The following is a 144,179-nucleotide window of genomic DNA, read 5'->3' on the forward strand; positions in this document are numbered from 1 at the left end:
GAATTTTAAACGATCTTTTTATTTATCAGCACAATAAATGCATGCGATGCAACAAAATCAAATATTGATTTAAATATGAAATAAAAATTTAGATATATTATCATGCAATATTATTTAAAAAATTACTATATAAATTAATCAAAATTACTATGTATTTAGACATAATTTAGACTAACAAATTTTACTCGGAAGACTTACATTTGTAAATTAAAATATTCAAGTTTATGGATACTCAAGGAAATCTTCATTAGCGTTTAAGGAAAGAGATAATTTTTCGATTGCATGGTAGAGACTCGCAAGATTCTCGTGGGAATTGCGGGGTGATGATATATCGAGTTGTGGCGCCAGGCAAATTTATTAGCATTTCAATGAAAAATATTTACGCCTAAGCTCGCTAGACACGCATAATGCGACTAAAGCCACGGCAAGAACCAACGGCAATAAATAACACTGCATGCTGTCTTATATCGAGAATGTACGTGAGAGAATTAAAAAAAAAAAAAAAATTTCCCAACATAGATAAGACACATAAATAAAAATACACAAATATATAAATCCCCTAGATAAACGCCGTAAAGCTAACTATTTTATCCATGTGAGAAAGAAATCTATTTTTTTATAAATATAAAATAGATCCTTAGTGGTTGTCAAAGAAATGTTAAAATAGCGGTAATTTATATATGTTATTTTATATACATAATAAAATAATTATGAATAATATTGGGTTGAGTAAAAAGTCATTGTGTATTTTTGCAACAGATGGCATTAGTTCAGTTTTGGCAGTACTAGAGTCATTCACACATATGTTTATCATATATCGTTTAACAGCTGACGGTTTAAGCTTCATTAAAAAAAAAAAAAAAATTGAGCGATTTGGTTGAGTTTTGAAGATTTTACAACAAGTTGAAGATGGAAGACCAAACTGTGCATTTTCGCCATATTTTACTGTTTTACTTCCGTAAAGGGAAGAACGCGCGTCAAGCTTGTGAAAACTTGCGTAAAGTTTATGGTGACGATGCTCTACAAGAACGTTAGTGCCAAAACTGGTTCAAGAAATTCCGCGCTGGTGATTTTGATCTCAAAGATGCTCCTTCGGTCAGGAAGGCCCACCGAGGTTGATGACGACAAAATAAAGGCATTGATCAAGTCAAACCCACGTTACACGACACGAGAGATTGCAGAAACATTGAAGATCAGTCAAAAAAGTGTTCACGTCCACCTAAAGAAGCTGGGATACGTAAGCAAGCTCGATATTTGGATTCCTCGTGAACTCAAAGAAGTTAATTTGACGGCGCGTATAAACATCTGCGATATGCTCATGAAACGTGAAGAAAACGATCCTTTTTTTAAACGAATGATAACTGGTGATGAAAAGTGGATTGTTTACAACAATGTGGAACGCAAACGGTCTTGGTCCCGACGTGATGATTCGCCTCAAACGACTTCAAAAGCAGAACTTCATCAGAGGAAGGTTATGCTCTCAGTGTGGTGGGATTGGAAGGGTGTGGTGTTTTTTGAGCTCCTACCAAGGAACCGAACAATCAATTCGGATGTGTACTGTCGGCAATTGGAGAGTTTGAACGAATCTGTCATCCAGAAACGTCCGGAGCTCGTCAATCGTAAATGAGTTGTGTTCCATCACGACAACGCGAGACCACGCACATCTTTGGCGACCCGTCAAAAATTATTGGAACTTGGATGGGATGTGTTGCCCCACCCAGGGGCAACGCAAAAATACTGAAAGATTACTTTCGGAGGACGGTACGTTAGAGAAGATCCCACGCTACGATGACATCGCGACGCAATTTTATCGGCATCGCAGCTGCTGATGCATGTGCAACACACACAACGCGTTGCGTATAATTTACACGTATTTGAAACCGGTGCCGTCCGTCGCCACGGTAAGAGAATATCTTATCACGCCACCGCACCGGTAAGGATCTAACTGGACTGCCAATGCGGAAATTTGCTTTTACGAGAAACCGTAATTCATTCTTCTCGTCAGAGAGGATGATTAGCAACGACAATATTGCCACTCGTTCATGGTATGTTTCTCGTTTCCCCCTCCTATCCCCTCTCTCACCATTCCATTTACGCGCGACGTAATTTTTCTCGCGGAGAGTTGTAATGATTGTTACAGGTCTCATTAATGTGTGCGTGTTGCAACGGTATATATATTGTAGATTTTTATATCCCGCGTAAAGATTCCTCCGCCGTAAATGCCTCCTCGTCGTCGTTGGCCGAATATTTGCGCGCATAAAAGTACGTGCGTTTAATTATTAACAAGCGACCGAGAAAAATTTGTCGCGAAACATATATAACGTGTCTGAAAATAATCCGGTTATCGTATAAATTGTGAAGAATACCTCGAACGAGTTTCTTTCAATAAAAATATCACGGCAAGAATTTTCGAGTAATTAGCGATCGAAAACGAAGGACGGAAAGAAGTTAAGTTAAAGAGAATATGAATAGGAAGAAAAAAAAAACTATATTATATTCGATTAGAGAGAATCAATTAAAGATTTTGATAATAATTCGATTTTACATTCTATTTGAAAGATATACAAAGCTGAAGATAAAAAATCAAATAATTGCTCTCCGAAAACTTTCGAAACATATTTTGTATTTTCGACGGGCAACAACAGTACCGTTCGTTCGTATTGAAAGTGAAAGAATTCGAATCATTAATCGCTACATCTTCGTCTCTCGCTAATAAGAGGCATGTGCTTAGCTGATTTTGAACAAATCGCGTTGATTTATGCAGACGCTTTTATGACCTCTCCGAAATAACAAAGCGTGATGTTGAGAGAAATACGAGAAAGTAATCCGAAACAGTTGTAAGTTTCAACGATTTCGAAGAATTTTAAAGCATTTTCCTCGAACTTTATGAAAAATCTCGGAATTGTTAGTCAATAATATCCGATAAAAGATTGAACATTTTATGATCAACGTTACAGAAGAAAATCTTGTTCAAATATTTTTTTCATACTCTTTTTTCAATTTATTTAAGAAGCTTATATTTGATTGTGACCGTTATATTCTTGACCGATGATCTTAATTTATTAGATATATGCGATAATAAAGATTTCCTACCAGATATATAAATATGAAACCGGAATTTGCCCACAGCTGACCCTAGCTGTCAATGTAGTTACCGTCAAATCGCGTCATTGGCGCCATTTTCTTGTTTTAACATCTGATAAAGATTTTCAACTCACAACAATACAAGTTTCATACAACAGCATAGTTTTTAATAGCGTTAAACATGTAGAATTTTGTGCCTGGAAACTACGATTTGCGGACAGCATTGATCTTCTGTTACCATTTGAAGAAAACTGCTGCAGAATCGCATCGAATGCTTGTCGAAGCTTACGGTGAGCATGCTCTTGGTAAATCACAGTGCTTTGAGTGGTTTAAAAGATTCAAAAGTGGCGATTTTGACGTGGGAAACGAAGAACGTGGAAAACCACCGAAAAAAAGTTTGAAGACAGCGAATTGCAAACATTGTTGGATGAGGATGACGCTCAAACGCAACAACAACTCGATTTGAATCAAGCTTTGCGTGAAAAACGACCGGAATATCAAAAAAGGCAACACAAAGTGATTTTGCTTCATGATAATGCACCATCGCACAAAGCAAAACCGGTCAAGGAAACGATTGAGGCGTTTAGTTGGGAAATACTTTCGCATGCGGCTTGCTCACCAGACTTGGCTCCATCCGATTACTACTTATTTGCATCGATGGGACACGCACCTGCCGAGCAGCGCTTCACTTCTTACGAAAATGTACGAAAATGTCTCGATGACTGGTTTGCCTCAAAGGTGCAACAGTTTTTTTGGCGTGGCATCCACAAATTGTCAGAGAGATGGGGAAAATGTATAGCTAGCAATGGGCAATACTTGGAATAAAATATTTTTTATCATTCTCATACAATAAACGTATATTTTCTATACAAAAATTCCGGTTTCATATTTATATACCTGGTATATATGATCTTTAGCATTAAAACGCGCAAAGAGATATATTTTTACGATGAAAAATATGTTGAACAATGTTGCGAATATTGTCCGTGCTTGTCGAGCTCGCGAGCTAATAAACTTTTCCACTAGATTGATTGATTGCATAATGCAACAACAGCGCGATTGTTAACGCGGCGGGCTATGAATTATGACAGCGTTGCGAGCAATTTCAGCAAGTTTATACGCGGCCAAATCGAGGGCAGGCATTAATTTCGTCTTCGTGGAACGCGTTCCAATTGCAAGACAAACATGTTGCGCCCGTAATTGCGATCCTCCCGTTTGTCAATCGCAACGATTTTAATCCTCGCGAACGACTCTTTCTCACACGGTTACGTAAACGCTCGGTTATCCCCGAAGCCAATCTGTCGTTACTCGATAGGTATGTACCTCGCTCTAGATACTGCACCTTCGAACATTGCGTCTTTTTATCATGCAAACTATACCTTTGTGTATATCTAATATAATTTTAGCCATTAAATATTTTCGAATAAATATTTTATTCTATTTTATAATATTATAAAGAATAATTGAACAATTGCGTGTGCGGTGACTCTTAATCCTGACACCTGTTAGCAGCGCAAACATATGTTGAAAATTGTGATCGTTCAATTATATTCGCTATATACTTGAGCAACATAATAACATTACGCGATCATCGTTGCACAAATTTATTTTTCACGGGCATAAATAATTAGCGTTACCTCAGATTTGACGTAAAAAAAATTCTAGAAAATTATCATCGATACCTCGTACATCCCGTTTGACGTTTTAATCAAAATGTCAACTTGTATAAAATTCGCGACTGAATCGTACACACATACACGCCTAATGTGTCCGCTTCGTAGAATCTTTTTATCGCCCTCACTTTTCCTCCTCCATAAAGTGGATAAGTTTCATTCGGCAGCCTTTTAATCGCGTCTACGTGCAAACGCTTTAATGCCGCGTTTTCAAGCACAACGGCGGTTGGTTCTCTCGTATCTTAGTGCGCGACGAAATTGCGAAATTGTGTAATTTATAAGCGTGCCGCGGCATACGCCGTCCGTTGTTGTGGGTGGCTGCTTGTATTGTATTAATACCGTAGGTAAGCGGCAGAGAGCAATGGTACAATGGCCATTCGGCGAGGAGGAGTGGCCATCGTTCATTGTTGCTGCAACAATGCACCGACGTGTGTCGCGACGATGGCGAACTGTCCTTGCACCGGGTGACCCGTACGCGAAAAAAGAGGAGGACAAAGTAAAAAAAAAAGTACGTTAGCTTTAATCACGACGAACTTTCCAGCCACCCACTATATACGGCGGCCCGATTATGCGAATAATGCGCTTTCTTCGCCGAATAGCGTTGCGTAATCGGGACACGAACGAGCGCCAAGCGAGAGCGGTGCGAGGAATAATGCATTATTACGCGTCGCGATAAATCTCTTTCGTCCACGTAAGAGAGATGCGAGTCGAAACGGCAAGATGAGTTAAGCATATAGGATTGACCGGAAAAAGTCCAGTGAATGAAAAGAACAATAGTAAATTCCGATTTTTACCGTTCCGGATTTTATCTAATAGAATAAACTGGCAAAAACTATAAAAATAATTAATATATAACGCTAAAATATATACATATATTATTAATATAAATTTACGCAAAAAGATATCTTTGTTTTAATATAAAAATCTCACTAATCGCTATAGTTAAAAAAATTGAAATTAATATATAATAATTAAATCTTTCTTAATTCAAATTAATATGTGAAATTTTTGAAACAAAAACATTTGAGGAAGATATTATAAATGTTACTAAATTTTATCTTAATTTTTGATTTAACAAGAGAAATGTTTCTGTCATTTTTTTTTCCCCCAGAAAATACCGGTTTTTATCACTGGCATGAATTGTATTAAAAAAATTCAAAAAGATGGTATTTTGCCAATCCTGATTGTGAAAAATAACAAAAAGTACAATATAATAAATTGATAGCGAATAGCGAGTCATTCCTTGAGGGTGAAACTGAATCTGTAAAATTCACATCGCGAAGAAAGTTTAAAAATTAAAAAATTCGATAATACGTTCGCGAGATTATCGGAGTTTCGTTGGAATTTTCGAGTGGAAGTTTCGAGAGTCTCAATTATAATAATCTTTATTTAACTTCAAGAAGTGGACTTGGTTTACACAATACTTGTAACTCACATATCTTTCTCATTCTCTCATACATATCCTTACAACTACCCTTATAGCTACCTTATATTCCTATTTTTTCTTATAACCTTCTTCTTCTCCTTCCAAATTTTCCTTAATAACCTTCCTTTCGCATCATCTAACACATCGTTCCACAAATTTTCCTCTATTTCATTCTTATCCTTACCTATTTCTTTAAACCAACTTTTAGTTACATCACAATCTTTAAAATAATGACTTATACAATCTTCGCCTATACCGCAAAATACACAGGCATACGCTTCCTCCCCTAACCAATATTTATTTCTATCCTCCATGTTTCCGCACCTTATCCTTAATAAAGCCCTTACGCTGTCGCCTAAATTTCCTATATCCACATTTCCTTCCCTTAAATACATTGGCCCTTCCAACCTTATTTCCAAATCCTTGTATTTCTTATTATATCTAGCTTCCCTAATTTTATTATCTTCTAATTGTCTCTGCACTTCCCTGTCCCTATTTCTCAACTCCTCTCTAATATCCATTCCTTCCTCTCTTAAAATTTCTAATGCTTCGATGCCCCACCCATTTCTATTATAATATTTTTCTCTCTCCCTACTATACACATCCCCCCCTCTATTTACTTCTTTTTCCATCCAACACCTTTTTACCCATCTACCTTCTTCCATACCTCTTATCTTTTCCTCATATCTCCAAGACCTTATCCTTAATTTGTTTAAACCTAATTCTCTCGACATTAAATACCTTGGCGTACGGAATTCTAACCTGAATAACCATCTTACGTAATCTAACCACTCTAATCACTCTTTCTAATTCCTTCTTTTCCTCCCAGCCCCATATTTCCACTCCGTAAGACATTACACTCTGCACCAGATACCTAAATAACCCCCACCTTCTTGTAAAATCATCTCTACAAATCCTTTCCCCCAAACCCCATGTTTTATTGGCTGCCAACCTTCCTTTGTTATATAAATCCTTTATGTGTTCTTTATAATTTCCATTACTATTGAACACAAAACCTAAATACTTGAAAATCTTTACCTCCTCTATATCTTTCCCTTCCCATTTCCATGACTCTCTCTTTTCCCTATTTCCTTCGAGAGTCTCAATTGAAAACCAGATGTTATTAAACGCGTCGCACATAATTTCCCTCGGTCTCTTGACGCAATAATAGTCTCGCGTTCCGCTGTCATTGTTATAGCACGTTCGGGTGATTTGAATTTCAATCTAGGAATAACAGCGCGCGCAGTAACAGGTAGATTTTTAGACACGGGATGCGGCGCGCGCACGTTTCGCGAATGCGCCTCTGCTCATTGCATAACACACGGCTCTCTCCTCGTCAAGGTTGGGCCAGCGGACTTAGACCGGTGTTCCCGGGGCCGTGTTACGCTTTGGGAATTACCGCGCTCGTTAGCGTACCAGAACAAAGCCGAAGTCCGCGGCTACGTTAATGTTTCCGGTCTCGCCACGCTGTTAAATCTTCCTCTTTCAGGAGACACGTGCTGATTTTAAACGATATTCTCGACAAAAAAACAACGAGCAGGAAACATGTCGAGTCGTTAACGCGAATTTATAACGCTACGACCTATATACTATACGCCTTTCATGGACATTTTTTTTTTTTTTTTTTTTTTTTTTTTTTTTTTTTTTTTTTTTTAAATAGAAAAATGCCGTTTCATTGGAATGTCAGCTAAAAAACGAATGGATATAGTTATGTAAGAAAAAAATTTCCGAATTTTGCTGTAAAAACAAAATGACAAGGTCCACGTAATATTTTTGAAAAGATTAAATATTTTTTTATTTATCTAGATACGTTTCTCCTTTAAAAAATTGTTTTTACCGTTTAATAATTAAAAAAAAAAAAAAAAAAAAAAAAAAAATACATTGAGACAACTTGAAATTATTTCAAAATCGTCAAAGTAATACGAAATGATTTTTAAATGATCGCATAAGAAAAAATTCGAGCGAGATTGAGAACAAGTCCTTATATCACGGGTCAAGCCTGTCACTGTTAAACGAGTGACACATGTAATATCCGTAATCGCGTCGTATTTACTGGCACGAGCGAGTAGTTCCTCCAAGGATCTTTAACTAACGATAAGTGGGCACCTCGTATTAGACCACTTTGTATGCCATCTTTAAACGTCATCCATTACGCATATAATCCGGCGCACTATGTCCGATCATATACGCAAACAATGCACGACTGGGTTATTGTTTAATTCCGTGGTATGTGTGACGGCGACGATCCCATATCGTCGCGATCGAACATTAGATTAGCATAAAATTGAAAAGAGAATCGTCATGTAATCATCAATATTCGATACCACGAACATCAATAATATTAAATGACACACTGTAATTACAATATTACGGAGTAATATTACAGAATCACAAATAAGAATGTTAATAATTGTTGTACTGTATATATTTTTCCTCTTTACATTAAATTGTTACACTTTACCATCGCGATATTTTGATGTAAATCGGAGACGCTAATAGCTAGCACACGTGACGCTGCCGATCAACGAGTTGACAACAAAATCACGGCAAGCCAGTTAAATTACACTGGAATTGATTAAGAATGCGCGTGGTAAGAAATGAACAAACTAATACGATTTAATGAGAGTGTGTCGGGAAAACGCGTCTCTAACACTATGGAGACGCGTGAACGCAGATTGATTCCGCGTGCGTAAATCAAGATCTCTATGGGTCGGTGTCGGTAATCTGTAATTATCGCAATAGTAATTATGGTAGGAAAAAAAAAAAACCTACGAGATCGACGAGCGAGCCTATTACAAAGTTACAGTTGATTTGATTGCCATCTCTCGCGGATCGCGAGTTTACGTAACCGCGTATTCTTACAGTGACAATGAAATGGAGAGAACCCGTGGTTCCTCTTTAATTATTATGTATTTATTACGCGACACTTTACCCAAGAAACTAAGATAGAATACGCAACGACAATGAAATAAATAACGATAACGTTTCGATGTAAAACGTACGAATAATAATAAGCGTGCTGAAAAACGCGGAATTTTTAATAAAAAAATCACGTAACGAAAAAGAGTATTATAAATATAATATTAATTAATAATAATAAATTATAATGTTTCTCTTATTAAAATAAACACAGGCAACTAATAAAAATTTTCAGAGTAAATTGGCGTATTGTCATATTTGCTATATCATTTATCTTTTTATCGTTCCCTTTGTTATAGAGGGTGTCCCATTTTAATCTTCTCAGGCAAATATCTCAAAAACCAAGCCCGGAAGAGAAAAATGTTTCCGACAAAAGTTGTTTGGTTTCGAAGGGGCCATAAGACAGTGACAATGATTTGACCTTGGAAAATCATTTGAAGGTCATGTGAAGGTCAACTTTAAAATCTTAAATGGAAACCCCCATTTTTTATTTAATATTCTTGCAGCTGACATGGAGAGCTTTCCAAAACACTGTAATAAAGTATTTTTTCATTAAGTACTTTTTGAGTTATTTTATATTTTAATCTGACATATTTTGATATGAAAAATAAAATATTTCGTAAAATATTCAGTTTTCGATAATTTTACCGTAATACTTCTATGTACAGAATAACAAGACAAATTAATTAGTGCAAAAAAAAAACAAATAATTATTTAAAAAAATACATTGTAAATAATTTTCTTAAAAACAATTTTTTTTTTTTTTTTTTATACTAATTGATCTGTCTCATTATTCTGTACATAGAAGTATTACGGTAAGATTATCAAAAACTAAATATTTTACGAGATATTAAATTTTTTATATCAAAATATGTCAGATTAAAATATAAAATAATTGAAAAAGTACTTAATAAAAAAATACTTTATTATAATGTTTTGGAAAGCTCTCGATGTCAGCTACAAGAATACTAAATAAAAAATGGGGATTTCTATTTAAGATTTTAAAGTTGACCTTCACATGACCTTCAAATGATTTCCCAAGGTCAAATCATTGTCACCATCTTATGGTGACCCCTTGAAGACACACAACTTTTGTTTGAAACATTGTTCGATTTAACGCAGTGTTTCTGAGATATTTGAATGGGTCTTTTAAAATGGGACACCCTATGTATATCGCTACTTAGATTCCTTGTTCTGCTTTTTATTAATTTGTCCTAAGAAGTATCATTGATGTGCCTCGCGTCGCGTATTTGAAATTACGCCATGTCGTACGTAGCGAATTATGGATCCTGAGCCCGATCTTGCAGGCCGGTCACGACGCAAATAAACCGTGTACGACGCTTTTCCGCAGACCGAGCCTAAGACTCGATTCCGAAATTTGACTTGCTAATAACACTTGCGCGCGACGGCCGGCCGGTTACCGCCTGTACACACGCTGGTACCACCGGTACGCTCGCGGACATGTCCGGTGCTTTGCAAGTCTAATTCGGGCAACGCTTGCGCGCCTGCCTGACGGTTATTAATTACAAAAAGTGCCGCCTTTCACGAACGGATTCGCGAGAAAGGATTCGTTTCGAAAAATCCCTCGGGAAGAGATGTTTGGAGGGGATAAAAATCTTTTAACGATGAAAATGAATTTGAAAAAAAAAAAAAAAAAAAAAACTACCTTTTTTTACAAAAGTTTTTGAATTAATAAAAAAAAAAAAAAATCCAAAATTTATTAAACTCTAAAAATTTCGCCATAGTATTATTTCAGATATAAAGAATTGTAATAAAAATTCACTATCGAAATATTCGAGCGGCAACGGAGCGAGTATATATTATTATCGGTGGGCATATTCTCGCACGCTTCATGAAAATGCCCATGTCGTTTTCCCGTACAGTTAATTTCATCGTACATATTGTACGATTACGATACGGGTTTATCGAGATCTAACGACTACTGTTACAATGCTCTATCGCATCATACGTATTCCATTATCCTATCTCATTATTTATGTCAATTATGGTGTCTAATAAGTCACGCGGTGTTCAACCGCGACCTGGATAGCATAGGAATGATTTATAACTCTAATGCTGCGAGAATCCGAGATAAACGTGACTATAGATTAATCGACTTGATTTTTCCACTCAATGTGTATATAAATTAGAAATCTTTCTATCCGTTCAATAGTTAATGAAGATAAAATCTCTAGGGATATTTTATTCAACGATAATTATATCTCACTTATTATATCTTTTTTTTTTTTTTTTTTATTTCACTCTTTACAATTATAACTAAAATATCTTTTTAAACACACATCTCTCTTCTTTCAAATATACATCTTATATCTTTCCTTCTCTCTCTTTCTTTATATTTTTATTCAATTATTTTTTAAATGCCGAGAGAGAGAGAGAGAGAGAGAGAGAGAGAGAGAGAGAAAGATTATCCTTAAATGGTCTCAAAAATACCTACATGCAAGGTTATGATAAATCAGTATTTTGATGCCAAAGAACTAATAAAAATTTATAGTAAACTAAAATGTTAAATGATAAATTGTGTGAACTTGTAGAGATTTTACAGCCTAACCTCGATCCTCTCTTTATGACGCCGCGGACGCCGCGATGTTGACGAAACGCTTTTGTAAACGCGCCAGAAGCAACCGTTTTTCCGCGATTATTTGGATTCTGGCGGACGACGTTTCTGCGTGAAGAGCACTACGTAAACAACACACACACACACACACACACACACACACACACACTCCTCTGAAGAGCGGCTTCGCGTCTTTAACGCTACGCGCAAATCCACTTCATGGAAGGATAACGCGATCAAACGAGCCGGAAGAGAGAGAAAGGCGCATTATAAGATAAAAAAGGAATTATTCGAAGTGTTGTTGCGGGTGAGGAAAAAAAATACCGTAGACGCAGTATTTTTAGAACACATTGCGAGAGGAGACAAAGAGGGATATTTATTGTATCAATTATATATTTTTTATTTTTTTTTATTTTTTTTTTTTCAATAAAAAAATTTATAAAAACATGCCTCTTCGTTTAATTTAATTTAATGCTTAAGCGGGGAAAAATATATCGACTAAGATACTTTATTACGTAATATCGAAGAATATACAATATATGGTTGCAATTGTCTGGCTATTGTTGACTCTCGATTTTCTGTTCATTAAAGATTCGAAAGCAGAGACGCGGCTCGAGTTTGACTGGCAGCGAGTGCAATCTCGAGTTTCCCCTGTGACATCGTACAAACGGAATGATGAAATGCCAGGACTGATGCCAAGAGCATCTTTATTCTTTGATTATTTTTCCGAGAACCCCCTCCTCCTCCTCCCACCGACTGTCATGTCACAAGAAACGCTTTTGGTTTTTACATTTAAGTATTATTATATACGCGCGCATGCGCGCTTATTATATTTAACTTGTTCAGGTAATGCAATAATATTGGATATCAAAACTTTACCAGATTATATTTATTATTATCAATTTTTATATGTGTGTGTGTGTATAGATACAATAGAATATTAGGTGTACAAATAAGTTTCCGCCGTTTTTTATCAAAAATTGGGCATTTATTGTGAAAGAACGGAACTTAATGTTTTGAGTCACTCCCAATGTAAGTGCAAATTCTTCTTGCCTTTGGCACGAATCTTGATCCAATAATGCTTCCAATTCCGCGTCTTCATACACTTTCGGCCTTCTGCTACGTTCTTTGTCTTCGATGTCAAATTCACCGTTCTTAAACTTTTGAAACCACTCACGACAACTTCTCTCACTTAAGACAGCCTCACCATATGCTTCTACGAGCAATCGATACGCCTCGGCTGCAGATTTTCTTCAAATTGAAGAAGTAAATCAAAAGTTCCCGCAAATGACGCTTATTCGGCTCAAAACTCGACATTTTCGCACACAAAAGAATATATTATACTGATAAAAAATCACTAATATTTTAAGGTTATGTTATTGACTAATGTCCAATCTTACGATAAGGACGTTTTACATCTGACAATTTTAACCGTAACTTACTGGTGGCGCCAACTTTTGTCAAACGGCGGAAACTTATTTGTACACCTAATATATAAAATAATTCACGAGACTATATTCAATAATATTTCCTAATATTTATCAACAATGTATGTATTGCTCGATCCTATAACTAAAATTATATAGACGTGCTCTTGATTTACTTATTATTGATTCTAATTTTATAACTTATCGTCTCTATCTATTTTTATTTGCTTCGCTTCTATTCGCGCAAGAGAGATAGTCATATGATTTCGCTTGTTTCGCAATGCACTGACGTCTTCTTGATAAGGCCACAGGCAGTGCAATTTCTATTCCGTGCCCTGGCAGTAGGTAAGAAACACGGTATACATATACCGGAAATCCCGGCGTGACGTCCAAAGCGGCCCCGGCGACGCGGCCCACGTGTCCCTTAAGCTTTGCGTAACCGAGAGAAAGAGAGAGAGAGAGAGAGAGAGAGAAGCTAAAAAAAATTTACATTGTACCTTAGTAAATAATAAACGCCCTAGCTAAAAGATAATTGCTATTTAAGATATATTTAGGTAAATTATAATTTAGATCAAATTATTTTTCTATATTTTTCGTGTTATTGTATAAATTGTGTTTTCTTTAAAAATTTATAATATATTTTAAAATATTAGTGTTTAAAAATAAAATGCGAAATATTTTTCAAGAATGTGTTCGAAAAACACATTTTGATAGATAAAACAAAGGGGAAAAAAAAAAGCCGAGTCTGACCCTTTAAATAGACGTACCCCGTCCTTCCTCGCCGTGGGACGACGTCTATTTCAGAAACACTTTGACTCTCGAAATAAAACCCGTGATTCACGCCGTTGTATTTCATGTAAATGTTGCCGACAAAAGCAGTATAGCAGTTAAAAAGTTTCTCTCTTTTATTACAAACAAATTCAATTTTTTTTTTTTTTTTAATAATTTTATGAGAATTTTACACATACAAGAGTGTAATTTTATAATAGTTATAGAATTATTTTAGAAAACAATTATATAATATAAATTTATATACCTTAGAACTAGTGTTTTGCGCTTTTTAATAATTTATACTCTTTGATAATTATAATTTTTAATAATATATATTTATATTACAGTATAATATTAATTTTATTATTCCGATGAAAAAGCATCATTTTTTTTTACATAAATAAGAAGCAAAACGTTAGCACTGATACCATTAGACAGAAATAAATATCAACGAAACATCGATCAATCCTGATAATAAATCAAAGTCGATTATGTGACGGCATAATTATCGAACATTATCGGCATGTCAGACGGAAAGAAATCGCTATCGATCGCGAATAAATTAATGTCAGTGCGTCGTATATCGATGAGAAACGAGATCATCCAGGAGCAGGATCTCGCTTCGAGACACGATTGCAATCGAATTTATTAAATCGACCGACTTGTAAATTTCGTATGCATAAAAAAAAAAAAAGGAATGAAGAAACGAGAGACAGGATGAAATCGCACCGTCACGCACATTTGTATCATCAGTACGCACTTGCGCGTGCGTGACAGCAACATCATTTGAATAGTCGTTATCAAGTAGAGGCTGAGAAATCAAATCCCCCTTTACACAGATAATCTTTAGATGTGTTAAATTTTCCAATCAATTTTCTAAACATTTTTTGCACATAATAACGAATATAAATAAGATCGATAAACAAATGAAGAAGACAATTAAAAAAATCGTGTAATTCTATGAAATAATTCTCTATTAAAAATTTTATAATTTAAATAAATATCATAAATTACACACCCGCGTTTTATTAATTTACATTAGCTAAAGATGTGGCCAAAATTGCAATTTCGAGTCTTGCTATTCTCTTCCCTGATCTGAAATTTTTTTCCATTCTCTCAAGAAAACGAGAAAGGGAATCGCCATGTGGGCCGACGACGGAAATGAAATCCGAAAGACTGCCGGTCGCGGATTTACAACTGGTCGGCTGCGATCACTTTAAATCACGTCCGGTCGCCCACGCGGGAGCGAGCGAGCGAGCGAGCGTATAACGTGCGCGCGAGAGCGAAACGAAACGGGCGAGCACGATTTCATTCATGCGCGACCCAATTAAATTTCATTCAACGATCGGCACGAGCCTTCTCGCCGGTACATTATACCGATCCGCCTTTCTCTCGAACTTGTGTCTGTCTGTCCTGTAAAACTCCGCGAGTCGACGCGATATTTCTCCAAACACGATGGATCGAAAAATTGTCAAAATTCTGTATCGGAAAGTCGCCGTTAATTGTCGTTAATCATTGTTTAAATCAATATCTGAAAAATATCTTAAAGCGTAAAAAATCGCTAAGCAAAATGTTATTTCTATCAGTGATAAATATATTTCACGAGGTCAATGTAATTTAATATTTAATATAATATTTAATTTTTAATATTTAATTTAAAAATTTGCAAAATTTTTAAATCAAATTTTCTTAAAGAATATTTAGTAATATGAGCAGCTCCTCCCTCTTCAAGTTGGGAGCAACATAGTAATATATAACACAAAATTGAAGGAATAAATAAAAAATCATAAATTAAAAGAATTACACGTAATCATCGAGAAAAAAAATTAATCAATTTTTTTAATGTTTATTCGCGTGTAAATAACACAATGGCAATTGCGAGCTCTTACGAAGAGAAAAAGAAATTGCTCGGTTGCGAAACTCGGGCTCGATTATCAAAGAGATTGCATATCGACGAAGCGTGGCTAATTTTAATCGTCGATAATTATGTTTGCACGCGGGTTGATCGATTCTCTTATTGTTAAGTTATCTGCTGGATACTCTTGCGAATCGATCAGACAGCCATTGGGTGTAATCGCAATACCTTAAGGGGAATCAATATTCCTCGAGTGATTTGCATAAACTATCACCGCGATCGCTAAAAAAAAAAAAAAAAAATCCAACCATTTAAAGTAATCATTTTTTTTTTTTTTTTTTTTTTTTTAATCGATTCCGCAATTTGTCGCTATTAGTGCTCTTTCACGCTATGTATATATTTCCCTCGCTCGATTTCGCATACATCGATCGAATATGTAGAAACTCAAACTTCTCACCATGATTAATCTTTGTATTCATGAGAAAATGTTGGTAAATTGTAATTACATTGCAATATTGATGGCAATTGGAGATTCAGCTTCTCGTTTGCGCACTGTTACATAATTGTAATATCGGGGATGTGTCTGATTTATGCATCATTAATAATCATCGTACAATAACAAACCACGATTTAACAAACGGAAAATCCTGACTTTCTGTAGCATATACAGGGTGTCCCATTTTAATATCCTCAGGCAAATATCTCAAAAACCAAGCCCGGAAGAGAAAAATGTTTCGGACAAAAGTTGTTTGGTTTCGAGGGGGCCGTAAGATGGTGACAATGATTTGACCTTGGAAAATCATTTGAAGGTCATGTGAAGATCAACTTTAAAATCTTAAATGGAAACCCCCATTTTTTATTTAGTATTCTTGTAGCTGACATCGAGAGCTTTTCAAAACACTATAATAAAGTATTTTTTCATTAAGTACTTTTTGAGTTATTTCATATTTTACTCTGACATATTTTGATATAAAAAATAAAATATTTCGTAAAATATTCAGTTTTCGATAATTTTACCGTAATACTTCTATGTACAGAATAATAAGACAAATTAATTAGTGCAAAAAAAAAACAAATAATTGTTTAAAAAAATACATTGTAAATAATTTTCTTAAAAACAATTTTTTTTTTTATACTAATTGATTTGTCTCATTATTCTGTACATAAAAGTATTACGGTAAGATTATCAAAAACTAAATATTTTACGAGATATTTAATTTTTTATATCAAAAGATGTCAGATTAAAATATAAAATAACTCAAAAAGTACTGAATAAAAAAAATACTTTATTATAGTGTTTTGGAAAGCTCTCAATGTCAGCTACAAGAATACTAAATAAAAAATGGGGGTTTCTATTTAAGATTTTAAAGTTGACCTTCACATGACCTTCAAATGATTTTCCAAGGTCAAATCATTGTCACCATCTTACGGCCCCCTCGAAACCAAACAACTTTTGTCCGAAACATTTTTCTCTTCCGGGTTTGGTTTTTGAGATATTTGCCTGAGGAGATTAAAATGGGACACCCTGTATATACACATAAATTTAAATATATTAACCGATTAAATACGTTAATCGTACAACCATATTTAGTTGATTCAAATGATAAGAAAAGAAATATTTAGAAATATTTTTTAAAATAATCTCATGAAAAATTTGAAATTTAATCAATTTACTTTATAGATTCGCATTCCATTCAACATGTAGAGAGAGAGAGAGAGAGAGAGAGAGAGAGATATTATCAAAATAAATTTACCAATTTGTTTCATTGACATTTTCCATCCCTCATACTTCGCAACTGTATAAACAGCTTAAATAAATATTAATTATCAAAACAAACGTCGATCGTATCTCTGGGAAAAATTGATTTTATTACAATACGAATATCCCTGCGCTAAATGAAAGTTTAGATAAAAGATTATCCGATCACACGTTGCAACATTCAATCAGCGTTTCATTAATACTCGTCAGTGCAACCTTTTAAATCTCATCTCTCATTAGTATAATTTTAAACCTCGCGTTATAAAAACTGGGTAATTACGTAGACGATGATGGAGGGGGATCATCATTGTTCGTAGACGGTATCGGCGATCGAGAGATCGAGACTCGATATGCGAGATCTCCTTGATTCTTCTTCCGATTATGAGACACATTTCTTACTCGGAACACTTGTCTCTCTTAATCTCGTCATCTTATTACACGACTTGCGCATTAATAGTTAACATCGACAAGGTCAGAAAGCTTCGTGTCTTTAACGCCGAAGATAGAACATAACTCGCGTATTGGGTTAAAGGTCGGATTATAAATCCTTTTCCCCTCCATCGATTTATCATCGATGGCACCGGCAGACTACTTATCAACGATTATATCAGCCGGTGTTTACAAGCGCTACCAAGATAATTTCACTTTTCCTTTATGCGAGATTTTTACGAAAAGGAATTTTTAACATACCGTATAGTTATATTACAAGCTAAACATTTCTCATTATATATACATAATATATAATTACATAAGAAACATACAAATATTATTCGATGACGAATTTATTACATTCTTAAAAAAAAAAAAAAAAAAACTAATTAATTTATTTATTATTAAATACTATTCATATGTGACTTATCTGATATGTTAATAATTTCAATCAGTTATCAATTATATTAATTAAAAAATTCAAAGGACGCATAAAAAATAATTTATTAAGAAAAATCTCTTAATATTTTAACACGAGGATATTCGACTGCCATTAGTTATTTTGGTCTCTTAAAATAAGATTTATGAAAATCTAGAGTCTATACAAATAAATATAAAATCATTTATTATACCCAGAAGCTATAAGTCGCCACTTTGACGCTAAAACTTATTCAATAATCGCGCCGTCCATAAAGTAACGTGCATACGACGCTCGTAAGGAGGAAAATGATCGGAGGAACATTGTCATTAGTGTTTAGCCATCGTGAATTTTTCCATCCCGAATCTCATAAATAATTCAAGACGCCGCGGGCGCAATCTTTATTAGTTTCGCATGAAAAGGAGACGGAAAAATAATAATGATGAAAATATCGGCCAAGGCCGACGCCGCTATCCGGCGTGGGCGGCATGTTTGCAACGTTAAACAAGCGTTAATGATGCATCGCCGGCGGCTGCTGATTTTTTAAAAAAATCATAGTCACCAACAGATCTGCATAATGTCGGAGAGAGAGATATATATATACTGGGTGGCCCATTTTAATCCATCCAGTCGAATATCTCAAAAACCAAGCCCGGAAGAGAAAAATGTTTCAGACAAAAGTTGTGTGGCTTCAAGGGGGCCATAAGATGGTGACAATGATCTGACCTTGGAAAATCATTTGAAGGTCATGTAAAGGTCAACTTTAAAATCTTAAATGGAAACCCCCATTTTTTATTTAGTATTCTTGTAGCTGACATCGAGAGCTTTCCAAAACACTATAATAAAGTATTTTTTCATTAAGTACTTTTTGAGTTAATTTATATTTTAATCCGACATATTTTGATATAAAAAATTAAATATCTCGTAAAATATTTAGTTTTCGATAATCTTACCGTAATACTTTTATGTACAGAATAATGAGACAAATTAATTAGTGCCAAAAAAAAAAAACAAATAATTGTTTAAAAAAATACATTGTAAATAATTTTCTTAAAAACAATTTTTTTTTTTTATACTAATTGATTTGTCTCGTTATTCTGTACATAGAAATATTACGATAAGATTATCGAAAACTAAATATTTTACGAGATATTGAATTTTTTCATATCAAAATATGTCAGATTAAAATATAAAATTACTCAAAAAGTACTTAATAAAAAAATACTTTATTATAGTGTTTTGGAAAGCTCTCGATGTCAGCTACAAGAATACTAAATAAAAAATGGGGGTTTCCATTTAAGATTTTAAAGTTGACCTTCACATGACCTTCAAATAATTTTTCAAGGTCAAATCATTGTCACCATCTTATGGCTCCCTTGAAACCACACAACTTTTGTTTGAAACATTTTTCTCTTCCGGGCTTGGTTTTTGAGATATTCGACTGGATGGATTAAAATGGGCTACCCAGTATATCGCCGATGAATTGCGGCCCGTGGATGATATCGGTTCGTTATCAAGCGCGTCTGCATCTCGCGAATCAATCGTATATACGATTTATCTTTACGGATATCGTCGGATAAATATATCCATGAATATCCACCCGAAATGAACGAAAGATAAGAATGGAGCTTATAAAGATAATTGATCCGCGATATTTGTGTTTCGATATCGTACATTGAATTGATAAATATCACTTGCAATAATTACAATAGGTTTATATAAACCCATATATCCCGATATAATCGAGAGTATTAACTAATTTATCATATTGTTGTTACACCCGGAGCTGTTTTTTTATAAATAATTTTTAAGATATTGATAAAAACCATCATTGTTATTATAATAAAAAATAATATCTATGAGAAATGCTGCTGTCAATTTAAATGATTTTGATTTAAACTATAAAGCAATTTCTGAAATATCAGATAAATGTAAATATGTATACATTATCGCAATTCAATATTATTTCGAAATTTAAATAATTAAAATATTCAGGTATTTCAAGACAGAAAAAAATTTTTTTACTTATTTCAAGAGGGAGGGTTTGTTCATATAATGTGGCTAAATAAATGTTTATTAACGGTGGCAAATAAATGTATTTTCCGATCTCAAAATTATTAATTATTATTTAAAATATCATATAATAAATAGACACATTTCAAGTTTCTTATCCAAAAAATTCTGTCTGAATTTAAAAAAAAAAAAAAAAAAGTAAGATTTTCCTACTCCATTGTTCTTTGGCAAAAATATCAATAAATTTTGAATAAAAAATGACAAAGTTTATAAGGAAAAATGTTATCCTTGTAAATGGAAAATAAAACTAATATTATGTACATCACACAAAATTTCCCATGTTTATATCGTGACATTAGCGTGGGCAAGTCATTATCGCGCACACAAGTAAAGCAAATTGACCAATGTCAATAACATATCACTGTCGATTATTTTTGAAAACACGAATGCCGTTCACATATCGATCTTTGTACTATATGCCGGTATTAAACATTCCAAGGAGAACTGATAATATCGCAAACGCATGTGTTTAGCTCTAATTCAGAATTCACTTCAATTATAACATACGGATACTTTTTTTTTCTTTCCTTTCATTCATTCCAGTTTATTCTTGTGTGACTGATCGGTTGCATTTATTACAATCGCGATTAATATTTTGCAATCTATGCAAATTCAACTTTAGATTCAAGAATGTTTAATTACGTATTAATCGATGAAGATTTTACGTTATAAAATGTATTAAATATAGGTTTAGATTTTAGAAATGTGTATATTTAATATACGAGCTGATAATAATATTTTTATTATTATATCAGTTCATGATATAATATTTTTTTTAAATAAGTTTTAAATAAGTTATATTATAAGCATTATATATTTATGGATTAATCTTTTCGCAAAAAATATCCGACAGCTATATCTTTATGGTGGTATAATAATCGACGGTGCTAAAAGAACGTCTGCAAAAGCGGAAGCAAATGAATTGACACTTGGACGAAATGGGCGCGCGTTATCACGATCGTCTCGCCCGGGATTTCCCCGAACATTCATTCGTCATTTGAGCGACTCAGGTCGGCTTATTGTCAATCATGAATGTAATCTCTAGACTTGATAAGCCCATCCCTTATTTGCATCACCATTATCGCCCAAACGCAAAGAATCTTTAAATATAAATATATAAAAATATATAAAATATATATATATATATATATATATATATATATATATATATATATACATACGCTGAGAAAAAAAATTATTAACTTGATTAAATTCGTCCAACTAATTACTATTCCTATGCATTTCTTTAATTGAAATATTTAAATATTTAAGTCAAATATGACATATACTAAATCTAGCGTGAGGTATCCTTGATATTTGAATACTTAAATATTTCAATTAAATAAATACAAAGAAATATTAATTAGTTGGATGAATTTAGTCAAGTTAACAACTTTTTTCTCTCTCAGTCTTCATACATATACAGGGTGTCCCAATTTAAAGGACCCACTCAAATGTCTCATTATTCTGTACATAAAAGTATTACGGTAAGATTATCGAAAACCGAATATTTTATGAGATATTTATCTTTTTATATCAAAAGATGTCAGATTAAAATATAAAATAACTCAAAAAGTACTGAATAAAAAAATAGTTTATTATAATGCTTTGGAAAGCTCTCGATGTCAGCTACAAGAATACTAAATAAAAAATGGGGGTTTCTATTTAAGATTTTAAAGTTGACCTTCACATGACCTTCAAATGATTTTCCAAGGTCAAATAATTGTCACCATCTCGTGGCCCCCTTGAAGCCACACAACTTTTGTTTGAAACATTCTTCGATTTAACGCAGTGTTTCTGAGATATTTGAGTGGGTCTTTAAAAATGGGACACCCTGTATATTATGATATATCATAATTACATATTATTTTAAAATAAAATTGCATTGATGCAAAAGTTCGTTCCGTTTCGTGTTTCTAATAAAAGAACAGAACGAACTTTTGCACCAACTCAATAAATATGTCATCATAAAGTGATTAATTTTATATAATCGATAAATATTATTAATACACAACTTTAATTCTGTTGTTTTTGTCTCGAAGGAAAACAATCTTGTTTCATGGAGCTTTAAAAGTGCTATATAATTCTAAAAAAAAAATGCTAGAAAAGCTTTAACGTTAGAAAATGATATATCATTTTAACGAGAATATCGTAATTTAACGTGCGCGCGAAATATTCGCGCACAAATCTCGAGACGTTTCGCGATAATAAAAAATAAAAATATTCTATCCCACGCATGAATGACGCCGATAAGTCTCCTGCGAAGGTGAAAGGGAATTGCGTGTTTAAAGCTTATAGGGAAAAGAACCGGTTCCCTTGCGTTTGCGCAACGCAGTGTTGCATCGAAAATGCTCTTATTCAAGTATTCTCAAGGAATTTCAGATTGTTTTAATAATCGTATAAGAAAAAGTAACAAATCTGCTAATATCATTCGAGAGTGACGAATATGAATGAGAGATAAATGAATAAATATCGACGTACCAAGCGATTCCTGTAATTCAGAGGAGCATGAGGTCCGACGTTTCTTCGGAGCTGTTTGACAGCTCTCGGCGGCGCCGTAGTATGCATTGTTTATTGTTTATTTCTTATTGTTCAGCTTTAGTTTCCCTGGATCTCTTCTCGATTATCGATTCATCACTACGTCACTCGCGACGAACTCTATATATATATATCCGTATGTTACTGTCCGCCATGTAAACAAACGCGTATTTTGATTGTACTGAGAGAGACAAAGCAATGAGAGGCAAATCGTAGATACGTATAATCGTAAGAAAATAGTATCATACACACCGCGAAGGGAAGAGCATTGGACACGTAGATCTCTTATCGTCGACGCGACAAGCTCGTCGTAACCGGAATCTCGACATACTCGACGTATGTCGTGTGTGTGTGTGTGTATGTGATACGTTCCGAATCGTTAACGCGTGAAAAAAACGGAACGATTCGATTATATAAATTCCGCAAACAATAGCGACGTCTTTATCCGTATCGGCGACGCGGAATGCGTCATTGGGCGTCTCGACAAGCCGGACACAGCGCGAGTGCGTATCTCGCTCCTTGCTATTACGTCACGCTCGCGGAAAGGTCACCGCTCGGTCGCCGTTCGCTCGCGCTCACCCACGTGCGTCGTTCGCCGGCGTCAGTAGCGCCGACATAACAAGGCTCATCTCCCGCGCGCGTCACGCGTCGCTCACTTCACGCCGATCCGCGATATCCTCAACGACCGTACGATAACTTGCGGTACCGGCGCGTTATCTGGCACTGAAAATCGTCGCTTTTCGCACGCCAGACGAGTTTTCCCGCATCGACGAACGAACGGATAGCTATTACGTATAAACGAGCGTCTCGACGAAACGCGTATATCGCGCGCGTACATTTATATATATATATAAACACACGCGAAACGTCCCGCGAGAGAAACTCGTCGTTTCGATGTGGCTGCCGGCACTGCACTGAAGTCGCATTCGCTCTCGCGAGGTACACTTTCGATGTATCCCGAAGTGGCCGCTCGACGACGAGCGTCGCCTACGTCGGCGTCGACGCGATCGGCATGCAAATGTAAATAATTAGACAGAGGCGTGTTTTACGGGAAATCGTGGGAATATTTTATTCCGATTAATTCGTCGTCGAAGAGTTGACGGTATATTTGTAGAAACGTGATCGCGCCTCTTTAAAAAAAAAGAAGAAAAGTACGGCAGCGCCATCTATCGCACTTTGCGCTCCCTATGACGATGTTTTATCCTTTGCATAGATTTCTTTCTTTCTCTCTCGCACCATATTATATATATACAGGGTGTCCCATTTTAAAGGACCCACTCAAATATCTCAGAAACACTGCGTTAAATCGAAAAATGTTTCAAACAAAAGTTGTGTGGCTTCAAGGGGGCCATAAGATGGTGACAATGATTTGACCTTGGAAAATCATTTGAAAGTCATGTGAAGGTCAACTTTAAAATCTTAAATGGAAACCCTCATTTATTATTTAGTATTCTTGTAGCTTGTCTCGAGAGCTTTCCAAAACATTATAATAAAGTAAAAATTTTTTCATTAAGTACTTTTTCAGTTATTTTATATTTTAATCTGACATATTTTGATATGAAAAATAAAATATTTTTTAAAATAAAATTTTGTAAAATATTCAGTTTTCGATAATTTTACCGTAATACTTCTATGTACAGAATAACAAGACAAATTAATTAGTGCCAAAAAAACAAATAATTGTTTAAAAAAATACATTGTAAATAATTTTCTTAAAAATAATTTTTTTTTTATACTAATTGATTTGTCTCATTATTCTGTACATAGAAGTATTACGGTAAGATTATCAAAAACTAAATATTTTACGAGATATTTAATTTTTTATATCAAAAGATGTCAGATTAAAATATAAAATTACTCAAAAAGTATTTAATAAAAAAATACTTTATTATAGTGTTTTGGAAAGCTCTCGATGTCAGCTACAAGAATACTAAATAAAAAATGGGGGTTTCCGTTTAAGATTTTAAAGTTGACCTTCACATGACCTTCAAATGATTTTTCAAGGTCAAATCATTGTCACCATCTTATGGCTCCCTTGAAGCCACACAACTTTTGTTTGAAACATTCTTCGATTTAACGCAGTGTTTCTGAGATATTTGAGTGGGTCCTTTAAAATGGGACACCCTGTATATATACTTTGTACACTTGAAATAAAGAAGAGGTAAAAGAAAGGAAAAGGGTGAAAGGAAATTGTGAAAGAGGGTAGAAAATACAGTTTGGAATAATAGACTTTACTATAACGCGTGTCTCGAAAAGATAAATTAACGGAGTTACACGAAGATTAACACAATGACAATAGCGTGACGTTTGATATAATAATCGAAATATAATGCTCGTTTCATCAAATATAACATTAATTAATATAAATTCCGTACTAAATACCACACACACACACACACACACACACACACACACACACACACACACACACATACACAATGCCAATTGATAAATAAAGTAATTTACTCACGAACGGATAACTTTACCGATTCGTAAAAGGCGCGTGTGACGTATGAAACCATATCGGAAGAAGCTTCAAGTTGCGTTCGAAAATGTGTTCATAAAAGTAAAGCAGCTTGACTGACCAATCAGAGTCAAAGATTTCTTCGTCCCGATTGGTCGATTAAATCACCACTCTACCTGAGTATATTTTCGAACGCATCCAGATTGCTGCCATCTAGTGCATTTTCGAATCGTTCGCGATTATCGTTCCCGCTATCCTTGTCGATCCGCGAAAAAGTTGGAGCGAAGTGGCATTTAGCGTCTATAATCGTCGCTAATTAGTAATAAAAGGTGCGTATAATCAAATCAATACGTAACATATGATCGCGTCGCACGCGCGCTAACGTCAAGAAATTAATTTCCCTCGCTCGCGAATCTCCCGTCCTCCGAAAGTTCGTTGAAAGCGTGACGTCACATCAGCTTCGGTTTGAATCGCCTAAAGTTCGCGTTCGGTTTTCACGATGGCGTACCCTGGACACTCCTCACGCGAATCTCGCACGGACTCTCGATATCTTTGTAATCTCCGCTGGTAGTTTTGATTCGTCGCGTTCCTACGTGACAGATAAAAAGTTTGTAAATCGCAAATTGACCACGAGAGCCGGACGCGTCCGCCATTATGTAGGTGTCTGATTTTCTGCATCGCTCTCAGCGATTCTCGCAAACGTATCGGAAGTATCCGCGAAGAGAGAGAGAGAGAAGTATATCGTATTGTCGAAGCACGCGACGATATCGCGGGAATATATACGGTGTTCGGAAAAAACGCTCTTGTCTCGCCGAGTGCCAGGTCGGATTCTCGGAACTCGCTCGTGCCGAGAGCTATATTTCTCGTAACCGCGTCGAGCGCGATTGAGTTTCATCGATGATTCTCGGAATTCGACAGCGGGCATGAAAATTTTTATCTATCGGGATTCAGCGATACTTCCCGACGTCGGGATTTGACATTTCGTAGAAATTATCGGAAACACACGTTTCTCGAAATTCGGCCGACAATTTTTCTCCGAGCGTGACAATAATTTTACGCGCTTTCTCCCAATTGTCGCGTTCGCGATCATCAGAGCACGCGTTCAATAATCGCGCGATCTCCGGATTTCTCCGCCTTCGCGAATAAGTGAAACGGTGAAGGGAATAAATTTAATATCGAGCGAGGAAAATATATAGTGTAGTATAAGCGTAGTGCGATTCTTGAATATCGGCGAGGGATAAAAAAAAAACATCGAGGGATGAAAATATATTTTAATAATATCGGAGAAAAATAATATCGTTGTTTCTCCGATGATCTGGCAACTTCCGAGTGCGGGAAAAGTCGCTTATACGCCGTTCGATAATCGCGATGGGCCTCCCCGACAAATGGGCCTTGGAAAAAAAAAGTGGCGACGCTTTGCACGGAGCACCGGTTTATTCGCGCGAAAGAAGCTCTCGCGTCTCTCCCGCGTTTCTCCGAAACGCGTCGAAAATTGTGACAGCTGAAACCCGAGCGTCGCCGCGCGTCGAAACAAAAAAAGTAACGCGAGACGCGAGTGCGAAGTGTTTCGTAACATTTACAGTGATTCTCCCAACACAAAACATTGAAATGATACGAGGATAAAGGGACTCCTGAGATCGGAGGAGAGCATCGAAACGTGAGTAGAATTATTTCTTTCATTAATAAAACGATAGTGAAAAATATATATTTAATAAATAATAAATTAATATCGTAAAAGAGCGCAATTTTTACAATCATATATTTATAAACATTTAAAGCGAAACGTACGTACTTGATTCTGAGTTTTATTGTTTTTATCTATCAATAGTATGTATATAAATGTCTAAAATTGAGAATAAAATATGCGAATTACGTTAGAAAGTCAAACTTTTGTGAAAAATAAATTCCAAATTTTTTTTTGTATTTTATATAAAATATAGTTTGTAAATATATATACAGGATGTCCCATTTTAAAGGACCCACTCAAATATCTCAGAAGCACTGCGTTAAATCGAAAAATGTTTCAAACAAAAGTTGTGTGGCTTCAAGGGGGTCATAAGAAGGTGACAATGATTTGACCTTGGAAAATCATTTGAAGGTCATGTGAAGGTCAACTTTAAAATCTTAAATGGAAATCCCCATTTTTTATTTAGTATTCTTGTAGCTTGCCTCGAGAGCTTTTCAAAACACTATAATAAACTATTTTTTTATTCAGTACTTTTTGAATTATTTTAAATTTTAATCTGACATCTTTTGATATAAAAAATTAAATATCTCGTAAAATAGTTAGTTTTTGATAATCTTACCGTAATACTTTTATGTACAGAATAATGAGACAAATCAATTAGTGCAAAAAAAAAAAACACAAATAATTGTTTAAAAAAATACATCGTAAATAATTTTTTTTAAAACTATTATTTTTTTATACTAATTGATTTGTATCATTATTCTGTACATAAAAGTATTACAGTAAGATTATTGAAAACTGAATATTTTATGAGATATTTAATTTTTTATATCAAAAGATGTCAGATTAAAATATAAAATAACTCAAAAAGTACTGAATAAAAAAATACTTTATTATAGTGTTTTGAAAAGCTCTCGATGTCAGCTACAAGAATACTAAATAAAAAATGGGGGTTTCCGTTTAAAATTTCAAAGTTGACCTTCAAATGATTTTTCAAGGTCAAATCATTGTCACCATCTTATGGCTCCCTTGAAGCCACACAACTTTTGTTTGAAACATTTTTCGATTTAACGCAATGTTTCTGAGATATTTGAGTTGGTCCTTTAAAATGGGACACCCAGTATATATGTATATAATATTGCGCCTATTGTATATGATATGTATAAAAAATATAAAATAATTCAAATTAATATAAAAATTAAATAATATGAATATAATTTTTTATCGAATTAAAAAATTTTATTAAATTAATATAAACATTAAACAGAGTGTACGTGTCTTTTACGCTTAATGCAAGACGTGCGAATGTGCATATCTGCGTCTGCGATGTACATACCATAAAACCGTGAGAATAAGGCATTAGATTCTTGACGAACGTTCAATCGGAAGGACTTTGTCCGTCATATATGTTCCCACGCTTATCCGTCTCTCTCTCTCTCTCTCTATCTCTTTCTCTCATTCTCTCTCATATCGTTTCCCAACAAATTAGATCTCCCGTTTCGATCGGCGCTCGCGATTTATATATCACGCGCGTATTAGTTATTTCGCCCGATTAATCGATTCAAGATTGCCGATCGCCATTTGTAAACGCGTCGTCTCCTCGTCCTGTGACAGCCGCCGCTAATCTCCCGCGTCGTTTTCCTTTGATCCTTCGGCTCCGCGTGCGCGGAATTAAGCCGCATGGAGACGGGAAATCATAAAATACGCGCGTCGATTCAATATAATTCGTTTGAGACTTTTCCTCCGACTCGCTCAATCTTTTTAATTGGAATTTCATATACGCATAATCGAAAACGACGATTTATACATCCGTTCATTTTCCAGAAATAATAATTTTTTTTTCTTCCTTTTCCAAGATTTTTTTTTTTTTTTTTTTTTTTTTGTCATTACACGCTCGCGAAGATAAATTATAATTACGTGAATAAATTAAAGAAAACGTATTGAGCGTACAAAGACAGAATACAATTAAGGATACTCTTTTGATTATTAATGACATTAATAATATACGACTGTAATTTTAAATTTAAATTTTACGTATATATAAATGCTATTAATTAATATACATAAAAGTATTATTAAAATATATGAAAATAATTTCAATATATTTTAATAATTTTTTAATATTAATGGCTAATGATATAATATACCTTAATCGTTTAAACATTCATTGAATATTTGCGACGCTACTCGATCGTCAATATCCTTATCAAGGGACATTGCTTTGATTATTTTTGGGACGCGATATCTAGAGTCGAGGAAGTTGATCCACGTCCGATTTGCCGATCTCCCATCGCTGCATTCCTCACGATCGTTATCGCTGCATGCGTCGACCTTCGCGGAAAATGCGTCGCTTTAGTGCCGCTATTAAGTTAGGTATTCTCAATATTCGCAAATAATAACGCGCATCGTATCGTCTAGATATATACAACGGCGAGTTAACCCGCGTCTCACGAGAATATTGCACGAGACGCTCCGGCAATTCCGTTCGCCGCATCAACCGCGACCGAGTATTCAAAGCGCGCCGAGCGAGGATAATAATAAGGATGATTTATTGCCGTGCGTTTCGAGATGGCGAGTTTCGCACGAGCGAGACAAAATCCAACAATAGATACAACAGGGTAAAAATACGTATGTACGGATGAATGGGAAAAAAAAAGATAATTCATTTCAATAGTTCTTTTTAGTCCTTACAAAGTGGAAAGAACAGGCAACCGGAATATTTTATATGACATATATAATACATTCTCGCGAGGATGTCGCATCATAATTAAATTCGAAATAATTAAATTCGCATTCGGAAAAATATTGCTCGATGAAATATCGGATAGAAAGAAAAAAAAAAAAAAAGATCTCGCGCTTTCTCATGATTTTTCCACCTCCGTCTGTTTGATGATCTTCGCGCTTTCGCCTGACCAATATTACGGATGTTAAGATCGCGCGCGAGAAACGATATTCGTCAATTGCCAATTACCAATAATATAAAAGGGCGCTTTACGATCGACGCATCGGCGAGTTGAAAATTGCCGGTATTGACCAATGGTTGACTTGACAGTGTCGATAATTTCATGGAACTCTTAGCGCTATCGCGATAAATGCGAGACCGATGATTACCAGGTATATAAATATGAAACCGGAATTTTTGTATAGAAAATACACGTTTATTGTGTATGAGAATGATAAAAAATATTTTATTCCAAGTATTGCCCATTGCTAGCTATACATTTTTCCCATCTCTCTGACAATTTGTGGATGCCACGCCAAAAAAACTGTTGCTCCTTTGAGGCAAACCAGTCATCGAGACATTTTCGTACATTTTCGTAAGAAGTGAAGCGCTGCTCGGCAAGTGCGTGTCCCATCGATGCAAATAAGTAGTAATCGGATGGAGCCAAGTCTGGTGAGAAAGCCGCATGCGAAAGTATTTCCCAACTAAACGCCTCAATCGTTTCCTTGACCGGTTTTGCTGTGTGCGATGGTGCATTATCATGAAGCAAAATCACTTTGCGTTGCCTTTTTTGATATTCCGGTCGTTTTTCACGCAAAGCTTGATTCAAATCGAGTTGTTGTTGCGTTTGAGCGTCATCCTCATCCAACAATGTTTGCAATTCGCTGTCTTCAAACTTTTTCGGTGGTCTTCCACGTTCTTCGTTTCTCACGTCAAAATCGCCACTTTCGAATCTTTTAAACCACTCAAAGCACTGTGATTTACCAAGAGCACGCTCACCGTAAGCTTCGACAAGCATTCGATGCGATTCTGCAGCAATTTTCTTCAAATGGTAATAGAAAATCAATGCTGTCCGCAAATCGTAGTTTCCAGCCACAAAATTCGACATGTTCAACGCTATTAAAAACTATGCTGTTGTATGAAACTTGTATTGTTGTGAGTTGAAAATCTTTATCAGATGTCAAAACAAGAAAATGGCGCCAATGACGCGATTTGACGGTAACTACATTGACAGCTAGGGCCATCAATGGGCAAATTCCGGTTTCATATTTATAAATGTACACTTTCGCCATATTCGCATCAAGGAACAATGTCTCTCGACGAAAAAGCGCCTTGACCTAAACCGCCTTTTTCCGACGTATTCGAAAAAAAAAAATGTCGATCGAAGGGCCTGTCGCTGATGGAAAAGTTCAATATTTATAATTAATATTAATAATATATTTTTAATTCATCTTTTTAACGAAAAGAATCCGAAGATTGAAAGTTGTTGAAATATAAATTTTCTGAATTTTTATAAAAATTCTACGCATTTTGCGTAAGCTTTATGAAATATTTATGGATTTTTATGTGAAGATCTTAGTTTGAAAAAATTTTAAGAATTTTAGAAATTTTAAAAATTTTATAACTTTTTTTTTAAAACGTTTGCCAAAGAGAGTATGTTTTAGTATCATTTAAAAATAGCGGATTAATTAAATTAAGTATAGCGAGTGTAAGATGCATCTCCGTAGAACGAGGACATTGAAAAATTCGCGAAAGCAAAGGATAATCGTAAGGATAACGCGTTTTCGATAAGCCGTAAGTATTATTCGCGTGTCATGAACGCATCGCAGGCTTTTTTGCAAATAAAAATTGTCGTAACGGGTATACCAATGGGTTTTATCGTCGGGCATTAAATTTCTCCAGTGTTATTAGCGGGTTAATGGAACAGTTCGAAATTAATTGCGATTACGATGCGAGGGAAAAATTTCTAGAGAGAACCAAGTCTTTTTGATATACGACGAGTGATAAATTATTGCGCCTTTTTCTCACTTTTTGTTTTACCTATCGTTCAGCGAAATGTCGCGAATAAAATACTATAAAAAAGCGGTGGAAGGGGGAGGGGGGGGGAGGGGGAAAGAAGAAACCTTCAAACTCTCTGCAAATAAAATCTAAATTCTTTTACAAATTTTTGAAAAGGAAGATACTCGACAAGAAGAGATTCAATTTATTAATTCTTCTATTATTGTTGTCCGAATCCTATTATTCCCCCGTTTAATCGTTACAGGAGTTTATACTCTTAATATAGCCGAATAGTGCTTTTATAGCGGATCGTAATATCAGGGCTATAAATGCTAATTAGCTGTAACCGCCGGCGATTTTAAGCGTTCCGTAAATCAAGCAAGGGGATTTTAGAGGACGCGTTTTTTTTAAGCTAACGCGACACCTTTCTCAGAGACAAATCAATATACACATCGGACGATTACTCGTTATTCTCGTCTCGAAGGCCGCGTGCCCGTTTCATTCGCGCGCGCAATCGCAACAGTTGCAAAATGCACGATATTTATCGTAATGAAGGAGAACGAAGAGACGAAGTCTCTTTCCCTGTCGTGCCCGGTTCACATCCCGCTTCTCATGGGTATCCGTTTTCCAGGTTCGCAATGTCGTTTCTCCTTGTGATACGCGCTTTTTTTTTGCTTCGCACGCGCGTCGATAGATCTAACGATACCGATCGACCGATTGCGCAATCGATCGCTATTACAACTACGGGTGCCAACGGCGGATTTCTCGCTTCTATCATCGTGAAAAAAAAAAGAAGTAATAACTATATACGAGTCGTGTACCAGTAACCTTTATATAACACTCGTCCTTCTCTCGCCTCTTTACGGAATTGCGAAAAAAATAGGGATCGTCCAAACGAATTAGCAAATAATCGTTAATTAATTGATTAAAAATTTTCTATCATTTGGAGAATTTTATGGAAATTACAAATAAATATAATTTGCAAGAAAAAAAAAAAATGTACATAATCGTACGTTTTATTTCGAAGATATTCGGGTGAATACTTAGGCATATTTGAAGCTGGATACGTGTGTATATATACTGGGTGGCCCATTTTAATCCATCCAGTCGAATATCTCAAAAACCAAGCCCGGAAGAGAAAAATGTTTCCGACAAAAGTTGTTTGGTTTCGAGGGGGCCATAAGATGGTACCATTGGTTTGACTTTGAAGAGTCATTTGAAGGTCACGTGAAGGTCAACTTTAAAATCTTAAATGGAAACCCCCATTTTTTATTTAGTATTCTTGTAGCTTGCCTCGAGAGCTTTCCAAAACACTATAATAAAGTATTTTTTTATTCAGTACTTTTTGAGTACTTTTAGTACTTATTTTATATTTTAATCTGACATATTTTGATATAAAAAATTAAATATCTCGTAAAATATTTAGTTTTTGATAATCTTACCGTAATATTTCTATGTACAGAATAACGAGACAAATCAATTAGTATTAAAAAAAAAAAAAAAATTGTTTTTAAGAAAATTATTTACAATGTATTTTTTAAAACAATTATTTGTTTCTTTTTTGCACTAATTGATTTGTCTCATTATTCTGTACATAAAAGTATTACGGTAAGATTATCGAAAACTGAATATTTTATGAGATATTTAATTTTTTATATCAAAATATGTCAGATTAAAATATAAAATAACTCAAAAAGTACTTAATGAAAAAATACTTTATTATAATGTTTTGGAAAGCTCTCGATGTCAGCTACAAGAATACTAAATGAAAAATGGGGGTTTCCATTTAAGATTTTAAAGTTGACCTTCACATAACCTTCAAATGATTTTCCAAGGTCAAATCATTGTCACCATCTTATGGCCCCCTTGAAGCCACACAACTTTTGTTTGAAACATTTTTCTCTTCCGGGCTTGGTTTTTGAGATATTCGACTGGATGGATTAAAATCGGCCACCCAGTATATATAGATAATTTTTAAAATCTTTACGAGCTCCGAAAAAGACAGGGTGCTGCCATCTTTTACGCACACTGGAAAGCCCCGGTGGACGCTCGTGTTATCATTGATGTATCTCGCAATATATTGATAAAATATTTATCCACATACCTTCCTCTTGCGATACGCGCAGCAGGACAAGCCGTTACCCATGATTCCAGCAATCGATCGCCACGTCAAGCCGTTGCAGCTTCTTGCTCTGGACCGTTCGGGACGTCGTCTGCATCTTCGTCGATCACTTCACCCCTCGCGAATCTCCTCCTCGTCATCTTGATCGTGCTCGTGAAAACCTGTCTCGCGAAAGCCGCTGTTCGTAAGCGTTATTTCTGTCAGAATCGAAAATTCACTCTTTTACGATAGCGCCGCATTTTCTCTCTCATTCCCTTTTATCGCGTAATTTTTCTCTTACAAAAATTCTTTATTACTTCACTTTCGCATCGCTTGTCTGAAAATTCAGACCTCGCGCACGTTGACGCGAAGTAGGTTAAAAGATGATGAAAAAATACCGCTGCATGCTTTTTGCCGCCTTAAGTGCATTTGCAATTAAGATTTTAATCGCGTGGCAAATTGATCGCGCTTGCAACATTTTAATTAATGTTCGTCTTAATTTATCTTGCCTTGCCGCGCTGTTTATCTTAAATATTCTGTACAATGCGTTTAATAACTTATCTTATTTTAAATTTGAATTAAAATTAAATTAATGCGAGATTACTTTCACTTGGAATTTTAATAAAATTATAAATAAAAAAGAGGAATAAATATAAGAAATCGTTAGAAAAGCACGGTAACAATCTTCTGTTATATTTATATTAATATTATATTAAAAGAAATAAAAATATGCTACACGTTATCAGTTATAATCTATTATCAATCAGATTGTATTATCAATTATAATTAAATATAAAATTTAGTATTGCTTTTTGATTATTTCACGGATATTAATTTTAGGCACAATTTTTTATAATAATTATCTGATATAATATGCTAATGATTTTTTAATGATTAAATAAAAATAATTAATAATAAAATAATTAATTGATTTATTTATCGATTGATTTATAAGTATCGATGATTGCCACAGAGAAAGTTTTTCGTATATAATAAAAATAGAATATGATGCGCGTTGTATGCTTTTTTTAGATTACTGAAAGTCGCACTCGTTCGCGTTACTTGATTGAGCGTCATTATTTATTTTCTACAAATTTTTCTGCAAATATATTTTATAAATGATAATTAAAAATTCTTGATATATTTTTTCATGATAGTTTGTTTAAACACGCGATTTCATTCTCTTATGGATTTAATTTTTCAAATTATGCGCCAACTTATTTTTCTTTTTTTATTTCGAAGATCGAAACAATATTATTTATGTCGTAAATATATTTTGACAAAATGACGATCGACGAGGACAATAGTATTGAATGATAATATCGCTAGTGTTTTCATTCCAAATTATTTTGCCCGGACGAAAGGAGAAGAAAATATAGCAATCCGTAAAGCTACGAAGTCGGTTTTAAATATACATTGATTCACGCTTGCGAGTTTTGTATATTTACGCCATCTTCGTTAATAAAAGTATTAAATAATTAAAACATCCTAGCATAAATGTAAATTATATTCAATATATAGAGAAACGCACAAATCTGCTTTTCTTTATACGGGGTGTCCCATTTTAATCTCCTCAGGCAAATATCTCAAAAACCAAGCCCGGAAGAGAAAAATGTTTCCGACAAAAGTTGTTTGGTTTCGAGGGGGCCGTAAGACGGTACCATTGGTTTGACCTTGGAAAATTATTTGAAGGTCATGTAAAGGTCAACTTTAAAATCTTAAATGGAAACCCCCATTTTTTATTTAGTATTCTTGTAGCTGACATCGAGAGCTTTCCAAAACGCTATAATAAAGTATTTTTTTTATTCAGCACTTTTTGAGTTATTTTATATTTTAATCTGACATATTTTGATATAAAAAATTAAATATCTCGTAAAATATTTAGTTTTCGATAATCTTATCGTAATACTTTTATGTACAGAATAATGAGACAAATTAATTAGTGCCAAAAAAAAAACAAATAATTGTTTAAAAAAATACATTGTAAATAATTTTCTTAAAAACAATTTTTTTTTTTTATACTAATTGATTTGTCTCGTTATTCTGTACATAGAAACAATTACGGTAAGATTATCGAAAACTAAATATTTTACGAGATATTAAATTTTTTATATTAAAATATGTCAGATTAAAATATAAAATAACTCAAAAAGTACTTAATAAAAAAATACTTTATTATAGTGTTTTTGGAAAGCTCTCGATGTCAGCTACAAGAATACTAAATAAAAAATGGGGGTTTCCATTTAAGATTTTAAAGTTGACCCTCACATGACCTTCAAATGATTTTCCAAGATCAAATCATTGTCACCATCTTATGGCCCCCTCGAAACCAAACAACTTTTGTCGGAAACATTTCTCTCTTCCGGGCTCGGTTTTTGAGATATTTGCCTGAGGATATTAAAATGGGACACCCTGTATATGACGTTCACTTTTACTTTTCTATTCAGATAAGAATTTTTTTTTTGCAAACTGCAGTTTAATATAATTTCTCTTCAGTGCTCGTTATAACGTGATGTATATTAGTAAAAATTATTAATTATATTATTCCTTTTAGTATCATTTTTACCCTTAAATTGTATTCGGCTCGTCTATAATTCCACGTAGAGGTAGTTGTATTAGAGAAGAGTGGTCACGTGTTATAATAATCCGTCTTATAATCCGAAGATAAAGCAACTCGATTCGCGATTTTGGATTAATCGCTCGCGTCTCGGCGTGACTTTGGCGATAACGATACACGCCGTATCAACGCACTAACTACGTGTCGCTGAACTTCCAAAAACTGCCGGCTAAAATTGTAGGAATGTCCTAGCTTACACGCGCGCACCACGCGGCCACAGCGGGCCGACACGCGTGTCGACGCGTGCGCGCGCGCGAGCGAGTGCGAGCGCACGGTACCAATATCCATACTGGCGAGTCACCGCTTTATTTTCCACCGTTACATCACTGTCGTCGGTAGCTTCGCCTCTCAACGTCGTCGCTTCACGGTAGCGTGTCTGACAGACAACCGCCTCTTGCTCTTATCGGCGCGTAAAAACGCTTGGAGCGAAATTGCAACTCGCACGCACAATCTGCATAGGATGCAGATTGCCGTGTATGATATACGATGTACACGAAAGTTGAAATCGAAATAAAATCTCAACCTGCTAAACTCTCCCTCTTTTACTCTTCTTTTTCCGGAAGCTATCTCAGGGTGTTTATTTTGTAGAAAAAAATATAGATAACCTAGAAATGTCAGAAAATATTTTTGTACCTGGAGAAATCACAGGAAATTTTCAGAAAATTTTAATTAGGACTCAGGGAATTTTTTAAACAATTCTCTCTTTGATAATTTTGCTTTTACACTGTAAGCAGTAGGCAATTCGCCGATAAATCAAGTTGTTGTCGAAAAGTTTTTTTTTTTTTTTTTTTTTTTTTTTTGGAAGCCGTAAAATATACAAGAATTTTTTCGTGATATATGGAATCGCGTATTTGAATTTAGATTTCATTATCAATATACTTACTTAATCGAAACGAAAAATTAATTCATATTGTTGACGGAAATGAATTAAAATTGTGCATCTTAATTCACACTGTTAACAATCGTCAACATCAACGTATCTTTCGAATTCGAAACTTCTCTCTATTTCACAAGTCAAGCTTTTCTATTTTAATTAAAATGCAATTTGCAGAATACATATTGTACAATACATGACTGAGTTAATATTTCTTATAGCGCCGATAGCGAGTTCGTTGCGATAGTTTTAGCACCAAGTTATATAAAAATGTCGAGGCTATTTAGCATACTGATCGACACTGATCTTTCTTTGAAGCAAATTGCATTCGAATATATGCGAGGAACGCCAGAAAAGCAACAAGTGCAACGTGCGATGCGCTCGCTCCGCTACCGACCACGCCGTCTCGCACGCAAAGCGGACGTTGACAGTTAACACATGGGCTTACGTCAAGTGCGACGCGGAAACTCGTTTTGTCAATGCAAAAGTCTCGATAAATGACAGTTTGGCGCGGATTGAAGATAATGATGCATCGTGGGTGAATTATTTGAAGAACGGACATGCAAATCGAGCGATTAGCAATTTGTTGTTTGCGTTATCGTGGGCGTTTGATAAATTTAAATTCGGCAGCTTGATTTTATAGGTTAGAACATTATAAAAGAAATAAGAGAACCTACTGTAAAAAGAGATAGTATTAAATATTCTTTTATCAAAACTATATATATGAATATTAATTTGACCAATTTCATTCTTTTAACCAGCATAATTCAATATTCGAAGCCTAAAATAGAAATACTTTACATATTTGTTATCGGAAAAATAATTATCTAAAGAAAAAAAAAAAAAAAAATTGATAAAGTTGGCTTAAAAAAATAATAATTGTAGTGAATTTTTTTTATTCCTTTCTTTATTTATTTTTTATTCTTTTTTTCGTCAGTTCATTGAAAATTTTGTAAAATTTTTCCGATTATGACGGAAAAGCAGAGATTGCGAGCTTTTTTCACAAAATCTTTCGCGTCGAATATTAAAATAAGCCTATCCGACAAGTAGATATTTGAAAATAGGGAGAGGGAGCGATAAAAGACAGCATTATTTATCAAAACATGTATAACGATTTATTGAGGATCTATCCAAGCATGTTAAATTTCTTGAAATGCAGGTACCTACCTATGTCTACTCGCTAGTGTTACATTATACGCTCAATTTCACTCGAAAAAAACCGACCGTACATACGCATACGGCTCGTGTCTAATTTAGAGGGAGTTGCTGCGTTTTGTATCTGGAGTCGCGCTTTTTTTCTTTTTTTTCTTTTTCATGATTCTCGCGCCGATCTATCTTCTTTTTTTCGCCGGCACGATTGACGGCCTTGCGTGGAAATAAACGATAGCTTAAAAAAAAAAAAAAAAAAAGACATTCGTCACTTCGGATGGCTTGCTATAATAACGATAATCTGTACATTGAAATCTACAAAAGTGCGTACCTAATCTTTCCTCCAGGTCGATCTCGCGGTAGGAAAGGAACACGTCTTCGTCGTGGCCTCTTTCGCGATCGAAATGAAAACGACGCGCTTACATTGCACGATTTTCTCGAGCGAGAGAATGAAACATGGATTCGTATAAAATATATATTATTAGTGTTTGCGAATTTTTTTAATCAATTATATCAAAAGTCTAATTATTTCGTTGATAAACGCTTCGATTATTTTTATTACTCTATTGTCGAATATTATTCGATAGTCGTTAATTGATTTATATATATTCCGTAATCATTTGAATGATAGCATTTCTTCGATCCTGATGTAATATGTTCTTTAATCGATGCATTACATTGCGCGACACAATCGTGCGGTGTAAATGCGCCGTTACAAGATTGGTCACCGATCGCGATCGTGCCGGCCACACCGCAATAAATCTGCGCGTTCGATCAGCTTATAATAGTTTTGATTGCCAGTCTTCAATACTTTGTGTGTGTGTGTGTGTGTGTTTTTTTTTCTTTGTCTCGTTGCTGTTTCTCGTGTTTATCTCAAGGCCGAATACCGCGATTGCCGGATGCTCGATTAAACTCTCGACAAATTCTCGTTAGCTGCATTCAAAACACATCGAGTTTGGCGATTGAATAAAAATTTTTTTCAAAACCTACTTTTTATGAAGATGTATTGTAAATCACGCATATCTTCTAGATCGTAAATACTTAACTTACCCTTAAATTTAGAAATAAAATGGAAGTTTAAATTTATAATTATATAATTGAGTTATACGATTAGTTGCATCTAAAATTTTAATATAAATAACTTTAGATTATAATGTATTTATGTGTATATGTAATTTAAATTTATCAAATAGAATATTAATATGTTTAATTATAAACGGACAACAAAATTTAGTTTAATGTTGAATATTAAATTTTATTAATAAAGGATATATCTCATTATTATTATTTTTTTTTTATTTGTCTCAAGATTTGACGATGCAAATAATTCGTGAAACTATTTTAACGAGAAATCGAGAATTAAGCCGATCCGGCATAATGTTTCATGTTATTTATTATCTTAATTCGGAAAATTCACGGTTTGATTTTGAGACGCGAGACTCGTAAATGATTCGGCTCGACTCGCGATAATCGATAATCCAAAAAAATTGAAGTTCGGCTCTCTACAGCGTATGCTTGTATCGAGAAATATTGATCGATCGATCGATCAACATTCAAGAAAAACATGCCGTTTCCGACGAACCAAGCGACAAAAAGGGCAGTTCGCTTTGTTTCGTTTCAGTTTCTCTAATCGCGTCTGCTCAATAACGGAATTATCGGATAAGTGCGCCACTTGATTCGTCGAAATTGGCTCGCAAATTCGATATCTTTAGACATGATCTCCTCCACGAGAATTTATACCTAGTATACCAGAAGAAACATATGCCCGGGACCGATTCCGTTTTCGCCATCAACGTCTGAATAAAAATGATAATTAATAGAAATATTATTCATCAATTTATAAAATTACTCGAAATTTTGAAAGTCAGATGATTGAAACACTCGATTACATTTTGTCTTCGAAGGAGGGGAAGGAGCCATTATTTTAATTCTGGATGATTAAATGAAATGTGATAAAACCCGTGCGCGCGCAACCAAGCTTAAGATTTTTAAGTAAAAGATTCTGTAATGATGTCACGAGTTCCGGAATTAAGTTATGAAAAGATACTATTATAAATCAATTCGATTACTAAACTCCTATATTACATATTAATAATTTATTAGAGTATCCTTTCGCGAAATGATTCTCTCTTTAAGGTAAGTTATTTATCCGAAATCGGAATCCTTTCGCGATTTACGCGAAGCCGGTCCCTGACACGTGGTGCGTATACACATCTATGACATGTGCACGACGAATTTTCGACATGCGTCGCGATCGACGATCGAGATGGCGCATTCATCTTTCACGATCGCGAAGAAAACGTTTCGTCTCGAATCTTAATTCACGGCGAAGATTCGATATTGATTGAATTTTCATGAGAATCGTACAGTTGAAAATTAATCGGGACACACCCGATTAATCATTCACATTTTACGTCGAGAAATGCAACGTGATCTCGATCGCCGAGGGTGACATATATAAGATCTACTTAATTGTGAAAGACACGATTGAATCTATGATTTGAGAGATCGATCTCGAGAAACTCGATAATATCGCGCAAACAAGAATTTAAGAGATTTAATTTTTTACATAATTTTTTTCTACACGTTTTATTATATTGAATAATATAGATAATATACTTTTTATAATTCATCAATTTGATTAAATTCATCAATTCGTTAATTCATATATAATTCCTCCTTAACTTTTTTTAAATAAAATAAAAAATTACATTTAATTTATATGTATATATATATATATATATATCAATTCTAATAATATAATTTTTTTACAATAATATGGAAAATATATGTCGTTGTTATATTACTGGGATATAATTGAATAATTTGACGAAAGTAAAAAAAATGCGAGAAATCGCATCTCGAGAATCTCGAGATCGATCGTCTCTCATCGGCTATACATCATTATACGGAGAAAAGACTGATACAAAATCTATGTCCAATCAGAATCGACACATACAGATAGAATAAACCGCATTTAGTCGTTATAGTAATATAGCGATTAGCAGTGATTGGTTGCTTCTTTTCTTATGTTACGTAGAAGTAGAACTGCGTGTGACAGGCATCGACATTACATCTTTTTTTTTTTTTTTTTTCCCCACTTTGTTTCTCCTTACAATTTGTCTTCTATTTACACAATGAGTACATTGCATCCCCGTTACGACTTATCGAGTCTTATATCACGTTGTGTTACGATACAATCTACGGTATAATATCGAGAGATCGTACGGCGAATATCTCGTGACGTCTTCGCTCGCGAAAAGGTACATTATCGCCAAATAACTTTTCGCGATATTATCGGTATCGAAGGATACCTGTTCCTGCCACATTAATTCAGTCGGAATACATAATACTTTATTAATACGTCATTTTATATAATATAATGTGCTGTACATTATAGAAAATACGAAGAAGAAATATTTGGTCGTCAAATGTTAATTCTTATCGGAAAAATTTACTATTTTACTACTTTAAACTTACACCTTACTTTTCCTTTTAATCTGATAGAGAGAGAGAGAGAGAGAGAGAGAGAGAGCAAACAATTTTATTTAAAATAATTATCTAATGCTCTTTCTAAAATTAATTATTTAAACAACAAAAGATAAATATACAGAAATACAAATACATAAATTAAATATAAATTTATGCAAAATAAAGCACTGCAAAACTTTTACATGTCTCTTATGTTTTTAAAGTTTAGATTTGAAAGGAATTTTATATTTAGGCTGATGCAAAATTATAACAATTTTGAAAAATAATTTTTTCTTTCGCTCTCTATTATTTCCAATTAACATTAATTTGAATCAATCCGAATTAAAATCACGCGACTTCCTACATTTTTCATTAAAAAACCGTGCTGCGCCTCCTATCTATTTTATTCCTCGTATCTTTCCAATGTAATCGTCCTTACAATATTATACTATGTCTACATATATAGTGCTGAAACATTACTAATGTATATTAAATATAACAGCGCATCGCGATGAGTTGTACTGTTTGACAATGATAATAATAATAATAATAATGATCATCATCATCATCATCATCATCATCATCTCTCCCTTTTGTCTCGTCGCTGTTTCGTGAATCGTCGAAAATACAAAAATTACACGGCGGAGATCAGCCTCTCTACATATCTATTAGGTGTACAACTTTGCTTCCGCCGTTTTCCTATAGATGGCTTTAGCGGTAAGTGGTGGTCGAAATAAATAGATCATAGACGTCATGCGATAAACTTGGGCATCTGTCAACATAACCCCATAGAAACATTAGTCGATTTGTGTCCGCGTCATAAAGTTATTCTCGATTGAAAATGTCAGTTTACGAGCCAAATTCTCGTCATTTGCGGGAGGTTTTGATTTTCTGCTTCAATATGAAGAAATCTGCGGCTGAGGCTCATCGAATGCTCTCAAATACTTATGGCGAAGCCGCTATTAGTGAAAGAACGTGTCGCGAGTGGTTTGAACGCTTCAAGAACGGTGATTTTCACGTCGAAGCGCGGCATAGCGGTGGAAGAGAGAAGCTTTTCGAAGATGCAGAATTGGAGGCATTACTTAATGAAGACTCGAGTCAAAGTCAAAAAGAGGGAGAAAGTAGTGGCCAGCGACTTTGAATCATAAATGTATAACCAGTTTTTTACAATAGAGCCTCGAATTTCGGAAAAAAAAAACGACGGAAGCAAAGTTGTACACCTAATATATAGATATATATTTGTTTATGTATTATTTTTTTATCTCTCTTTCTTCTCTCTCGCTCTCTCTCTCGTTCTCCAGGTCCGCGGTACAATATATATGTATATTACACGTTCGCCATCGACTTTTATCGTTGCGCGAAATATTTTTCTTTCTTTTAATAAATACTTTAACGTGTTTACATTCAGGATCGCAGCGGTCTTCGCGCGAATTCCGCGAAAGTTACGAGATCTTCTTCGCGAGCGATCGGCGTTCGGAATTCGCCTCGAGTAGGCTAGAGAAAGGAGAAAAACGCCATTTAGTATATATTATACATGAGTGTATAGATATAGGCTGCCATAATTAATCGCGTGTCATGGCAAAATCGATCTCGCTCGCGATATAATACATCATTGTCGGGAGGTAAAATGTTTCCGTTGTCCAAACGTCAATCATAATCAATCGCGTTTTATGAAGAGTATAATCTACGAATTAAACATCATCGAGTATCACGAAATTTTCTTACGATTAGCGTAAAATATCTCCTACAGTATTATTATTATTCACAGTTTTGTAGAACATTCTGCGTATATTATTTAGTAGGATCTTTAAACGGAAAATTACAATTAAACAGTTAATTTCTTGAAACTCGCTTAATTATCGGGCAGGCTTAATTATCCGTGCACATGTGTATGCGTATGGCTCTGTGTTCACGTTTGTCTGTGTCCTGTGTGGAACGTGTAACAATGTACAATATAAGAAGGCATCGCCCGTAGCAGTTTTTTTTTTTTCCCCTAAGTTACGTTATTTTGGCCGTGAGTTTAGTGTGTCTCGGGCCCGGGTTGGCGCAAATAAAATATCGACTAACTAAATGCGCCAATTGTAAAGGGGCCCTTGACATATTACGCACGCATATCGACTAACTCGTAGATGGAGAAATTTCTACGCGTAATAATACAATAGCGTCTCGACGCATTGAGAAAGGAGAACTCCGTTAGAGATGTACACATACGAATATTTTATCCTTAAAAAGGAGGATCAGTTGTTGAAAAAGAGCTCGCGCCCACTCATTTTTACATCGTGTTTTACATGTACGAGTACACGCTGCCGAAGATGGTTAATTCCTATTTACAAAGTCGCGCCAACTACACCGATATTAACCGTAAATAGTAATTAGACGTACCGAGTCCACCGAGAAATTTATTTATTAGTCCTTTAATCACGCGGATGCAAGAATCCATAAAATCCTCACCGTAATTAAGATGCTCTCGCGCGATCAATTTCGCCAACTACATTTTTTAATATACATTAAATAATCGATCATTAATTATATAATTATATTATATCATAATTAATCTAATTAATTAATTATTATTATATAAATCATTAATTATTACATAAATAATTAATTTCAAGTATTTTAAGAGAATGTTTATGTTGATTTTTTTTTTTGTATAATAGATAATTGTGTGTTATTTCAAATTTATTAATTAGTAATTAATAATTTGATTTCGTATACCGCATTGAGAAATTCAATTATCTTCAATTAATTTTTATATCTTTTTAATTTTGTTATATTATTTTTCTAAAATATTTGCATTAATGGAATTATGATAATTTTACACCATATTATAAACCAAAATCAATATATAATTATTACTACATAATTAATTGCATTATCTCGTTGTATTCGCAAATGCGAGAGCATCGTAGACAAGAACTACAGAGCTCTATTTACTTATATGACGCATGAAACACCAAGAACGAGAAACACACAGAAGATGAAATATCGGAGGATCGATGATCGAAGATCGAGCGTAGTCGCGTTTAAAATCTCGCAGAGATTCTCATCCGGTAATATTTATAAAAAATAACATTCACACTTCGACGGGAAGCGTCTCTCAATTATCTTACAGTCCGCCTTACAATCGGCGGGATGATCTCGATTCTTTCGATCGCAATTCGCGTCGTCTAAAGCGAATCAGCTCGATCAGCTCGATCTTAGAAAATTCCACGTTGCTATTCTACACGTGCTATATCGCTCGCGCGAAAAAAAAAAAAAATAGAACGCGTCGCGTCGAGAAGCCGTTCTTGAAATTCGATCTATTCCGAATCTTGGCATTCTAAATATATCGATCGATCCGTAATATCATATCGAGGATCGATCGTTGCCCCGAGAGGTTGCAAGCGAAATCGCAAGAAGGGCACCTCCACCCAGCGAGCGCGCCTAATCGTTGAAGAGTATCCGCTTTTTTTAATCCCGTGACAAGTGCCCCCGAACGCGCATCGTATGATGCGTGGTCTTTTACGAGAGAGCAAAGAAAATATCTACATTCTATTTCTACGTATGTACAGCTCCGCGATCGGTCAAATCGCTAAGACGTTTGAAAAGGCTTCGGGCTATTTTCAAGGTACGCGAATATCTCCTCGAAGTCCTCCGAAGAATCGTTGAGTATTTATACAAGTCGGTTGGGCTCGTCCATGCTCATGTGAGATATTCGGTAATAGGCTAGTCTGACAAACAGAGCGATATGGAAATTTAAGTGCTGGAATTTAATTTAAGCATTTCTTTCTTCGTAGTTTTAAAAAATCTAATTAATATTTGTGTAAATTATTTTTGAAAATTGGGAGGAGAGTAACATTATTTCTTAACAATTTATTAAATGTATTAGAAATTTGTTTTGATTTTAAGTTTATATTAAAAATTCTTATCTATTCTCTATGTATATATATAATATATTTCAGAAATAATAAAACTTGATGTTCTCTAATATTTTGTCTCGAGGATATATTTAATGCCTTGATAAAAGAAAAGAATATATCTGGAATTAATCTTTCATTGAAGTAAAGTTCACAAGTAATATCAACGCTCTGTTTATTTGCATTATTTCGCAGAGAGATCAATCTTTCTTTTTAATCAGTTACATATCAAAAATATCTCTTAAAAAAAAAAAAAAAAAAGGATTACGCGCGCGCGATAACGTTAAAGAATTATCTCTTTGTTCGCACGGAGTTAATATCGAGCTTTACAGATTCGATATAATTGATAAAATTCTGAAGCTTCAGAAGTTTATGAGAAAGAAAGCCAATATATTCTATCGATTATATTAAAATCTTAAAAAAATATCACATGCATCAAACAAGCCTATTATCGAGCACCTTATAGATTATATAGAATTGCTCTATGCTAATATGTTCTTAAAAAGACGTACGCACAATGAAAGGTAACTTCGTTCGATTCTACGCACAATTTTTTTTTTATCCTTCGTCTTATTTTCTATTCGACGCGCCATCTCGAATTTTGTCAATTTTTGTGTCAAGAATGAGGTTATATTTGATTCGACAAATTGTATTTGTTTCATCTTCATTCGTAAAATATTTTTAGTTATCGCGACTATCTTGTTGCCCTTCTCTTTGACCATCATAATAAATCTTTTGTGTAAATCGTCCTTGTCCCACAAAATCTTTATCGCATATTCTTGCATAAATTTGACGCCAATGGCGTGACACATTTCTGTAAAACTTGCACCTTTATTGATAATAAATATTTTATTAATAATAAATGTCGATTCACAAACTTGTATGACTAAAAATTGATGTGCCTTAATACGTTTTCGGGAATGTTTATGAACGTTTATGAAAAAGAAATATAAATTTGGATCCGCTCGCTATCGCTATTATTTGTTATAATAGCTTTATCTACGGTCCTGTGCATCCGCGATATTTTAAATGCGGCTCGCAAAACACGTTATTGCGACACGCACAATGTCTCGTTTGTATGCTGCTTTACGATTCGTACGTAACTGCATAGATAAAGACTTCTTTCGTATCCTTTCGACTTCTTTATGTCAATCCCGATATCGGCCAATGCTTGCTTATCTCTTTCGATGCCTTGAATTTTTACTATCAAAAGGAATCCTTAAAAGAGTAGCGAGCTATCTGCGTAGAATATTAAATTCTTATGATAAAAATAACTTGAGGTAGTAAGAGAATTGAAACTTATAATTTATATTAAAACGGATATAAAAATAATATACATTAGAAAAAATGAAATAAAAATATTTTGAATAGTTAGAAATTGAAAAAATTAAATTAAATTTTTTCATGTACAATTTTCGAAATTTCGATATATTGTAAAACTTTTTGGATTTCCATTATTTCATTTTTTAATATCTACTTTCATCTTTAAAATCGATTATCTTAAAATACTATAAATGCATTTGCGTTTTTTATTCAAGTTGGGAAAATGGGAAAATAGATTCCAACTTCAACTTCTGGTATCGTTGTGTTTTGAAAAAAAAATGATACAAGGTTACTTAAAACCTGAGAAATTGGCGATAAATCGAACGAAGTCGCATTCAATTTAAACAAGTATATATATATATAAAATCAATCATACACTTAAGTCGATTTTCTTTACGTATTCATTCATCTACATACGCGCTACTATACTTAAATTGTATCGATGTATAATAATAATCGTATAGTAAATAATATTACGTGATAATATTAAGGCCTCTTATAGTTATTAACGACAGGTCGTCAAAATTTTATCTCAGACCACTACGATTACACTACCGATAGGAAAGCGACAAGAATCGTTTTATCTCATCTCATAGTCCACACAGAACCGCCGAATATCAAACCTGATGATTCTCGCATGCTTTCCTCTGCGAAAATATATAGAAAAATGTGCGAGTAACACTGTAAAATCAAATTTTACAATTTTTCTCTTGACTGCAAAATTATAATTTATTTATATATATAATTTATCCTTGGAAATTTTCATAAAATATTATTTTTAAAATTTTTGCAATCCTTTTATACGTCCTTTATTCTTATGATTGTTTTGAAAGTGCTTTTTTACTTTTTCTGATCGGCAATCGAATCATGAGTTGATCATCGAATAAATACTTGCGCTATTCGATTTATTTTCATTATCACGTGACAGAGAAATTCGTTTACGGTAAGGAAATTTATATTTACAATGTTTCTTCTCTGCCGCAACGAAATCAAAATAAAACTTGACGCTAATGCTGAGGGCAAGGGATATTAACGTGCAAAACTAAAATAAACTACATTCGATTAAATCAATTAATCGGCCATTAACTCGTGCTTGTTTCTTATATGAAAAACGCTAACTTAAATGAGTGCTAAGAAAGCTAAGAATAAAAAGGTGGGGAGGAAAGACAGATATAGGATTAGGTATGTATATATATGCATGTAGGATTGTGCCAAATCAAAGAAAAGAAAACCATTGCTTTCGATCTTTTTTTTTGCTCTATTTTTGTTTTTTTTTTCCTCTTCCGTAGCAACTTTATTGTTCGGTGTATCTTTCATGCCAGCTTTCCATAATGAAAGCATATATTTTTTTTCGCTAGCGTGGAATATATATAGTCTTATTTATTTCATGTTTTTTTTTTGTCACTTAATTACTCATTATCTCTAAAACGTAGATATCTTATCACCTAGCCTCCGGTATCGTAATTCATCTCGATTCTTCCGTTGCGAGAAGAACGTCAATGACAAGAATGCGTGTGCGTCTACGTCGTGTATGCGTGTGTAAGAGGGAACAAGTACAAGGATACAAGTAAGAATGCGTAATTGATTTTTCATATCAAAGTAAATCATATGAAATGCCTGACTGATCAGCTAGAGCGAACCTACGTATTTACAAATCTCGTAGTGTTGAAAATTTATTCGTCTACTTTTAATAGGAAACATTAATCGCATATTCTCTGTCTTCCTAGTTCTTTTTCTTTAATTTTCACACCAGAAATTGAAATCAGTATAACCTGAGTAAAATAAAATTTCTATTACAAGCGCAAAAATAATCTCCTCGTTCGCGATAATAGACGAATGTAATGTTAAAATTAATATTTTATAATTATTAAAATTAAAGTATTACAAGTTCTTCGTATTTAGAGGATATTTCTGAAATAGATAGCGGGCTTAGTATAATTCGAGATTAATTATCTTGCTAAATAGTTATTCTATTAATAAATTTTCCCAGTCAGCCAGGTCTGTTCCAACAGATATTGCCAAGTGCTTGCTACAAATTATTGTCAGCAGAAAGGCTACAAATTTGGTACAAGAGTTGTTATTACCGATTAAGCTGGCAGATTGCCGGCAAGAATCAAGCAAAGCTTGCTAATATAACTACACAGCAAATTGGCGGCAGAAACCGAGCAAAGCTTGCTGACATGACTGACATCAGATTGTCGGCAAAAATTGAGCAGGATCTGGAGTGCGCAATTTGATGGCAAATTGGCAGCAAAAACCGAACAAAATCTGCAGCTTATTACAAAGTATTATAAAATAGTTGAGTCGCTTATCGCTATGCGGCGCGTTATTCATTATCTATACCCGTATTCAAATTCTTGTCATGAGTGTATATAAAGCCTACAAAATGCTAATAATATTATAATATATATATTTCTATCAGTTCAATTTTTGACATAATTCTTATACAGGAAATTCAGATATTGAATTGATTTTTGGCAAATCGGACAGATAATTGTTCGATTTTCACTTATTCAAACAATTTCTGTCCAAAAAGATCTTTAATTTTATAAATTAAGTTATTTGAATTTACCTATATGTTTTAATATATTAATATATGATTTTATATAATGTCTAATTATCTAATGGTCATTTTATGACCAAAACTTATCATCATTTTGTTATTTAGGGTTAAGGCTTTAAATCTATTTAAATATATACTTTTATATGAATGGCCAAAAGCTGCAGAATTTGTTCGGTTTTTGCTGACAATCTGCTATCAGATTGTCTTGCGCAGATCTTGGTCGATTTTTGCCATCAATTTGACGTCAAATCATGTCAAGCTTTGCTCGGTTTTTGCCGTCAATTTGTTGTCAGGTTATGTCAACAAGCTTTGTCACCAAAACACAAGCTTAATGCGAACACAGATGCCACTGGATTTGTTACCAAGTTTTGAGCGAATTTGATGCCAATTTGGCAACAATTTGTTATCAAATTGCTTACTGGGTTGATTTTAAAACAGACTAAAATATTTGCTAAAAAAAGATTTCATTCTAAATCGAAGAATTTTGATTATGTGTTTATTTCACAATCGATCGTATGAAAATGAGAAAATATTTAAATTATATTGATTTCAATCCCTGTGTTATTCTCACACACATGCCACACACATACGTATCCAATCTTTCTTCCGATTTGTTATCTTCTCCGGCGCTCGTTCTTGATCGAGTTAAGATTGCAAATCGCACTCCGCGAAAACTTCGAATCGCGCATCCTTCTCGTGGATGAGTTATGTCTTCGAAAATTTATTAAACAATCGCTCGCGTTTTTTTTTTTTCCAATTATCGTCGTTTGCGTCGTAAAAATTTGGGGAAATAATGCGGTCGCAAAAAATTGCAACAATCGATAGCTGTTGGATGAAAACGAGATCATATTTACTATGTCAATAAAGGTCATATATAATTTTTATTTTCAAAAATAATTTGACAGATTTCGAAAAAGAGCGCTATTCGAATGTCTCAAAATTCTTTCGCGTAAAAAAAAGAAAATCAAAATTAAACAAATTAAATTGAAAAAAATATACATATAGAGTTTAGTCATTACCCTTATCGATTATTCATTAAAAATATGAAAGAGAGGAAAAGTGAAAATTGTCATTCTTAAAAGCATATTTAAAGTACTTGCTAATTAGCCGAGCAAACGCGCGCGTATGTGTATGTGTGTACGTATGTTGCTAACTTATTTATTATCGTATCCGAGTGTTCAAAAATCTCCGTATTATGCTTGAATCGCATCCGCAACGTTTATATGCGTTGAACAAAGATTTCTGATAAAATTCTCGATCAAATATTTCAACGCGTCTCTCATAATAAATCTAATATTAAATCTGATATCGCGACAACCAACGCGCGTCAGTGTTATCTCTCTCTCTCTTCGAGATACATAAAATAAAACAAATTCCTTTGTCGTGTTATTTGCCAATATCTTTTTATCCAACTAATCTAGATAATAGTAATACAATATAGATAGATAATAACACAAAGACAAATTAGAGCCAAACTCGCGCAAGAGATAATGATATGTACATTGACTTGATAATAATTACAAAAATATTGCATGGAGCCAAACATTTTTCTTCTTCGGTCCCTTCTCGATAACACAATATAAAACCTGGATATATTAATGGAAGAAATTGTGTTGATTGGAAACCTTAAAGTTTAATCAGAGTCTGATTATGATTATACCTTAAAGTCGTAAAACTTATTCTCGGTATCTTTCAAAATACGAAAGTCTATTAAAAAGGGAAAGGGGGAAAAAAAAACAGATATCATATGAAGATAATGATTCATCAGAGGTAATTGACTCTAATTGGCCCTTCTATTATTATTTATATTTTTTATGACGGAGAATCTTGTACAACTTTCTTGATTTTGTGGATTAAAGTTAATGACGACGTTCAATAAAGTGACTGTATTAATGCGTATTCTGCAATCGCGACGAATATCCTGATGAGTTTGCAATTTACGTATACGATAAATATGATGATAATCTATTTACAAATGATGAAATGGGAGAAGCGCGTTATACGCCATACCTCGGAAATAATAAGACACAATACGGTATGTTATTACAGTAATTACAGAGGAGGATCTCGGACGAAAGAAGCGAAGACTCAACGTTATTACGGAAAAATGTATACTGACTTTTATAAATCACATAATTGTACAGAGAAATGTATACTGATCTTCACACATAAATCGCATATAACTTTGTACAAGTTACAATTTTGTCGCCGCGTACAACAAAATTTCATATATTCGAGGTAAAATTTCCCAAAACTGTCAACTAAATTCTATTAATTACAATTAATTACTATTGCAATTAAATACATGATTGTTTTATATGCGAAGATACTTTTTCGATATTACACCAAAAGACTCGATTTAAAGGGATTTGCGAATATATCTCCGAATTAATATTAGTACAATAAAAACGTACGATGTGACAACGCGTGTCTTCACCAATGATGCTATAATCGTGTACGTTATGTTATCGCTAGAGATTTACCGCGATCGCGAAATACGTGATATATATCTGTATAGAGGAGAAGTATTATTTACATATTAAACGTGGACATATTCAAAAAAAATCAAAGAACGCGGCTCGATTATTCGTTTCGTTGAAATCGCGATTAAATAGAATCACGACCCGTGCCCAACGATGTTCTCGCAAACGTATTATTTCAATTGTCAAGATGTTATTTTTTCAAAACGATTACAATCCTTTAGATCTTTATTTTACATTTTCAACATGCCTCTCTCTCTCTCTATTTTTATCATTAAAATATATTTTATTTTGATAAAATTTATCTTTTCATTTTATTTTATTTTTTTCTGTGCAGTTTCCTACACGCATACGCACACATGCACACCCTCATGTACGCACGCACGCATACACAATTTTATTGAAATTAATTTTACAAAGAAAGAGATTTTGCTGTAAAAAATATTTTTTCGAATTATCTTTTCTTATAATTATGAGATAAATTTCGTGCCTATATAAAGTCTTGAAAAATTTAATAAATTTATGAATGTATAAATAAAGGACGCATCTTTTGCATAAAATGTTTTTGGTCGATTGAAAAATCGTGAAATAAAGAAAAATTAGAGGAAATATTTTCGCAAAATATTTTTATGAAACAAACTCATGAAGATTAAAATATTACGAGAGATAGACATTTGATATTTGCAAACATTGTGTCGTGATGACATCAAGCCGATAATCTCTATTTTTTTATATTAACGGCGAGAATACCAATATCGAAGAAGCTTTCTCGATCCGAAATCCTTAGCACACATTCTCCTTCGTCGACCGCACACGATGCATTCTTTTTCTCAGCACTTAACTAAGGGCTACAACTAACTTACGCGCGGTCACCTCGTAACGGCGATCTTTCATCGTTTCCGATCGGTCGTCGCGAGCGCATCTGTGTAAAAGAAGAAAGGAAACATACACGTGTTTTTCTTTTATCGTCGAAACAAACGCGGAATTGCGCGTCTTCCTACTACCCTAAACTTTCCTTTCATTTTGTTCTAAGGGCATTTCTCGGGTTGTCGAAAAGTTACTACTAATTATCTAAAAATCCCTTAATCTAAAATCACACTCAGAACGTAATTATGTGTACCGTGCGCGTGCGCGTGCGCGCGTCCTTCCGATTTTCTGTACATTTACCAGTCACCCTCAAGTTGAGAACGCGAGACATGATAAAATAAAATCAACAAAATACAAAAAAAAAAAAAAAAAAAAAAGAAACAGTCCATATTTGCTAAATTCGATATTCTGGAGCACTGAATTTTTTGTAATCACATGGAAAATATTTCAATATTTATTATTAATGATAAAATAACATTAAAAATTCATTGTATATACTATTGTATATATAAAAATTGCAGTTGCGATATTTTTCATTATCGCTGTTGTAATATTTATTTCTGATTTGCATGGTTTTATTTATTTTTGTATATTTTTGTTTGATATTTTATTATGTCTCGACGCTTTAGCTTTTATATCTCTAAGAGATATGGTTTTATCAGGAGATGAAGCAAGAGTGAAAGCATTCAAACGACAATCCTCGACAATCGCGTTTCAAGTACGACTCGAGTCAGATATTTGAGTAAATATTTGACAAAGTAGTTGCTTTCTTTAAAGAAAAAAAGATTAAAATAAAAATATTTTAGAAAATATACAAGAAATTAAGTGTGATCTCAGTTTGATATTATAGTAAATAATCGAATTTTCTAGATAAATTTTTCGCGCTATTCGTCGCATCGAAATTTTTAATCGCAACGAGATTGTCGAGTTTCGAGATTCGAATGTCTAGTTTGAATCGCACGGCGCTCACAACATAATCAGAAATAATACCGGAGGTACATATCATAAGTCTATACAAAAACGACTACGATCCATCGCTCTCTTCCGTCTCTCGATCCTCCGTGTAGATTAAGTTCCTATCGGGGATTGAAACTGGACATAAAATCAATAAATTCAAATTTTCACATTATAATCCATCTTACTCTTTTGCTTTTTTTTTTTTTTTTTTTTTTAATTTTTTACGACACACACACAACGCACGAATCAGCATAATATTCACATCTCTCCGCGTGCTTAGTATAGGAAAACAAAATTTAAAAAATTTCTCCGGTTTCAATCCTCCTTTTTCATTCATTCTTTTCCTTCTTTCCATTCTTCTATTTGTTCCACACTTTGTCTTCATCTATTCATCTCTATCTCTATCTCTTTCTTCTTCTTTCGTTTTCCCGTATTGATATCGTCGCACAATACATCGGCAGTGTGTTTATTGGAATAAATCGCGATAAAATCGCGTGAAGGAAACCCGCATTCGCGAGGTAAACGAGGGAAAATTATCTTGTCGCCGAGATGGACGAGAATTGTTTTCTCGACGGGGAGATTCTCGAGATTCCCGTCTGGCAACAAAGTCGTTGACAATCGATACATGGTTCGCGCATACTTCTGTCTCCCTCCTCCTATGCGAGAGTCCTATCTTTTTACAGGACATCCTTCTTTTTCCTATTTCTTAACCTGAGATCCAAAGAGTCTCGCTATTCGAAATCTCGATCTTGAGACGAAAACAAGCGAACGTGGGATCAGGACACTCGCGAAGAAAACAAGACGCGAATTTCTTTCGTCTTATCGAGACAGCGAGTCGCCGATAAGCGCGGAAAGATTACGGAAACGACGCTCTCAACGTCATTCTCGAAATTAATTTTCATCGAATAGCGCAAATTTAACGATCCTTTGGAAGTTCCTTTCGGGATCTTTCAACTTTCGAATTTGTCTCATTGTTACCGACCTCGTAGCCGATCGAATCATCAATTTCGAAATTACTTGGAAGATAATTTGCGCCTTTTTCTAAATTCGCTAATGTGAATTTTTATTTCGAACGTAAAGTTTTCGAAAGTAACGGGAATACTCGAAAGCTCTCCTATCAACGACAATATATATATACACATTTCTTTTATGAATTTATAATCTCAAAATCTTTCGCGTTTGCGACTCGCTGCTGTCGCAATTTTCCCACTTTTCCTCGATCCCACATTGTCGCGCGCATTTATCCGAACTTATACCTATTTTTCCTTCTTCTTCGTCTATTCTCCATTTCAGGAAGAATGCCTCGATCAGGGACTTACTAGTCTTTATTCATTCCACCAACGAATGCTGGTCAAAATTAATTCGTTATCTTATTAATGCCGACGCATCGGGGAGGAATAGTGCCAATCGAATGCACGATCTCTAGCCCACCCGTTATATATTATCGTTGGCCGCTATTCGTCTTGCTATACAATCCCTTTGACAGTTCCGGATTGTCATTACTTCATCGAGAAGGATCGACGACGACGACGATTTCTTCGACTCGTCGATCTTCTTCTCTTCTCTTTTCTCTCGGTTCCTCTTCGTGGCAGATTTGTCGCGGATTTCGAGAGTTTCGCTTTCGATCAAATATCAACGCTCGCGATGATCGATTAGTTCGCACGAGGCTTCGGTAAACGGTGCACATTTCGTGTGTCGCGTTTTGCCGAAGGAAGAAATATTCTCGAATTTCCGCCAGTCGGAAAGAGAATCGATCGTGCGACATCTTATTTCGACGAATATATATCTCGTCAGTGGCAATTCGATTTGAAGCGGACTTCGCATAGTCTGCCTGACCTTCAGGTGATACTCGCAATATCTTTGTAACGATGAAGGATCTCGCCAAGGATTGAATGTTCTTGCGCGATATCCTTGAGAGATATCTCATCGAGAACGATCGGATTTAGAGAACTGTCTTCTCGCTCCTCAAGATATCCTCGTTGAATAATATTCTGCCGAGGATTATTCGATTCGTAGAACAATAATTGTATCGTTATTAGGATGACGTCCTCGAGAGATATTCTTTCAAGAAGAAATGTCTATTTGCAGCGACATGTCCTGTTGATTAAGAGCTATATCTTCATTCCTCGAGGCATCCTCGCGCAATCCCAATCAAGGACTATTCGATTAATCTTGCTACTGCGACGACATCGTCGAGGCGTGTCCCTTCGAAGACGATTCGATTCGCAATATGATGACATTCTCAGGAATATTTCCTAACGTCAGAGGAGCCTCGATTGCTTTCCTTTCCCCGGCACTTTCCTCCCACGCGTGCGCATATTCAATTATAAATGTCAGTTGACCTCGCGCGCGACCTGTACACGTATGTAAAATCTAAGAAACAAAAAAGAACTGGCCCGTCTTTTGGACGCTCGTGTTTTACTAAACGCTACTAACTATTACTCCCCCTCCATCTTTTCGTTTTTTCGCTCTCACGGTACTCATGATTCCGCTCGTCCAGAAATCCTCCCTATCTCCCGCTGCTCTTTCTCAGAATTAAAATTGGCTACTTCGCGTTTTAAATTGGCTAATATGTATTTATGTGTATGTGTGTATGTATGTATGTATGTATGTATGTGTGTTACACGTGTCCCTCTCCCCTTGATATCATGTGTATACAACGTATATGTGTAATGTATTGCTATATATACATAATGCAGGATGCGGTAAAATGCGCAGAGAAACGACGAGAGAATATTTTTGTAAAATTTTGAATGAATTTTCTCTAAAAGAATATTTGACGGATGTGGCGACATTATTCTGTCTCTTTCTTTCTTCTTCCTTAATCATTTCTTAGTCCTTGATATTGATTATTAAAATTCTTGGAATTTTCTTTGAATTCCATGAGGATGGCTGAAATTCTACGAGGATATCGATAATTGATTATAATAATGATTATGATAATTGATTACAAATTTAATAAAAATTTTGTAATCTGTCAAAAAAATTTCTATCGAGGCAAATTGAATCTCATAATTTAAATACTCTGTTAAACAGAATATCGTCATTTACTTGTATCTCCATTTCATTGCTGAATAATAATTCTGTTAATTGTGTTGCACGAAATAAACCGAAAAAAGATTTACGCATCGTTATTATTTAAATGTACGTCTAAAGAAAAATAAATAAAGTCTTTTTCTCGAAGCGTATTTCCTTAAGGGAAAAAAATCGAAAGAATTTGCAACTATCTTTCGAAGAATACAACCTCAGGATAGAAATGGAGAAAAACCAGTTCTTTCCTCATAGAATTCTTACGGAGAAGTTAAAAATTTATTTATTTATTTAAAATAATTTCAAATTTTCGGAAGAAATTCCACTTGTAGGATGAAGTAAAATAATTTTCAATTTTCTTAGAAAGAGATGAATAATGAAAATTCCAAATTTCCGATACGTCAAAATTTCCCCGGCATTTTTCTACGCATGCGATATCTCGCACATGTGTATATGTATCGGCTAGTCGAAAATTGAGGCTACAATGTGCGGCAGTCTATTGTCTCTCTTGGCTCTTCTCTCCATAGTTTCCAGTCCCCCGTCTTTCTTCCTCCACCTCGCCTTCTTCTTTCTTCTTGTTATCGGCGACTTACTATCTTCCAGTCGAAAGATTGTCCTTTCTTCTCGGAGCGCGACGCGAAGTCGTCACCCTCGGGTCCAATAATCTTTATCTTGGGGACAGGAACGGGGAAGACTTTTTATTCCCACTGGTGTGGAGAGGGTGGCAATTCCGAGGGGTGAGCCACCGTGGAGCTGCAAGTCGTACGAACAGGTCATTAGAGAGGGGCGACGAAAGGCAAAGGAAAGCCGAGGTGGCTGGGGGAGAGGAGGAAGAAGGGGGAGGGTAGAGAACGTGCGATCCTCTTTTGGTAACGCGAATCGACCACCCTGAATAATTACTAACAGTATAATTTGTCGAGAGCCAAAACGTTCTCGATGTGAAGGCTCTTTCTCTTTTCTCTTTATCTTAATAATAACTTTGAAACTTATTAAATGAGAGTGATTCGATTATTAGAGGAATTAGGGCGATCGATTGCGGGGCGAGTAAAGGAGGAGGACGAATACAACTACGTGCGAATCGTCGAGCTAATTTTTTTTCGCAGCCGGAATTTAAACTAAATGAATCGAAGTTTAACTTGAAAAAGGTTTAATTTTAATATTGAGAGAAAATCTTTCATATAAAAGTAAAAGTTTGATCCTTGAAAGTTTTATTTATATTATCCGGCAAGAGTGTATATAGTGCTTGAAGTGAGTAAATTCAATTGAATAAAATTAAATATGTATTTATATTCAATTTAATTAATTATATCGAAGAATAAGAAATTGCATCTCGAAATTAATTTGGAACAATTTGGAGTATGATTTCGAATTAAGTCTATTCGCTCTCGGCCATTCGCGTTTTCTAAACAAAGGCAAAGTACGAAATGCCAGGAAAATAATTTACAACTACCATTTCGCACTTTGATTTATTATCGATCGACTAAATCATACGAACTGAAATCGTCAACGAGCAGTAGCGTGGTATATATATATATATTTCTTCCTTTTTTTATTCAAATTTATTAAATAACACATCAATTTATCTATTTTTCTTTATAATAGTTAGAAAACATAAAGAAAAGGGACACACACACACACACACACGCACGCATAACACACATGCACGCACACAAAATCATATATATATTTAAAAAAAAAAAAAAAAAAAAAAAAAAAAAAAAAAAAAAAACTTTTAAACTTGTGTATCTTTCAATGCTAAAAAATCAGGGTTGACAAAATTCCACATTTTTTAAATTAAATCCATACCAGAGATAAAAACCGGTGTTTCTCGGAGAAACTAGCAAAAACTGATGTTTTCTATTAAAAATGTTAAAATAAATAAAAAAATACCGTCTTATCAATATTCGTCAATTTAAGTAGTATCCTAAATAAAATCGGTAATATATTAGGAATCGACGTAGCAAATAAATTAGTTTTTTTTTTTTTATTATTAGATGATATTGAATGATAAACGTATACTCGATCTCTAATGATCTCTAAAATATTCGTAATTAAATTAAATGAATTTTTAATTAATAATTAAAAGTTTTTTAATTTTGTTACTATTGTATTTTTTTTATTAAACTAAATATTAATAAAATATTTAGTAAAATTTATATCAAAAAGTTTTTGCTTCGAAAATTTCACATATTTGAATTAAAGGAGATTATTATTATATTTATTTAATTTTTTTAATTACAGCGATTAGTATGATTTATTAATAGAAACAATGGTATCCTTTCACATAAAATTAGATGAATATATTTTAATATTACATATTAAGTTATTTTTATAGTTTTTGCCAGCTTGTTCCATTGGGATAATATCGGGGACAATAAAAACCGAAATTTACCATGGTTCATTTCACTCACTGAACTTTTCCGGCCAACCCTGTAAAAAATGCAACAATTGCTACATGTAGAGAATCGAAGTCTTTTTTTTTTTCCTCATTCTCGATTGCATATTATTTTCTACCTTCGAATTAAAACATAATTGTCAAACGGCAATCGATATCGATAATTATCAGAGCACGCAGTACTCGCTCGTGACGATACGAAGGATTAATAAAAATTTCGATTTTTAGCAAAATAACAAAAGCATTCGTCTGATTTCCATGCAGCTGTCAGCATGCGTGACAGCCGATCGTCTCTCTCTCTCTCTCTCTCTCTCTCTCTCTCTCTCTCTCTCTCTCTCTCTCTCTCTCTCTCTCTCTCTCTCTCTCTCTCTCTCTCTCTCTCTCTCTCTCTCTCTCTCTCTAAATATATTTTTGTTTTCATTATAAATCTGCTTCCGTTATTTTTTTCTCTTTATCTATCGTCTATCTCGTTCGGGCTATTTACGCGCGTATATCGAAGTAATTATCGATCTAATATCGGGTGGGTATTATCTATGGGAGATGTTTTCTACGGGTTGTATTATTGGGGCGAATTATAATGTGGATTCGAGGAAAGGTTTAAGGATCGGGAAGAATATCTATTTCTCAAGATCTATATGCAGATTTTCGCGAAAGATAGTTTGTATCCATCTTTTTTGTCATTTTTTTTTTGGCGCGTCGCGACGTGAGCTCGTCCTTCTCATCGACGATTTCTTTCAACTGAAGGCTGCATGGTGGATCAGGCCCTTCTTTTACACTCATCATGTCAACAATAAAACAATGCGCTGCTCTCTTCAAGCGGTTTTCCTTGTTTCCGTTTACGCAAAATGGCAGATCGAATTGTGTTGCGCGCGCATGAAACCGGGGTGACAACTTACCAATTGCTATATATTCAGTTTATTAATACACGAATCATAATAATTTTTTTTTTTTTATTTTTTAATTAAGATCAAACGTAAGGTAAGGTATCAATATGATGAATTCGTTTCTTTAAAAATCTGACATATAAATAAAAATTAAAAGTTTTATTCTTTTTAATTAACTTTAATCGAAGTTTTACAACTTTCAATTATTTTATCTATTATTTATCATGGTATATTATTAATATAAATAATAGCAATAATGTATTTTAATGTGAAGAATATATATCTTTTCGTTTTTCATTACCTGCATCTACTTTGTAGATTTTTAAAAATCTTCTATCGTTATTAAAGACGTTTTAATTTTATGAAAAATTACAATAATTATATATTAATGATTAAAAAAAAAAGTTTCTCGAGAAATAAACTGGCTCTTCTTTTACAAAGCCTTGATACGGAATTGTATTGTATTTGCGTATTGTACAGTAACAAACTTTCACAATTTTCTACGGGGTGAGAAGATTTGAAAGACGGAGTGACTTGCCACCGCCGGATGTTCCTCGAAGATTTTAATTGTTTCCTTTTTAATTAGACTCCTTTGGACTCGCTTTAAAGTGATCGTAAAAGTGGGCCAGCAACAATGTGATTTCTCGCTTCGGCAACGCTCTCGCTCGGTTGAAAGAAAGGGAGGGAGAGCGGAGGGACGAGACGGAAATACTTATCGGACAAAGAAACGGTATCCTGCCGAATAGCACCAGGTATATATTATCGTTACTCGGGTGTTTAAAGGAGCCCGTTAATGGCGTGTACGCGAAACTGCTGCTAATTAGCATCGCTATACACGCCTCCGTACGTCATCGTTTAAGTTTTCACGGTTTTAGGCGTTGCCTAAATCCGTGAAAACTAACGTTAAATTCTCCTAATTTTCGCGCTTTTTTCCCCAGAATTTATTCCTTGAATATTAAGATATAAGATCCATTTTACATTATACGTTGCGCAAAGGTAAACATTATACAGGGTGCGACGCGGGAACTTCCTTATTTTCAAAAATCATAAAACAAAAAGTATTAGAGATATCATTTAAAGTTTTTTTTAAATTACTTCTTGAAAATGACATCTTGAAGGTGGCCTCCGTTCTGGTCAATTGGGAAAGTCGAAATCGGAAGTTTTGGTCCACTTTGTCCAGCATGTCTGCGTCGATGTTGGCAATAGCAGCACGAATATTGTTCTCCAGCTCATCCAGGGTTTTTGGACGATTGGACTTCCCCGAACGTCTTATCTCTTTGAGGGGTGATCTTGAGTGGCCAGCACGCTCGCCGGATTTAGCACCCTGTGATTATTTTTTTTTTACGGGGATATCTTAAATCCTTGGTGTATACCAATCGTCCAAAAACCCTGGATGAGCTGAAGAACAATATTCGTGCTGCACAAAGTGGACCAAAACTTCCGATTTCGACTCTCCCAATGTATAGACCAGAACGAAGGCCACCTTCAAGATGTCATTTTCAAGAAGTAATTAAAAAAAAAAACTTTAAATGTACCTCCATGTAAAAAAAAAAAATTTAAATGATATGTCTAATACTTTTTGTTTTATGATTTTTTAAAATAGGGAAGTTCCCGCGCCGCATCTTGTATTACCTACCATATGTTTGAAATAGAGCAATTATCGATAAAGTATTAAAATATTACACATGCATATTACATTTTGTGGGAGTGAATTTTCAAATTACATTTCAAGATATTTCAGATGTTAATTTATCTTGTTGCGCATACACTTTTGTCATTTAGAATAAAATATTTCAACAATTTCAATGTATCGTCGAGAGCGATTCTCAATTTAATTCGATCGAATATTCATCGCATATTTTGTAAAAGCAATTTTCCACGGTGGTTTTTAATGTTAGTTTCAAAAAAAAAAAATTAATAATTGAAAACAATTATATTAGATTTCTTACATATCTTCGAGGAACTTCCCCTCGCTCTTTCTCCCAACTATGAATATGTAGTATATCCGTTCAACTATCTCCAATTATATTTATTTTTATGGTAGAAGTAAGAGTGTCACCCCGCGTTCGAACGCGATCAACCCGCCTCGATGCGAAATACGCGACACAGCCGGTGTATGTATTTTGTACATCATGAGGTAAACAAAGGACGATTTTTTGAGAAGCCAAGGTCTTGTAACGCAAAACAAAAAATGGCAAAATATACCTGATATTATAAAAAATAGGATTATGTACCTCTGCGAGCGAGGTTGCGTCGACTTATAGCTGACTCTCGTTTCGTTCGGTTCGTTCAGAAGGAGGCGTAACACGATTGGTAGTAGTAGTGGTAGCGGTAGCGGTAGTGGTAGTAGTAGACGATAGCGGTAGTAGTCGATAGTAGCTGACAGTGGTAGATAGCTGAGTCGGTAGTGGTAGTAGTAGTAGTAGTGGTAGTAGTAGTAGTAGTAGTAACGTGTACGTATACGCGACGCAGGGCGCTGGTTCGGCGATCGGCTTGCTCTAACTACACGGCAGAGTAAGCAAGACGAATAATTGTTACACATCCAACAGCAGTGTTGCGAGTAACACTACTCAACAATAGACACCTTGTAGAAGTTATGGCATGAATGTGCGTCAGATCCGATTCTCGTATAAATGTTTCTATTCCTTAGAATCCGCGGGCAGATAATAAGAAAGAGATAACACGAATGTGTGTGAATTCTGATTGATTTCGATTAAAAAAACTGATTAATGATCACGTCTAGATTTCCAATTTAACAGTTTCATAACTTCAGATTGGAACTCAAAGATATTTGTAGCGAACATTTTCGTAGCAGTTCGTTGTTTAATATATTTAGATGAAATTTTCGGCAACACATAATACACATATAAAACATTTCATTTTACATATTTAACCTCCGTGTCAAATATGTCATTGTTGTTAAGCATTTATAAATGATATCGTAAAAAGATACGTGACCAAAAAAAATCTAGACGTATCGATACTTTTATATTAGTAATTTCGAAATATCAGGATCTCTCGTAACAATTTAGGATCCTTCGCTAAAATACTTCTACAAAAGGAAAATTAAATTTTGTTGAGTAGTGTAATCTGGGGGAAAATATTAGATTTGTCATTATACATACATATCGGAGATATTGCTTCGTCTCAATATCGCAGAGAGAGGAAACTAGGACAATATCCTAAAGTATCAAACAAACTTTAATAACAAAAGAGTTTTAAAGAAACTCGATTACTAGTCAAAGATTTAATAGTATTATAATAACAGCCAAAAAGTTGATATGTTTTCCATTTTCCTAAATATTCACATACATGCAAAACTTTTCCCAAAACTTTTGCTCTAACAATACATTTATTATTTTCTTGTACCCACATAATAATATAATTTTTATTCTATTTTCGTCACGAATTACCTCTATTCGGATTGCATTATCTTGAATCTATTATATCATAAAATATTGTCCGTGTACTGTATGTGTATCGAATACGTATATTTCATGAGGAAATAAATTGATTGCGGTGTAATTGATAATTTTGTTAATATTATATATTTTCATTACTCCTAATAATATATAATTTTCCGATTCATCAGAAATACAGTTTATATGGCTGATTGCACAAGTTCGTGCCCGATTTAAATATAAACTTCAATAGATTATATTTTAGAGATAACACTTTTATTAATCAATTATATAGTCTCCATTCTTTTCTACAATGCTTTTCCAGCCATCTATAAGCTTGTCGATTCCATTTTTCAAGAAAGAACTTGCTTTTTCTTGAAAAAAGTTTGTAAGGTGGTTTTCGACAGCTTCCTCGCAATTGAGATTCTTGCCATTTAAACTATTCTGCAAAGACCGGAACAGATAAAAATCTGAAGGCGCAATATCTGGAGAATATGGCGGGTGCTGCAGAATTTCCCATTGCGACTCCTGCAGTTTTCCTGCAGCTTATTCCTTTCAGTCGGGAGATGCGGCACCCGCGTATCAAGCTTGGAAATGTATCCAAGCTTTTTTAAATGACGAAAAGCGGTTGAATTATCGATGTTCAGCCTCTCAGCAATATCCTCAGTTGTAATCCTTGGGTTTCTTTCCACTAATACCCGTATTCATAGTCCGTCCTTGAGGAATAAGGATTCCTTGTTCCTCGTTCCACGTTTCATAAACTTTCCTTGACCGAACAAGGAATCTTATTGGCTCCCTTATCTCAAGGAAGGTCACGAGCTTCCTTGAGGAGTGATGCGACCTTTTTAGCAGACAATACGCAGGATATAACCAAATATAACCTCCAAAAGTTAGTTTCGTTACATTTGTGGTTTTGTGGTTATTTGTTGTCGCGCTCTCAAACTGAAAGTGTATAAAGGAAAAAGGGATAATGGACAATGAATTTTTAAATGATTCTGACGATGAATTTGAAGACGAAAATCCAGAGAATCGGATTCTGTGGCGGATTCCGAAAAGATACATTCGCGATTGGGAAAATCCCGTGGAATTTTTTGAAGATACGAAAAAGTTTTCATATGTATTATATGAAATTAGTTGCAGGCAGCATAAAACGGTGCTGCCTCCAGTCGGTCACTAAAAATCCCTAAAATATTCCTTCTTTCTGAAAGGGAGACTCGAGGTCCATCTATGAAGCAAGGTGGCCTTGCAGATTCAAGGAATCCTTCATGGAGGCTTCCTCCGTCCTTAAAATAAGGAAGGACTATGAATACGGGTATATGGCATGCACAATGTCATCATCAATGCCAGAAGGCCGTCCAGAGCGGGGTTGATCCTCCATGTTGAAATCACCTTTTCGAAATCTGCCAAACCACTTTTTGACTGTTCGGAGAGCAGGAGCGCGGTCCAAATAAACGCTTTGAATATTTTTTCGTGCAATCCCAACACTCACCCCTTTCCGAAATTCATATAGCATTACATGCCGCAAATGCACCTTTCGTTCTCCATTTTTAATGATTTCTCTTATGCACAAATGGACTTATCTGAACAGTGTCTGACGCTAAATTGACATAAGACAACGTCATCTATTCGGTGTAAGCAACAACTACCACACGAAAACAATAGAACTCCAGCATGCGGTAACTTAATGCCATCTATGAAAATCGGGCACGAACTTATGCAATCATCCATATAATTATAATTGTAAAAATGCGAAACACACACAATTGATATGAAATGATTTTCTTATTCACAAAACTCGATCAATATAGAACGTGCTTTCTGAAAATTGCAAATTAATGTGATTGAAAAAAATATTTAAAATTGCATATATATAAACTTAAAAAAGAAACTGAATAAAAAAAAAACAGATTATTCGATTAATTTCAAAATTGTAAAAAAAAAAAAATAAATAAATTTCGAAAATTTGCCAAATAATACACATGTGAAGAAAAAAACGTAGAAGATCTAAGACGTTTTAGACGTTTGCCTATTTTTTATATATATGTATTGTACTACTTTAGAATATTCTAATCCTCCATTCGGCGATATTGATATGATTAACAGTTCCTTATCTACTTGATCTCTGCTCTTTTGCTATAATCGAGAGATCGTATATAGTGATTGTGTCACAGTGGGCCGACAGGGTTACGTGAAACGCACACATCTTACGCTTTACTCTTCCTTAGAACAATGTCAAAAGAGGTAGACGTATCTTTGAGGACCGTTAGCAAGTTAGGATCGCCAGGATCGAAAGGCCCCTCTTTTTTGTTTTTTTTTCGACTCGACTCGAGTTTCAAGTCCCGTACGATCGATTTTGAAATTTACTTTCTCTTCGCGTCGAAAGACTCAGCTGGCTCTGACAAGTCAGCGCTACTCTTCGAACACTCGATATATCCGCTCTACTCGACTGCTTCGATTTCATAAGAAACACTGTGCGCCCCTCTATGAACTTTCTTAGAAATTATTAGCCTGTCTTTTGATCGGGAATCTAGGATCACGGCGCGGGAGATGCAAAGGAAGGGGGTGGGGGGGGGGAGATATTGATTAATCTCGAGAGGAAGTGAAGAGATGGAGGGGAAAAATTTACTCCTCTCTCTTTTTAATTCTATTAGGGTTCGTTTTTCGTCGATTGGCTCTGGTGACTTTTCTGTATGCGACTGGGGTGGGGGGTGGGGGGAGGGGGGAGAGACTGGTCATATGTTATATAATACATCGAGCGTTCCAAAACTACACAACAGGCATTGCGTTACAGCTATAATGATAAAGCAAAATTATCAATATTTCTTTATAAAATATCCTTACAATATAGCACATCTTACTAGTGTATTGAATTCTACTCAAAATTATATATACGAAAAATAAGATTTTGTCATCGCGTTGCATGTGTTAGAGTTTTGCGATAAGCTGAATTTTTACAAAAGTCTCTCTTCTAGATTTTATTAATAGAATTTTCAAATACTTAATATATTAAGAAATTATTATTATTATTATTATTTTTTTTTTTTTAATCTTGCTCATTTCAACTATTTCCGGTAGTTTTGGAGCACCGTGTATATACCGATCGGTCAAGGACGATTCGCGGGTGGATTCGCGCAGTAAATGTGACCTTACCTTGCGAAGCTCTTGAATGCCGCGGATTGCGGATTTATGCAGAGCGGCACTCGCGTTGTGTTCAGCTGCTCCGCTATAAATTTGTGCATCTCCTCTGAAACAGTCAATGACGTATCGGTGCATATGAGAGAATGACGGAGGCGGAATGACGATGACTAACGCGATACCAGTTTGTCACATGGCCGAGCTAGTGACACCGTAAACAACGCCACGGTTCACGGACCTGATCGCGCAGTCAGCGCTAAATAATACGGCTAAGTGGTTCTTATCTCCCCCTTATCTTTAGAATTTTATTATAACAATCAGCTTTAACACACACACACATACACAATCGTTATTTAAATCGGGAAAAATTTTCAATTCAAAAATATCTTTCTTATTATATAAAACGAAAAGTTTCTCGAAAATACTTCTTCATATTTTATTTGTATTTTTCTTCCCCCCCCCCCCAAATAATTGAACTGATAAATTCAACTTTTAATCGAACATAATAACGGAATCTTGATTTTAATTTTTAATATAATTCACATGTAATAAAAATTAATTATACGAAATAATGAAGAGGAATGAGAAATGTTTTTAACGTTACTCATCGCGATTCACCGTTATTCAGCGCGTCGTTAACGATTCGGAAAGCACGAGAGAGAGAGAGAGAGAGAGAGAGAGAGAGAGAGAGAGAGAGAGAGAGAGAGAGAGAGAATCTCACGATTGTCAGCCACTAGGCGCTGCTTAGATAAAACTATGATTTATCGTGACACGCATACAGGCGAGCGTGTTTATCGCGGTTATTGTTCTCGAATAGTGCAGCCACGTGCCTAAGATACTTATTGTGTACGTTATTATCTTTTGATAGGCGAGACATTCTTGCGACGATATATCGAGATTCACGCCGCAATTTGTATCGTAAAGACGAGCTTTCAATTATCAATTACGCTTTGCATAAAATTTGATGTGCAAAGTAAAATGCCTCGATGGAAAAAAAAAACAAAAAGAAAACCCGCTGAATTTTATAGATATCAGAGAACAAGAAATAATTTCTTATTTTTATATAATATAAAAGTTTTATTATTTTTAAATAACATTATATAAATAAATTATAAACGCATTTTTTTCAGTCCCTCCTTTTATCATCAAAAAGTTGTTTCGTAAATAAAATATGAATATCTAATTTAAAAAAATACGACATTCGCGCGGCTATTTTTTTCTCTTACGTCGAATCACAAATCATGCCGCGAATTTTCTCACCTTTCACTTGCTGCACGCTCGTGAGCTTTCGCTCCCAGAGATCGTCGAACGGATGGGCGGCCGAAGGCTCGAAATCCACCCTGTACTGTCTCATGCCTGCGCTCGTTGTGTAACAGCACGTGCACATGCACGAATGATACCGCAATCGTCCCTCGTCCAGGTAAGGATGCGCCAGGGCGTCAACTACGGTGATCCTCTTATCCTGAGCAATGATAGAATAGGGAACAGAATAAATGAATATTCGTAAAATGAAAAACGGAGTGACGAATTTTCGCGTCGGACGCGAACGACGGACGCGAAACGAATTTCAGTTGAATGAAGAATGATATGTAGAGCAGAAACGTGCGTTTTCCTACCATATATTTTGATTATTATCAATCTAAATAAATATAGGATATTAATGACTGAAATTAACAATCATAAAGCATGAAAGCCGAGACTGTAGTAATTATTGTTAATTGAAGTGACAGATGAATTTCATAGAGGAAGATAATAATAGCTTTATAAAGAAACATGCTAGGATCGACAAACGTGAAATTTTCATCGATTAATTAAATTGAAAATTAAATAGAATATCTATACGAAAAATATATACTGGGTGGCCCATTTTAATCCATCCAGTCGAATATCTCGAAAACCAAGCCCGGAAGAGAAAAATGTTTCAAACGAAAGTTGTGTGGCTTCAAGGGGGCCATAAGATGGTGACAATGATTTGACCTTGGAAAATTATTTGAAGGACATGTGAAGGTCAACTTTAAAATCTTAAACGGAAACCCCCATTTTTTATTTAGTATTCTTGTAGCTGACATCGAGAGCTTTCCAAAACGCTATAATAAAGTATTTTTTTATTATGTACTTTTTGAGTTATTTTATATTTTAATCTGACATATTTTGATATTTTTCGATTTAACGCAGTGTTTCTGAGATATTTGAGTGGGTTCTTTAAAATGGGACACCCTGTATATAACAATTCTTTTAAAAAACTCAAATTGAGTTATTACATTCTAATTAGAGATATGCAAGTGTCATATACATATAATAAAATATATACACTAAAATATATATTGAATTTTCAAGACTTGCAATTGAAAAAGTAATACAAGAATCGCTTAAAATTTTTCTATCGAATAATGAATATAAAATTTAATTAAATATGAAATTCAATTTATACAATATAAAGAAATAATCGTGCGCTATTTTTCGTAAAGCGAACTTACGGGATCAAAGACTAGCATCTGGCAAAGCAAATGGACGGCCTCGTGCGTCGCCTGGCTGCTGAGATTATACAGGGTCGCGAGCGACGGCGGCTTCTGTGCCCTTCTCAGCATATGAGACTTCGCGCCCTCGCACGCATACCTCATCTCCTCAAGAGTAGGCGAACCCAGCAGTTCCGTGATTAACTCGAGCTGCAACCAGAAATAGAATGCGCATTTTTATTTCAACTTCCACGCGCGCGAGTTTACGCTTTCTTCTCTCGAAGTCTCATAAAATTTATACGATCGCTGATCGAGACAGGCATCTTCAGATGGCCAAGTACTCACGGAGTCAGAATCGGAAGATAATTAATAATTCATTTATAGATAATTAATAATTAATCGATGTAAGCGAGATTTTAATGTTCGCCGTAAAAAAAAAAAAAGAAAAGACGCGAGTCAAATTTTTCTGGGACCCGTCTCTCTCACCTGTTGAACGGGGCTCTGGGCCTGGAAGAGGATCCGCCGGCGTAGCAGCTCGCCGAAGATGCAGCCGACGCTCCATACGTCAACCGCGGCGGTGTAGTGTCGCGCGCCCATCAGGATTTCCGGCGCGCGATAATACTGTGTCACCACTTCCTGGGTCATGTGCACGTTCTGGTCAGGCTCCGCAACCCGCGCCAATCCGAAATCACAGATCTGGGAAAAGAGAACGTGTACCCTGTGTTTTTTTTTCACCGCTCGACGTATATAGGTTTTGCAGGTAGATAAACTTTAGAATGAAGCACGAATGAAGAGATCTTCTCGTCGTATCTTCTTGTTGTTTAAATTAAACGGACAGAGAAATACGACTATGAGATGATTTAAATCGAGACTCACTTTTAATACGCAATTGCTGTTCACTAGGAGATTCCCGGGCTTGATATCCCTGTGAAGAATTCGGGCCGAGTGAAGATACTTGAGGCCTGAAAGCAAATATATATATATATATCTTAATTATAGTCGCTGCAAAAAAAAAAAAAAAATTAAAATATCAATGCTTCTGATTGTCGAATAAAAAAAAATACATGAAAGATATAGAGTAGAAGCCACTGAAGAGTTTAATTTAAACCGCTTTCGTGAGTAACGAATAATTGCAAATTTCGAAGAATCTCACGAGGAAAGCCATCAGAATTAAATTATCGATTCGATCGCTAGGCGCATTTAATAAATGCAGCAACAGTCTCGCTCATACGAAACTGCGAAAGCGATATTGATGGAAGAATTTTTCACGCCGACAGTGATGAGCTGACAAAACATCGGAATTGTGACATGACATATCGTTCGCGTCGACGCGAATTCAATTTTTCGCGCCGATGAAAATTCGGGTCACCCCGGAACGAACATTATGTCGGGCTTAATCAAAAATAGATTATTGTTTTGTCGAAAATGTTCGCGCAAATGCGACACCGGATAACCGGATTTGCTCGCTTTACTGGAATAATTGCGACGCGCAAAAGTGTTTAAAGAATTACGTTTCTTTTTGCATTTTAATCGCCCTCTCATTGAGATATTAAAAAAAAATATGGTTTTTACATATTCAGCAACTCTTACGGAATGCGTGTAAACATCGTAATACGATTAAGAAATCTTTCTACCTTTAACATTTTGCCACACACCACAATTATTTGAACTATTAGATTTCATTTACGTCGAAAATATATTCGGAGAAATTACAAGAAAGAAAATTTATAAAATCAAGAAATCAAGAAAAGACTTTATGATATTATAAATTGCAATTTTGTGCATAGAAATTAATTTCTTGAATTAGTTTATCATTAACAGCAATCGACATAACTTATAGACATTACGCGGGAGCTTTTTCGCATCCCTTTCTTCCCTCGCCCTCATTTCGAACGGGTGATTTCTCTTCCGCAGGCTGAGGGTGAGAAATGACAGGTTGAGCGGCAACGTAAGCAGGATCGTAACGAGATTCCTTTCGTGTTTTACGATCCATCCCTGTCAACGAATCGATTTTCGCTCTCCATTTGCATGAAAATGCAATGTATTTTATGAAACGCGTATGTTAAGATACAACACAAGCTAAGTTGAACAATGTTCATTTTTACTCTAATTTTGTTGCCATATTCATTATAATTCAAATAAAATTTTATCAAGAGAATAAAATATAATAACAGACTATTGAAAAATTAATTATTACAGAATACTTTTGCAGACAAAATAGAATTAAAATGAAAAGTTAACGATTTTTACCAAAACAGCCGTGTGATTTATATTTGCTTATCTTTAGATATATACCAGGTATATAAATATGAAACCGGAATTTTTGTATAGAAAATACACGTTTATTGTATGAAAATGATAAAAAATATTTTATTCCAAGTATTGCCCATTGCTAGCTACACATTTTTCCCATCTCTCTGACAATTTGTGGCTGCCACGCCAAAAAAACTGTTGCTCCTTTGAGGCAAACCAGTCATCGAGCCATTTTCGTACATTTTCGTAAGAAGTGAAGCGCTGCTCGGCAAGTGCGTGTCCCATCGATGCAAATAAGTAGTAATCGGATGGAGCCAAGTCTGGTGAGAAAGCCGCATGCGAAAGTATTTCCCAACTAAACCTCTCAATCGTTTCCTTGACCGGTTTTGCTGTGTGTGTTGGTGCATTATCATGAAGCAAAATCACTTTGTGTTGCCTTTTTTGATATTCTGGTCGTTTTTCACGCAAAGCTTGATTCAAATCGAGTTGTTGTTGCGTTTGAGCGTCATCCTCATCCAACAATGTTTGCAATTCGCTGTCTTCAAACTTTTTCGGTGGTCTTCCACGTTCTTCGTTTCTCACGTCAAAATCGCCACTTTTGAATCTTTTAAACCACTCAAAGCACTGTGATTTACCAAGAGCATGCTCACCGTAAGCTTCGACAAGCATTCGATGCGATTCTGCAGCAGTTTTCTTCAAATGGTAACAGAAAATCAATGCTGTCCGCAAATCGTAGTTTCCAGGCACAAAATTCGACATGTTCAACGCTATTAAAAACTATGCTGTTGTATGAAACTTGTATTGTTGTGAGTTGAAAATCTTTATCAGATGTCAAAACAAGAAAATGGCGCCAATGACGCGGTTTGACGGTAACTACATTGACAGCTAGGGCCAGCTATGGGCAAATTCCGGTTTCATATTTATATACCTGGTAATATAATATATACAATAACTTATATAATTTATTACACGCATACGTGTCTCTCTCTGAAATACACAATCGTCTCCAATTACGATCCTGAATATGAGTCACGTTACGAGCACGTTCGGGCCTTGGTCTTTCCGGCAATAAAACTCGGTTATACCGAAGGATAATCCGTCGTTCTGAGGGTGGTTTGGTGAGCCCGGGATATGTTCCGAATCCGTCCTGTCGTAATTAAAGTTTCTCTCATCCGGCTGTGCTATATCGAACGCCGTTCTTATTATCGTGTCCATTCGCACGCGATTAACTCGCATCCCGAAGGCTCCTCTCGCCTAACCGGAGTCTTTATGTGCGTTTGCCCAAATAGCGTGAAAGATTTATTTAACCGTGTCGCAGCTTTTATTCGAATATTAAATTATTGCAAATAAATTCATGTTATTCCTTACGAAAAAAAATATTTCGCGTAAATGCGTAAAAGAAAAAGAAGAAAGCAGATTTGTGCGTAAGTAGACGGAAGTACACGCGAGGACTTGCAAATACACGAACTTTAGAAATAATGAGTAGCATAAAGAGAGAATATCCTAAAATCATTTAATATTCTCCTCAATGATAAAGAATTAATAATTTGAAAAGAAAAATTATAATAATAAATCTCTTCGTTTTCAGTTAATCGTATTAAAAATTGTGACCTGTATTAAAGATTTCATTAAGATATTTTTAATAATCTTGCATTTTTAATCGATGTCGTGCCTGTCATGTGTTGTACGTACAGTCAACTATGTCACTATATCGTCGATAAAATCCGGTGACATTCGATAACGTCGAATAAAACGTGAATTTGGTTAATATCGGACGATTAATTAGCCGCACACGTGGCCGTTAATTAAAGTCCATCAGTAAGCCACTTATGGATATCCCGATTATTTAATGTCGTTTATCATCGAAATTAGTCGACTCGTGTATTCGTTTCTCTATTAAATTTACGCGTGCGTTATTTCGTTGTACCGATAACGTAACTATGAGAATTCTCTCTTTCTTGTTTTCTAGATTAGCGTAAAAAAGAAGGAATAAAAGAAGACAATTAATGTTGATTAGCTATGGAGGAGTTTTTCGACGAGAACTTAAATTATTTTTCATTTGACCTTGGGTGTAATCGAACCCCTTTCTCTCTCTCTTTCTTTTCTTTCCATTTAAATCGAATTAATTTAATCGCACGTCACGCCAATTAAGGAAAGAATTGACGAAGGATGAACGAGGTGAAAAAGATAGCTAATATTGAAAAAGTCAACGAAGTTTCGCCTCGTGAAAAGAAGATCAGGTCGATCGGTCGACGTGACGATTCTTGTTTGAAGAATTATTATTATTGTTATTGTTATATGTAACGGAAAAACGATCGTGAAAATTCGGCCTGATTATTCGGCACAGATTTCTTTCATTCGAAACTGTCGAATAAAGTCGCCGACGATCTTGAAGTCGATAGCCGAGAGCGAAACCAGGATTCCCCGAAGGAAGACCTTGACTTTCGTTACGTCAGTAATTGAGGACCGTCGACCTTTGTCGACGGCCGGATAAGAAGAGGAAATAAGAAATCTGCCCAGTCGACCAGGAATGCCATAGTTTTAGGCACAATGAACCCGATAATGACAGTGTTCGGCAGACGCGAAATTATTCTAGCTATTTAGTGACCCTACCGCATATTTTTGAGTATTCAAAAAGTTCGTCTCATCTCGAACATATAGTTATTCTGAGTCCAAATATTTTATCGAATACAGATAAGTTACTATTACATATATTAAATACACATGAAAATTACTTACAGATTTATCTTTCCTTATTCGATAATTAAATAAAATTAAATAAATAATTAAATTAAATAATTAATTTAATTAAATATAATTTAAAAATACACTCGATTACAAATAATTTTCTTTCATATATAATTATGTATATATATATATATGAAAAATAAATAAAAATATAATATAAAAAATCTATGTTATAAAATTCAAGATATTAGGTGTACAAATAAGTTTCCGCCGTTTGACAAAAGTTGGCGCCACCAGTAAGTTATGGTTAAAATTGTCAGATGTAAAACGTCCTTGTCGTAAGATTCGACATCAGTCAATAACATAACCTTAAAATATTAGTGATTTTTTATCAGTATAATATATTCTTTTGTGTGCGAAAATGTCGAGTTTTGAGCCGAATAAGCGTCATTTGCGGCAACTTTTGATTTACTTCTTCAATTTGAAGAAATCTGCAGCTGAGGCGTATCGATTGCTTGTAGATGCATATGATGAGGCTGCCTTAAGTGAGAGAAGTTGTCGTGAGTGGTTTCAAAAGTTTAAGAACGGTGAATTTGACATCGGAGACAAAGAACGTAGCGGAAGGCCGAAAGTGTATGAAGACGCGGAATTGGAAGCATTATTGGATCAAGATTCGTGCCAAACGCAAGAAGAACTTGCACTTACATTGGGAGTGACTCAAAACATTAAGTTCCGTTCTTTCACAATAAATGTCCAATTTTTGATAAAAAACGGCGGAAACTTATTTGTACACCTAATATAATTTGTATATATTGGGTGATTGCATAAGTTTTCGTGCCCGATTTAAATATAAACTTCAATAGATTATATATAACATTATCGTTACGTCTTGAATTCTTGCGATGCGTTTATCGAAAACAAGATAATTTTTTATAACTTTTCTTTTCTATCCAATTACGCGTTCTTATCTCTATCGGTAGTGGCATAATTTCACTTGTCGGGATAATTGACACATGTCGTATTATTCCATTTAACGAACGTCGTGTAATTTACAATGTATCGCTTCCATCATCGTTTCTACCAGGTGCTTGATTAAGGACTCAACTTCGCGGCGTCTATGTGTATAGCCACGTCGTTCTCAGAACATTATCCTTGATCGATGCATCTGCTGTCGATTAAGTCGATTCCGATCAGACGTTGAATCTAATTAATACTACGTACGTGAATACTCTTACATGTACGTTACAAGGCATCGATCCGCCCGCTTCCAGCACACGCATTCCGTTTTCTTGATACATATTATTTCAAATTAGATTTTAGATTAACATATCGAGGATTAATTTTCAAGCCGAAAATTATTATAATGACATGATATTTTTATTTTTTAGCAATATATAATAAAAATTATGTTTTTAGTATTATTAAAAGTATGACATTTTAATATAGTACAAAGTTCTATGGATGTTACAAAGTAACAATAAACAATCTTTGATTTTTTCGATATGAAAAGTCAGATGGTAATATTTATGACAGATATAGGGTGTGAGAGTACGAGCTAAAAAATTGATTCGTCAAACATGATTGTTCCCACGTGGCTCGTACACGTGCGACGAAAACGGAAAGTCCAAGGAGGTTCTCGTCCTCCTCTGGCAAAGTTCCAATCGATTTAATATCGATGTTTGTTAACGTACAATGTAGAAGAATGACAAGTGACTGAAGAGAATGTGAGCTAATATTTGGTCTCGAGAACAGGATTGAATTATTAACTTCGTCGACTTGTTGGTTTCGACTGGAGGCAAAAGTTCGGGAGAAATTACGACATAGAATCTTGTTCGCGCGGATCGCGATTCAACAAGGGCTCATTAAATTACTAGCAATTATGTCACCGGAGTGCGCCAATCATGGCACGGTATACAATAGCGATTTAACAAACCGCTCAGTTGATATCTCGATAAAGAAAGTACAACGTGATACTTGAAATCATTTTTCGTAGAATACGTCCTTTATATTCGATATTATTATAATTTAATTACAGTTAAAATTAACATTTATACACAATATTCATAATGAACAGAATTAACAGCATCAAATTTGTAATATTAGGTGTACAACTTTGCTTCCGCCGTTTTCCTATAGATGGCTTTAGCGGTAAGTAGTGGTCGAAATAAATAGATCAGAGACGTCATGCGATAAACTTGGGCATCTGTCAACATAACCCCATAGAAACATTAGTCGATTTGTGTCTGCATCATAAAGTTATTCTCGATTGAAAATGTCAGTTTACGAGCCAAATTCTCGTCATTTGCGGGAGGTTTTAATTTTCTGCTTCAATATGAAGAAATCTGCGGCTGAGGCTCATCGAATGCTCTCAAATACGTATGGTGAAGCCGCTATTAGTGAAAGAACGTGTCGCGAGTGGTTTCAACGCTTCAAGAACGGTGATTTTCACGTCGAAGCGCGGCATAGCGGTGGAAGAGAGAAGCTTTTCGAAGATGCAGAATTGGAGGCATTACTTAATGAAGACTCGAGTCAAAGTCAAAAAGAGGGAGAAAGTAGTGGCCAGCGACTTTGAATCATAAATGTATAACCAGTTTTTTACAATAGAGCCTCGAATTTCGGAAAAAAAACGGCGGAAGCAAAGTTGTACACCTAATAATAATTCGCATAATATAGAAATTATCACTTCAAACAATTTTACCATAATTATTGGTATCTGTAGATGAATAAAAAATATTTTACCGCCGGATTTATATTTTATCCCCGACAGATCATCCTGATTATACAATACTTAATATGGTGGCGCAAGGCGGTTCCTTCGCGCGGATGTTTCCCTTTCAAAGAAAGGCATGAAACCTCGAACTCGAATATACTGAAGCATCTTTTCCGCGATGCTGATTGGCTGTCTCGCTTGTGCGCTGCGATTTGCTGCGATTCGTGTTATTTGCAACTGTCAAATCATGCGAATTTTGACAGTTTGACAATTTGTGAAAGAAAAAGTTAAAAAAATTGAAAAATGTCCATAAATAAAAGCGCGCGCATGTGTCATTCTAGTGTATTAACCGTTTGAGTGCTGAAGAACTTTCTTATATATATGCTAAAACCACAATTGAGTAAAATGAATAACAACTGCACTTGATATGAATACAACTGATCTCAATAGATGCGAAAATTATACTAACCAACAGCAGCCCTACCGCATTCTCGGTACAAAACAAGAGAAGCGCTATCGCGCTCCTCCGCATTTTTGGCAAACGACAAGTGAAGCGCGATAGCGCTTCGCCGCACTCAAACGGTTAAGAACATTATCCACTGGCGTTTAATTGAATTATCTCGTCCCTCGCCATCTGTCTTTCTCTCTCTTTCCTCCTCTTCTTCTTTTTCTTCTTTTTCTCTCTCTTTCTCTCTCTCTCTCTCTCTCTCTTTCTTTTTCTTTCTCTCTACGCGTTACGCGTTATGCTTAAATGCGAACGAGATTACACAGCGTGTAATCCGCTCATTAAGATTCGTCTGACGTCGATCGCAACCACTAGCAAGTAGTACGAGCATACAAATCGACAAAGTCAGACATGGCGCAATGCGACACGTGTACCTTGTGCGAAAATTATTATTACAATATCACTCTAATGATCGCGTAATCTTGTAATCATGAATGTCGAGCAAAAAATATCGCATCTACGAAGCGGTACTTTGAGAAAAAAAATAAGTTTCACAATTCGAAACCGATACGTTTCCTTCAGAGAAATGCGTATGGAAATACATATTGTGTGAAATGTTTTTTTTTTTTGGGGGGGGGGGCGTGAAATGAGAGAAAAACGAGAAGTAAAGAAGAATAAAATTATACATATATCATAACTGATATACATATTGTATTTTTTTCAATAAATTCTTTAATTAATTTTAAATTAATAAATTTTCAATGATTAACTTTTTTTTATATATATAAATTGGAGATAACGAATAATTTTATGTTCTTTATTTTGATACTGAAAATAATTAATTTAAGTTTACCATATTTTTAAACGGTTGATGAAAGATGCTCTCTTTCCCTCTCTGATATCTAAATTAAATTGATAAAACGATTAGTTAAGATTTAATTAATCGATTTGAAAATATATAATATGTGAAGTATGAGATTTTAGACACGCAATTTCTTTACTGATGCACTCTCTCTTTCTCTCCTCTCGACAAAATTCAATTCAATTCTTTAAAATATAATATTCGACGATTACTTTCATTTTCCTTCCGCCTCCGCTTAAATCGAGACGGCGTCAGCTGTATTAGTTACGAGATTGTTGTTGCACAATATCAGCATGGCGCGTTCGCCTTATTGCTGAATTAAAAGAAGAAACGCCGCAAGTTTCCCTCGAAAATATGTTGCTCTTTAATTAAAACGTCGCGGCGGAGGGAGCGGAAGGAAGGAGGCGGCAGGAGGATGCAGAACGCGAAGGGGCAAGAACGGCGAGGTTAACCAACGTGGTGGTGGTGGTGGTGGTGGTGGAGGAGAAGCCAGAGCCGACCGGATGACGGGGTCCGGGGTCACGGATGGGCGGCGGTAGGACTGGTTTCGGACCAGTCAAGAGAAGAAGAGGAGCTCGCTGCTCTCTGCTCTATCTATCCGGGCTTTACGCGCCGCGCTATACCGGGTGAGAAAGTCGAAACAGCCGACCGAACTTTCGTGAAAAGATCGAAGGATCTCGAGGATCATCGTTTTCGTGATGGACATTGCTGATTATTGCGAGACGCGTATTCAAGATAAAAGTGTCATCGAGCCGGTCGATTCTTTTTCAACTTTTTTCTTCTTCTCTCGATATACCATCATACCAGCGTCCGTCACGCCACCGGCGTTATGAAACGCGTGAAACTCATGAACTATTCATTATATTACGATTAACAAGTGAGTTTCATCATTAAGAAAGAATTTTCGAATATTTTGATTAGATAATACCCTGTTATATTACTTAATTATTAATGGGCGAAAATGAACCACGAATTATTTTTTATAATTACTAGTAGTTATAAAATAATACAAATAATATTTCTTAACAAGATACGTAGGAAAAGCAATATGGAATCTAGTTCGGATTCTTCGAGTCAAAATGCTGAAGATTAATGCGTTGAACGTGCAGTTTAAAATATCTAAAACTTACGACTATAACGTAGCTCGCGCGGAAACGGGCGGGCCTTTATCGGACACGTCGAAAACGCGTGCTGTACGCTTTCCGGTTCGCGGGATCATTCTCCGTCTGGAGAAATGTACCGTTGAAGCACGCAGAAGCTCGACCAAGCCCGGAGAAGAACGGGGGTCCGGGTCGAACTCGTAAGAACGTTGACCGATGGATACGGCCAGGAGAATCGGGGTCCTGGGCCAGGATCGACGAGCGCAGCTTCTCTCGCTCTCCGCGATAGCAATATATATATTTCGCAAAAAGAGGATAACTAACCGCGAAACGAAAATCGTTAGAAACGCTCGTTGCAAATAGGATATTTAACCTAACCTAACGTCGGCTGGATACAAAATTATGAACACGAGAATGGCAAATGCAAGATCGTCGGCAATCTTGGTCATTGCTATCTTGGAAACGCTAGAAATATACATATTCGATAAACTTGAAAAATATTTATATACTGCACGATGTAAAATAAATTTTTATTTTGTCAAAGAAATTTGTGTTGCATTTTATAGTTGCATATAATTAGATGTAATTCAATTAAATTATCAGTGACTTCACATTAAAAGTGTTATTAAATATTATATAGAATAATGGTTAATTTTCATAAATTATAGTATATATATATACTGGGTGGCCCATTTTAATCCATCCAGTCGAATATCTCAAAAACCAAATATTTTATTTTTTACATCAAAATATGTCAGATTAAAATATAAAATAACTCAAACTTTATGAAAAAATACTTTATTATAGTGTTTTGGAAAGCTCTCGACGTCAGCTACAAGAATACTAAATAAAAAATGGGGGTTTCCATTTAAGATTTTAAAGTTGACCTTCACATGACCTTCAAATGATTTTCCAAGGTCAAATCATTGTGACCATCTTATGGCCCCCTTGAAGCCACACAACTTTTGTTTGAAACATTTTTTTTCTTCCGGACTTGGTTTTTAAGATATTCGACTTTATGGATTAAAATGGGCTACCCAGTATATATATATATATATATTTTTTTTTTATTTAATTATATAACTATATTAGAAATTTTCTATCGTTATCTCTCTACTTATTCATTTACTATTTATAAATCAAAAGTTCTTGATAACAAAGATAAAAGCTCGACATGCAATTTCGCTGTCATTCCGATCGCATTACATCGAGAAACCATTTCTTCTCGTACCAACGAGTATAGAAGACAGTAATTTCAAAAGTGACTCTATCTCATCACATCGGGAGAGAGAAAGAGACAAGAAAAAAAAAAAAGAAAAAAACGGAAAGACCTCACCGTGATGAGACAGGGAAGATCTTAATAACGAGAAAACGAGGAAAAATTACTATTCGCAACGGTATGCCTCGGTCGGCCAGCGCATAATGATTCGGTGCACTTGTGTTGCACTGGCATTGCATTCGCCCTGCGCCAGAAACCTCCTTCCAGCGAGAGCGGAAGCGAAGGATGAACGCGACCGAGCTCTCCTCCGCATCATGATTCGGGAGACGCATCCTTCCGCGAGAGAAGGACGAGAGGGGGGGGGGGGGGATAGGATGCAACGAGAGCTGTCGTGACAAATTATCCTCGAAAACAAGCGGCTGAAACAAAAGTACACGACGCGCCGAATGATGAATCAACGCGGCTGTCTCTCTCTCTCTCTCTCTCTTTTTTTGTTTATGCCTGGGCGCAGCCGTCTTCCGTAACTGTTCGGTCGTGATAACGAAAGCCGAAAGATGTGGTACTCGGTTGCGGAAGAATAGAGAGATTGAGATGGTTAATTCTAACTCGATTACCGCAATAGTATTATTATTTTTTTTTTTTTTTAATATTTTCAATCCCAAGTTAAATTTTTATTTTTATAAAACGACATTTTTTATTTTTTTTTTTTATTCTGTTCGATTAATTAGGAATTATATTACTAAAGAATATTTGCGCGTATATCGCAATTATTATTCCTTCAATTTTACACGATACATTAATCGCTCGAATTTTCCCACGTAATGTCCGAAATTAGAAAAATGATTCAATCGGCAGCGAATATTTACGCATACACGGGTAGATATCGTCAAGTGTGCTTTAATATCATTTAGAAACGGTGTACTGCATGATATGCAAAGAGAGAAGAGCGTAACGAATTTAGCGCACTACGGCAGATCTCTCTCTGTTTCTCATCTCTTTTCTTTCGTCCCCTTTTCTCTCTCTCTCTCTCTCTCTCTCTTTTTGTCGGCGATTTCATTTTGTCGAGTGCCGCGATATAAGCAAAATCGATCGAAGCGAAAAGACAGTTCGCTAGGTCACCATTCTTTTCACGTTCAATAAAAAGCCCGCGATTCACCGTCGTAAATATAGTTGCTTGCCGGTTACCGTATACATCTCGATATAATATTTCATGAAAATGTACGACGCGGATGCTCTCGCGATTGTTGATAAACTTCACAAATCGTGGTTTATTTTATTTATTTTAGCAAACCTTGATTTTTTTATATATATGTTTCAGTTTGCATGGAAAAGAATATATGTACATAAATTCGAATACGCAAAATATATGGTTACATGTCTTTCGAATTATTGTATATTATTTGAAACTAGTATAACGGAGAACGGAAAATTAATTCTCAAGAAACAAAGCGATTGATTATAATTACGCTCGATGGTACAATTACACTAACTCGAGGAAAAATATTAAACTTTTGATATTTCCATAATTATGAAAGTATAAAGATAAATAAGTAACTGGTAAAAATTATCCTCTCTCCCATCACGTTTCTTGTTTTCTGTCACATTTATATTCTGTTTTTTTTTTTAAATTTAGTATTAATACACATCCCCTAATACCTTCATCTTTATATAATTTTTTTACGTTAAATAAATAGCGTATATATTAATTATACTGCCGAAAATAAGTCACGAGAGAATAAAACGTACGTTTCCCTTCTTTCCGCGAAAGGAGGAAAATAGCGGTAGACTGATCAAGAAGAAGAAGAAGAAAAACAAAAGAAGAAAAAAGAAGAAGAAGAAGAAGAAGAAAAACAAAAGAAGAAAAAAGAAGAAGAAGAAGAAGAAGAAGAAGAAGAAGAAAAACAAAAGAAGAAAAAAGAAGAAGAAGAAGAAGAAGAAGAAGAAAAGAAAAGAAAAGAAAAGAAAAACGGGATGAACGACAAAAGGATGAACGGACATTTTTCAGGCCCCTGTAGAGGGGACAGGGCGACGGAGACGGAGGGAAACAGGTAATTCGGCAAACCAGACAATGTAAGGACGATATAGGATGAGCGTCGAGATCCCCGGGATGATCCCGAGGGATGAATAGAAACGATCCTGTTTATCTCAGTTCTCCCACCCTCGCCGTCCGTCCGCTTCTCTCCCCCCTCTCATCCGCCCCCGCATCCGGCCCTCCCCCCCCCCCTCGCTCGCCGCCCAAATCTCGCCTGGTGACGACACAAGCAATATGCTACTCGTGGATTTTTGAAAGCGTCGACTTTTTCCTCCCTTCTTCGCCATTCTCATCTCGTTCCTCGCACTCTATTCTTCTCCTCCTGTTTGCCTTTTTTCTCTTCCACTTCTTCCTCCCCCCCCCCCTTCCCTCCATCACACCTGGCAGACTATCCTTGGAATCTCGACCTCAACGACTGCTGAGAGGTCGTCCACAGACTGGACCAGAACCTCCATCGCCCTGGGAGTTCTAACTTGAAACTTTCCCATCCTCTCTCCTGCCTCCTCCCCCCCCCCGCCCTTTCCCTTCCCGCTTTCTCTATGGGTTTTGCTTCCTACCGAGAATATACCCATTGTATCTTAAGAGCTGACCTACTAGTTATCTGCTTGTATCGCACCTCTGCTTCGTTTCTTTATTTTGAATTTGACAATAATATATATATATATATATATACAGGGTGTCCCATTTTAAAGGACCCACTCAAATATCTGAGAAACACTGCGTTAAATCGAAAAATGTTTCAAACAAAAGTTGTGTGGCTTCAAGGGGGCTATAAGATGGTGACAATGATTTGACCTTGGAAAATCATTTGAAGGTCATGTGAAGTTCAACTTTAAAATCTTAAATGGAAACCCCCATTTTTTATTTAGTATTCTTGTAGCTGACATCGAGAGCTTTCCAAAACACTATAATAAAGTATTTTTTCATTAAGTACTTTTTGAGTTATTTTGTATTTTAATCTGACATATTTTGATATAAAAAATTAAATATCTTGTAAAATATTTAGTTTTCGATAACCTTACCGTAATACTTTTATGTACAGAATAATGAGACAAATCAATTAGTGCAAAAAAAAAAATAATAATTGTTTTAAAAAATACATTGTAAATAATTTTCTTAAAAACAATTATTTTTTATACTAATTGATTTGTTTCATTATTCTGTACATAAAAGTCTTATGGCCCCCTTGAAGTGACACAACTTTTGTTTGAAACATTTTTCGATTTAACGCAGCGTTTCTGAGATATTTGAGTGGATCTTTTACAATGGGACACTCTGTATATCCCTTTATATTTAAAATTTTTAAATGTAATATAACACACACACACACATTAAAATACAAAAAGCTCTAAATGTAAAAAATGTAAAAAATACAAAAAAACTCTAAATATAAAAAATATAATATGCTTCTGCTCTTTGTGTCCTATCGGTTTAAAAAAATTCTGATCTATTTAGGCGCGTAATAAAAAAATATGTAAAGCTACTGAGACACTCACCTCGCAGGATCTGATAAAGGAAGACCTTGATGTGGTCCGGGCTGAGATGCTGTGGGCTCACGATGATCTTATGCAGGTCGCTCTGGAGCAGCTCGGTGATCACATATCTGTGTCGCGCGACTTGTTAAGGAATTTATCGATTATGATCGCTCGTGTATTACGTTAAATCGTGTCACACGCGCGCGCGTCAACGATCGACAATTAGCAGGTGATTCTCCTCCCCGGATCATTATGTCGCATCTGTAGAACGATATCAACTAATCTCGCGTGCGATGACTCAATCCACTTAATAATCCGCCGTCTCCATTTTTGGCATGTCAAATATAACTGCGACAAGCCTCGCCTCGATAATATCGCAAAAAGAGCCACGATTCTAAATATTGATCTTACTTTTTAAATTTAAATTTTATCTAGTTTATTTCTTTTCCCGAACACAACTTGGTCACAGGAGAATTTTAGAGATTAAAAATATTTGCTTAATTTAGTATGTGGATATTAATTTTTATGTCGGAATAAAACATTAAATTGTATCCGCGCGCAGAATATTAATTGGAGCATTAATTAACATATGATAAAGTAAATTTATTTGACTTATTATTTTATTTCGCGTTTAATAATTATTTTCTCGATCTTTTATCACGAATATGATAAATAATATTTTATTATTCTTATTATCATTATACGTATATTAGATGTTCTTTATTACTATATGATTTCATAATATCTTTATTGTAAATTCATTATCCGAATAATATTTTATTGTCCGCTTTTAATTGTTGTAAATAAAATAATAATTATTACTTATAGATTTTTAAAGCAGATAAATTTTTACACATGGGGAAATACGCAACAGCCACCGCGAATAATCCGTCACCGAGTCATATCAATCCATCAACGTCCGATATAAAAATGCAATCGCGGTGTAAAGTAACACGCGTGCGATCGTTCCGTCGTGAAATATCTGTGTCACGTGTGCGGTCGAGAGAGTTAATATTTTCGCGACAGTTGATTTATAGTCAATATGAATGCATTTGGCGAATGACCCGAGCACGCATCCGATCGCCCGGAATAACGTAACAGATAATGAATATCGATGTACATTCTCGATGATATCTACTTGCCTGCTGCTGACAGTGATCGAATCGACTTGTAATGAATACGATTGTCCATGATAATAATGCCAGGAGAGAGTCTGCGTAACACGCAGACATTACCTATCGCTATCGGGAGATATGAATTTTTACGAAGGTGAACGCAAAGTGTCGAAAGAGAAATTGATACCAAAATATATTAATAAAAAATCGTAAAGAAATCAATAAAAAAAAAAAAAATCGTATTATTAAAAATAAAAAAATCAAAGTTCGATGAAATTCCTCTTTCTTGATATCAATGCTGATTTTATCTTTCTATCAGAAAATTATTTTTCCTCGACGTAAAAAAAAAAAAAAAAAAAAAAAAAAATTATAATATCGTTGGAAAAAAATGAAAAATTGTTTTTATATTTGTATTAAGAAATTATGTTATGTTTATAATATCATACGATTTTATTATAAACGATATTGTTTCGTCGCGGAAATCATGGACATAATCTGATCGAATCGCGAGCGTAATGTCAGGGAGGCGCGCGACATAATTCGTGTGACATAATTCGATCCCGAAAACTCGCATTCGCGCAAACAAGCGCGCGGAAGACGACGTTCAAGAGCAGCATGTCGGAGAGAGAGCCAAGAGAACGAACGAAATAATATAATGGCGGAATGAGGTCGACCGGATAAGCTGGAATGCAGGTAGAGGCTGCCGTGGCGCGAACCTGGTATGCAAGTCAAAAGAGGAAGAGAGTGAGAGTGAGAAAGAGAGAGGCTGCGAGAAGTCCAACTGACTTGGAGAAAGAACTTGCGAGTCGGGATTTAAAACCGTCACAATTTCGATGACCTCAAGATCGATAATCTTGACATCATAGACACGAATATTTCGTATAGCTTTTTATATAAAAACACGATATAAGATTTAATTTTTTTAATGAAATTATTTATTATTTAAGATCATTAACAAGTATCCGAGAACTATTATTGCCCTCATTGTTAGATATGTGCAATGTCAGACTAAGTTTCGATCAATTTCGATTACGATCAAAGAGACTCGAGAGTGAGTACGTCCGATCCCCTTTGAATTATCAACCCTTGACATTTCGATTTCGCGATGCGAAGCGAGCTAGCATATTGTTTATAGTGTTTGTGACGCATAATTATCGTTTGATAATTGAAGCGTTGAGAAGGGTATACGGAATATACCGACGTTATCGAAAGCTGTAAATAGTAAAGAATACAAGAAAAAGATGAGGTTTTTATTTCAATCTGGAGACATATCGATCGTCTTCGGGTTATAAATGATTGAAATTATTTTTTTATTCCGCTTTCACGAGTTTTCTATAAAATGCTGCCTGTGTCTAAAGCGTTTAAATATAAAACTAAGTTTAATGTGAAAGAGATTTGCGAATTGAAAATAGAAAGTAAATTAGTTGTCGGATAAATTTTATGTGATAGAATTCGATGTAAAATTTTATTTAAAAATAATTTTGTACGCGAAATATCGATATCACTAATGACATTTTATTTGATCGAATAAAAGATTGTTTTCTAACAATAAATTCTTTATGAAAATTGAAAATATCTCAACAATTTATATTACTAGAGGAGAATTTTATTTGAAGAGACATAAGGTTTCATATCTCTTTTACAGCCTAAAAAAAATCTGTACAACTAAAAGATTTATCTCAACAAGTGCCCGATCTCGAACTGAACTTTATGATTACAGGAATACGATATCTCTTTGATACATCGTAACATCTCTATTGTTGTTTCACGACATGATTGATGGGCTTTTGCATGTCTTTCGACGCAAACAACCACGAGATCTCGCCGGGAAAATCATGCCAAGGTTCGCCGAGAAGGGTGAGTTTTTGACTCTGCTTTCATTAAATCTTCCCCGTAAAAAAGATTTCTCTCTCATAAAAAAAAGAATATATCTTCCTATCGCAATTGCTCACAACATTTGAAAATATAAAAACTTATGTACCAGGTATATAAATATAAAACCGGAATTTGCCCATAGCTGGCCCTAGCTATCAATGTAGTTACCGTCAAACCGCGTCATTGGCGCAATTTTCTTGTTTTGACATATGATAAAGATTTTCAACTCACAACAATACAAGTTTCATACAACAGCATAGTTTTTAATAGCGTTGAACATGTCGAATTTTGTGCCTGGAAACTACGATTTGCGGACAGCATTGATTTTCTGTTACTATTTGAAGAAAACTGCTGCAGAATCGCATCGAATGCTTGTCGAAGCTTACGGTGAGCATGCTCTTGGTAAATCACAGTGCTTTGAGTAGTTTAAAAAATTCAAAAGTGGCGATTTTGACGTGAGAAACGAAGAACGTGGAAGACCACCGAAAAAGTTTGAAGACAGCGAATTGCAAACATTGTTGGATGAGGATGACGCTCAAACGCAACAACTCGATTTGAATCAAGCTTTGCGTGAAAAACGACCAGAATATCAAAAAAGGCAACACAAAGTGATTTTGCTTCATGATAATGCACCATCACACACAGCAAAACCGATCGAGGAAACTATTGAGGCGTTTAGTTGGGAAATACTTTCGCATGCGGCTTACTCACCAGACTTGGCTCCATCCGATTACTACTTATTTGCATCGATGGGACACGCACTTGCTGAGCAGCGCTTCACTTCTTACGAAAATGTACGAAAATGTCTCGATGACTGGTTTGCCTCAAAGGAGCAACAGTTTTTTTGGCGTAGCATCCAAATTGTCAGAGAGATGGGGAAAATGTATAGCTAGCAATGGGCAATACTTGGAATAAAATATTTTTTATCATTTTCATACAATAAACGTGTATTTTCTATACAAAAATTCCGGTTTCATATTTATATACCTGGTAATTACATGTCGATATGAAAGTGTTTTTTTTCTTCTTCGGATTCGACAGTCGTAAAGGCGACAACGCGATAGATGAGAAGCGATAGTCTAGAGTGACTTTGCAGGGGAGTTGTCCGGAACTCTAGAGAGATCAGACTGAGAGGGAACTGTCGGGGGATATATTTTCCCTGACGAAGAGAGAAGGGGAGGATTTAAAGTCCCGAAAGGCGCAAACTATTTGACGCGCCGATTTCTTCGGGAATCGAAAATTATTAATGTCTCGATATTTTTCGCGAAAGAAAGAAATTCCCAAAATTTTTGTCCAAAAAATCTATCGCGCTAAAATATAACATGTGATTAACGCGAGCATCCTATAAAAATCTATTAATGTAACAAAAGATATGTTCTCTCTTTGCGTTAAAAAATATGAGGCGGATCGATGAGAGAGCTTTTGGGAAAAGCTCGACATTGCGTTGTCGGCAGCAACATTGTGCAACGCGCTTAAGGCACCGCCGCACGATTGGCGGATCGATGCGTACGTGCCTGCCTGCCTCCTGGTAGGTACGTCGACCGGTTCCTGGACAAAGCGAGAGTTGCCCCTAGCATCATCTCTCTGCCAGCACTCCGCTCCACGCCGAGCCGAGTTGAGCCAGCGCGAAGGGAATTGAGTATCCTGCCGTTTTCTCCCGTCTTTCCTTCCCTCCTTCTTCATTCTTCCTGCCCTTCTCTCTCGTACGGTATTGCTCATCCGAGGAAGAAGAGCCTGGAAGACTCTGGATACGTGCGAATTCGCTACGAGTCTCGTATCTCGTAAATAAGGTCGCGAAGATTCGCGATATATTGGGTCATTTGGTGTGTTTTTATAAATTTATTATAACACTTTTTAATTCACGCACGCGCGTAATTATTGAGGCTCTAGTTTTTGTTTTTTTCCTAGCGATGACAGAAACCATATGTGTTAATCGTACCTTTGGTGAAATTTTCTATTATCATCTTCATATTTAGAGCGCGAATTAAAATTCGTTATCGGGTGGGGTATCGGATGAGAGAGTATCGGGTTACTCGCGTACTTCTGGAGCTTCTATATCACTTGGGGACAAACATCGGCGGTAGCCTTTCAGATTATTTGTTGACCGGACTGGGTAACAAAGAAGTAGCCAACAATAAAGATGAAGACGAGGTTGATATTTATGATAATGATGATGATGATGATGATGATGATGGAGGAGGCTTAACTCTGAGGCGTTCGAGCAAGGTCGATCCAGCTCGTCCGACCGGTCAACCGAGTTCGAATTCGACTCGCGTGAATGACTTTGAAAGACCGACAGAGAGAAAAAGAGACAAAGAACTCTCGGTCATATCATGCCGAAAAATTGCGAATTTAAAGCTGTGTCGATTTGAAGGAAATTACCATGGATAGAAATTCAAATAAATTCGATTCGTTCTCTTGATGATTTAATGAAAAATAATACAAAAAACTTTACTAGCATAAAATATATTAATTAAAAAAAAAATATATATATATATATATATATATATATATATATATATATATATAATCATTATATAAAAATCATATTTATTTTAAAATTGCTTAGTGTGTATAACATTTTTCAATAGAGAGAGAGAGAAGATAATAATTTCTAAATCGCCATCATTATTTCCATTCGCATTTTAATATGTATTGGGTGATTGCATAAGTTCGTGCCCGATTTAAATATAAACTTCAATAGATTATATTTTAGAGATAACACTTTTATTAATCAATTATATAGTCTCCATTCTTTTCTACAATGGTTTTCCAACGATCTATAAGCTTGTCGATTCCATTTTTGAAGAAAGAACTTGGTTTTTCTTGAAAAAAGTTTGTAAGGTGGTTTTCGACAGCTTCCTCGGAATTGAGATTCTTGCTATTTAAACTATTCTGCAAAGACCGGAACAGATAAAAATCTGAAGGCGCAATATCTGGAGAATACGGCGGGTGCTGCAGAATTTCCCATTGCAACTCCTGCAGTTTTCGCAGCGTCTGTTGAGCGACGTGTGGCCTAGCATTGTTGTGATGGAAGATGACTCCTTTTCGATTGGCCAAAATCGGACGTTTTTCTCGAATAGCTGCAGCGAGTCTAGTTAGTTGCTCACAGTACTTGTCCGCCGTGATTGTTTCGCCGCGTCGGAGCAGCTCAAAGTAAATAATTCCCTTGCGATCCCACCAAACACACAGCAACACCTTCATCGGATGCAAGCCAGCCTTTGCTACGGGTTCTGCTCCTTCAGCTGCTGTTTTCCATGTCCTCTTTCGCTGTACGTTTTTGTAGAGAATCCACTTTTCATCGCCTGTTACCATTCGATCTAAAAAAGGCTCTTTTTTGTTACGCTCGAGAAGAGAAAGAGCGACGGTCATGCGGTTTAGCTTATTCCTTTCAGTCAGGAGATGCAGCACCCACGTATCAAGCTCGGAAATGTATCCAAGCTTTTTTAAATGACGAAAAGCGGTTGAATTATCGATGTTCAGCCTCTCAGCAATATCCTCAGTTGTAATCCTTGGGTTTCTTTCCACTAAGGCATGCACAATGTCATCATCGATGCCAGAAGGCCGTCCAGAGCGGGGTTGATCCTCCATGTTGAAATCACCATTTCGAAATCTGCCAAACCACTTTTTGACTGTTCGGAGAGCAGGAGCGCGGTCCAAATAAACGCTTGGAATATTTTTTTGTGCAATCCCAACACTCACGCCTTTCCGAAATTCATATAGCATGCCGCAAATGCACCTTTCGTTCTCCATTTTTAATGATTTCTCTTATGCACAAATGGACTTATCTGAACAATGTCTGACGCTAAATTGACCTAAGACAACGTCATCTATTCGGTGTAAGCAACAATTACCACACGAAAACAATAGAACTCCGCCATGCAGTAACTTAATGCCATCTATGAAAATCGGGCAGGAACTTATGCAATCATCCAATATAAGTATATATTGATGTTGTAATTTAAAGATATACATGTATCTTTATCATTGAAAAGAAAAGTAATTAATATTTTAAATTTATTTAAAAATAGAAATTTTTATAAGTAATTTGGGGGATCGCAATCTAATATATTCACACAAACACGTATCCGTCGTTTAAAATCTGATTGATAATATTTAATATGACTTTGAAAGAATGATTAATGCAGCGAACTACCGTAAGCGATTAATTATATCCGCGACATACCGGGCTCCGTTTAAAAACTGGGAGAGAAGTGCATACAGAATCAGTTCCCGCGACTTTTCCTACCGACTTTTCCTCCCTCTGTGGGAGTCACATGCTCACTCCCGATTTTGCATACATTTAAATACTTTGGCGATGAATCTCGTCGAGGATCCACGCTGCAGACACCCGGTATAAATTTCGAATCGCGACATCTATTTAGCGTGAGCAAAATGCAAGTCCGCCGCGTGTCGAGATAAGTTTTTTTTTCTTTTTTTTTCCACGCGCATCGTTTTCAATCGTCATATTCCACGTCTCAGAATGCGAAACGCACATCGAGATATCTGTATTCGAGAGAAAGATGTTTCGCCGATAAAGCTTTTGCGACGCCGATTCTGATCCTTTAAATTAAAAGTGCCCCTGCACCTCGTCGAAACTGCAGCGCTCTGTCAGGACTCGTCAGGAATAGGAATCGATTCCGGATACGACGTATTTCTCGCAATGTCGTAAAAAAGAACGCGAACAATCTCTCCTATTTCTTCTCATTTTTAATGTCACACGGAACTCGTCTAAAAAAAGAAAAAAAAATCGACCTCATTTTTCGTGAGAATCCATGATGTATTAAAAGTTATACTCTTTATTTTTCCTCTACAAATATCATAAGTCACGAAGCGGTAAAACGGAAAAATTTAGATTAAATATAATTTTAAAAACTCTGTGATTTGACTTTTTTTTAGAGATTTAATTTCAATTTGGATTCACTTTGAATGAAACTATTAGAAAATTTAAGATTTTAAAGAATGGATTTTATAATACGATTATTTAAATTATTTCAATAATAAAAAACAAAATAATTATAAAATTTAGGAAAAATCCAAATATTTAATGAATAAATGTGAAAAATGTGAAAAATCTCGAGGAAAAAATTATTCCGATCAGTGTAGTGTTTCAGTTGTGTCTCTGAAAGAATTGTATTATCAAAAGTCATGTCTCGAAAGTACAGAGGTTCTTAATAAAGGATTAAAAAATGTCACTAAAGATTTAGGACTTCTCTTATAGAGCTTAATCCATTAAATCAACGAAACAGAATTGTAATTTATTATTTTTATAATTATCGTGAATTAAAGGCGTCAGGGCAAAATATGATAATAATGCATCTCTGTAAAATATTGAACATTTAATTTAATTAAGAGACAATATGATTTTTAATTAACTGATCATTCAAAACTAATCATCTATTTCTCTTTCTTTTCCTTTCATTCATAATAACCGAATTGTAATGATGGCTATTCGATCAAATTTTACATACGCGTATGCTAGACGAGAAGGGAAAATGGGGGGGAAACGAGAGGTGAACCGCGAACAAAGAGCGAAGAACCCTCCACAGCCCGACGACCAAAAACTCCACGTGCGATCGATATCCACAGAGCGCGACACTCGATACGTCTCGAAGAAGCTGAACGCGATAGGAAGCTGTAATCAGCCATGGAAATATAAAACCAAATATTGCAACGAGCTTCTCACATTTCAGATCCGGCAAAATTATCGCAAATTAACGTACAACGCTCTGTTTATCTTTTTATTTTTTTTTTCCTTTTAACAAAATTCTTGACACATCCTAAAATCGTAGAGTGTCTCTCTTTATATAACATGTGATTTAAAAAAATTATAATGAAAATTTTCTATCCGATATATTTTTATTTTCCTATAAATTAAATAAACTTTGCACTGGTTTAGGAATCCTTAAATACGATATCGCTTTCGCACCCCTAGACGCCGTCCACAACGTCCGCGTCCATGCATAATCAATAAAATTCTATCTCTCTCTTCCTCTCATTTTTTTTTTTTCGCTCCTTCCTGGTGTCGCGTCGATCTTCGAGATATTTCAGAAGAAACGACGAAAAAGGAAACATTCGCGTGCGCAAGCTGTGCGGTTTATTTAAAAAATTAATCGCTTAAATCGAGTCTCAACAATTTCCTTGCGAGCCCAAGTTTTCGAATAAACCGTTTATTAATTTCGAGTCCTATAATTTCAATAAAAGTTAATCAAAATTTAATAAAATTCGTATTAAACTGATATAAATATAAATTTATAAGACATGTTTTCCTTTATCGTAAGATTTTTTGCTTGCAATTTTTTGTGTACGTGATTTTATTTCATTTAACAACGTGTCGTGCGCGTTACAAAGTGCCCTCATTATTAGCGCGCGTTCTAAATACAGCGCATCGATACTCAAAGAGAATAATCGCGTAAAAAGAGATGATCGAGGGAAAGATAGAAAATTATTTACATCCTGTGTTACGTGAAAAAAAAAAAAAATGTTGGATCGTGTTGCGATGCATCATGCGTTTCTTGTTCTTTCTTCAATGTACGTCGTTTCGTTTTTAAATGCACGACTTTTAGAAATCTGTGATTGTAAATATATCTGTGTAATAATTTTTTTTCATACTAATACAATTTTGATTTATGAAATTACTTACATCTAATTACAAGTAAAATATTATTCCAAGATTTATGAATCCATTTAAAAAAACGGAATTTTTATTTGAAAATTCATCGAGAAAGATCGAATTTAATTAAAAATTAAATTTTATTTTGAAATACATTTTATCATTCATATTTTCCTTCATTTCATACGAATAACTAAGTTTCTTTTTAATTAATTTAAGTAGCAGATATTCGGTTTAATCTCATTTTTTTATCATTTCTAGAAAGAAAAGTTAGGATACATAATCGCACGGATTATCATACAGGTATATTTCGTTATAGCTGCAATTAACATTGCAATTTAATTGGGGTAGAAATCAATCGTTATGATTAAGTTAAACGTAATATATCAAAAAGAGAAATCCCGTGAAATAAACGTGTGAAGCTTCTCCTTTTCTCTCTCGCTTTCCAATATACATAATTTCTAATACGTCAGAAAATTCTCGTCTTTCGCAAGTAGATAGCGACGTGGGAACTCGCGCGCGCGTGCCCACGCATGCGTGCGTGTGATTCGCATCACACAGTCAGATAGATACGCCTCCGCGCGCCTCCACCGGATATCTATTTGTTAATAAGCAACGTAAATCCGCTCTCTCTCTCTCTCTGTCTCTCTCTTGTGCCATAAAAAAATAGAAACGTCTCGTTGCGCATCATCTTAGGTATCATCGAGTTAATCGTGCGCGAGTTGGATATTCGAGTAAGTCGATAATCATCGATTGAGAATTAACGGTAATTGATAACGAAGGCATTCTCGACGAGAGTATCGATTAAGATCCACGAAGTCGTGAGGAAAGATTAGTTTGGAGAAAATGTTATTCTTTATAAATTTAATATATTCGCGTATTAAAAGATTTTATATGCGTTTTAATATTAATCAAATTTTTCTGCAATCTTTTAAATTTATTATTATCAGTGCATGTGCGCGGAGAAAATATTATATTATAGTAAAAATTACAATAGAATTTTAAAAATCGTGGAACTAGCATAAGAGAAATCACGATGTTTTTGAAATTAATTAGTGCCAAAAAAAACAAATAATTGTTTAAAAAAATACATTGTAAATAATTTTCTTAAAAACAATTTTTTTTTTATACTAATGGATTTGTCTCATTATTCTGTACATAGAAGTATTACGGTAAGATTATCGAAAACTAAATATTTTACGAGATATTTAATTTTTTGTATTAAAATATGTCAGATTAAAATATAAAATAAGTCAAAAAGTACTTAATGAAAAAATACTTTATTATAGTGTTTTGGAAAGCTCTCGATGTCAGCTACAAGAATACTAAATAAAAAATGGGGGTTTCCATTTAAGATTTCAAAGTTGACCTTCACATGACCTTCAAATGATTTTCCAAAGTCAAATCATTGTCACCATCTTATGGCCCCCTTGAAGCCACACAACTTTTGCTTGAAACATTTTTCGATTTAACGCAGTGTTTCTCAGATATTTGAGTGGGTCCTTTAAAATGGGACACCCTGTATATATATTTATCAAGGAATATTGCAATTATTCAAATATTTTGATGCACAAACAAATACATAATTTACAATTTTTATAATAATAAATATCCTAATATCGTTATATGTTACCTTTACGATAAATGTTGTAAAAAGGTAATGTATTATTTTCACGTAATTTGTACCGTGAAATTTTCTTCGTGTGCGAGTCGCGAAAAGAAGCGGATAAGTTCGAGCGCGGTCTCGGAAATGAGGCGGGCGTTTCCGGGGTACAAACGGGCGGAAATGGACGAGTGTGGATTTCGCGATTACCATAAGGAGACAATGCGAGAGAGATGCGAGCGGGGCGCGGGCGCGGAGAGCCTCGTTTGAGCGCGCCTCCTTCTCGCCGGAAGCTCTTTTTCCGCGCCGGAACCTATCCAGGTCGACCAGAGGCGTTTTTCGTTCTCACCGCTCGCCCGATCGCCCGCCCCGCTCGCCCCCGATTTTCCACGGCGATTTCCCGCCGTACGCTCTCCCGAGTGAAACGTGGGGAGGTCGCGGAGGTGGCAATGTGCAATGTGATGCAACCGCCGGTGTGCATCACATTGCACATTGAAAACACGAGACGTCGCACTATGACGATGATGCATAAGTGCTCGAGAGAAAAATCGAGATTTTAAAAAACTTTAAAATATTAAAAAGCGTACGAAGAAATCCTATCCTCCTCTGACAGGTTTAATGTTTCGCAATTAAGTATATATACTACTGTTTAGTTAATTTCAGTCAAAGCTCTCAATAAAACTTTGCACATAGTAATATCTCTCTAGAATATAATTTTAATAATAACATCTTATAGGTAGTAAAGGAAAATAAAGAAAGGAAAGGAAGAATATTAATTACGAAAAAAAAAAAAAAACGTATTTATATGAATAAGATAATAATGCTTCGTTATTAATAGATTTAGAGTTACATAAAGATATTTATTTCCGGTTAAAATCGTTAAAGTTTCCCGTTACATGAATTGAAAATATTATATACCGCGAAGAAATATCAAAATATTTACATATGGCGTGGATAGATTAAAGAGAGTGGGCAGCTGTATTGTAATAACGCTGCATTAATACTAATCGATGACGCATGGATTCATTATATTCCTTTCTAGCAAAATCGCGAAAATTTATCGATCGATTGTATTTAAATCGCGGCATGACGATGATGTCATTTGTACAAGAAACGTCTCGTTTGTAAAAAGGCTTAAATTTTTCAATACTAATCACTATGATAAAAAGAAAATTAAGATTTAAAAATTCTTTTAAATATTGCAAAAATTGTTAAATGTGATATAATCCAATAATTATATTAATGATAAAAATTGTCAATCCATTATATATATTTTTACATTAATTATATATTCCAAAGAGAAAAGATTATGTTAAAAATAAAAAAGATTGTTAAGAATAAAATATATCATAAATTTAATATATTATTTAATTGTGCATAATAGGATCTCAGAAAAATAAAAAAACACGCTAGAATTTCCGTATTAATGTAAAAACAAGGAAATTAAACTATCAGAAACGTCGATTAATTAAGGTCAGCTTTAATAATCTAGTAAACGTCGCGGACCCAGGGATAAATGAGGGAGAGTTTCCTCGCGAATATATCCTAGGAGAACACCGATTCTTCTGCACGAAAACTTGTTGACTCGGAAGGAAGACAAAGGATTCTCGCAAGCAAAAGGGAGAAGCGAAATTAGTTTGCGGCAACCGAGAACTTAGATCGAACCGTCAAACGCGAACTCGTAACCGATCCCGCGTGCAATTAAAACCTCCGTAATTTGAGCCTCGAGGAAAAGTTCAGCCTGTCCCCCGAATCCAAGAGCAAAAATGTGATTAGCGGAAAAGTCGAATTCATCATTAATCACAACTCTTTAATCGAAAATCTCTTTCTCTTTTCATGCTTCATAGAGCGATAAAAATATTTTAATTAAAATAACATAATATTTTATGTATGAAAATATTTAAACGGAGATATATTACCTCATCAAATTATATCAAATATATATATTTATATTTTTTATATTTTTCCAAATAACTTTTAATTTAGCGCACGTTCCTCTTTATAAAATATATATATATATATATATATATATATATATATATATATATATATATATATATATATATACATATTAGTAACGACAGATATAATTCAAAAATCAGAAGAACCCTCGCGATGTTCGTTAATCGTCGTAATCCGCGCACCCGTTACACACGTGCGGACGCACGTGTGCCATAATGACAACCGTAGAGGAGACTGAAAATTTTTCCCGGCCGTATCATTCTTCCGATGCGCGATACGGGCGAATGCAAAGGATCGAAAGAACGCCGTATTGTTGCACATGCGGGCCTTCTTTCCTTTCGTGTATTATATGTCTCTTTCACGCGCAATAAAAACGTGTCTATTGTTTATGCGTAATCAAACCCACGTCGAATCAAACGGACGCGATTGCCTTTACATATATAACTTTCCTTGTAAATCAAATCGGCTGCAATCGCACGGAATTTGCTTTCCCTCCGTGCTTTTCCTCAAAATCTAGAAAATTTCTCTTTTAATCGCGAAAAGATTCGATGCAATTTTTAATTTCTTCCGTGCATCTCGAAACAGCCAAAAATTACAATATCATGTACTCTTAATTATTAAAACAAAGAAAATAAGATATTGTTATAATATATATTAAGTACATAGTGATTAATATTATACTACGAGACGAGTAGTGGAGTAATTAAAAGGGACTAGATATCGCGGGAATTACGAATTACTGCGCGAAAGGATGATAATCGCAGACGGGGCAGCATTGTATCCTCACAACAATGTCACGAGGAAGTTGCGGGTATCATTTACACATATGACATTGTAAACGTAACGCGATGGGCGGCGGCGGTCGCAGCCGCTGCTAATGGCGCATTATCGACATATCAATGGCGAGTTGCGGTGTGCGCATTAATAATCCATGTGATTATCATCGAGCAAACTCATCCCGGGCGCGCGCCATGACGTATTCATGACGTTCATCGGCCGATCGTTCCCCCGGCCCCCTGCGCTCTCCGTATCGGATGAAAATCGTGGTTTTGATCCGTCTCTATCTGGTTTTCAATCCAGCAGAACCAAAACTAACATCTCGGTAAACGATTAAAAACCCATGACCCGAAATTATGAAATTTTAAAATAAAGATAAGAGGGGATGTCTTTTACAGTTTCTTAGCAATCTCTGCCAATTTTGATTCTACGTTCCTCTAATTTCAATATCAGATATCGATGTGAAAAGTTTCAAAAGAGAATTCCAAATTTAAAATATAATATAAGAGCATATATAAAGAGAAATATTGGGTGATTGCATAAGTTCGTGCCCGATTTAAATATAAACTTCAATAGATTATATTTTAGAGATAACACTTTTATTAATCAATTATATAGTCTCCATTCTTTTCTACAATGGTTTTCCAACGATCTATAAGCTTGTCGATTCCATTTTTGAAGAAAGAACTTGGTTTTTCTTGAAAAAAGTTTGTAAGGTGGTTTTCGACAGCTTCCTCGGAATTGAGATTCTTGCTATTTAAACTATTCTGCAAAGACCGGAACAGATAAAAATCTGAAGGCGCAATATCTGGAGAATTTGGCGGGTGCTGCAGAATTTCCCATTGCAACTCCTGCAGTTTTCGCAGCGTCTGTTGAGCGACGTGTGGCCTAGCATTGTCGTGGTGGAAGATGACGCCTTTTCGATTGGCCAAAATCTGACGTTTTTCTCGAATAGCTGCAGCGAGTCTAGTTAGTTGCTCACAGTACTTGTCCGCCGTGATTGTTTCGCCGCGTCGGAGCAGTTCAAAGTAAATAATTCCCTTGCGATCCCACCAAACACACAGCAACACCTTCATCGGATGCAAGCCAGCCTTTGCTACGGGTTCTGCTCCTTCAGCTGCTGTTTTCCATGTCCTCTTTCGCTGTACGTTTTTGTAGAGAATCCACTTTTCATCGCCTGTTACCATTCGATCTAAAAAAGGCTCTTTTTTGTTACGCTCGAGAAGAGAAAGAGCCACAGTCATGCGGTTTAGCTTATTCCTTTCAGTCAGGAGATGCAGCACCCACGTATCAAGCTCGGAAATGTATCCAAGCTTTTTTAAATGACGAAAAGCGGTTGAATTATCGATGTTCAGCCTCTCAGCAATATCCTCAGTTGTAATCCTTGGGTTTCTTTCCACTAAGGCATGCACAATGTCATCATCAATACCAGAAGGCTGTCCAGAGCGGGGTTGAGCCTCCATGTTGAAATCACCATTTCGAAATCTGCCAAACCACTTTTTGACTGTTCGGAGAGCAGGAGCGCGGTCCAAATAAACGCTTTGAATATTTTTTTCTGCAATCCCAACACTCACGCCTTTCCGAAATTCATATAGCATTACATGCCGCAAATGCACCTTCCATTCTCCATTTTTAATGATTTCTCTTATGCACAAATGGACTTATCTGAACAATATCTGACGCTAAATTGACATAAGACAACGTCATCTATTCGGTGTAAACAACAATTACCACACGAAAACAATAGAACTCCGCCATGCAGTAACTTAATGCCCTCTATGAAAATCGGGCATGAACTTATGCAATCATCCAATATAAAAAGAGGGAGATGTATGTATGAAAAATGGATGAGACTGTACTTGATAACGTGATTACGATGAAAATGTAATATTATAGATACTGACTGGCAATCACACACCCTTCCCGCCTTTACGATACTCTATCTATACCGCGGTCGGTGATTTTCGTGTTCGTGGCTGCGCAAACTAATCGCGAGTCTCTCCTTAATTAGAAATTAGGCGGTCGTATCCGGAACTTTGGGGCGCTGGGCGCCCCGAGCTGAATTTTTCATGCGGACGAAATTAGAATCGATCGCCGGCCACGGGGGACGCGGAATTAAATCGCGGGGACAGCAGCAAAGCGAGAGCGGGGAGGAAGTAAAAAGTCACCGGTAGTGGTCTCTATCGATGGATATTTCGCAATCCCGCAATTTTCGTCCCGATTATTTATTTGCCGTCAATTAATGTCAGCTCTCGCTGCGAGAAAATTTATCGATCCATAACCGTTGAATTTCGTTTATTAATTCCTTCATTTGTTTGTCTATTTATCGACGGATTTACGATATCGTTTATTTCCCCGGTTATCCGTCTGTTTATTTACGAATTTATCTATTTATTTATTTATTTATCTATTTACACGCTTTTAAAGTAACTAGTCGACTAACCAATTTATTTTCATGCGCGTACGTTTACACTTTTATTTATTTATGTATTTATTCATATAAGAAAAGCATCTTATTAAAGCGAAATAATTTCAATTCGTTAGAAAAAGAAAAAAATATCTTATTAAATGTTACAATCCCGATGGAACAGATCGAGCCGAAGCAAAAAGAAGAAAGTAGAAAAATAGATAAAGGACGAAGGCAATCGCAATGCTATAATAGCTGCACCAATTGCTAATAATGTTTTACGAAATTACGACGGAGTTCGATATGCGACAGAGCGCGAACAGGAGTTGCCGGAAAAAGGCGGAGAGCGGGAGAAGAGATGAAGGGGAACGTAAAAGATTGAAACGATGTTAGAAAAGATTGGAACGATGTTAAAATATTGGATAGTGAACCGTATTATAATAAACGTTTGATATCTGAAATGGTTTTTATAAAAAGACAAAATAATAGTTTAAATCTACAAACTGATACGGATTGCCTGCATGAGGCGTATGTCAAGACGATAGACATGCTCCCGAAATTATGACCTTCGGTTCCTATATTTATATACAATACTCTAGACACATCACAGACATTATATTCATGTGTTTTCGTTTTGCTCTTTAAATCTATCATTACTGTTCGCACTCGTATATATTGAGCATGTGATTTACGTTTTAATTTGTGACATGTAACAAGCGATATCTGGTGACAATGAGGAATAAGAATCCATCTCTTTGTGAGTTCTTTAATTGTTCTTTGTAGGTTCGGTCTCTAATAATTTTGTAATTATTCAGATATGCATGTTCTCTGCCATGGCATACGTTAAAGAAATGGTTGTCTTTACTGACGGAGGCTTTATGCTGCCGTATTTACTTCTTTACTACGAACATTGAAGAACACAGCCTACAGATGACATATATGGTTTAATTTTAAACGTGACTTCGACATGCTCTGCATTTGTACCGCACAACTTTATAGCGTTAATTGCATTAATTGATTTGTAAACAATTGTAACGGGTGTATATCTTTTTATATATATATATTTTTTTTGCGCTGAAGAGGATCCAAAAATGGATCGAAACGTTCGCTAGATTTTATATCTTAAGAAACTAAATTCGCACTTGATTTTCTGTGCTGGTTCCTTAGCCTTTTCCCCATTTCGTTTTAACATTACTCGAACCTTTACGCATATAATTCTTTTTTAAAAGGATTGAGTTATTACTCTCGCCTCGATCGAGATTAACTTCAAATGGATCCTGTTCGTTTAAGGACCTATCGATCGATCGATCGCTTGATCATGCGATCACGCAGAACGGCTTACGAGGAGTAATCCCGCGAGAATTTCGCGCCTCCTGACTATCGCAATAAGTTCCTGTTTCGTCCTCGATCGGAAAACTATCTCGTAATGTCTACCACTTGAAGAGTTCTTTTTCTTGCAAAATGCAATTTTCTTGTATCATGAAATATTTTTGGTAAAATGTGCTCTTTCGCGGAAACCTGCGATCTCTCTTAATCTCTTAATAATCTTTTAAAAATCTTGATAAAAAATAGAGTTATAGGAAGGAAAAGACTGTCTCAGAAAATGTAGATTTGTCGAACGGCAATTACTCGTGATAGCGAAAAAGTTTCCTCTCTCTCTCTCTCTCTCTGACAAATACTCTTGCCGGATGGACGGTTCGAGGAGGAATCGTGACCGGCGCGAGTTTTAATTGCTCGACGATTAAAAGTTTCTGCATCATTCGAGACACTAGTTTCGAGAGATGGAGCGTTGCGTGAGACACAGCGACTCTTCCGCTAAAATCTAGAAAAATCTATAAAGTAGAGGAAGAAGGCTATATACTGCAAATTCCCGCGACACGAGAACGCAATTTAAAAGTTTTAGATTAAATCGGCTTAATCAATTAATTTTAAGTTATTTTCATTTTAATTAGAAAAAGATTACATATTAATCTCGATCGGTGATTTGAAAAATCGAGAATCGTGGGAACGCGACTAGATCGTTAAAAAGATACCTCGATCGTCGACGGGAGAATTCACCTGTCCGAAAATCTCCTGTATCGAGATTTATGTTCCGCGTGTCCTAAAAAAAAAAAAAAAAAAAGCGAGTGTTTAAAAAAGGATACATCTCTTGGAAGAAGTCCAGATGCGGCGGCTGAAGGATGTCCAGCGCGGAAAGTACCTGCAAAAAGAAAAGAAACGGGAAGCGATTGAGTATCTCGTCCTTTGACTGGACGAGAAAGAGAGACAGAGAAGGAGAGAGAAATAACGCAATCGATCCCCCTTTCTCGTGCAAAGGTGCACAAGCACGGAATCTAGCAACCGGAAGATGCGAGGGGAAGGACGAGGCGCGATCTAGTCCTCGGGGAAATAAAAGGCGGAAATTTCCGTTACGTTCACTATACGACTTACACAGAGAGAAAAAGAGAGGATTTATCGAATATTCGTTTAAATAAATATATTTCATATATCTAAACGATATATAATTTGTTTACAACAAAGCGTGTTTAAAACAAGAATTCTACTTATTGTTAATTAATTATATTATTTATTATTATCACAATGATTATTTAATTAAATAATTTCTGTAAAATACGCTGTGTCAATAATATATATTCAGCTAATTATGAAATCTGAAAATCTAATTTTTATTTTATATAAAAAAAAAAAAAAAAGTTTTATAATGTCTTTTCATAGTGAGCAAAATTAAATGTAAATAATTATAATGTCAAATATTTAATAATATACCAAGAGAGTATACATTTATTATTATAAAAAAGAATATACTCAAAGATAATTATTATAAAAATCTTTGAAAGCTACGTCTAGAAATTCGATATCGATTTTTTTTTATTGATATAAAAAAAATCGCGCTTTTTTTCATTTCATTTCTTATCCCACATTTCAGGTATAAAAGAGAGAATCGCGTCTTTTTATTTTATTTCTTTATTCGTTGTTTCCGCGTTATGAGATACTTTTCTGTCTCTGTTATGTTACGGTGTTCACATCGATCACACTTGATACAATAAATAATAATACCACTTACATTATCGTGTTTGAAGAAGCAAAGCATTTTCAGTTCCCTGAAGACTCGCTTGCTGCTTACGAGACTTTGAAAGACGTTCGGCAGTTTTTTTAAGGCTACTCTCCTGCCATCCCTTGGATCCGTGACAGCCCTGGAAATTACACAAAAACAATACAAAAATTAATATTTTTGTGTCTTATCTTATTCATATATATAAAAAAAAAAAAAAACACGATTTATTTTGGGCAAAATTGAAAAAAATGTGCCTATCTATTTATTATTATTGTATGTTGATTACATGTTCGTAGAAAACAAGTTATAAAATAGCCATCATGTTTAATATTATCACAGTTATTGAGTATAAATATTTAAAAGGATAAATCTCGATTTTCCTCTCTCTGTCACTTAATTTAGTTTATTCCTTCTTTTAATTTATTATTATTCATCGCCGCTACACACATACATACATTATTTCCTATTTTATTATATTATGTTATATAAAACATAAAATATATCTTATAAAAAAACATCCGCATACATAAAAGAAGAGAAAAAAAGAAGTCACACGATGATTAAAACCATCTTAAAACAATCTATTACAGCTCGAGGTCTCTCTTCGAGATTAAGGAAAATCTCTTGTTAAGGAAAAAATGAACGATGAATCGATTTCAATTTTAATTTCGCGATCAAGAGGAGGGATGGAGAGAGGGTTATTGGAAAATGATCGACTAAATAATACCGGTAGCTTGCATTGTGGATAAATCTGGAAATACGAATAGGGAACGACGCGATTGCCTCTACCCTCGTTAGTCCCTCCCAGTCCCTTTTATATTGTATATACTAGTTTCGAGAATAATTATTATCCCTGCAATTAGTCCGTTTATACGGCTACGGGTTCGATTTCATTGTCGAGTGTTGTTGTTGTTACCGCAAACCGACGATTTCGATTTACGAGAGGAGCAGAGAAAGAGAGAATCCGCGACCGAAATCCCATTTTCAATCGTCGCCCATGTGGCGTATCGTCTGCCCAGACAGATAAAGTAATTCCTCGTTTTTGAACGGAGTTAGAGGGAGCAGGATATGGAGAAGGAGAAGGAAAATGGGTTTTCGATCCGCGACAATCGCATGATACATTGATATAAAAAGTACATAACAGAGATTTAAAAAGAGATATTTAAAGTTGAATATATAAATACATTTATAAAAATACAAGAATAAAATCATATTTATATTTATTCATATTTATTTTTATCGAGTTATTGATCATAATATATGCTTATATAACAAGACAATGAAGAAAAATTCTCTGAGCTTTAGAAATTAAATAGAAAATCAAAATTATATACAAAATTAGAGTAAATTCGTGTGCACGGCAATTCTATTTATATATACTGGGTGGCCCATTTTTAAGCATCCAGTCGAATATCTCAAAAATCAAGCCCGGGAGAGAAAAATGTTTCAGACAAAAGTTGTTTGATTTCGAGGGGGCCATAAGACGGTACCATTGGTTTGACCTTGGAAAATCATTTGAAGGTCACGTGAAGGTCAACTTTAAAATCTTAAATGTAAACCCCCATTTTTTATTTAGTATTCTTGTAGCTGACATCGAGAGCTTTCCAAAACACTATAATAAACTATTTTTTTATTCAGTACTTTTTGAGTTATTTTATATTTTAATCTGACATCTTTTGATATAAAAAATTAAATATCTCATAAAATAGTTAGTTTCTGATAATCTTATCGTAATACTTTTATGTACAGAATAATGGCAAGCTACAAGAATACTAAATAAAAAATGGGGGTTTCCATTTAAGATTTTAAAGTTGATCTTCAAATGACTCTTCAAGGTCAAACCAATGGTACGATCTTATGGCCCCCTCGAAACCAAACGACTTTTGTCTGAAACATTTTTCTCTTCCGTGCTTGGTTTTTTGAGATATTCGACTGGATGGATTAAAATGGGCCACCCAGTATAATTTATTATTATATATTAACTAAATTAAAAGAATCAAAAAACACACAATACCTATAAATAATTAACAGTTGTTAGACTAAAATAAAAGTAATTAGACTACCGTTACTTCTTTATAATCATTATTTTATTATCAATTTTTATACATCATTATTATAACTATATTTGACGATTTGTTTATTTTCAATCGCTTTCGTAATTGGTTTTATATAAGGTGAACGAGAACGACAAACCTAGTAGTATGTACTAATCGGGTCGCGATCGTTAGCTTCGTTATAGCTCGCTAAATCGATTCGTTCGCGCGAGACGCTTGACTTTCGTACGTGTAGTCCCGCGACACATTCTCGCGCGTGTTTGTGTGTGTGAATCGAAAAAAATAAACGAGAATAAATAAACGAAAAAGGAAAAAAAAAAAGATAAACGGACGAGACGGTCGATAAGCGGTCAAAAACGGGGCCCATTATCTCGAGTGCGTCGCCTCTTTGAGCGCCACTCGTATGTATTTTCAACCAGTCGCGATTCTCGTTCATTGCGCCATCGTATGATTTCAATGAAACATCGAATCAAAGAAGCAAAAATTTATGGAAATTCTCGCAAATTTACGCACAGTTGAAAAAATTTGTTTTCGTCGTTAAAAGATATGCCGTTTAAAATTTTTGTGTCATAAATATTTAACACATTCATATCCATATTATGTTAAATTAGGATGAAAATTTGTGTGGATAGTTCGGGACACGCGATGTATGTTAAATTTGATACAAATTTTCCAACTGTATATTCATATATGTACATATAAATTAATTAATTAATTAAGTTAAATTCTAATTATGCTCAACAATATTCTGACGGAATTCGCAATTTTCGGTTTAAAACATAAAAATTTTGAGAAAGGAGACAAAATAATATTTTTCCAATAAATGATACAATCAATATCGTCGTTAATGAGACGTCTCTCAAGAACTTCGCATATTTCCCGAAAATTACGACGATTCCCCAATACATTTTCGATTCAATTTATCCGCGAAAATTAGCGTACGAGAACGTTAATTACGTCGTCGAGCTTCTTGTAGTAGTAGAATAAGCAAAAAGAGGGGGAGGAAAAAAAAAGAGGCGAACGAGCCGTCGCGAACCGACGAGAGATTAAGGTCGATCCGCGAAGCCGAGCGAGTCACGAACGTAGAAAGGTACGACGACCTTCGAAAAGGGTCAACGCACCCACCGCTGGTGCGCCGAGTGTAGTAAACGGAAGTGAAGTCACGAATTTCGGAGCGGAACGACCGTGAAATGATGCGATGCGCGAGTGGACGGAAAGGAGTGGAGGAGGAGGAGAAGGAGGAGGAAGAGGAAGGTAACTCGCCCCCGGGGACCCACTGTCGCGGTTTAGGTTATGTTTATTCATTCGAAATCCGGCGACGAGCCGATGACGGGACCGCTTCTGTACACACACACACACACACACACACACACGTACACAGTCGCCGGTAGACTCGTCGCCGAAAGTTCGAAGGGTTATTGCCAAAGCGAGCATGTCTGCTTTAGGTGAGAAACGAGATGCAAATACAATGTGTCGAATAATCACTGTATGCGCGTGGTGTATGTATTTCAAACAAAACTATGCTAAACTCGTGAATTATGAAACACCCTGTATATCGTGAATCGTTCCGAAGAGTAAGTAGTATTTCAGAAAAATGAAAAAGTGAATTGTTAACAGAAAAAAAAAAAAAAAAATTAAATTTTATATATCGAAAATTAATTAAATTGATATATCTTGAAATCCATAATAATTCACTCAAAGATATATACGTAGATTAATTTTCTTGTGATTTTCGTTACTTTTCGAATCTTGCAGCGATACCATATACTGGGTGGCCCATTGGAAGTGCCAAAAAAAAAAAAACAAATAATTGTTTAAAAAAATACATTGTAAATAATTTTCTTAAAAACAATTTTTTTTTATCCTAATTGATTTGTCTCATTATTCTGTACATAGAAGTGTTACGGTAAGATTATCAAAAACTAAATATTTTACGAGATATTTAATTTTTTATATCAAAATATGTCAGATTAAAATATAAAATAACTCAAAAAGTACTTAATGAAAAAATACTTTATTATAGTGTTTTGGAAAGCTCTCGATGTCAGCTACAAGAATACTAAATAAAAAATGGGGGTTTCCATTTAAGATTTTAAAGTTGACCTTCACATGACCTTCAAATGATTTTCCAAGGTCAAACCAATGGTAACATCTTATGGCCCCCTCGAAACCAAACAACTTGTGTCTGAAACATTTTTCTCTTCCGGGCTTGGTTTTTGAGATATTCGACTGGATGTATTAAAATGGGCCACCCAGTATATGTCGTGAAATTTATCTAAAGGTGTCGTTGATCGGTTTAGTGGCCGATAACGAAACTAACGACTTTGGGGTCTGATTAGGGTGTTGATTTTCGTGTCTCGTCACCTCGTTGACGACGGATTTCTTCGTTATTTGAGAGAGCTCTTTGTTAGAAGAGGCTCGTCGAATGAGGAGTCTTACGAGTGATTCATCTGCTGTCAGGGAATATTAAAAGTATCATCGTCGCCGGCGTTCTTTTTATCATGGCAAATAAATAGCGTACAATTGTCCGCGCGATCTTTCGCAAACCAAGACGGTTATCGCGGGTAATAATATAGCCTTTGTCATATATCGCACATTGAACCTCGTTATATGCTCACTGGGAGAGTATATATATATATATATATATATATATATATATATATATATATATATGTATATAAATAAAAAAAAAACTTTCAGTTTTACGTTTCCGTTTGAAGGCATTCGAGAAAGCTTTCGATACTTTTCTGGATGTTACGTTACATCCGTTGTAGCGCGAATGCATCCGGAAACATATATATAAAGGCCAAAACAATACTATGTTACGCATATCAGTATTAGACCGGTTTTATTTTATCGGCCGTGACCTCTCTGATGCAAAGAAATGAAAAATAAAATCACGTCTCGGTGCGCAATCAAATAAATTAATGAAAATAAGAGAAAAGGAAAGAGAATTTTTCCGACCCAGGATATTTCATTCCGCGGTATATTTTATCCATGGGATACTTCAAATGGTAATAATATAAATTTAAGTATCATATGCGATCATTTATGAATTTTTCTCGCGATGCAAACATTGTATTTGACGATAATATGGGATGTTAAAAATAATTTGATGACAAAGGATGTATTAAAGTATAGAAGTATAGAAATATATATATGTGTGTGTGTACATATATATATATATATATATCCTATATATACTAAAAGTATGTATATCATTTTATCTTCTATTTTATATTTTATTCCATATTTGATTTACGTATTTGTATATTTGTATTATTCATCAGATTTCGCGGTGTTTTGCGGTCCTTTTTTCAATATAAAAATTATTTAATCTTATTAATCATAAAAAATAATATTCGAAGATAATTTCGAGATTTTTATTAAAAAAATTGAGTAATTAATAAAATAAACTTTTTATATATCTTTTTGTCACCCGGACTTATTATTAAAATTGCGACACGATCGAAGAGTATACGTATTTTGTTTGAAATTCGACAAAGCATTTTCGCAGCGAAGAGAAAGCGTATACGACTTTTGGGATATCCTGCATTTTAAAAGACGGCAGATGTTCCATAGGGGAGCCCCATCAAAAAACCGTGGTTAAACGTGATCCTTCCGCCACGTGGCGAACGCGATACGTCACGCATCTCGATGGACATACAGTCGAGGAAATCGCTTTTGTGTGTAAAAGGTATGCCGGAATGGAGGGAAATCATCGATATCTCATAAAAAGTATAATTCTAATATAATTAATCTTTAAAGAAGATATTTTAACATCTCGATATGTCTCCAAACTTTATATTAAAATTCGAAATAAAAGAGACACTCCATTGTACGATTGAAGGAACGACAGTCGAATTGTCAAAGCTCCTTCTGCATTTCGTGAAAAGCTTTTTATCACATACAATAGTTTATAATATAAAAGCTATCGGCGTAATATTTTGATCTCTTCGAGTTCTGGGAAAAAAGCGCTAAAAAAAAAGTATTCCATGTGCGTGTGTTTTATTTATTAATTCTGGAACATCGTTTAAAAAATATGGCGAAAGTGAAGAAACGTTTCATCTGTCAATCTAGCATCTGGCGTCGTATCGTTCCCGCCTTCGAAAATTGCGGACCTCGCATCGCGCAAACAAGTTTCGAAAAAGCTTGTCGTATCATCGGGACGTTGAAAAGACACACTACTAGCTGTAATTTACAAACGGCCGTCGACTGAATGCCGCATAATTACGACGTTTCTCGGGGAAAGCTCGCGTGCAACGCGAGCGTCGTTGTTGCAATATCTCACAACAAAAGCGGCGTTTCAAAGGAAAATTGGCGCAACAGAGATGCGCGTTTCCCGTTGCTATAAGAATTAAAAAAAGATAAAAAAAAATAACGTAAAAGAAGATCACAAAAGATTCGCGAGCGATAACGGATTGTTTTTGATGCGCGCGCACCATCTCTTGTATCGCAGTATAGAGAGAAGAGGGAGAGGGAAATATCATATCTCGAGGAAATTAATTTTAAATGAAATTTCGTCAAAATCAATTCTTATTGAGTTTCTTATAAGAGTCTCAATTTTAATTTTTCCTCCCTTTCTCTCAAGCAATTGTTTGGATTACCAAAGCGTGAGGTATCTTCACATAAACTTTAAACGTAAGAAAAGTAGACACGAGAAACACCCGTTGCACACTTCGTCGCTCTTGCAACAAAGTTCGAGATCGTTCCTCTCGCGAATCTCACTTATATTGTGCCCCGGCCTGTAGAATATTATTTTCGAAATCTAAGGAAAATTATGAAAAGCCATCGGAATATGCGATAAATAAATATTATACGAAATCAGATTTAAATAAATATAAATATCAAGATCCGTAGACATAAACAAGAATTATGCTAAAATAATTTTTCCTATGCGTATAATTAAAAAAAAAAAAAAAAAAAAGAATACTTACTATAAAAATCTTAATTGTTTATTTGTCAATTAATGATATATCCGAGGAAGCATGATCTTTTAGAATAATTAAAAAAATTCTTGTGAGAAAGAATTTTTTGAAGAAAGTTACGACCCACACGGATATTGTTGAGCTCTAAAATTTTCTCAAATTACGGAGGCAGTCGATGAAAATTGCATCGCGCAAGACCGATACTATCAGACTCGATTCACGTCGGTCGCAGGAAAAACGTTGTTATAGGGCTCAAAAAAACACAAGCAATCGCCATCCCTCCGCATCTCGTGCGCGTGCGAAGCCGACAGCTGCTGTCGGCGTCTGGCTCACCTGCAGCTGCACCTGCGTTCGTACGGCGTGTATACTCACCTGCGTCTCGCAAGTGACCCGCGGCCAAAGCGCGTAACCAGAGTAACGACAATGAAGAGAGAGAGAGAGAGAGAGCACGTTTAATAATATCGCACTTCCGGCTACCGCGAATATTGAGATAGGTCATAAAGATGCCGGAGATTGTATACTATGTAAAGGTCGTGACGCGTACACGGATTAATGTAAGTGCGTAACGCAATGCGTAACGCTTAATCGCGTGAACGACGCGAGTCGTCGTGTGTCGTTCGACGATATTTATCGTTCATTGATCCCTTTAAGCGTTATGCGCTTGTGTAAATTGACGTGCAATAATATTTACGATATGTCGCGCCACTCATTATGGATTACCATATTGTGCGGTGTTGTCCCCGATAACAAAATATCTTGTAAAAAGATCTTGCATACAAAACAGATTGGCGAAAGTTAAAATTGAGGAAAATAAATAAAAGTAATAAAAATTGGATATTATATATAAAACGAATTTAATAAAATAAAATGTAATTAAACAAGATAAGGATTAAATTAAAGTAGATGATAAAAAAAATTCAAAGTATAATTTTTTTTTTCAATGAAAATTTATTTAAATATTCGAGTGAAACTATTTGTGCGGAAATAAAAAAGATTTAGCTCGGTAGTGATTATTTACATTTTAAAATTCATATATTTTTTCAAGAAAGTAAAATCTCAAGTTTGCGTACATTTATATATTTAATTTCTTCCAAGTTTAATAAATTTTTAAGAAGGAACCTATTTATTTTTTTTAGCTTTTTATTAATTTTGTCTGCTAGAAAAGTCGCCGAGAGACGCATTTATTGATTATCGCGAACGCAATCCCGAATCGCAATGTGAAAATGCGATAAAAATAAATAAGAGTCTACTCGAGAAAATCCCCAAGCACGTTAATATTCGAAGCAAACTGTTCAGCGGCAGTCTTTATCTCGCCATAGCCGAACAGACAACCATAAATCAGCTGAAACGCAGCTTCTTGTTTCGCGACCGCCGCCGGCGAAAGCTCGTTGTGAAACTATACGCGCCATGATGGTTCTTTGTATCAAACCGAATGCGCTTCTCAGCTTCACTCTCAACAATATATATTGTATTTCCCTCACCGCGGTGAGCTTGCACAAGCGAGGGGAATACCTACTACGAAGAACATCGCGGCGTTAAGAAAAGAGAGGAGGAGAAAGAACCGATAATCCGGCTATCTGTTTCTGAGAGATTTTTTTCCATGCTTTTTGCGGATTTGTTCATTAAAGTTTCTATAGTTCTTCTCGCGATCGCTTTTAAATAAATAGATATATCGCAAAAAAATAGCCTCTGGCTTTTTATTTACTTATGACTCTTCCTTACTTCTAATTTATGTTTAAATTATATACTTATAATATTTAATATCAGCTGAATCAAGTTAAATTTATAGATTGCTTTTTATATAAATCATATCATTAAAGAGCAAATCGTATATCTCGATTGTATTGATTTTATTTGTAATATTTGCGTTTTTTTCCTCTCATATGTTATCAATTATTGGGTTGAGTAAAAAGTCATTGCGTATTTTTTGTATGTTTTTCAAAGTCATTTATTTATATAAAGAACAAAGATCAATCAATGATATATTTTCCGTTTTGTTCGATGACCTTTTGCCATCTTTCGGTGAGCTTCATAATTCCCCGTTCGTAGAAGAACCTGTCTTTATTGGCGAAAAACTGAACAAGGTGCTGATTTACCGCCTCATCTGAATTTAACGTTACTCCACGCAAGGAGTTTTGAAGAGAGCGAAACAAGTGGAAGTCTGACGGCGCAAGGTCAGGCGAGTATGCTGGATGGGGCAACACATCCCATCCAAGTTCCAATAATTTTTGACGGGTCTCCAAAGATGTGTGTCGTTTCGCGTTGTCGTGATGGAACACAACTCCTTTACGATTGACGAGCTCCGGACGTTTCTAGATGACAGATTCGTTCAAACTGTCCAATTGCCGACAGTACACATCCGAATTGATTGTTCGGTTCCTTGGTAGGATCTCAAAAAACACCACACCCTTCCAATCCCACCACACTGAAAGCATAACCTTCCTCTGATGAAATTCTGCTTTTGAAGTCATTTGAGGCGAATCATCACGTCGGGACCAAGACCATTTGCGTTCCACATTGTTGTAAACAATCCACTTCTCATCACCAGTTATTATTCGTTTCAAAAAAGGATCGTTTTCTTCACGTTTCATGAGCATATCGCAGATGTTTATACGCGCCGTCAAATGAACTTCTTTGAGTTCACGAGGAATCCAAATATCGAGCTTGCTTACGTATCCCAGCTTCTTTAGGTGGACGTGAACACTTTTTTGACTGATCTTCAATGTTTCTGCAATCTCTCGTGTCGTGTAACGTGGGTTTGACTTGATCAATGCCTTTATCTTGTCGTCATCAACCTCGGTGGGCCTTCCTGACCGAAGAGCATCTTTGAAATCAAAATCACTAGCGCGGAATTTCTTGAACCAGTTTTGGCACTGACGTTCTTGTAGAGCATCGTCATCGTAAACTTTACGCAATTTTTCACAAGCTTGACGCGCGTTCTTCCCTTTACGGAAGTAAAACAGTAAAATATGGCGAAAATGCACAGTTTGGTCTTCCATCTTCAACTTGTTGTAAAATCTCCAAAACTCAATCAAATCGCTCATTTTTTTTTAGAATGAAGCTTAAACCGTCAGCTGTTAAACGATATATGACAAACATATGTGTGAATGACTCTAGTACTGCAAAAACTGAACTAATGCCATCTGTTGCAAAAATACGCAATGATTTTTTACTCAACCCAATATAATCTCCAAATTATGATTTTCATAATCTTTTCGCTTCTAAATATTTTTACAAGTCGCAACTCGCAGCTGCAAATGCGCAATATTGTGCAAATGCAAATCTCTCGAAAACATTTTACGTTATTCGAAGATTTCCGCGAGTTTCACGGAATCGATCCTTTGAATATACATTCTGGGGTAAGTGCCGGGATGTATTTACGCTCGCAAGCTCAAGCGGACGCGGAAGTTCCGTCCAACTAGTTTGAATTTAACAAGGAGAAACCGCGGAGCGCTTTGGACGACGACGTGTCGTGGGACTTTGCGAGAGACAGAGAGAACATTTGCGTAATTATCCCGTGATAGGTTCCCTCGGGTTCTCAAAGTTAGTCGTAGAGAAGCAGTTCGTTCTCTCAATGAGATACACATATCGCGCGTGTTTCGGATCGCTTCGTGATAAATCTGACAAGTGAAAAATGTGCGAGACGGAAAATATCTTTTATTAGTTTCACTTATTATTTTATATTTATAAATATCTTTTTTATATTTTGTATAAAAGAGTATATTTTTCATTAATAAAATTTTCACTCAACCATCTTATTTATATCGTTTGATATTCTTTCTCTAATTTTTTATTTGCTATCAGTATATCTTTATCGCAAATTCTTTTTTCAAATAAATTCTTATTCGCGAAATTCGCTTAGTTAATACAGATTTTAACGGAGCAAATTTTTCCCACGATATATCCGACGCACAATTTCTGGTATCAGAATCTCTTGTAAAATTTTTGCCAAGGAAATTTCGGAGTTTCACGGTTCGTTTCCGCTTCGATTTTCCATTCTCCGCTTCTGGCGGTGGATCAATTGATACCGTGGCGTTTCATGGGGGCCACGGATGAAACGTGACCCGGAGAGGTCCTGGGCGAGAAAACTGCAGCCACGGGAACGCGCTCGTCTCCGCTCCGCAGCACCTCGTCGAGGAAAACGAGGCAGAGGCAGAGGAGAAGAAAGGAAAGAAAAGATATATATATATATATATATATATGTGTGAAAAGAGAACGAGAAAAAATGAGAAAGAGAATGAGAGAGATGAACAGGGACAAAGAGAGAAAGAGAAGATCTGTGGAACGAAACCGGATGGAACGCCCGGTATATCTAGATTCGCCTGCATGCTTCGCTCGGCGCCCTTACGAAACCGGATAGCAGCCCTCCGCACAGAGATAACTGATCTCTACACGCTTCGTTTCCACGAACGACCACGCTTGCGCTCTGTTGTTTTACCATTGTTGTTAAATGTACATCATTATCATTTAAACTTTTATGCGTTATCAAAATAACTTTTATGAAGTCAATTTGCGATGAAACTACACCGATAGTAAAAAGAATAGAAAAAGAAGATCAAATCAATAAAATTGCCGAATGAAAATTTTGTTAATGGGATATCTTCTTTTTAAGTATATGCAAAACATAAAAAAAAATATATTTAATAAAAATAAAATAATAAGTAAAGGTAAGAAAATTTTTTTTTTTTTTTTTTTCCAACAGTTTTCGATAAAATATTTAAAATGTGGAATAGGAATTTATCAGTCGATTACTAATTGAATGAGAGACAAATATTTCCAACGGGCCCCATTATTACGGTAACAAAAAAAAAATATTGGGCAATGATGACGGTAAATTTTATCGTACGTGTTTGCGTACTTTTATACAAACACATTTAAATATAATTTAACGCGTTCTTTGTCAAGGTAAATTTTCCTAAAAATATATCCGTTTATTTATTCGATTTCTAATTCTCGTATATATTTTACGCCTCGCGTTAAAAGAGTTTCTCTTTCAATAAATCAATCAAGTCTCGATCTCAAATACATTGAAAAAGGAAATTTATAACGGATTATTATCAAAATGTACGATAGCAAAGTAGCAATATTCTATTTCCATTGTACATGATAGGTGTGCCAGGTTAAGGGTGAACCCTTCCAAAGCTCCTCAACCAGCTTCGAAATTGCCTATTGTTCCCCGAATAGAATTACCGAAAAATATGGCTGCTTTTTCAAAGCACTGAAGTTGAAGAAATGAAAGTAGCACGGCGTTGTACATTTTATAGCGAGGCAATCGATAGGATTCGAGGTCGATCCGATAACCTTTGCTAATGGAAGCTCTCTATGGCATCGCGCGAGGAAGAGACGTCAGAATCGTGGGAGCCTACGTGTCGGGGTCAACGGCATGTATAAATGAGCAGCGAACCGAACTGCAAACCATCATTTTAATCAGACATTCGGAAGAAGAGGAAAGAAATACGTCGGCTTATCGATGCTTTCATTCTTGTCGCTTTTATCTTCGAACGGAGTTATCGTCCGATTTAAATGCGTTGCACTTGATCGGGATGGAAATCTTTTTCACTCATTTGCCACTTGAATGCAAATCAATTAAATGAATACTGCAAAATTTTGCGAGGGTCACATTCACTTTACGCGGATAATAAAAAAGAGATCGCACAGTTTGCATAGATTTTAATTAATTTAATAAAAAATAAAATAAAAGCGTCACACACAGAGCAACTTCCTTAATTACTTTTATAAATAAATACCCGGGCACGAGCTTCAACTGCAAAATCTCTCCTTTCTTTAAATCTAATTTATTAAATTTTTTCTAATAAATTGCATTAAAAAAAAATTTCGTAATAAAATTTGTTAATAGCCACTTTTCATTATTCAATTAACTGACAAGCCGAATCGCTAACAAATCAATAGGACAACCAGTCGTTAAGACGAAGAAGATAGAGTTTTTCTAAAAATTCCGGCTATAAGACAAAATCTATTAATGTCAACGCGCATTAACGATGCATTTCGGTGAGACACGATATGTAACGCGCTTGGGCTTATCTTCATGTATGCGCGTCGACCAAATTTGAAATGGTCCAGTGATTCGTTTCGCGGTGTTCTGGTTTCTCACGGGCCTGTGTCATTCCATTAGCATCTAATCATGAAATTAATTCGCGAAACGATAGGTCGAGTCCAAAGACAAGCATGATTCGCTAAAATTGATCCTTCTTCCCTCTGGGATTGCTCCCAAAAATCGAGAGAATCTCGAATGGCGATGAGATATAACATATTGAATCAGTATAAATAATTAATCGAAACGCTCGCCAATGTCTACTTTGAAATTAATGTTACAATCCTGCGCACGATAGCTATGTAAATATTAATGTGTCGAATATTTTAATATATAAAAATCGACTTAATTATCCTCCTTATCTTGTCGCGCCAATAAAATAGCATCAGATTATTTAAAGCAATCCGCAAATCTCTTTTAATAAGTTATAAAGTCGAAGTATATTTTATAAATTATCCATTTTCTCAAATTTTCAAGATATTAATCCTTCGAACATTAATTGTTTTTAACGAATTTTTTCCCCGGGGAAATATCGATCCTCCACTCGAAAAAGCATCCGCGATCTCTTAACCGAGATCGATGATGACCCCCCCCCCCTCCCACCCCCTCCTCCCAAGCATTTATTTGCATCGTTCTTCTTTTCTGCCACGGATGACGTCACACGAAACCTCGATGTATGTGCGCCTGAATGTGCGGTTGCATGTGCATGCACACGTGTCGAACGGCGCGACGACGATGACGACGGGGAGGACAAAGATACTCGCCATCTGCGTCCGCGACAGCTGCAACGTGCGACGGATGCACGTGGGGGGAGGGGGAAGGAGGTGGGGGATACACGCATGCACATATAGGCATATATATATATATATATATATAATATGAAGAAGGGGTGCCGCCGCTCCCCCGTGCGTCGTTAATCTACTTTCATTATATTTTCGCAATTGGCGCACTTCGTGCGCGCGCATTCTCTTCGGGGTGCTCTTTATTTAACGTCCCAACCGTCATACGCCACCCGTCGCAATTTTGCCGGTTTACTTTTCTTCCTTAACCGCTTTTTTTCTTCCTCGCAATTTTTATCCATCTCGATTATTGTCCACACAATTGTTTCTGCGGTTAATAATTCAATGTCCACCATCTTGGCGGAAGTTATTTTCAGGACTCGATGCGATTTCTATTTTCTTAGATAATATTAATTTTTTTTTTTTAAACTCTGCCAATCATTAACATTCCAGTCTTGACTAAACGTCAAAATAATGCTGAATAAACGCACATGCGATACTTTAAATATATATTTTATATATCCTCTGAAATATATATATATATACAAACACATAAAGATAATTTCATTAATTAAGCTCACAAAGATAAATAGACATCTCTATTTATTTCGTAAATGGCTTCTAAAAAATTGAGTCTCAGAGAGCAATATGTTTATGATGGAAGGATTCAAGAAATCAATGGAAACTAAAATATCTACTAATGCTTGCCGATCGTGCGGTTGAAGAACGCGCCGCCAGACAAAGACCTAAGCTACGCTCAGAACCGAACAGAACGGACCTGTTTCACGACCGGGAGACCTTCGTGCATATACACACACACACACACACACACTCTCTCTCTCTCTTTCTCCCTTTTTTGTCTCTCTCTTTCTCTCGGGAGCAGGCTGGTGCCAGATCTAGTACTCGGGACGAATATCGCCGCGGCTGGTCCAGGTCGTCTCGGGAGGAGGCTGTACGAGGTCGCTCGAAGCAAAGAGCGATGAAGGAGAAACCGAGAGCGGGATTATTGAACACCCGAGCTAATCCCAAACCAGCCGACATTTCTTTCTCGTGCAGTTTCATTAAAAGAGTTAATAATAGTTTTGTTTTCGTTCACGTATGGTATCTCTCTGCATCGTTAAAGGAGGATTCGCGCGATCAAGAATAATTAAAAATTGATGTTTACTTTTGTATTAATTTGTATTCCAACCATCCTTTTAAATATAAAATAAACACCATTTTTAATCTCGTTGACCATGCCATTTTATTGTCTGACGATCAGTTTCATGGTAAAAATATTGACGTCGTGAAACGGATTTTACTCAATAATTGTTTTCCGAGACACGTTGTAAACCGTTATGTTTGTAAGAGACTTAATTTTTTGAAACACCGTGGTGATGTTACTCCGAGCACTGAGGAAAATAATGTAGACAGGCCCTCTTACATTACATTACCCTTTGTTGAAGGTTTGAGTGACAGTATCGGTCGGTTTTTTAAAGATATGGGTTTTAATGTTGTCTACAATGTATCTAAAAAATTAAATTCATTGATTAAACGTGGTAAGGATGTGCTGCCTATTAGTAATAGAACGGAAGTCGTTTATAGAATAAATTGCAAGAACTGTAGTGCTTCATATATTGGTCAAACGTAAAGACATTTAGCTACCCGCGTCAAGGAACATTTTAATAACATAAAAATGCACGCTAGTAATCTTTCGGTAATTAGTAAACACAAATTAGAATTTGATCATGACTTCGATTGGTCAACGCCTGATATCCTGCATACTGAGAAACATGTAAGAAAGAGAGAAATAGCTGAAATGTTCTTTATTAAAAAATATGACAACACTGTTAACTCTCAGAAGGATACAGAGAATTTAAATAACGTATACGATAGATTAATAAAGGTCGTTTAGTCTTTCTCGGTATCTTAAATAGAGAGGTTGACACAGTGTGTCATTATGACATAGCGACTTTTTTCTCTTTCAACTTTAACTAATGCAGGTACATAAATTTGTTTATTTCATTTTTGTAACGGGATTATCATTATTTAATATTGTAATTTTAGTTCACTTGATAAGGACCAAAACCATATGGTCGAAACGTTGCGATAACAATCGAACAATAAATTGCCAGTTGGGTCGTACATATATAAACACTCTAATAATTAAAAACTTTATTATTTGTCTCTTTTAATTATTCTGAATAAATATCCATAATAGAGCATTTTTATTTGTACACACATATATATATATACACGTGCATTTTTCTTCCACGGTCGTTGAACTTTTCTCAATAAATAATCATAATTATATTTTATAATCGAGTTCTCGTCAGTCAATCTCTCTATGCTGATTTAAGTTAATCGCGAATCCGCGAAATCATACTGTGTGATGTGGCTCGTTACGCTCGCGTTTTGCATAATAATTCGGCTGAATTAATACAACAATTCTATTAAGCTGCAATGACACGTCCATAAATTAGCATCGGTTTATCTACGGCGTCTACCGGCTGATAAGATTTAACGAAATAATATCATATGTATTTAATTATAAATCTAAAATCAGATATTTATATATAGATGCTTATATACAGAAATATTATGTATATATATATTATACAAATATAAAGATATTAAATATATAAAAAATATATAGAAATATATAATAAAATATATTTAATCTAACAATAGCAAAAAATATATTACCAGGTATATACAATAAATATGAAACCGGAATTTGCCCATAGATTGCCCTAGCTGTCAATGTAGTTACCGTCAAACCGCGTCATTGGCACCATTTTCTTGTTTTGACATCTGATAAAGATTTTCAACTCACAACAATACAAGTTTCATACAACAGCATAGTTTTTAATAGCGTTGAACATGTCGAATTTTGTGCCTGGAAACTACGATTTGCGGACAGCATTGATCTTCTGTTACCATTTGAAGAAAACTGCTGCAGAATCGCATCGAATGCTTGTCGAAGCTTACGGTGAGCATGGTCTTGGTAAATCACAGTGCTTTGAGTGGTTTAAAAGATTCAAAAGTGGCGATTTTGACGTGAGAAACGAAGAACGTGGAAGACCACCGAAAAAGTTTGAAGACAGCGAATTGCAAACATTGTTGGATGAGGATGACGCTCAAACGCAACCACAACTCGATTTGAATCAAGCTTTGCGTGAAAAACGACCAGAATATCAAAAAAGGCAACACAAAGTGATTTTGCTTCATGATAATTCACCATCACACACAGCAAAACTGGTCAAGGAAACGATTGAGGCGTTTAGTTGGGAAATACTTTCGCATGCGGCTTACTCACCAGACTTGGCTCCATCCGATTACTATTTATTTGCATCGATGGGACACGCACTTGCCGAGCAACGCTTCACTTCTTACGAAAATGTATGAAAATGGCTCGATGACTGGTTTGCCTCAAAGGAGCAACAGTTTTTTTGGCGTGGCATCCACAAATTGTCAGAGAGATGGGGAAAATGTATAGCTAGCAATGGGCAATACTTGGAATAAAATATTTTTTATCATTGTCATACAATAAACGTGTATTTTCTATACAAAAATTCCGGTTTCATATTTATATACCTGGCACTTTTGCGTGCAGATATACCTGGATGCTATAAATTAGGGTATCGCATATTCCGTTTCCTTCGTGTTCTAAAACCCCGTCGTCGATTTTTACATCTTTTTCTTCGCTCTCGGACGCGCGCGCACATTCGTACCATCATAAATATTCATCCCGGCAATCCCGAATAAACTTTTGCTTCCCCCCCCCCTCTCTCTCTCTCTCTTTCACTCTTTCTCGCGATCGGCTTCTCCACACGCATATAAAATCGATATTGGCATCTATTGGCACCTCCGATCCCCGCTCACTTTTCAACAGCCGGAAATGGGTTATCTATTCGGCTCGCGGCCGCTCTTCCTCTTTCCCCGTTTTCGGCACGAGGTCCTCGGATTCTTTTTCCTCTTCCTTTTTTTCGCCACGATATATTTCACGCAAATCGACCTCGAAATTACCGCGCTATCTCCATTCGTTATTTTCTTCGACGGCGCGGCGAACATATGCGTTATTAATGCTCGAATCGTATAAAAATTAATTGACTTTAGATAGATTTCTCTCGCGCACAGAAATGTGGAGGCTTACGTTAAAGCTTTCGACCGACCCACCCTATATGATAGAGAATTAACAATCATAAATAACAATTTGGCTTATATTCAAATGTGATGATAATCAGATGAATCCGAGAGTCTGTCTACCGCATCAACAAACCTCTATTAAGCTAGCAGGACCAAATCAGCAGAATCAAACTGGACCTATCAGATTATTTAGTACCCATTTTATATTAATTTGTACCAATAATAACAATTTTGTACCTCGTGCCATTTTCAAAAAAACCGTGGCACTGCTACCATCAAATTAAGCTAGCAAGACCAAACTAAAACAAAACGAAAAAATAAAAATAAGACCAGAAATTGAAAGGGCTGAATTTGTACTAATTTGTACCACCCAAATAAACTCAATATATTTAGCCCTTATGCTTAAAACAACCCCCAATTGAATTTAGCCCTATTAAGCTCAAGAGTAAAGTACTCTTTCCAATCAGCAGAATCAATCGCTAGTTATACACTGGACGCGGCATAATTTGTACCGCCAAAATGTGAAGTTTCAAATTTTGTACCCCCGCCGTTCCTTCGAAAACTACCCCCGACTTCTATCGTTGTGTCGATGAAAAATATTAATTAACGTTCGAATACTCGGACATTTGTAATTCAAGCAAGTAGATATTTTACATCGTCCTCTCTTATCGGCCCTCGTGCTCCAATTGTCCCGAACAAAGTTCGAAATTCAGATGGAATCGCCGTTGAAAAAAAATCTCCACGAAACTCCTAGATTCCTTCAAAAAGGACCATTCAGGCAGGCATGCATGTATCTGCACACGCGTTTGTGACTTGTAATATATCAAGTACAGAATTTCATTAACATTCGGGTGAGAGAAACTCGTAAAATACCTTCTATTGTTAACGTACAATATCTTATCAACAATTGCAATATTACAACATCTTTTTCGGCTTAATGTAAAGTTTCTGCAACAAGTTTACACGCTGTTTTATTCGCACCCCACTGTATATGTGAGTACAATTACGTGCGTGTTAGATAATTCATAAATTTTATATAATTTATGAACGTGATATAAAAAATTCATAATGTGCTATAAGTTTTAAATAAGCTGTATAAAAAAATTGTAATTCATATAATTTTAATTTTACCCACAGTTACAATTTATAACATTCCCTTTCTCTTTCTCTCCTCGCGTGGTTACGGTCTTCTGACGATCCGGCGATCGCTGTCGTATCTCGGCTTCTCCCTTCGAAAGCGCAGTGTCGTCGATTCTTAGGTTTGTTTTTAGCATTATCGAGCACGCCGCCGCTCGAAGAAATTTCATTCGGTACATAATCTCGGTCATGAACGACCTACATCCGCGCGCGTCAAAATTGCGGCAACTCCCAGATAAGGAAGTGCCGCGGCGACGAACTTCGCGCGCGAAACAAGGAATTTTCAACCGACAACGAATACATATTACGCTCGAAAGGCCGAAAATCTTGAAAAACGATGTACTCAATGAACGGGTCGCGAAACATCGCGAGAAAACACGTATCGCGCATCCTTGTTCTCGTCGTCTGAGTAAAACTTCATCTACAGAGTCGCGCGTCTGTTCCTTTACATTATTGAAAATTAAAAATTTATAACTAAAAATAAAGATATACAGGGTGTCCCATTTTAAACTACCCACTCAAACTTATCTCAGAAACACTGCGTTAAATCGAAAAATGTTTCAAACAAAAGTTGTGTGGCTTCGAGGGGGCCATAAGATGGTGACAATGATTTGACCTTGGAAAATCATTTGAAGGTCATGTGAAGGTCAACTTTGAAATCTTAAATGGAAACCCCCATTTTTTATTTAGTATTCTTGTAGCTGACATCGAGAGCTTTCCAAAACACTATAATAAAGTATTTTTTCATTAAGTACTTTTTGACTTATTTTATATTTTAATCTGACATATTTTAATACAAAAAATTAAATATCTCGTAAAATATTTAGTTTTTGATAATCTTACCGTAATACTTGTATGTACAGAATTCGATAGTCTTTCAATAATTCGATTGTGGGAGAAATAATTTTTTCGAAACTCGAATGAGACGAGACAGCTTTTCCGAATACAATTTCAATCTATGTTTCATTCGTCAATTTGAAATTCGATCGAAGCAAGTGCGAAAAAGTGTTTCGTGTTTCGGGTAAGAGTCGATAAAATTCCAGGAAGTAAAGCCGAAATAAAGCGCGATCGGAACGGATTTTGACAGAATTCGTCGGAATTTAATGTTCCGGATTTCCAGAATTCACGTAAATTACACTCTTGACAAAATGACTTTTGCCTATAGACATCCACGGCGATATCGTGATGTCATGATATCCAAAAGCGTATAAAAGCGGCATATATGTATATATATATATATATATATATATATATATATATATATATATATATATTTATATATAAAGTTATATTATAAATAACCTTGTGTTAATTTTGCAATGTTGTCTCTTAACAAAGACAAAAAAAAAATAAAACTGTACAAATATTTTTATTTCTCTAAAAAATCAGATATATTTTTGCTTTTCCAATATTGTGCTTAATTTTTAAATCTGATAAAATACTGTAAAGCGCGATGTATTTTATTTCTCATAACTCGTACATTTTGGAGTCGATATATTAAAAAAAAGTAAAAAAAATTATCAACTTTCAACGATGATTGCTATTAAATTAATCCCCATGATGAATCACAGCTTAATTGCATACTATGCATATTTATGCATGTTTTTACTAACTAATTCCTGATATGTAAAACACAACCACGAAATGTCTAACTATTACTCACGTCAATGAAAATCGTCGATTAATATCGTCGAACGATATCATCGTGTCGTTAAGTTTGCATCGTTATTAAGCATATGTAGCACAATAAGCTCACGCACGCGCGTAAGCATGCATACCTATACGAAGCAGGACAATTACCGTAGCGTTTCGTCGGGCTAATTACATTAGCATTATATTCGCGTAACTCGCTTGGCAAATGATTTCTCTCTTCGTTTGAGATAAGTGTCATATTTCTGCTATTGTCATTCATCTGGACAATCTGTTCGTTTGAAGGTTCAGGTGATTTTGCACGAACATAGCATGCACGTATTTTACACGGTAAACAAGCATTTCTCGCGATGAATTAATCGCAAAGAATCCGCTATCGGAAAGATTGTTTATATAAATTATCGGATTCATTTAATTCAAAAGCTTCGCGTCGTGATTGTACGTATTATTATATTCAATTTTAGCGATGGTTTTACATTTTTATACAGCGGTCCCTTTTCATTGAACGTTAAATCCGATTGGGTTACGATTATCTTTAATTTTATGTCAACTGACGCGATATTAATGATCGACGATATTAAGAATTTATCGATCAAACATACATGAATCATGGTTGATCGTTGGATAAATTTTAATAATGTTACCTCGTATGACGCAAAATTCGCATAATGAAAGATATGCTCGCGCTGCAGATGGACTTTGACATATCGCTATTTCATTTTTAATAATTTTATATGGCAATTACATATCTACGATTTACGACATCAATGTTTTTATTAGCGTAGATTTCATTTGTAAAAGCGAAATATTTTATAATTTTACATCACGACGCGTCGACATTTATAATCGACGATATCGATATTTTATGCAATAAAATTTTTTGAATATGTCCGCGGCTCTCGCTCTCTTGAATCGACGATAACCGATGCGCGATATTGATTAGTTTTCGATTGTTCGTCGCATCAATAAAAATACGATCGATGCTGCGTGGCTGCGGGATTATCAGTTCATTCCGAGAATTAAAATGTTACATTTCTCTCGATACACATTGTATTTTTATATTTACAATATTTTTATCAGATCATGTGAAGGTCAACTTTAAAATCTTAAGTGAAAACCCCCATTTTTTATTTAGTATTCTTGTAGCTGACATCGAGAGCTTTCCAAAACACTATAATAAAGTATTTTTTCATTAAGTACTTTTTGAGTTATTTTATATTTTAATTTGACATCTTTTGATATAAAAAATTAAATATCTCGCAAAATATTTAGTTTTTGATAATCTTACCGTAATACTTCTATGTACAGAATAATGAGACAAATCAATTAGTATTAAAAAAAAAAAAATTGTTTTTAAGAAAATTATTTACAATATATTTTTATAAACAATTATTTGTTTTTTTTTTGGCACTAATTAATTTATCTTATTATTCTGTACATAGAAGTATTACGGTAAGATTATCGAAAACTGAATATTTTACGAAATATTTTATTTTTTATATTAAAATATGTCAGATTAAAATATAAAATAACTCAAAAAGTACTTAATGAAAAAATACTTTATTATAGTGTTTTGGAAAGCTCTCGATGTCAGCTACAAGAATACTAAATAAAAAATGGGGGTTTTCACTTAAGATTTTAAAGTTGACCTTCACATGATCTTCAAATAATTTTCCAAGGTGAAATCATTGTCACCGTCTTATGGCCCCCTTGAAGCCGCACAACTTTTGTTTGAAACATTTTTCGATTTAACGCAGTGTTTCTGAGATATTTGAGTGGGTCCTTTAAAATGGGACACCATGTATATATATATATATATATTTTTTATATCTTGCGCGTATAAATATATGCGCGAGTCATTATATACACACAATAATCTTTTTACTATAAAAATATTTTTACAGTGATTTTGGAGCTCAAAAAATCGTAGAAAATTTTGAGATAATTTAAATTACTTTTAAATTACTTGCCGAAGAGAGAGAAAATCGAATCTCTTTCATTTTTAAATGATTATGATATATTAAATTGAACGCTAATTATAAGAATAATAGGAGAAATCGCGTCGACGTGCGCGATTCGTCTAGAATTCGCCTCCCCTTTCCCACCCCCACGTCCTTTACTCGTCCTATCGGGCTTGTGCCCTTGACGATCCCGACAAAGGCTCGTCAATCTTCACCTCGTAATTAGTCAACCCACTTCGCGACGCGGGGAATCTCGTCGTCGTCGTCGTCGTCATCGGTCGACGATGCCTTTTGCGCACCCTCCTCTTCCATTTCATCATTTCCTCCTCTTTTCGATTCATCGACTGGAACGTTCGCTCAGTCGTCCCTGCCACTCGACACGCTCGATAGCCGGGTTAATGGAATCATACTCGAGCTTCACTCTTTTTTTTTCTCTTGGACTGTCTCTCTCTCTCTCTCTCTCTCTCTCTCTTTCTCTCTCCCTCTTGCATGCTCGCCGCCCGGAAGAGGCGGAGACGAAGAGATGCGCACCGGATTGCACATAGAAACATGGCCTTTAAACCGCGGAATCTGCGAACGTCGGTCTTATTATGATTGTTAAGATTTCTTTCCAACGAATGAAATTTTCTATGGAAAATTTATTTCTCGCAACGACAGACTATATTATATTACGATTTACAATCAGATTAACGATGTTATATATATATATATATATATATATATATATATATATATATATATATATATATTCGAACATAATAATCAAAAAATAAAAATTTTTGAAATAATAAACGATAATTAGAAAGAGGATAATAGAGTAAAATAAATACCGATGAAGAAATTGAAATATCAAATAATAGATTATCAATCAATGATTAAAATAACACTAATTCGTGTGTAATTACGATCGAGCAGAATTATCCCTCAAGTAGAGATTTATTTCAGAAACATATACGGGGTTCGAATCTTTCTTCATCCTTTTATTAATTTAAAATTTAAATATTATCGACTTTTCTCTCTTTCTCACGATGCACCCGACGCAACATGCCCCCCCCCCCCCCCCGAGGGACGCCCCCCATCATCTCCGTCTCTCGCACATTTCCCTCGCCGACCGATGCATTATGTAGCGCACGCACCGCACGCATCTGTGCACGTGCGCTACGACTCGGCGCCGAGAGGATATGCTAATTGCACGCGGTGCAACCCGGATAATGCCAATACGGGTGGACCGCGTGTACACCCGTTATATCACGTACTCGTCGACCGCGATGGGTACCGAGGGGATATATAATTCGCGATGTACAGTTTGTTTAAAAATAAAAAAAAAAGTCTCTTATCAATACAATCTCAATTCTCGATAACGTAATATCGGAGGGAGATAAATTTGAAGAAATTTGTCGATGTGCGTAAATAAAATTCACGATTTTCTCTCTGCGCCTTTTCCTTTAACGAATATATTCGAGAAAAAATAATTATCATATCAATTAGACATTTTCTGTGTTTTATTTCGTATCCCCGTCTGTCCTCGGAAGCCGAATTTCGAGCGCTCGCATTTCATTTTGAACGCGAAAGATGCGGAAAATTGGCTGGCTGAGAAACGAGCGGATCTCGACGACGACGACGACGACGACGACGTCAACAACGAGGCGAGGAAAAATGGTAGCGGTCGCGTAGCGAGTCACATAACTGCATTAATCTCCTTGGGGCTTCTCGGATTTGCGTTTACGTCATCGTCGACGCTCCGGTTACGTCGGCAACGTGACAGCCTGACCTTAAAGGCGGTTTCGCATCCCCGAGATGAGGACGTATACACATTCGCTTTATCGTGCGATTACATATTACACGCTACGCGAACAAACTTATCGTGCAGTTGCGCATAATACGCGAATTTTTCAGAAATTTTCGTCCCCCATTTTCACCGAATAAAATATCTTCATTCCGCAATTATCGATTCTTTATACGGAAAATAATTTTAATTTAATTACATTATTAAAAATTACGAGTAACACGTAGAAATATATTTTAATAAAAGAGTTAATTAAAATTAGAAATTTTCCCTTACATACTTTCAATATTCTTTACAGAATATAATTAATTATTGATATATACAGGGTGTCCCATTTTTAAGGATCCACTCAAATATCTCAGAAACACTGCGTTAAATCGAAAAATGTTTCAAACAAAAGTTGTGCGGCTTCAAGGGGGCCATAAGATGGCGACAATGATTTCACCTTGGAAAATCATTTGAAGGTCATGTGAAGGTCAACTTTAAAATCTTAAATGGAAACCCCCATTTTTCATTTAGTATTCTCGTAGCTGACATCGAGAGCTTTCCAAAACACTATAGTAGAGTATTTTTTCATTAAGTACTTTTTGAGTTATTTCGTATTTTAATCTGACATATTTTGATATAAAAAATAAAATATTTCGTAAAATATTCAGTTTTCGATAATTTTACCGTAATACTTCTATGTACAGAATAATAAGACAAATTAATTAGTGCCAAAAAAAAACCAAATTATTGTTTAAAAAAATACATTGTAAATAATTTTCTTAAAAACAATTTTTTTTTTATACTAATTGATCTGTCTCATTATTCTGTACATAAAAGTATGACGGTAAGATTATCAAAAACTAACTATTTCATGAGATATTTAATTTTTTATATCAAAAGATGTCAGATTAAAATATAAGATAACTCAAAATGTACTTAATAAAAAAATACTTTATTATAGTGTTTTGGAAAGCTCTCGATGTCAGCTACAAGAATACTAAATAAAAAATAGGGATTTCCATTTAAGATTTTAAAATTGACCTTCACATGACCTTCAAATGATTTTCCAACGTCAAATAATTGTCACCATCTTATGGCCCCCTTGAAGCCACACAATTTTTGTTTGAAACATTTTTCTCTTCCGGGTTTGGTTTTTGAGATATTCGACTGGATGGATTAAAATGGGCCACCCAATATATATTTCGGCATGTACACTTTTTATTTTTTTAACATTTCAATTTATGGAATGAAATTGAAATGTAACGCTTACTAAATAAATATTTATTACATGTATATAATATACCGCAGATTATATTTATAAAGTTGATATAATATGCTAATTGCTTTTGTCTATATCGATACGCAAGTGATACACGATAATATGAACAATGGTAACTGTCATTAAAATGAATACGTTGCATAATATCGAATTATTGTGTCACAATCGTCTCGTTTCGATATGATAATTATTATATTAAAGTTTTATAATTTTCATAATTATAATTATTATATTAACGTTTTTTACTCTCGTTCGCAGAGATCTACTGACACGTCCGATGTTATCTCGACGCTTTCCTTTATAATTTTAGAGTCTATTTCATAAAATATTTCTATATAAAATTTTATTATTTAATTTCTCTTTTGCGTAATCTTTATTATTGACTATTTAATACAAATTATATCAATTAAAATATACAAAATATATATATGCGCTGTTCGTGAAAACTCTATCCGTTCCAATAAAACTCAGCGTCAACTATTAGTTTGAATATCAGTACAGGCCCAGTTGAAACAATTTCATAGGCGTGCTATTTTAATCATCGCGCTAATCCCTTGCGGATTAATTAAACATGCGAACGACGAGACGCTCGTTGTGTCACGAGGACGCGTGGTCCGCACGTGCGCGCGCGCGCGTATGCTCGGTATGTTAATCGATGGTTAAAGCTACAATGATATACATATAACGTTATATACGCGTCATATATATATATATACATATATTGGCCACAATTGCCGATCGGTCGTTTGATGACGCGCGAGTGCCGATACCGATGTCCAAACTGTTTCGCGACGCGTTTCCTATCGATCGACAAACCGTGTACGTACACGTGACGTGTGACATACACGTGTACGCTTATATGTGCGTATCTTCGCCAACGCGCGAGACAGTATGCATGTATCGTACGATACATGCATACACGATCTACATTGCATACTTACGCACGTGCGTGGAATTAAGAACAGATTCTTTAGAGCATGTTAAAAATTTTAGAAATCTTCGAAACTTAACATAAATCTCATAGGAATGGAAAATTCTCTCTCTCTCCAAAATCTTTTATCCATTTCTTTTATCTTCTAAACTTAAACAATACATATTTCTGCATCACGAATCAAATAATTTAAAATATAATTTAAAATCAGCGCGAAAAAAACCATCCCTCCTCGGATTTTATTAAAAATTTTAAAAATCAGTTCGAAATATTGATGAAAGCTTGCGACGAGAATGTTAAGCTTTAATTATTATTGATTTATCTTTCGAAATTAAATCAAGGTACATTCTGTGTGACGGATTGAGAATAATAATTTCGACTCGAAAGGCAACACACGCATAGAGCACAATCCGTTGTTTAGCAGTTATTAATTATCTCACATTTCCACGTAATCTCGTTGAGGTAATTTGCGAGACATTGAGGGTAATAGTTAAAGGATATTTACTTCGATCGAGATTTAATGGGCCGATCGCGTTTTCGATTTCTCCTCTCGGCGCAAAATTTCAATTTTCCTTTCGCGTTCGTCTGGAGCTGAGGAAGATTAATCGTCGCGGAAAAATTTCAGCTACCGCTTTAGCCGCCAATTCGCGGACGAGACGCAAATACAACGCGACGTTTCTCTCGGGGCAAGAAGAGGCTTGAAAAAGAATACCCTCTGATGTGTCAGATCGAAAACCTCGACATAACGGGCGCGCGCGGGTTCCTTTCACGAAACTTCACTCATAAATCATTCGTTACGGTTTGTCGAGTTGCCTGACACGTTTGTTGTACAACCTTGTTTATCGTCTACGTATACTAAACGCGCAAACTCACCCCTCTCCTCCCACCCCCTCCGCCCCCTCTCTTTCAGCTCGGGCAAACCCACCCCGCATTGTCCGAACGGGATGGTATTGTCTAAACCGGCACTCTCTTGTCGCCGCAACGCCAACCATAGTGAAAACGTTAATTGGTAGCTTTGTGCCAATCGATCCCGATTAGTTTCGAATAATTAATACAATGAATACTAATTAATGCAGCCGAAAATTATATCGCCGTTAATTATATTATCACCTGTTAAATTCGAACCTGTTTCATTCTCCAATATTCATTTTTCAAATACCGTCCTTCATGCAAGCGAGTTAAAAATCATGCATTCATATGTAGTGTGTTTATATAATGTACAATATTTAAATTGACATTTTATAAAACGCGATATATAATTTTTCAAATTATAATATATATAATTATAAAATTATATACTGGGTGGCCCATTTTAATCCATCCAGTCGAATATCTCAAAAAACCAAGCCCGGAAGAGGAAAATGTTTCCGACAAAAGTTGTTTGGTTTCGAGGGGGCCATAAGATGGTACCATTGGTTTGACTTTGACGAGTCATTTGAAGGTCACGTGAAGGTCAACTTTAAAATCTTAAATGGAAATCCCCATTTTTTATTTAGTATTCTTGTAGCTTGCCTCGAGAGTTTTCCAAAACACTATAATAAAGTATTTTTTCATTTTTTAATTAATCATATTTTGATATAAAAAATTAAATATCTCGTAAAATATTTAGTTTTTGATAATCTTACCGTAATACTTTTATGTACAGAATAATGAGACAAATTAATTAGTATAAAAAAATAATAGTTTTTCAAAAAATTATTTACGATGTATTTTTTTAAACAATTGTTTTTTTTTTTTTTGCACTAATTGATTTGTCTCATTATTCTGTACATAAAAGTATTACGGTAAGATTATCGAAAACTGAATATTTTGTGAGATATTTTATTTTTTTTTTATATCAAAAGATGTCAGATCAAAATATAAAATAACTCAAAAAGTACTGAATAAAAAAATAGTTTATTATAGTGTTTTGGAAAGCTCTCGATGTCAGCTATAAGAATACTAAATAAAAAAATGGGGGTTTCCATTTAAGATTTTAAAGTTGACCTTCACGTGACCTTCAAATGATTTTCCAAGGTCAAACCAATGGTACCATCTTATGGCCCCCTCGAAGCCAAACAACTTTTGTCCGAAACATTTTTCTCTTCCGGGCTTTTGGTTTTTGAGATATTCGACTGGATGGATTAAAATGGGCCACCCAGTATATACAATTATATTTATAATTATTATATATAATTATAAAATTATATAAAGCTAAGAAATTACGAGATTATATAAATTCGTCATAATATAAGGTTATTTTAAACTGAGCGAAACTTATGTGTAAAAAAAAAGAAAAAGAAAACATGTTGTCGTCTCGTCATTTTATTTTTCCGATTGATCGCATTATTACAAAAATTATCTTGTATGGATAAAGAGAACTCATATTAGTCGCGCGCTAATTATTTCTACCGATATACAACGTAAGGAGGTCTTACGTAAGTAACCGGTGACGGTCACTTCTGACACCTCCGATGCATCTCTCGCGTGCAGCGTGCAACGTGTATAGCGAGAGACCATCTCTCGTCTTAAGTGTACTGTCGAGCCTTCGTTAATCAAACTCGAAATGTGTGTATCTCGTAAGAGATATATACCATATATATCTTTTACTTGTCTTTTACTAGATCCTTCATCCGTTAAATCGGCGTCGAAATTTATCTCCTCTTATCATATTCGTGTAAATTCTGAGAATTTCTTTTTTATCTTTTTTCCTTTTCGTTGCGTGCTATAATTTTTCAATTCCTCCGTACATGATCGATACTTGTTAATTTATAAGAATCTATATAAATATCCATTTATAATTCTTATTTATTTTTAAGACTATTAATTTGTTCTTTTCCTTATCATTTTTAACACGCTGCTTTTGTTCGCATTCGAGAGAAGACCTTTCCTAGAATACAATTATATCCTTCGCGCGGTAATACGGGGTGTCCCGGATGCATCGCGCTAGAAAGGAGGATCTCTCGAGAGTTTAGAATGTAGTTTGCCTCCGGAGTTCTTTTCTCTGAAACGACCTGTAGTGCGGTGAACACGTCGACGCCGGGAGGGTCGTTTCGAAATAGCGGCCAATCGGAGCGCGGCGTACGCCACTTTGGCTCATTCAGCCCATGGTCCAGGTCATCGTTTGCCCGGAGCTTTTATGGTCGCCCCTTCGCGACGAACCGACAAGAGGGAACCCCTTCTCATCGTAACACTTATCTCGCGGGATAAATAAGCGGATATCGCGAAACGACGAGGATAGGCGTCGCGTAGATGGGTTTGATGGGGAAACCCTTACTCTTTTCAGTTTATTTACTGCGAGAAATTGATTATAACGAGTGGCGATTCAATATATTGGGTTGAGTAAAAAGTCATTGCGTATTTTTGCAACAGATGGCATTAGTTCAGTTTTGGCAGTACTAGAGTCATTCACACATATGTTTGTCATATATCGTTTAACAGCTGACGATTTAAGCTTCATTCTAAAAAAAAATTGAGCGATTTGGTTGAGTTTTGGAGATTTTACAAGTTGAAGATGGAAGACCAAACTGTGCATTTTCGCCATATTTTACTGTTTTACTTCCGTAAAGGAAAGAACGCGCGTCAAGCTTGTGAAAAATTGCATAAAGTTTACGGTGACGATGTCCTAAAGGAACGTCAGTGCCACAATTGGTTCAAGAAATTCCGCGCTGGTGATTTTGATCTCAAAGATGCTTCTCGGTCAGGAAGGCCCACCGAGGTTGATGACGACAAAATAAAGGCATTGATCAAGTCAAACCCACGTTACACGACACGAGAGATTGCAGAAACATTGAAGATCAATCAAAAAAGTGTTCACGTCCACCTAAAGAAGCTGGGATACGTAAGCAAGCTCGATATTTGGATTCCTCGTGAACTCAAAGAAGTTCATTTGACGGCGCGTATAAACATCTGCGATATGCTCATGAAACGTGAAGAAAACGATCCTTTTTTGAAACGAATGATAACTGGTGATGAGAAGTGGATTGTTTACAACAATGTGGAACGCAAACAGTCTTGGTCCCGACGTGATGATTCGCCTCAAACGACTTCAAAAGCAGAACTTCATCAGAGGAAGGTTATGCTCTCAGTGTGGTGGGATTGGAAGGGTGTGGTGTTTTTTGAGCTCCTACCAAGGAACCGAACAATCAATTCGGATGTGTACCGTCGGCAATTGGATAGTTTGAACGAATCTGTCATCCAGAAACGTCCGGAGCTCGTCAATCGTAAAGGAGTTGTGTTCCATCACGACAACGCGAGACGACACACATCTTTGGCGACCCGTCAAACATTATTGGAACTTGGATGGGATGTGTTGCCCCATCCAGCATACTCGCCTGACCTTGCGCCGTCGGACTTCCACTTGTTTCGCTTTCTTCAAAACTCCTTGCGTGGAATAACGTTAAATTCAGATGAGGCGGTAAATCAGCACCTTGTTCAGTTTTTCGCCAATAAAGACAGGTCCTTCTACGAAAGGGGGGATTATGAAGCTCACCGAAAGATGGCAAAAGGTCATCGAACAAAACGGAAAATATATCATTGATTGATCTATGTTCTTTATATAAATAAATGACTTTGAAAAACATACAAAAAATACGCAATGACTTTTTACTTAACCCAATACGTAGATCTGCGTTTGTAACGAGAAAAAGGAGAATAGTTACATAATTGGATTTAATTCGGGCAAGATTACTTCGGCATTAATATATGCGGGAAGATCTTACAAGATAAATTGCGTGCTTAATTTTTTTCTTTTTTTTTCTCTCCGCACGAATATTCTCGAGCGAAAAGAATTTGAAAATTTTCTTCAACCGGAAATACAGAAATCCGCTTGCTTTTTATACACGAAACCCAATCGATTTTACGAACAATCGTTACAAAATGCATTACCGAGAATCGTCCGTGAGGATTCCGGGCGGTTACTTTCTATCGTGGGATCTCTATGTCCCCGAGATCTTGCGGCGACCGTAACGCAATAATAAAAACGGCACGGAACCCCGAAAACTTTCAACATCGCCGTCGGTAGAAGAACTTTACATCGCGGCAAGCGCATTTTATCAGTAATCCCGCACGGTGATACTGCGCGTTTCACGGACGGCTCGTATCAGCATTTACGAGGGAGATTGCGAGAGCCTTCCTTTGCCGCCCCGTTGCCATAACGTTCTCGCGAATCGTTGAATATGTAAAATCGCGAAAACCTCCTCTCTCTCTCCCCCCCCCTCTCCCTCTTTCTGTGCCATCGTGGATAAATTTTATCTTTCCTCTTCGTAAAAAAACACCGCCAATGTTATTTCTGTATGCGAGCGGCTTTCGCGCGATCGAGAATAAGACTCGCGAGTTTTCACAAAATAAATTTCTTCAAAAATGTGTTATCTATTTATATTTGAACTAGATACTTCGCGAATCGGGAGATTAATGCGATTTTAATGGCGTACTGTCTGCATATTAGAAATGGCAAACCAGGGTACCTATTCGAATCTTGTAAAAGAATTCCCTGATCCTTCAGGTATTTTTGTTCAAAATTCCAGGTAAGGGGTTCACTTAAGATTTTTGTAATGCGATTTTTTAAAATAAGTTTTTTTTTTTTTTTCCTTTGTACGCCTTCTCTAATACTTCTCACTTCTACGAAGGGGAACACAAGGTCACTTAAGTGTCAATGGATTTAGAAACGTTAAAAAAAAAAAAAAAAAAAAAAAAAAAAATTCATTTTTTATCACTAAAAATTAAAAATTAAAGAATATATATTGCATATTCAATCTTTTCTCAAGACATTGAATATATATATATGCAGGGTTGGGAAGTAACGCGTTACTTGTAACGCCGTTACCGTTACAGTTACTTTTTTTTGGTAACTGTAACGGTAATGGCGTTACAAATTTTATTTGTAACGGAAAAAGTAACTTCGTTACATTTTTCGGTAACGAGTAACGAATTTAACAGTTACTTTTATCGTTACTTTTTTCAAATTTTTTTATTTATTTAAGATATTATTCTTGCTATTGTGCGTGATAAAATTTTTATCTTAACCGTAAAGCCGTAAGCAAATCGACCAATTAGCATTCTTATTATGTTGTAAAAATGCTTGAATGTGATTGATCAACTTATGGCTCTTGCAGACCAGTGCGATGACGCGACGCGCGATATCCAATGAGAGCTTTAGCTTTTCGGAAAAGCAGAGCTCTCATTTACTACCAGTTCTAAGTACCTTGCAACGAAAATTAGAAAATCTCAATAAATCTGACCTTATAGATCGCCATTCATTAGTTGAAGCTATTCAGCAAGGTTTAAATAAAAGGTAACTTATTAATTTGATTAATACATATGTTATTTAATTTTAAATAAGGATTTAATTGAAAAATATTATTTTATTTTAAACTATTGATTCAAAAGTATTAATTTCAATAAAACAAACAATGTCGCTTAATTTACTATATTTGATTTTAAATTTCTTACAATATTTGAAACAAAAGAATTAATAATAGCAGCATGTTTACATCCAAAATTTAAGTTAAACTGGTTAACCGGAGAAAAAAGGAAACGTGCTGAAAATTACTTGGAGGATTTATTGGGAATCCGATCAACTGAAAATTCTTCAAAAGCTGGAAAATCTGACGATCACGATGATTTTTTCATTTTTGAGCAAAAAACGGTGCAAAATGAATCTGAACAAGAAGAATTGCAACGGTTTTTAAAATCAAATAATTGTAATATAGAAATGTTAAACGACTATCCAAAACTTAAAAAACTTTTTATTAAATATAATACAGCTCTACCAAGCGGTGCATCTGTAGAAAGAATGTTTAGCATCGGTGGCTCTGTATTAACATCACAAAGAGGGCATTTAAATGATGATATTATGGAGCAACAAATTTTATTAAAAATTAATAAAGAATTTCGATAAAATTTAATCATTTATTTTGTAATAAACCTTGAATGAAATCTTGCTTACAATTTTTTAAAAGTTTTTCTTATGCAAAATAATTTATTAGTTTGTATTGTAAAAAAGTAACGGAAATTGTAACGACTCGTTACTTTTTAGTAACTGTAACGGTAACGAGTTACTTTTTAAAATTAGTAACGAGTAACGGTAACGAGTTACTTTTTAGAAAAAATAACGGTAACGGTAACGAGTTACTTTTATAAAGTAACTTTCCCAACCCTGTATATATGTATATAAACAAAGATAAATATATATATCTAAAATATATTTCTTATTATAATATATTTTAAACACGTAATTCTCCCAATTTGACTTTTCGACGGATTGTTTACGGTATTAGAGCAAAATTATGAAAAAATTATTAAAGAGAGAATTTTTTTCAAATTTCCCGAGTCCCAATAAAATTTCCTGAATTCTCCAGGTACAAAAAAAAAAAATCCCTGAGAATTCCAGGTTTTCCATGTTTTTTCGAGGGAGTAGACACACTGCAAACTGAACATGCGTGAAACCGCGATTCCACGGCCGGTTAACTAGGTTAACGTTTGATTTTCCACAACTCTTCGTTTTTTGTGCGACGAGTAAACTAAGTGCATGATTTAACAGAGAGGTAGCAGAATCTCTCTCTTAAGATTCTCTCTCGATTATGCGCCCGAATGTGAAAGGAATTCAAGTAGACGCGACAAACCAGATCTAATAGAAAATCTTAATGATATATCGATCGTTAAATATTTTTCGTTCGCAAAAAACCAACAGCTGTGCCACACCATGATTCTTACTAATCATGTTAAATATAAAACAAATATTCGTTATATAAATATAGTAAATATTAGCTGTATAAAAATAAAAAATATTCCCAAATATATAACATATATATATATATATAATGTATGTATATTGACAAGTATATTCCCCTTTCCCTTAATTGTTTAAGTTATATAAATATTAATCGCGCACACAACTCGTTTAAATATTAGCTATATAAATAACGTTCACGTCACGTAAATCGCTTAACTCGCGTATAAAAATATATAACTCATATTATAACTCATAGCAATACAATTATTTTACGTGTAGTATCTAAACGTAAAAATTTCACGTGCGTGTCAAAATTTCTGCGTGAACGTCCTCCCGTTAAATTCGAGAAGCAGAATCTTCCCGAGACCAGCAAGATCCCGGGCATTGCAGCTGGCGATCGTCAGCTTGTCTTCACCATCACAGGACGGCCATTTGAATCCACCCTCGCGACGGGGTTCGAGAAAAAAGATCAGGTTGCTACCTACGCTACCTGTGAACCTGAAATTCTCCGCCCCCGTTTACCTTTTTGCCGAAAGGAAACCTAAGAAAGCTAAAAGTATTTCCAAGAGCTGCATTGAAATGCATAAAAATATGTAAATAATGCAATCTTTCAGACTCACTTCCTCTTTTTTTTCTTGCCTAGTTCTTCGAATTTCTTCTTCTTCTTTTTTTTTTTGCAACATTAAAAAGTATTTAAAATTATTTATTTCCTATACGAAAGTAAGATTTACTTTATTAAAATTAATTATTGACAGAATTTATATTTATTTATTCTATAATTATTTAAACAGTTTAATTATATTAAATGTAATCTTATACGCAAATATATGTAATAAATATAATTCTCGAAACGCGTGTGGATTAAATTGTTTTACATTTTTATATAACATTCTCTTTCTGGCGTAATAAATTTAATTATTTTATTATCAATCGATGTGCGTGACGCGCTTAAAGATTAAATAAACATGACGGGCATTTTCGGTATCGTTAACATTGCACCAAGTGTATGCACCTCCGCACACTGTAATTCCCTTTGATCCCGACGTCAAATCGAAACTTCGTTTTGCGGCCATCTGTATCGACGAGAATCGAAAGCCCCCCCCCCCCCCCATCTCTCCCCCTCCCATCTTCCCACGCCTTCCCTTTCGAGGGATATCGCTCTGAAAGAGGGGTCGCTTTCAGACCAGAGAATATTACCCCCGTTATATATATAAAATCGCAGGGGGAAAGGAGGGCACAAAGAGCGAGAAACTCTTTGTGCGCGCGTAAGTGTATTAAGGATGAGAGCGTAATATACCGGGTGCACGCACAAAACAGCCGCGGGCGTCGGTTGTGTGTGAGAGAAGAGGGGTGAGAGAAGGGGAGGTGGGATTACGGATGATGCGACTCTCGCGTGGCCGAAAGGAGCTCGATCGCGGTGTTTCAGTTGCCAGGTTTCTGCACGCCGCGATACAATTGGTCGCAAAATGAAACAATAAGCCTGATTAATATTGAGACAATACGAGAGGAAAACAACACCGAATGACAACGGCGATAAATTTCATTTCATTCACCCATAATCGGTTGAATGAGCACTGTTTTACTTCACTCTTTCTATGACTTCAAAATTATTCTATAATCAAACTATTATAATATCTAAATCATATATATGATATATATAGTACGGGGATGATTATGAAATCGCGAGGGGCGTATTTTTGCGTCACCATATATAAATGGTAGAATCTAAACGAGTGTACGTCTCCACGTGTGACGTTCATTTAAACGAGATTGAATCAGGTTGATTGATTGAAATTGAGATAGACGTAAATTTTATTTACGTAAACTAGATTTACTCTTACAGCACATAATTTTTTTCCTATATTATACAGGGTGTCCCATTTTAAAGGACCCACTCAAATATCTCAGAAACAGTGCGTTAAATCGAAAAATGTTTCGAACAAAAGTTGTGTGGCTTCAAAAGGGCCATAAGACGGCGACAATGATTTGACCTTGGAAAATCATTTGAAGGTCATGTGAAGGTCAACTTTAAAATCTTAAATGGAAACCCCCATTTTTTATTTAGTATTCTTGTAGCTGACATCGAGAGCTTTCCAAAACACTATAATAAAGTATTTTTTCATTAAGTATTTTTTGAGTTATTTTATATTTTAATCTGACATATTTTGAAATGGGACACCCTGTATAACCAGATATTTAAAATGTACAATTATTATCTAATCTTACATTATTATTTGGAAAATCTATATATGAGACGAAAAATAATATATCAGGAACTTTTGGAAATATCTCTTTATTCGCTCGAAAGAATATTAAAATTTTCAGATCATACGTTTTACGTCGCTTCGCGTAATTTTTCAGGATCGAAAGTCGGAAACACCTCTCGAGTCATCCTCGCGTTCCCTCAACTCTTTTCGCGTCACCCCAACGAAATATATAATTCCAAGCGACGACGGTGGCGCAGGTGGCGTCGAAGAAATTGATTCCGACTTTAGGCGCTTAGGAAAAGGGGAAGCTTGGAAAAGGTAGCTCGTTCCAATCTCCCTGCTTTTTCTCCTTTCGCACCCTTCGTCCCCTCGTCAACCCCTTGATATACATTTCAACTTTAGAAATAAGCGCAGCGGCACACGGTCAATGTCGCACATACAGGGTGTCCCATTTTAAAGGACCCACTCAAATATCTCGGAAACACTGCGTTAAATCGAAAAATGTTTCAAACAAAAGTTGTGTGGCTTCAAGCCATATTATTCTGTACATAGAAGTATTATCGGTAAAATTATCGAAAACTGAATATTTCACGAAATATTTTATTTTTCATATCAAAATATGTCAGATTAAAATATAAAATAACTCAAAAAGTACTGAATGAAAAAATATTATAGTGTTTTGGAAAGCTCTCGATGTCAACTACAAGAATGCAAAATAAAAAATGGGGGTTTCCATTTAAGATTTTAAAGTTGACCTTCACATGACCTTCAAAATAATTTTCCAAGGTCAAATCATTGTCACCGTCTTATGGCCCCCTTGAAGCCACACAACTTTTGTTCGAAACATTTTTCGATTCAACGCATTTATTTTTGAGATATTTGAGTGGGTCCTTTAAAATGAGACACCCTGTATATGCAAATGAATAAACAACGCTCGATCAAAATTTACTATTCAATTTGTAATTTTGAACTCCCCGTGAAAAAAAGAAAAAAACAAACGGAAAAATTATATGCAATATAAACTAAATATAATATATTTTGTAAAATGAATCCTTTATGGATTGCATAGGGATATTGGGTGTTTTTAATTTTAAAATTTAATCTAAAAATTCCCAATCTTCTTTTTTTAAATCAAACACATTTTTTCTATTACACTTTTTAAGTAAAAGCATCATATGTTAAAGTAGGTCAACAATGCGATGAACAGGCATTAAATAAATATCTTCTCAAAGTGCAACTAACAGACAGGAATGATCTTTTCATCCGCTACTTCCACATTTACGGTCGAATAAAAAATGTGCAGCGTTTCCGAGTTAATGAAGCCGCGGCTTAAGTTCGGGACGATATTAAACGCCAGCCGGTGGCTGTGCGCGAGTAGAATTAATAGCCACGCGTGTAAACGGCGAATTAGGGTAGCGGCGACCAGGAAAAAAAGGGTAGCGATAAAGGAAAGAAAAAAGCGGCAGGACCAGAGTCCGAATAACTAACGGCGAAATAAGTACTCTACTTTATACGGGTATGATAACGATAAACTCCAAATTTACATTATACCGTTCTCTATTCTTAACTCGGATTTATTTTTACATTGGTTTAATATAATATAATAATAACGTGAGAATAATATCTCGCAAGTTTTTATTTCGTTTTACTTTCGTCTCTTAATCTGCTGGGATTTTTATCGTAATCTCTCTCTTTCCGCGCGATTAAATAAGATTTTTATTTCATATAAAATATTCCTCGGACTTTCAGGCTTTTCAGCTTTTTCAAGATTTTTATTTTTACGCAAAGACGTTCTTTGCGACTCCCCTTCAAATTTTTATTTATACGAAGAACCGCCGTCGCGTTTTACCCACGCGCAACAGATTAAAGGACCATTTATGTAGCTGTCAAAAGCGATCAGTGCGAGATGCGCGCTCGCTCGTGAAATTGCAATGTTAATTCGCGCGTCTTGATTGATAGTGTACGTATGGCGGGGCCATCTCAAAGTCCAGTTTACTCAACCAACCGAACAGTTACTATATCGCTTCAAAGACGTCCTCCAGACGGCTGCATAGGAAACACCCTATATAACGGGTATACAGTTGATATTAGATCTGCGGCATACGGGCGTCTATGGGACTGCGGTATCTACCTATATACATATTATATACACGTACATATACATATACACAGCGCCGGCGGGACCTTTGATTAGCAATTAAGTGCATTATGCGCCCGCGATTATCGAGCCCGTCGCAGATCCGACTGCGGTTCAGGAGGAAGGGAGGGGGAAGAAGGGAGATACAGATAGACGAAGAGATAGATATGTTTCAAGGCCTGGGCCTGACGTGCTGCTTGTAACATATCAAGGAGATTAGATACAATGGGCCTGCTTTGTTTCAGGTGCTTAGATGTTTTAGATATTCTTTCCCCGTCCAGTCTCTGAATACCATTTATTTTGTCTCATCTCTGTGATTTTTTATATTAAAATCTGACATATTTTCTGACATATATTTTAATCTGACATTTATATGTCAGATTAAAATATAAAATAACTCAAAAAGTACTTAATGAAAAAATACTTTATTATAGTGTTTTGGAAAGCTCTCGATGTCAGCTACAAGAATACTAAATGAAAAATGGGGGTTTCCATTTAAGATTTTAAAGTTGACCTTCACATGACCTTCAAATGATTTTCCAAGGTCAAATTATTGTCACCATCTTATGGCCCCCTTGAAGCCACACAACTTTTGTTTGAAACATTTTTCGATTTAACGCAGTGTTTCTGAGATATTTGAGTGGTTCTTTTAAAATGGGACATCCTACAGGGTTGGGAAGTAACGCGTTGCTTGTAACGTCGTTACCGTTACAGTTACTTTTTTTCGGTAACGATCGTTACTTTTTTTTTGTTTGTAACGGTAACGGTAACGTCGTTACATTTTTACAGTAACGGTAACGAATTAGCTGTTACTTTTATCGTTACTTTTTGCTTCTTTGTTATCTTATATCTATTCAATAGATAGATGTATTTTTTCGAAAAATATTTTGTAGTCTTCTATCATATGGTAGACTCTGATAGTATTGAAAATTTATAATAATGTAAATTATAGATTTTACAACTTACTGACTACTGGCAGTGAATATTGGAATACACTCTTAATAATATTATCAATATTTAAAAACAATGTTTGATAAAAATTTTCGACAAAATTACAATTTGTAAATTACAATTTAAATTCCTATAAAGATAAGTGTATTAAAAAGTAAAGATATTAGCGTAAAAAAATTAGAATCGTTAAATAAGTTTAATATAAAACACGCTTGCTATATAGAGACTAATTTAGAGTTTTTAATTGTAATATAAATTATTACATTTAATATTGATTATTAAATAATTTTATAATCTAACAGCTTATTATAGCATTACAAAAAACAAAAACATAACGAAAAAGTAACGAATCGTTACTTTTTCCAAGTGAAGGTGACGGTAACGCGTTACTTTTTAAAATCAGTAACGAGTAACGGTAACGTGTTACTTTTTACAAAAGATAACGGTAACGGTGTAACGCGTTACTTTTATAGAGTAACGTTCCCAACCCTGGGTTGTAGGCAATAATTAAGTCAAATAGCCGAGCGGTTTTCTTTTCCAATGTAATTCAATATTTAATCATACTCGCGTAACAATTTATCTCGCGACTTAGTTTCTTTTTCCGTCTCCGCTATAGCAATAATTCGGATTCGCGATTCCGATGTACGATTTCAGCGAGGTTAGGGGAGAATCGCCGGCGACCGCAGCCAGCGATGGGGCGCCAGGGCGCACCAGTGACGTCACTGGATGGCACGGCTGTGCTGGTAGGGGCGGGGCCCCTCGAATCGATGAGCGTCGCAACGCCGGGGGCGGCGTCGTCGACGGCGAGGGTAACGAGCCGACGTCGAGCGTGACGTTTCCGATCCGAAGGATACGCGAATCGCAAAGTGCACTCTCGCAAAATTGCATC

The 144,179-nt window shown here is 35.3% G+C and overlaps 3 protein-coding genes across 4 annotated transcripts in view; all 3 read right to left on the minus strand.

The window, feature by feature from the left end:
* LOC138933852 (NAD(+) hydrolase sarm1-like) overlaps positions 1-23,864 on the minus strand; it is a 92,475-nt gene extending 68,611 nt beyond the window's left edge. Inside the window, exons 1-2 of one of the 2 annotated variants that reach the window (XM_070296948.1) lie at positions 23,200-23,864; positions 22,891-23,067 (exon numbers count right to left, since the gene is read on the minus strand). In XM_070296948.1, the coding sequence (XP_070153049.1) occupies positions 22,891-22,977 (87 nt within the window). In that variant the 5' untranslated portion in view covers positions 22,978-23,067; positions 23,200-23,864. Of the gene's footprint in view, positions 1-22,890 lie in introns of both variants that reach the window. The other variant, XM_070296947.1, reaches the window with a different exon arrangement.
* LOC138933855 (uncharacterized) overlaps positions 1-36,671 on the minus strand; it is a 48,742-nt gene extending 12,071 nt beyond the window's left edge. Inside the window, exons 1-2 of the mRNA XM_070296956.1 lie at positions 36,486-36,671; positions 33,923-34,118 (exon numbers count right to left, since the gene is read on the minus strand). Coding sequence (XP_070153057.1) covers positions 33,923-33,964 — 42 coding nt within the window. The 5' untranslated portion in view covers positions 33,965-34,118; positions 36,486-36,671. The remainder of the gene's footprint in view (positions 1-33,922; positions 34,119-36,485) is intronic.
* Positions 36,672-49,787: 13,116 nt separating this feature from the next.
* Nmo (serine/threonine-protein kinase nemo) lies at positions 49,788-103,746 on the minus strand. Its single transcript, XM_070296969.1, has 9 exons — positions 103,621-103,746; positions 102,701-102,756; positions 84,226-84,332; positions 70,297-70,382; positions 69,907-70,116; positions 69,442-69,630; positions 68,225-68,426; positions 66,980-67,073; positions 49,788-57,902 (listed from the first exon to the last, which is right to left on the minus strand). Exons 1-9 carry the CDS (start codon positions 103,645-103,647, stop codon positions 57,848-57,850), a joined length of 1,026 nt encoding a protein of 341 aa, XP_070153070.1. The 5' UTR covers positions 103,648-103,746; the 3' UTR covers positions 49,788-57,847.
* Positions 103,747-144,179: the final 40,433 nt, after the last annotated feature.

Source organism: Polyergus mexicanus, unplaced genomic scaffold, assembly GCF_030449975.1.
Source record: "Polyergus mexicanus isolate NDT 795.1 unplaced genomic scaffold, iyPolMexi1.0 SCAF_6, whole genome shotgun sequence".
NCBI lineage: Eukaryota > Metazoa > Arthropoda > Insecta > Hymenoptera > Formicidae > Polyergus > Polyergus mexicanus.

Coding starts and splice junctions, on each gene's coding strand:
- Nmo (XM_070296969.1), bottom strand. CDS start 103,647: ATGCTTTGCTTCTTCAAACACGATAAT. Junction 70,383..84,225: donor CCTTTATCAGATCCTGCGAG/GTGAGTGTCTCA, acceptor ATTTGCTTTCAG/GCCTCAAGTATCTTCACTCG. Junction 69,631..69,906: donor CCCAGAGCCCCGTTCAACAG/GTGAGAGAGACG, acceptor TTCTGGTTGCAG/CTCGAGTTAATCACGGAACT.